The 135,697-nt window shown below is 34.6% G+C and overlaps 3 protein-coding genes and 1 long non-coding RNA gene across 7 annotated transcripts; 1 reads left to right on the top strand and 3 right to left on the bottom strand.

The window, feature by feature from the left end:
* Nucleotides 1-31,179: 31,179 nt before the first annotated feature.
* LOC141483681 (uncharacterized) lies at nt 31,180-34,196 on the top strand. The gene is made up of 2 exons (XR_012466224.1): nt 31,180-31,370; nt 33,873-34,196. It is a non-coding gene; the product is annotated as an uncharacterized lncRNA (long non-coding RNA).
* A 41,657-nt stretch (nt 34,197-75,853) lies between these two features.
* Nucleotides 75,854-124,508, bottom strand: LOC141483680 (U-scoloptoxin(01)-Tl1a-like). Of its 3 annotated transcripts, none has more exons than XR_012466223.1 (3): nt 124,494-124,508; nt 95,401-95,609; nt 75,854-76,145 (listed from the first exon to the last, which is right to left on the bottom strand). XR_012466223.1 is itself a non-coding variant. In XM_074178478.1 (2 exons), the coding sequence occupies exons 1-2, from the start codon at nt 95,456-95,458 to the stop codon at nt 75,934-75,936; spliced, it is 270 nt and encodes an 89-aa protein (XP_074034579.1). In that variant the 5' UTR covers nt 95,459-95,561; the 3' UTR covers nt 75,854-75,933. The 3 variants fall into 3 exon arrangements, 1 of the variants encoding a protein (XP_074034579.1); XR_012466222.1 differs by lacking the exon at nt 124,494-124,508 and adding an exon at nt 111,763-111,777; XM_074178478.1 differs by lacking the exon at nt 124,494-124,508 and having other exon boundaries at nt 95,401-95,561.
* Nucleotides 104,371-107,559, bottom strand: LOC141483678 (uncharacterized). Of its 2 annotated transcripts, XM_074178477.1 has the most exons (3): nt 107,326-107,559; nt 107,135-107,237; nt 104,371-106,844 (listed from the first exon to the last, which is right to left on the bottom strand). In XM_074178477.1, the coding sequence occupies exon 3, from the start codon at nt 105,718-105,720 to the stop codon at nt 104,371-104,373; it is 1,350 nt and encodes a 449-aa protein (XP_074034578.1). In that variant the 5' UTR covers nt 105,721-106,844; nt 107,135-107,237; nt 107,326-107,559. The 2 variants fall into 2 exon arrangements, with proteins under 2 accessions (XP_074034578.1, XP_074034577.1); XM_074178476.1 differs by having other exon boundaries at nt 107,135-107,559.
* A 4,636-nt stretch (nt 124,509-129,144) lies between the features above and the next one.
* On the bottom strand, nt 129,145-134,277 carry LOC141483677 (peritrophin-1-like). The gene is made up of 3 exons (XM_074178475.1): nt 134,119-134,277; nt 131,902-132,213; nt 129,145-129,385 (listed from the first exon to the last, which is right to left on the bottom strand). The coding sequence occupies exons 1-3, from the start codon at nt 134,234-134,236 to the stop codon at nt 129,204-129,206; spliced, it is 612 nt and encodes a 203-aa protein (XP_074034576.1). The 5' UTR covers nt 134,237-134,277; the 3' UTR covers nt 129,145-129,203.
* Between the last annotated feature and the right edge of the window lie 1,420 nt (nt 134,278-135,697).

Here is a 135,697-nt window from a genome sequence, read left to right as displayed (position 1 = left end):
TTGTGAAACAATATGTAATCAGCCATTTTGTAGGTGCGGCCATCTTGGATTTACAATGATAAAAAATTTATTAAATTGTGTGGTCATCAAAACTAAATGTTCGAACCAGATATCAGATCAATCTGTCGACAGGAATGGGATCAAATTTTAATTACTAAAGTTGACCAGAACAAACAAACAGGGTAAGCTTAATAAAACCGTTTGAGAAATGAATGAACAAAGACAACAGAATCTCAGCTGCTAGACCGTGGTCAAATAGAACCTGAAGTACCAAACGTTCCGTCTGCTACTGCATGAGACATCATCAGTTGTATGTGCGTTGACGGCGAGGACGAAGATTTTTTATCGAAATCTGATTGGTGAGCTACATGTTCACTCGTATTTATAGTTTCAGACTGTGGTATGGTGTTGGTAGCATGTCGATCATAGTTGTATTCTAGTGCGTTATTGGTCTCATTGAGTGCCAGATAACACGTACTGTCGACCCGTATAACTCAATTCCTATTGAGTATTCTAATAAAACTTTTCAATACAGAAAAATCGTTTTGAAACCTAAAAAAACATCTCGTGTTATTTCTTTGTGAAATCAAATTTTCGAATGAGCGAAGCCTTTTACTGACTTGGACTTTTTTTCCAACAGGAATATATATTTTTTTCTACAAATTATCAGATTTTCAGGAAGGACCAAGGAAAAAAATATTGCCTAAAAATGAAACAACACTAATATACATTTAATAATTTTCTACAAATATTTAAATTTATTTGAGTTTTCATTGATAAATTAACATTTTTTGATAGATTTTTCATTTCTATTTATTATTTTCATTATCGAATACATCAGTAATTACTGTGGTTGATACATATGTTTTCGAATGAAAATTGGAAAGATATCTAAAAAACTGAATAGATTGTTGTTCCATGTCTTGTGGTAGGCTCATTTCCGTTATTATTAATTTGTAGTTCTAATTTATCTTGTAGACAGTTTACATAGAGTTGCCCATATTCGGACACGTAATCAACATTGAAATCTCCTGCTAAAATTAGTGGCTACGTATGATAGTTTTCTCCTAATTCTTCAGAGACTACTCAACCGTAAATGTGTGCTCGCACCTCTCTCTTGTCCCTACAGTAATATACGTAGCGGCAGCTACGATTGTCCTGGTGTAGATGCTGCATTTAATAGTTAGGAACAGAAAGTCCAGTGGCTGATCTAATAATGTTGCGTAGTTGATCGGTTGCCTCCAGATGGTCCTAATATTGTGACGTTTAAACAACTCCTCGATGTGGTCCGTGACTTCCTTTATGTTAGGCAAGTAGACTGTGCCAACCACTGGCGGCTGGATCGTGGTCAAAGTTGGACTATTGCTTCTACTAGGTCGTAGAGAACGTTTGGTATGTTGCGCAATGAAGCCTGGTCCAGATGTTGGAGTGTTTGCTCACAAATCCTGATGGCACAATCAGCAAGTGTTTTTATCATAAAATGTTTTACCCTGGATGGTAGTTTGAGTTCTTGTTGAAATACCAATCAGTATAAGTAGGTTTGAGATAAGCTGTGTGACCTAGTTTACATCAGTTTTTCTAATGACCAATACAGTAATGTGTTGATGTGGCGTAAAAACTGAATTTCGAAATAACAAAAGTATCATCAACATAGCAAAACCAACAAATAGGTGCTGCGCTTTTTTCTCGGAAATTTCCATGTATAAATTTGCAACGTATCGACCGCAACCACCTTAGATAATGGATACCGCAGTAGTAGACGAAAGATATGACATAAAAACCTGCAGATAACGGCCAAAAAACTGGAAACTAGCTTTCATTCTGTTCATTCTGAGTGTTTCATGAAAGAGTGAAAATTCAAAAATATTGCATTGTCTTCTCACACAATATGTGTTCGAAGACATTTCCGTTAACATCCTGGCATTCATTAATCCATTCATCAATTCCACTAGTTCGAACTTCCATTTTCTACTATATAAAATGATTTGAAATCCCTGAAACAACTAAAAAAGAAGAATTAAAAATGAATTAAAATGAATAGAATTTTAGTTGTTTCAAGGATTTCAAATCATTTTATATAGTAAACAATGGAAGTCCGAACTAGTGAAATTCATCATGAAACATTGTCAATCACCGAAGTCCGAACTAGTGAAATTTATCATGAAACATTGTCAATCACCTTCAAATAAAAATGAAGAGCGGAAAATAACAAATATATATAGCAAAATAAACCTGAAATTAAATAATAGTGAAATAACATACAGCTAAAATAGAACAATTGAACAAAAATAAATAAAAATGAAGAAATGAAAAAATTAAATGAAAATAAAATGTTGAGAGATTCCAAGTCACGTTAGTTCACGACGTTTCAATTGTTAGTATCTACAATCGTCTTCGGGTGATGACTGGACTGATTCCTCCGAGAGATGACTATTTATAGGTCGTTCGAGTACTTTCACTTATATAGTAGACAATGAAAGTCCGAACTAGTGAAATTCATCATGAAACATTGTCAATCACCTTCAAAAAAATCCATTCAGCAAATTGTTATTTACAGCACGACTGATTTTATCGGAATCTAAGGCGTTGAATGCTTTTTGAAGTTCTCTACATATAATATACATTCTTCCCCATAGCACACAGATCTGAGGAACATGCTGCCTAATGGTGAGGCAATTGGTTCACAACCAATTTTTTATATTTCAGAAAAATTGAAATGTGAGAGAGTGTGAAATGCAACCGTTGAACAAATTTGCTACTCCTAGTAACTATGTAGATATGATCGTCAAAATTCGAATACCATAATTGTTGTTGAAAAAAAGTAGTCACATGAATTTGAAATAGACGTGAATTGTTACATGATTAATATAGCTTATTCGCTTCTCTGCAACCTATAAGATCTTTTTTATATAATCCCAATCTTCTGCTGAGGTTGATTTGAGTTTCTGTGACCCAGTTTCTTAATGATATACTGTCAAAGACCTGTTGTAAACAAGAGCTTTACTTTATCAAAGCAAATGGTCTAGGAATATAACATCCTTTGACCTTTACCTAGCATAAGACACCCAGTTACACATTTCACTGATGTAGTACCTCGTAAACTACAAGTCTTTCTCAGCGGAAGATGAATAATAATAGGAAATAAAGTTTTAAAATTATATAAAAACTCAAAAAGTAGAAATGAAGAAAAATAATGGTGAAAGAAAATGACTGAATTCAAAACAGAACTACCCCATGATGCTTCTATTGTTAGTAATCACAATGATACTTACGTATCAATTGGGAACAATATCTCCTTCTCGAATCTCATGAAATTCTCGGTCACTGTTCTGCAGTTCATTACCTTTGCACTTTGCAAGTTGGGCTGGCTGAACGCATTATCGTTCAATATGTATGCAGCTTCCTTCAACTCCCTTTTGAACCAGAATTGTTTCCTAGGTATGATTAATTTTATCAACTAAGTTGGCGCCTTCACTCCTTGAAGACGAAAACTTGGATGAATTTATTCTACAGCAGAGGTTCTAGTTTAACATTCCATTTTATTATGTTATATTGTTGGGTCCAAACATGCTCTGCTCCCGGTTTATTGATTTTTTTTCAGTTCTTCTTGAATTCGCCAACACGAACTAACAATGTTGTTTCGTTTCCGAGACGCCAGTTTTCGGCTAGTTTTTTAAAGATGAAGTTGATATTTCTGCAAGGTACTGAACACCATTGAATAGCCACGAATTTCGTACTGAGTGTTTTTAATTGAATCATTTACGTCTTAGGTTCCAATTCTAACGGTTAAATTATGATAAATGAAAAATGGTGGGTAGAGAGCATATGCAAACGTTAACAATATTTCAGCAGTTATTATTTTGATTTTGACTATCGATGTGTAAGTATATGAGTTTGAGAAAACCTACTTTACATCTGCACCTAGAAATAATGATAAACACATCAAAATACTTGACATATTATCATTGCAGCACTACCTAGAAGCATATCAATGAAAATCGTTGAAAATAAACAGAAAGTTGTTTCAGAGAGTATAGTAAAATTTGTCAACACTCAGAGCAAGGGATGGAAGTTGTACTCACACTCTTCTGATTTGTTCATTGGTTTACACTGCTGAGCTTACCGAGATCAGCATTTATAATTTTAGAAATTCATTGTGACTATAAAGCACCCTCCATTTAAAAAAATTTATGAAAAAAATATTCAGAGTTCAAATTATCACTCACATCAAATTCATACTTTGGTATTATTTAACATTTAATTACTGTGATTTCTCACACAACTTTCACACTCGTGAAAGTTAAACGTAGGAAAATTCACGCAAGAGAAACTTCGTTCAGAAATTTTGAAAATAGACAAAAAAATGAATGATTTTTCACGTAATCATCTTTGACAAAATATCAAACGATAATTAGAGCAGAAGTATAAGTAGTTTCAGCAGAATTCACAAGAAATTTAACAAGAAAAAAAGAAACCTGATAAAAATATTTTCAAATTCTTGCGTAAAATGTAAGGCTAAAAATTTTTTCCATCATTCCACCTTGTTGAATTTTGAAAATAGAGTAATACAGCTACCGCCATCTCTCAATCAATGTTTCTAGCTGAATTGAAAATGACGGAACAACCTTGCTTGTTTGAAGTTTCAAACGAGTTCGCATTGTCTAAGGATTTATAGTCGGTCAACCATAATGTAAAAAGCATTGGATGGAGGTTGTCAGAGCCATCTATACTGTTTTTACAAAAAATTCTGAAATTGTATCCCGTAATGTGGCGCCTTCATCGGAAGGAAAGCAAAACTTTCATTGATGAAAGTGCAAAAAAAATTATGAATGAAATAATGTTGACCTTGAATTAAAGTCGAGATATAGTTTGCATTCTGATGTTTGAAATATCAGATTTACTGAAATAACAACCAACTATAGATATTGAGGTATATCGTTTCAAGGCAATTCCATTTATCCAACTTTCTTGAAATTTGGCAGGGAAACATAATTCGAGTGACAATGCATTAACGACATTTACAATAGAAGAAACAAGAGGTTGAGTTTAATGAATTGAAAGATTTTTATCAACATTCATGATAGATGATAAATGAAGAGTTTTGTACTTAAATTCCGATTCTACCTATTAAAAATTGGTATTTTGAAGTCGAAGACTAGATATTTCTACAAGATTCAAGATGGTGGAAAAGCTAGGTGATTTATGGTCTGATTCCATTAAAAATTGGTATACAGGTGCTTTTTGGGCCATGATTTTTATTACGTTTTTATTGACTCGCTTTCTTGTCTGTTTGTTCTGTACAAATCTTGTGAAGTGAAATTTGTTCAACTTCTTGTTGAAATTTAGCAGATGTTCATAATTTCCGTCACAAAGCATTAAGAAATTTTTGTTACAGAAAAATAAAACAAAATGGACGTGATATATGATTATGGTCTAATTTTATTAAAAATTGGTTTGTGGAGGTCAAATATTATAAATTAATAGTCAAGATTACTAAAATCAAGATGGCGGCTCCAAGATGGCTACGAGTTTATTGATTTTGATCAGATTCGATTGAAAACTGATACCTATGTGGGGGTTTTAGGAATCCGGGATTGTGAATTTTTAGACAATTCTCAAATTCAAGATGGCGGACGAGTTTTGTGATTATGGTTAGATTCGATTCAAAATTGGTATGTGGGGAATAAAGAGGTCGGAGATTAAGAATCTTTTGTAAATATAAAATTAAATAGGAATTCAATGACATTTTTGGTTGTTGCCAACCCCAAAATCTCGGTCTGCGACCGCGCCTGTTCAAAAGATGTACTCACCAGAAAGCATTCCTAACATATTTATGATGCAGAATGGCATCTCACTATACACAGACCTCCATTATATTTTTGTCTATCAAAATATACACACATCGGAAAAGTCTAGGGATATTTTTAAAAATGGCAATAATTTTTTTTTAGATCGCTTTAGGGAAAAAAAAGTTGACGGGTGATTATTAAACGAATGTAACTCACAACAAAATTTATTAAATGGTCAAAAATACTGAGTGCGCATATAAGCAAAACTGAAAAAAAATATGGCTCTTCTTTGGCACCCTGAAAAAAAATCATATTACAAAAAAAATTGGAATCAGTACAAAGTATGGCCTCCACGCTGATTTATTACGGCCCTAAATCTATTGTGCATCGACAAAATGGGATTGTCAATGTCTTGTTGAGGTACATTTGCCCATTCAGCGATTAAAAGCTCTCTCAATTGAAACGTTTTGTGAATGTTCCCCATATGCGAAGTAATTCTTCGTTGAAGCATGTCCCACACATGCTCGATGGGATTCAGGTCCGGTGATTGTGCTGGCCATGGCAATACATCAACTCCTTCGTTGGTGAGCTAGTCAGTCACTGGACGCGCGACATGTGGACGAGCATTATCGTGCATTAGGTGGAAGTTTTCACCAACAGCACCAGCAAACGGACGGACGATAGGTAGAAGAATGGTGTCGAGGTACTGTCGAGCTGTGAGGGAGCGATTTGGAAAAACTAGATCGGTTCTGCCGCCGATTATGATTCCGCCCCATAGCATTACTGTACCACCTCTGTATGAGTGTACTTCCTGGACGTGTCTCAAACGTTCATTATTTACAGGTCGTCTCCACAGTCTTACTCGACGAGAATCTGGATGAAATCCAAATCTGGATTCGTCTGTAAACATAACTGTGGCCCATCATTTGCATCCCAATTATGATGGTCTTGACACCACTCTAATCTTCTACCGCGATTGCCTCTCGACAAAGGTGGACATCTAAGTGGCCTTCTGTTGTGGAGATCTGCTTCATGCAGTCGATTTCTGACAGTATCACGACCAATGGTTACCTGGTGCGTCTGCTGCAACACGTTAACCAACTCAGGTGCTGTGATTGTCGGTTGTCTTCTTGCGGTTAAGACCAAATATTGGTCTTGAACTGCAGTTGTAGCGCGTCCTGGCCCTGGATGTTGTTCGGCTGGACTGCCAGTTTCACGGAAACGCCGCCACAATCGACTGATAACACTTTGGGAGACCTCCAAACGAAGAGCTACATTATTTTGTCGCATGCCACCTTGAAGAAGCCCTACAGCTCTATTTATCTCAGCCAATGGTAAGTGATGGCGTTCCATGTTAAAGCACAATATTTCCAGTTTAATTGCTGAGCAAGAACTACATAGAATGTACAAACTCGACACTTTCAGATTATTCATTTTAGCCGAAAACCTACAGTTTGTAAAAAACTTGATAAAAGATTAGTTACCGTTTTTGCAGGCTTTGTTCAACCCATAGAAATCTACAGGGTGGTCGGGTGTACCAATTTATTCGAAATTAAACGACCTCATGCATTTATTTTTATGATATTTAGTATGTTATAAAAATATCCCTAGACTTTTCCGATGTGTGTATTTCTCCTATAAATCGGTCATCTCAATGAAAATAAATCTTTACTTTCAGACCAAATTTTTTATAATTTCTATTCCTAAATGTTTATTATTCAATATGAATGCCCACCGAAAGAAATATACTCAATTAAAATTAAAAGATATTTGCGGAATTAGAAATTTTTCATCATAGAGTTTTTCTAATTAAAAAAAAAATATTGTATGATCTGTGTGTGTCTCTGTGTCAAAACGAAAAAAAGAAGACAGAATCAATGAAACCGTATCAAAATTTCATCCTGTTTATTTGTATGAAAACGAAATAATAATAATAGTATAATTCTTATAAGATATTTATTCACCTTCAAAAAAGTTTTACAGAAAACATATGTTACAATAGTCTCACAGTTTTTTGTTTAGGTACGTCACAATATTGTAGAGAGTATTCTCAAACTAATAAATATATAAGAATGAAGAAAAAATTGTTAGTGTATCAAAAATTAGATATACACATATATAAAACCAGTCACACTTATACATATATAAACTATTTTAACTTTAGAGGCACACAGATGGAAAACATAGAAACATCAATCACAAAATATGTAGTCCACATTCTCAACAAGCAAAAAATAAGTATTGAGACCCATGAATTGAGCAAAATTTCATTTATATCATATAGTGGATTCAGTAGCAATGATTGTTTTAGTTGGTATTTGATTACTATAACTAATAATGTTTTAAAATACTAAGTTTGTCATTTTTTGTCCCTGCCTTGAAATATCTTTACATTATTTTTAAACTTGTGTGCGTAACAACAGATCAACAATATTTTCAGTGTTCTTTACATTTTTCTTGTGCCTCAAACCATTCAGGAAGATACTCAAAATGTTGTTTATTTGATTTGTCTCTAATATTGCTTATTATGTTTTTGGCACACTATTTTTTGATATACTGGTTATAACACAGCATTGTCTTATGTGAATTGCCTCATAAAATTTAAGGGCGTTATCAAACCACTTGAGTTTTGAATATTGAAATTTTTGTAAAAAGTCAATAACTGATCATCCGCCAAATCTTCCCCGTTTTGTAAAATAACTCTACATTCACGACATTTAAATCGGTCTAAACATTTTTTTTCTAAGTAACAAGCAAGGTATACTACTGCGCAGGATTCCACTGTTGCGGAAAAATCATCTATTGGATCTGCAGGTGCATTTGATGTTTCTGATGCTTTACTTGACTCCTCGGTGGTCTCTAGAGAACTGTCCTCTACTGTATTAAAAATGTTTTCGTCCTCATCCAATGATCCTGGCATCCATTTCAGGCAATGTGATTTTGCCTGAAAAAGAAAAAATACTAATTGGTAACTCGATAAAACAACTTGTTCAAGTTTTTATTTTTACAAGATTTTATTTAGTTTCAGCTATTTCGGTATCTGTCCGTAATCAAATCTTACAAGTTAAATTTGACACACTTTCGATCATTCCATTGATTTAAAATTTGGTAAGTGTAGATAATTCCGATTAAAATGCATTATGAAATTTTTGTTAGAAAAAAACAAAACTAAATGGCGGCTCGATTATGGTGAACAACTTTTGTGATTATGGTCCAGTTCTATTCAAAACAACTCAATTAGGTAAATTTGCTGATAAAAATAATCTCATTATTCATAAAATTTTCACCAGTTAGTGCACAATCATCACATATTTTGAAATATAAAAATATTTTTTGCGAAATTACCAATTCCAACTCGAAAATTAGGTCACTTGTTTCACAAGGGTACTAGCCAAAGACCAAAGAAATCAAAATGGGAAATTTTAATGTATAATTTTTCACATCAGGTATGTGGAGAGGGTGCACCAGAAGGTGAAATGTTATATGTCCCAAGATTATTTGGAAAAACAATGGCCTTTTGATTCCATTTTGGTGACTGCATAATTTATTTAGGTCCTGAATACCTAAATACCTATTCTCCAAAGTTGCTGCAACATAACCTATAGTGCACCCACTTTCATTTGTTGAATAATTCATTTTGGAAATACATTTGAAGGGATCTAATAACATGAAATTTTAAATATAAGTATTGAATATATTTCTACCTTTTTTTCGATGTTCTGTCTTATAAAAGTACAAATAACACAAACTAATAACTACTAAAAGCATAAATCAGAGTCACAAAAATTTACTACTAATAACAACCTCTATATGCCAATAAATTGCAACGCAAATGGCTGGTTGAGCAGGATACGAAGACAAAGCCTGTCAGAAACATAAAAATATTCATTTACAACTTTTTACTGTGACACTTTCTATCTCAATCTTTTATCTTTTTTGGAGACCACGCTATTGGCAATCATTTACAACTTTTCACTACGACACTTTCCATCTCAATCTTTTATATCTTTTTTGGGGACCGCGGTATTGACGCCATCTACTTTTCGTTTCCATCGTCCTCCAATGATAACTCCATAAGGTTGACTGACTATAAATCTATAGACAATGGTTGTACACAATGGTTGTACCGTGAAAAGTTTATATGAAATGAAGATAGAGCATTTTTGATAGTGTATACAAATACTTCGTAAAGAGGTAATTTCATATTTTATTTTGATAGATAACATTAAAATCATGAATTCGAATAGACTACTTGATTATTTCAGCGATAATATTGAACAAAGATGTAGTAAACCGAAACTGTTTGAAAAGAACAAACTAACAGAAACAAAACACCAGTTGAAAAGGCAGTCATCATAAAAACTGAATATTACTGGAGATTTTCCCAACACCAAACCGTTATTTTAACACCTCGACACGTATTTCGATCACCAATTGAGCATATTCAAGAGGAAGATGGTGTTGGGAAAAAACTCCAGTATATACATTACTACATAATGCATAAAAATCGTGAGAAATGGATGCAAATATTGATCTAATAGAGAAAAAATATTGAAGCCAAATCGAATTACGAAGTATGAAATTGAGTTGAATTTAGGGAGCGGAATTCAGAATTGGAATTCAATGGAAGATGGAGCCACCATTATCTTTTCATATATGTTTGGTTTTTCTATATGCAATATGCTGTCAATCCTATTTGCTTTTAAAGCTGAAGATAGGAAGCAACGACCATCCAAAATAGAGAGAGAGAGAGAGAGAGAGATGGTTGATGGTAGAAGTAGCTCTAAGGAAACGACTGTAATTTATTTGCACTACTGTTACATCTGCTGAAGTGATTATAGAAATTATCACATATTTCAGTCTCTATGGTTTGGTTATCCAATTCGTTGAATAATTCGAGCATCACTCTAGAATACAAATTGGAGAGGGAAGTGAGGCCCCCTAATGAATATATGTTTATAACTGCAGAAAACATAAAGGGAAAAAAACATGCTATTTGCCTAATAAAACATTTTGGAATTCAAAATTTAATTTATTTTTTCTAAGTCCATTTTACTTCTTATCATTGTAACCTTATCGTTGGCCTTCAGATATATTTTTCCGGAATCAGTCTATACTTTCTTTATTCCGAACTTGGCGAGTGCTTCGTTGAGAAGTTCCAACCCTTGTTTTCGTTAGGTATTCACGGAATATTATTCCTGAGCCCTTCAGAAGTTTCTTTTTCGAATACATTTGTTGCTTTATCTCCTCATTGATTAATCCTGGATTATCTTGGGATGCTTTGTTGAAGTATACGAATATTGAATTGGAATTACTAACTAACATTGATATGATTCACTTTTTTCGAAAAAAGAGGTGGAATTAGTCAGTGTAGTGAGAGGAAACATATAGCAAATAATAAATTTTTACCAAATTATAATTCCAATGAACCTTCCACATTCATTACATATTTAGTTGCAACAAATCTATACGAGAGAAGAAAATAAAATAAAGACATGTTTCATAATGAAATCAACAAGTATAATTTCATATAATTCATATTTTATTTTATCCATTCAATTATCTCTTTCATTGAATATAGCTTATGTCATTTTGCAATTCATCCCCACTCCATCCATACTCCTCCCCACTCCTCCCCCACTCTCTTTCAAGATTATAGAAGTAGGAATTATGTGATGGAATATTCATTTGATCACCCACCTTCAACATGGAACCTGATTCAACTACCGAGCCATAAAGACTCCCAGAGCCTCAGATAGCTTACTTCACGTCTCTCCAAGAAGGTTTCGTTCATTTGACCAAAGCACCTCACGACATTGGATTTGAATATATGAATAATGATTATAGAGTGCAAGTGCATGTTACCGGCACCGTCGAAGCGGACCTTTCTGATAGCGAGTATTCGGATCTTAACGGCTAGTGGGATCCCGATTATGATGACCTACTGCCCTATGGAGACGATGACGATGATGATGAGTCCGAGGAAGTCGAGGATAGTCCTCCACCATCCCCAATCCCCATCGAGGATAGTTCTCCACCATCCCCAATCCTCATCGGGGATAGTACTCCACAATCCCCAATCCTCATCGAGGATAGTCCTCCACCATCCCCTATCATGTTTGATGAGGTCCTCAATTCGGATGACGATATGTGATCCTTTCTCCCACCCTTAATCCTTTCCTTTCACGGAGTACACACTTTTTGGTTGGTGTGCACGGGGCACTGCGAGGTTAGGGCAGTGTCTTCCTCCCTCTTCCTTATTGGTTTTTTCATAATTATCACTCAGAGTTTCTCATGATAATCACACAGAGTTTCATGAAGATCGTCATTCTTGTTGCTTCGAATTTCAAACACTGAATTGTTCTACATTCACACTTCACCTCCACCATTTTTCCAATATAAATATAGCATCAATCCCAGTTCTACACCATTCTTACACAATGTCGAGTGCTGATTTCACCACCTAACCGATGAGTGTACCAGAGTATTCTATGACGTGTACAGGCCCCATCCAGGTACATGAAATGGATTCAACGTTCGATCATTTCAGTACAAATTTTGCACAATTTCTGCAACGCATCTATGATCTACCTGATGATTTCCTGGAACGTAAAGAAGGTTCGCAAGAGGCGAGTCAGACGATCTAGAGGATAACGAGCTAGATGATTATACGGACGATGTCATTAGTATATCGTCTGATTCAGATGATTATGAGAACGACATCATTAATATATCATCAGATACAGATGATTCAGATGACGACACCATCATCTTCGTTTCTGATGATGAGGAGCGTTAGTCCATAACATTGCAAGGATTAATAAAAAAACAGCCCTTTTCAGAGCTACAATTGAAGACTGAAAAAAAACCGCTCTCTTCAGAGTCATCATTATACTTTCAAATAGAAACAGGTTCATACCATTGTTAACATTAGGTTATCATTATAGTCTCAAACAAAATGTATGTATGAGTACCCTCATCCCACTTTGTAGTATTCATCATTATATGCATCATTATATGCATTATATACAATGATTAACAAATTGCCGACTTCAACTTTCAGTTAAAGTAGTACTCATCATATGCACAGAAATTCAATGACTAGCAAATTCCCAACTTCGACTTTTTTTAATCAAAGTAGTAATTTGTCTCATAATCTGTGAATACTACTACTACTACTACTGTTTGTGTGAATAATGTAGCCCTGAAAAGAGCTGTTGTTTTTCGATCAGTAGGTCCACGGTTATTGTGTCACATGTTTGACATTATTGCATATAATACATGTCGACACTCGGGTGAAGTTTGTTAGAGGTCTCTCGCAGGCATCGCACCAATTCTGTCCTAATTTCATCGTAGAAACGGTGTTGTGGGTGTTGATATGATGATACCACCCTCCAGTGTTGTTTCTAACGGATTAAAAACGAAAATAAGACCAACATAGCTTTTTGATGTTGTCATCGAATGTTCTAATCCGCACGTGTGCGTCCATCACGCAATATAAATCCATGTGATCTTCTAACGTGTCGGTGACATTGAGCAATCGGAGACCGATTCTCAAAGCATCACCTTCAGATGAATCGGCTACAACCCCTATAATCATTATCATGAGCTCTATGCCGTTATTGATTGCTGAAGATGGTTCACCATGGTTGTTGATATCGATCACACTGATTTTGAAAATATTTCAGTATTACATTTATCGAGTCAAGTGTCGATAAATGATTTTGATATTAACGACTTCGTTAACTTTGCAGATGTGACGAAACAAATTGAGCAAATTGTTGTTGAAAATCCAATCGTTTCGCAATTATCATCACTCAAATACCCTTCATCTACCCTTCCACTTGGTGTTGATAAGAAATATAGAACAATCAAGAAGAAGGTTACTAATGCATCTTAATCGATTGTCACTGACATCAGGGAAAAGAATCAATCGAAAAGTGTTGTGCGAGAGAAAAAACCCACAACGAGAAGAGACAAGTCGAAGAGGAAGACAAAAGGTGAACCTAAAGAAATGAAGGGTGATTTGAAAGCTGAATCGCTATCTTCTTTCATTCCACTACATCGATTTGAAGATATGAAAAAGAAAGCAAAATGTCGCCTTGTGAAGGCACCGATGGCTATTGCTGAACATAAAAAGAGTAAGCGAGCTATTAATGTTAATGAGGAAACTATTCGAACATTAGATGCCAAGATTGCATTAGCGAAGGTTGAATTGGCTAAAATGTGTGAAGATGCAGGTGAGGTCCGTTCAAAAATTGTGGAAGACAATCATTCCAATCAACGTTCGAGAATGCAAGCTCTGGCAGAGCTTGAGGAGTCGACTCAACTTTATGAGATGGCATTATCAGTGAGTGATAATTGGCGAACAGACTTGGAGAGTGCATTTCAAAGTGACGGCGATTAGTTTTGGGAATGATAATGTGTTTTCAATATCGTGAGTTGAAAAATATAAGCGGGAATGGAGTATACAATTACTTTGGTTTGGTATACACAGAACGTTGCGAATGGCTGAGGCAACGTTTACCGCTGCAATATTTTTCAATTCACATACATATAATTGAAATGAAAATAATAATGAACTTCAACATTACTTTATAATTATTTAACCATATTTGATACATCAATCCAAGAATTTTGTTCGTTAGGAAAGCCTAACCACATACACTTTATTTTTTCTTCTCTTCAACACCTTCTCAATCAGATATACGTATGGATTTTCGTTTCGTAATAATTCTTCTTCGTAAAAACATTCTCTAATAGGTTGTTCATTCATATCTTCAAGATTATAGGTCGTGGGGGTAGTTTTATTGATTTTCACAATCTTGAAGAGCTCCGTGGTGAAGTTCGCAGTGTAGGACTTTTCAAAAATATTTTTGTACTTGCTTATACGTACAAGATCATTCAATTGGAATTTGGCTTTACTTTGTTTTCCTCCAATTCCTTTGATACCTTTGAATTTCAATTTTGTTGTTGAAGCAACATTGATGGGTGCCATACCTATTTTACGATGAACTTTATTGTTATATCTACTAGTTATAGTTGGAAGAATATCAAGCCATTTGTGATGACCTCTCATCGAAAATTCCTTGTAGAGCCATGCCTTTATTGTAAGAATCACTATTTCTGCTATAGCTGCATTCTTTATGCTAAATGTTGAATAGTGATTGATATTATATTCTCGCATGAGAGATGAGAAGCTTCTATTGAAAAATTCTTTCCCTTGATCGCTTTGTATATGTTTGGAAGAAAATTTGGCTTCCTTTAGTACATGTTTCATTGCATTAGTTATTGTACTACCTGTTTTACCTTCAACTGCTACAGTCCACAGATATTTTGAGTAACAATCAATCACTACAGGTATATATCGGTATCCTCTATTACTTTTTTCGTAAGGTTGTAGTTCAGCTAAATCTATTTGCCATAGATCTGCAAAACCTTTGATGGTGGTTATTCTTCTACGAAAATTACGCCTTGCAAGTCTATGTAATTCATTAACAACTTGTCGTTTGACATCACTTTTCATTTCATTAGTCATTCTATTTCAATATGATTAAAGAGAAAATGCGATAATTTTACTACATTGAATGATGATGTGACAGTGATAATTACTTGTGGATATATTAATATATTATACCTTCTTCACGTAATTCTTCAATTCTTGAAATTATTTCATTGTCACGTCCAGTATGCCCAGCTGACTTTGAAGCTATCAATAGTCGTAAGCGAGCAACTAACTCTTTCGGTGAATTCCAGTACACATAATTCACAAGTTTAGAATTATATGTTTTCTCCATTTTACTCGTTTGAGTGCTCCACCAATTTTACTTTTACTTCTTATTAGATATTGTGGTGAGTCTGATAGAGGTTTGATAACTTCACGAAACTTTTCAGTATTTGTCTTTTTAAAACCATTCTTCAGATGATATTGTTTATATGGAGCATTCACTGCATTCACTGCATTCACTGTCGCATTGCAGGCGGCACGTAAATACCTCAAAGCTGCCGGTGGAAAGAAGAAAATCCGCACACCACGCATAATTCCTGTTCCCAAGATTGGTGGACTTTTGCCATTGATACCAATTTTTACTGGACTATCCGCATTTGGGAGTTTGGCGGGAGCCACTGATGGGAAAGCCGTGAATTCAGCAAAAGCCAGCAGAGCAGCTTTAATGGAAGCCAATCGCCACAAATAAAACCATGTAGGCTGTAGCATTGGGCAAACGCGGAAATGGATTATACCTTAAACCGTACCGTAAAGGTTTAGGACTATATTTAAAACCATAACAACCCACAAACAAAACAAAAAACTAATTGATTCCCTACCTCAGGGGCCTCTTACCGATATCGATCTCAGTTATTAGGCACAAAAAATTAAAATTCCACATTTTCGTGGTGTTTTTATGGGTGCCAGATTACCCTCTTCAGGTCCAAGACAAAACGAGACAGCTATTGTCAAATTAGATGGAATAAGTGGACATTGGGTGGCATATAAAAAATGTGGGAAAGCAGTTGCATAATTCGATAGTTTTGGAGATCTATCCCCATCATTGGAATTGACTAGATTCTTTAAAAAATGCTCGAATGTAAAAATCAAATATAACTATGATCGTCAGCAGAAATTTAATACAGTTCTCTGTGGTCACTTGTGCTTACAGAATAATTTTCCAAATAAAAATGAATACACCAAAACTGGATCGGGAGGCTATCAAGGGAATGGGGTTTTCACTTGGGATGTTTTCAAAATATGGTACCTTGAAAAAAATGGATAAAGTTATGCTTACAAATATGCCCAAGGAAGTGATACTTACATGTGTTGCACATGAGATTGCATATGTTTGGGAAAAGTTGCCCAAACATCTACAAGATGACATCGACATAATGAAATATAGATATTGTTACGAACACCACCCCGATGAAAATTCAGATTCGTATGTGAATGATGATCCTATACCTCGAAAATCAGTATGTAGTATTTGTAATATAGAGGATATGAATATCAGTATCAATAAAAATGATATTTATTACAATACACCTTCGAAAACGTGTAAATTGTCTCAAATGTGCTGTTGCTGTGCACTACAATAAATTGAAATGTGTTTCAAAATATTCATCAGTCATGTCACGAAAGTTCGAGCTACAAGCTGTCGGGACAAGTGTCTTAGTTGCGGATTTTTTCCACCTGTTGAATTGGATAGGAACAGCCGTTATGGATTAGGACTTTTGGGTTTCTATGGATGCAATACAATATAACTAGAGCTAATAATATAGTGAGTTTCAGAATCAGTAATGACAACTCATCGATACTCGAAAAGTACGCAATTGAAATTCCATGTGGTGCTTACGAAATAGAAGAGATCAATGCCGTCATAAAGAAACCTATTATGTACAGGTTGTTTCATGATAAAAAACCAATTGATATCGTTGCAGATGCCATTTTCTATCTACTCACCAATAATATTACATTCAAATGTGAAATGCGATCCAAATATGGAATTGATCTGACACATCCAAATTCTATAGCAGAAATGATGGGGTTCGCTCATGGCATATTTTCACCAAATCAGATACATGAATCCTCATTACCAATAAACATTACAACTGTGAGACTTATCCGCTTAGATTGCAATATAATATCTGATTCATATACAGTGCTAGTCAAAAGTCCCCTCCCCCCCTCGTATCTTTTGAACGGGTATACTTCTAATAATGAAATTTGGAGGGTGGAAATAAACGGATGTAGGCTTCTTAACTGGTCATAACAGGTGACGCAATAGTCATAAATGACGTCACAAGGCCACTGTGACCAAAAATTTTAAATGGGACCCTATGGCAAGTGACAGCTCGTTTGAAAGGCATTGAAAATACCTATTCAGTCATACCAATTTTGTTTGGGTTTCGGCTGATTTTGATTGATAAATTGAAGAAATACGAAAATTATAGTTTCGCATTTAATTAATAAAGATTTAAGAACCAGTTCTTATAATAAGTGTTCAAAATGTGCTCCATCTACTTCCTGGCAGTAATGCATCCTATTGCTAAACTCTTGTCGTACTCGTCCCAGTGTGTCAGCGGAAATTGCCCTACATTCTTCAACAATTCGTTGTTTCAGAATGGCAATACTGTCAGGTGCTGTAGCGTAAATCTTAGATTTCAAGTACCCCCATAGAAAAAAATCTAATGGTGTAAGGTCTGGTGACCGAGCTGGCCATTCGATCGAACCTCATCGTCCAATCCATCTACCACGACATTCTTCATCTAGGTAACGTCTTACTGCACCGTAATAGTGTGCAGGAGCACCATCTTGTTGAAACGTTATTTCCAAGTTGTCGAATTCATCTGGATTATCTTCTAGAATTTCAAGAATTAACGCCTCAATATCAGTTTGTAACATCTCCAGATACAATTCACCGGTTAAGTTAGCATTGAGAAAAAGAGGCCCAACTATGTGGTTTCCCAAAATACCTGCCCAAACATTTACTTTTTCTGGAAATTGAGTATGTTTTTCACGAAAGATGTGAGGATTTGTGTCACTCCAATACCTCACATTTTGAGTGTTAACATTTCCATTGAGAAAGAAAGTACTTTCGTCACTAAAACAAATTGTCTGTATGTAGCCTGGTTGTTGGTTCATTTTATCGGACATAGTTTCACAGAATTCTAGTCTTCGGTCGGGGTCATCATCTGAAAGTTGGTGCACCATTTTTAGTTTGTATGGATGAAATTTGTTTTTAGCCAACACCCTATGTACTGTCCTTTGACTGACTTCACAGATAGACGCAACTTGGGCTGTGGAAGAAGTAGGGTTCACTACCATTTCTCCAAGTATGTCATTTTTTTTGTCATCACTAATTGTTGGTCGACCAGATCGTTTGGCATCTTGAACACTACCTGATGCTTCAAACTTCCGAAGAAGCTCCCTCAAATAAACCCTAGATATAGGGCGATCGGGGTACCTCTCATTAAACAGTCGTTCCGCTGCATGGAAATTGTTTCTACATTCACCAATTATTAAGATAGCTGCTACTTTGTCGGCTACAGTACGTACCATTTTGCCTATGTAAACACTTAAACGTCTCGTTAAACAATAGCTTAGGTAAATTTTCAAGGTATAAACACTTTTGACAAGTAGATAATTCAAACACGTCAACCTTTTTGACAATGAACCAGAGGCGTACTTTAAAATCTTCATTAATTAAATGCGAAACAATAATTATCAATCAAAATCAGCCGAAACCCAAACAAAATTGGTATGACTGAATAGGTATTTTCAATACCTTTCAAACGAGTTGTCACTTGCCATAGGGTCCCATTTAAAATTTTTGGTCACAGTGGCCTTGTGACGTCATTTATGACTATTGAGTCACCTGTTATGACCAGTTAAGAAGCCTACATCCGTTTATTTCCACCCTCCAAATGTCATTATTATAAGTATACCCGTTCCAAAGATACGAGGGGGGGAGGGGACTTTTGACTAGCACTGTATAAATGTTGAAGAATCCCACATTCTTTTCTCATTCGATATTGATGTTGAACCTGGATACAATCTTACTAAAGAACCACACAATATTATATATATATATGCCTGTCAGTCCAAAAGGTCGTCAATTGATTCACAACATTACAGTGCGTATTTTGGATGAAAAAAATAACCTCATCGATTTTGGAAGTGAAGAAGAAATTTTCATTATTTTGGAATTGAAGAAAATCGAATAACTATTGTTATGGGTTTCATTTATAATAGACAAAATCGTATTGAACAATCCCGGACTGAAACGAGCTGCACCATTAAAAAGAAAAGTGTGCATACGAAGAAAAGTGTGCATAAAAAGAAGCTCATTCCACGAGTGTATGCTTAACAGTTAGCACATAACGCTCTATCTGCGAGTGATCTTAACTTTTTGAAATCGATTGGATTGGAAGTGAGAAAATAACAATGGTGAAAAGGTGAAACAAACAGTGAAAAGGTGGAATATATTCGATGAGCCAGTACTTGATCATTCTACCAAAAGTTTACATGAGCACACATATAAGCCCTACGGATCACCGCTATTCAGGAATTCAGATGAATTTAGAATTGCAATCAATAATCAAGATGTTATACTAGATACTGCCGAAAGCTTCATTTACATAGAAGGTAAATTCACCCCCAAAGACGAAGCGAAAACATGTTTTCTCTAGAATAATGCAATTGCATTCCACTTTGATGAAATTCGTTACGAAATGGGTGGTGAACAAGTGGCTGTTGTTAGAAAACCCGGGATAATATCTATAATGAAAACCATGATATCATTTGGACAATCATATGCTAACACATTATTGACATCTGGCTGGGGACTTTCACAATCAAAACAAGATATCTTGGATACAAACAGTCATGTATTTAGTGGAAAACTAACCACTGGAATATTTGATGGGTTTTGCTGAAGATTACAACAAAAGTATCTTGAATGCTAAACAGGAGATGATTTTGATTATCGCTTGATCATTCAAAAACTCATATACAGGTGAGCTTGATGCTGATTCAGAAATTAATGAAATTGAATGGAAAATAAGACATATTGTACCAGATGATAAACACAAGCTCAAACTTTTGAGTAGAATAAACAAAAGCAGTCTGAATGCCAAAATCAAGTAAGATCATCGTATGTGGGACCTCTATGAACTATCATCATTACGTGGGACTTCTTCAGACATATGGGCCATCAAAAACGCTCTAGAAACTCCTCCTTTTGTCATCATCCCATTCCAAAGTACTACCACATCTGAAGATAGAACTTAGGATATTTCAAAATTCACAGCTGCCGATATCAATAGTATTCGAGTATACTTGAATTCTGAAGTTTATCCATATGAGCGTTGGAATTTGAATTTCGATAAAAAACTTGATGCTCCTGCTTATTATGCTTTTGAGAGTTTCCAGCGAAGTTATTATGATAAAGATATGAGTGAATCTCTGATGTACATTGGACAATTTAGAGAGAATCCACTAATGATCATCGATTGTTCTCATCAACCTAATGCAACAAAATCATCAACTATTGATATAAAGATTGAGTTTGAGACGAGGAAGACCAAGTTTCCAGACAACACTAAAGTATATGCATTAATTTCGCATGATACATTTTCAACATACAATGCATTGGATGGTTCAGTTCACAGCAGATATTGAAACTCTTTACATTATTGATACTATTTCATTTTTTCACTCTATCATGTACTGTTTTATAATCATATATATATATATATATATATATATATATATATATATATATATATATATATATATATATATATATATATATATATATATTTATATATATATATATATATATATATATATATATATATATATATATATATATATATATATCGAAAGTGATGAATAATCCATTCTGGCAAGTATGGTTGGAGACTATACAGGAATCTTCTCAGGTTCAGTTCAATAATAACCTCACAAAGTTGACACAATTCCAATTCATTATCCAAAAATTTGTTACCAACTTCTGCACCACTCCGATAGTTCTCAGCATCACGAAGACATAATTCAATTTGTTTTCCATCATAGCATACACACATATCATAAATGCTTGCATGTTCGGCTCCATCACCCAACACCTTCAATTCAGACGGCAAATGTTGAACCGATGATTTGAGATCTACAACATCGAGCCAATCTTGACTTGCATACTGCATTCACATGCTGGTGGAACTGAAATCGAATAAAAAAACAATAAGCAATCTCCAACTTGTTTCCATGATATAATAGTCACATTTCCGTTTACCTTGTAGTTATAAAGTGAGTGTATTCAACTATGTTAGTATCATTTATATATCCATATAATTATCATCTCAATCTTCTAATATATGAATATTATTAAAACAAAAAGAAATTCACCATACATAATTACTATTATCATTCAATCATATTGAATTTGACTAGAGATCGCGTTTTCATAACTGCGAAACTTTGCAGGCTCTGACCTAAATACACCATCGTATATTTACCACCCGATCATCATCTAATATGAATATTATTGAAGCAAAAAGAAATTCACTATAAATAATTACTATTATTATTCAATCATATCGAATTCGACTAGAGATCGTGTTTTCATGCCAGCAAAACTTTGTGGGCTCGGACCTCAATACACCATTGTATATTTACCACCCGATGAGTTGATACAAGTTATATCGTCATCACTGAATTGCAACGAAATACGTTTTGGTAGTCATGTTTTGAATAATTTATCATTGCTTACATCTTTCAAAGTTAATGAAATTGATTTACCAAACCTTGTAGAATAAGTTGACATATTCTTAATTATATACACTTCATCAATTGGTAATGATGATAAAGTCTTTTGCTCTAGTATTCCAATGTCTTGTATAAAGAAATAATTGATTTTATTTAAGTCTACTTTTGAAACGGGTATGATGAAAACATGTATGAAAATATAAACAATTTCCAACATAAAAATATACCCACCGTCTTTCTTCTATCACGAACTGAATAACACTCTACCAATTGCCAACTGCTGCAGATATATTCGTCTTAACTGCTGCAGATATATTCGTCTACTGATTTCATAGTGTGCCAGGCATTTCTTTTATTTTAAACAGCGCGAGTCACCCCCACCATGAAACTGTGAAAGGTTCACATTGCTAGTTGCTAACCACTAGAGATGCCTGACGTCACATCCAAGCCCACCTCCCAGCTGGATGCGTTAATAGATGTCGATACGAACAGACAGTGGTTGTTGCGCTCTCGTAGAGGGCAGACGTTAACTTAGTCCTCGCCACCTGCGCGTCACCATCGACAGCGAGGCTAGAGCGATGCGTTACGTCACAGCCTTCACCGCATCGAGAGAGGTGAGGGCATACCGATGAACAGGCATTACTCGGCCACAGGCGGAGAAGTGAACATCACGCTCTCTTACCGTTGAACGGTTGCTGCTGTGACGTCCCACCACTACTAATTGGTGGGCTCACACCGATGGAACATTCATTACTTGAAGGATTTTCGAAGTATGCAGACGTATGTTTGTACATAGACAAGCACATGATGAAACCCTGTGGGGGGAGGCCCACCGTGCTACATTTCAAAAAAGGTTCACATTGCTAGTTGTTACCCACTAGAGATATCTGACGTCACAGCCAAGCCCACCTCCCAACTGGAAGCGTTAACAGAATTCGATACGAACAGACAGTGATCGTTGCGCCATCGTAGAAGACAAGCGCTAACACAGTCCTCGCCACCTGCGCGTCATCATCGACAACGAGGGTAGAGCGATGCGTTATGTCATTGCCTTCGCCGCAGAGAGAGAAGTGAGGACACACCGATTAATGAAAGGGTTATATGGAAAAGAAAGTTTTTGGCTTTCTACCACTTCGATAAAACGTTTCGTGTCAACATGGCCACCATCAACTTTTTTTAAATACAGACCTCTCTTTTTTATTACAGATATTGATATTTAACTTATATCTGCTCATTTTCTCAATTACGTATAATCTGTATATTTTACTGTGGATGTTTCTGAAAAATTCTCAAATTAATTTCAGAATATGTTCCATTTCACAAAAGTTTCATCTATATTGTACAAACTTCAGAATGATATCTACGGTAAAAATCCATATTATATTTCGAATATAACTTTTTACGTCCCATGGACGTCCTTTGAACGTCAACTGAACTAAAAATATAGTCCTAATATGGACCATTCTAATCCAACATATGTCCATGAAAGACATACAAATGATGTCCATGGCGGACGTTCAGATAATATTCAACATCAGGACATTTGTACGTCCCAAGAATGTCCATAGGACGTCCATTGTACCAAAACTGAACATCCTAGGGAAGTACTGAATGTCCGGAAAGGACGTCGCAATAACGTCCATGGGACTGAGTTGTGCTATTAGGGAAATTCATAATCCAAGGGTATATCACAATTGATATTTTTATAGCGTTTCACTTGAAATAACCACCATCGTAAGTAACAACAATCAAACAGGAAATCAATTTATTTCATTATGAACTTTTGGGAAAAATGAAATCAATACGGAAAGTCAAAGCTACATGGCAATCTAAATTAAATGCTCGAATTGCACATAATTTATATGATGGAATCGGCCGATACTTGATGAAAATCCATAACTAACGTATTCTAAAAACACTTTATTGTGTGATTTTCACTAGATAGTTTTACAAAAACGCAACACGTGTTTCACCATACAATGGCTTCCTCGGGCGTGTCTTAAGCATTAAGAGGAAGCCATTGTATGGTGAAACACGTGTTGCGTTTTTGTAAAACTATCTAGTGAAAATCACACAATAAAGTGTTTTTAGAATACGTGCACATAATTAGTCGGTCCATACAATTTCTGTGGCAATTTTTTAGCATAATAAGTGTAATACGTATACATGCATCTCTTATTTTTTGTTTGAGATGATCGATATCTGTTCTTGGTGTTGAATAAACTTTATCCTTTACCTATCCGCTGGCCAGTTAATTGGTCCATTGTTTCCAATCCAGTTTATTGGGAATATTGCATCTAACATCTAAATGTTCTCTTAGTATTGCTGCATTATGGGGAGGAGCGCCGTCCTGTTGAAAATATTGTGTTTCATGGCGGATATCCAGTGGCAATTTATCTAAGTAGCCATCGAATTCATTGAATAGAAAATGAAGATATATTTCACTATTCAAATGATCATCGTAAAAGACAGGGCCAATGATGGTTGTTCCCACAATTCCAAACCAAACATTTATTCCGAATCTTTCTCGGAAATTGTTTTCCTATGTAAATGTTCATTTGTATTATTCCACCTATAATGGATATTTCTGTTGAACCAATCATTGTTGGTAAATTTTGATTCACCGTCCATATTATTTTTTTACAAATATTTCCAACTTTCCTATTTCTACGTTTTAACCACTTCGCAAATCGTACTCTCCTTCTGTAATTCCTTTCATTGAGGTGATGAACTTTGCGTATCCTGTAGCATTTATATTTGTTCTTTTTCAAAATAGCTCTGGAGGATTTTACAGAAATCCCCATTTCGCGGTAAATTTCTCGTAAAGCACAATCTTGATTAGCATAATTTATGTAACTGACCATTTTTTTGTTTTTTTTTCTGTCAAATGCCCCATAGTCGCTCAAATTTCTTTTTAATCTTCTAAAGATTTGGATGATCGAAATTAGACGATTTGGGTATAGCTCAACATACATTATCATTGCCAAAAGAAGATCTATTTGATTTTGCATAACTGAATAGGATATCAGTCCATTCATCATTTGAATACATCTTTGATATGTTCATAAACGTCTGACAGTTTTCAACAACAACGCATTCATTTTTCCTGTCATAAAACCAAGGAAAGACTACGCGTTAAGATGGTAAATGAATTGAGATGCTATTTGATCATACCAAAATATACAACAATCGAATTTTGACCAAAAACTGATATTTTCGTTACTTCTAGGATCGAGAAGAATGAGTTTACACTCATTTGATTATGTTTTAGAAAAAATTAAAATAAATTTGAAACCTGTTATTTTTGGAAATCGTGTAATTTCACGCCTGAAAAATTGTGCTCGACGCTAAGATGAGTCGGTAAATAAAAGTGAACTTATAAAAATCTTAATCTGCAATCATATAATATTCGTTTATAACAAATAAACTACGGCAAATGTGAAAATATGTCCAGTAGTAACCAAGACATTCTCCAACATTAAGTATTTATTTGAAAGGGATCGAAAAACTTTTTTGAGGCGATAAAAACAGATATTTCTTTGAATTTTGATGACAACAGACGTACAGCACCCATCAATAAGACCGACTTGGCTTTTTCCATAACAAGAAAATATTACATTATTTTCTGTTGGGAGTTTACTTCGAGAGCGCGTTGAATGAAAAGTTATACAACATAGAAGCTAGTTGTTCTGTAAATATAAATGAAAAAACGATTGTTATGAATGTTGATAATTATTCACAATATTCGCCCTAAATAAAAAGTAGGAAGGAAGTAGTGCAAAAATGTGCGATTATGACCGGTGTCGAAAGATCGACAATTTTTAGAATTCTTAAGGAACTCAAGGAAAACAACAGCATTTTGGCTGACAGAAAGTGTTTGGTTATCGACGAAGAAGTGAAGAATTCTATTTGGAGAACAATACACTTGTTTTAAATGATATTTCGTCTGCCACTATCGACTATACAACCATAAATGTTGAAAAAATTTCGAAAACACTGAAGAACCGTTGAAAAAATCTTAAATTGAGCAAATCCCATAACAATCATGAAATATATTCGTATATCTCTGGATACGATAAATCTAACTTAGATATTGAACGTTCCGGGAAATCTTCAGGCAATGATATTATAGAATCCTGGAGATGAATCAATTTCAATCTGCCAACCTGGAATTCATGTTTTTTTTTTTAATTTTTCAATTATCGTAGAGACTAATATTTCTATTGGGAAATATTGGGAATTACAATATTATAGTTGTTAAAAATTATCTCTCTCTCTGTCTGTCTTTCAATCAATTGTTGTTAGATAGGATATTTTTGGTATAAAAATATATTTGATTAACATTTCACTTCACTAACATTCAGATGGATAATAATACATCAGCATAGTGGACGAAAATCAAAATAATTTTTTGTTTCGGATGAAAAACTCCAAATTACCCAAAATCGAGAAAACTTTTTATTCATTTTATATTTTCATATTGATTTTTTTCGTCTTATTTGGCAAAATCATGAAAGTAATGTGAAAAGAGTCAACGATAATAAATGTATTCAATAATGTAGAAATAATTAAGATTCAACGTATGTTTGAAAGTGATTGACAATGTTTCAGGATGAGTTTCATTAGTTCGGTTGTGACGGTTTCTCTTTCTTTCGGGGCTCCTGCTGTCTTTTAGTCAAAGCCTGTCACACCATCGCTCTGGAGTAGCCATTCCGTTAAATATCATTTTTCATGATGTCTACTTCCTTCTCGAGACCTTCCTTCCTATTACAAAGTTCGAAAGCACGGTCTAATAGAGTTTTGATGATTCCTCTTTCAGTCGATTGGTGGTGGTTGGATTCGTAGTTCAGATACCGTCCCGTGTGAGTGGGTTTCCGGTATACAGTGTCGGTCCTCTTCAACAATACGTCGAAGAATAGCAATTCGTTGTGAGCTTCCTTGTCCATTGTGAAAGAATTAAGATTCAATTCGAAAAAACTACTTCATTTGCATTAAGATTCTTTACACATAAACGAATCTTTCATGCGATGGTGTTATTATTATAACGCTCCGCTATGTAGGATGGAGCGTTAAAATAATAATAGTACCACTCCACAAGAACAGGATATCTTATGGATCTACCTTGCACTGAATTTTAGATCAGTACAAAAAGAATCTGCATCAGGAGAGGTGAAAAGCTTCCCCTGAGCAAATCATCGAATGCTGACGCCCAAACAATAATTCACCTAAATGACAGGCGGAGAAAATTGAATAGGTATGTGCTACAAGTAACACTCGCGGATTACAGTGAAGGGTCGAGTAGCCGCACACATTTGTTTCATCCCTTATATACCTCAACAGTATTTCCCAATATTTCAACTGGTTTACTTAATTATCAGACTTTCACTACTGTTTCTAGGACAAAATGAATGTATATTTCTGAATTTATCAATACAATTTTTCATGTTCATACTTTTTGATGTGAAGCATCTATAGCCGCACATGAAACCGATTGCTGGCATGGCGACTCGTCGCCATGCGCAAGCTACTATACGATTCTCTTTCTTTCTCTGGTTTGGCGTTACGCCAACACTGAATTATACAGAAAACACTTTATTCTACTCAGTTTGTATTCCAAACATTTCAGGAAGGCTTTTTCTTCCAGATTTGTCTCATAAAGTTACTTCTTTGCATGATCTACACATCTATATATACAGTTACTTCTTTTTAAATTGATTACTTTCTTCCTTTCTTTGGAAGATTTCCACATTTTCTGTATCAAGATGGAGTAGTAGAAAGCAAAAAATTTTCTTTCCCAAAAATTAGTCACTCTTGAAAATATAACCCTTTCAAATTCAACAAGATCTACACATCTTTGTATGAAGTTACTTTTTTCAAAATTGATTACTTCCTTCCTTTCTTTGGAAAATTCCCACATTTTCTTGTATCAAGATGGAGTAGTAGGAAACCAAAAACTTTCTTTCTCAAAAATTAGTCACTCCTAAAAATATGACCCTTTCAGAAATAACCTGTGTTTTACTGAATAAATATTTTTTTTTAAATAATTGAAAATTAAATATATCCGACAGTGATGATTCAGAAAGTGAGCAGCATCTTGTGAAGAAAGCAAAATCACACTATGATACACTATCAAGTGATCGGTAAGTTATATATTAATTTTTACAATTGAAGTGTGCATTTATCTGTGCATTAGGATCATGTATATTTGGTCTCTCTTAAGGTCAGTAAATGTGAAATATACTCTCTTAATTGAAATGAATGAAAACACTTTCGTCCAATACCACTAGGTAGTTGATTTTATTCATATGACCGGTTTCGAGTTTGACCCCATTATTAAGTATAAAACTGTTTTATGAATTACGACAAAATAAAAAAGTCATCAATCACACGGAAAATATACTCTCTTAGTAGATTAAAATTTATACAATTTTCATAGCATATAATATTTTTGAATTAGTTATTAATCAATTTCAATTTCATTTTTATGAGAAATAATGCACTGAAGCTTGCTTGCTGAATTTCATAATGGATGACAAAATTGTATTTCAAAATTAGCTTATAGCGAGTAGCGTACGAAGGTTTTTCTTATTTGTTATCAGCAGAAACATCAAAAAATCAAATAATTAATCAATTTTCTAATGATAGTGAAATATATTTCGAAACATTCCTCATTGATATTTATAATTCAAAATCTTCAGTAATATATTGCAATAATAGCTAAGATTCTTGAGTTGACTAATTGTTAACTACATGTTTTTATGTATATCCCAATTACACATTTTTTATAAATATTTCAATACCTAACAATCATCACAGACATCACAAAATATTATTATTGATGTTTCACATCTGCCAGGCGTCACGTGACGGCTCACAATTTTTTACTTTCAATATTCAGTCAGACCATTTCGAAAGAATGTATATCTTATATTCCATGTAAGTGCCTTCTATTCTAATTGACCTGAAAAGATAAAATAAAATGGAGGAAACCATTGAACACGTAGAAGTACCATCTTATCAACTGTTAAAAATAACAAATGTTTATTGTTTATTTCGTGACAAGTATCAATGAACTGATTTCAAACTAAAATGAATCTTTCATTTTGACAAACCCTCTCTTGTGAAATTCCAAAACCAATACTATAATAATATCGATAATAATTATTATTCAATTTTCATGCTATATATATATTATTCAAAAAGCGTTTCACTACACAGTAAAATTTGTAATGTGAAAATTATGAGTTGAACTGATTCACCAGTTCGCCTTAAATGAATCGTGTGATTATTGAATGATTATTTTCATGGGAAGTGATGTTGAGTTTCATCAAGTAACGGGTCAGAGTATCTATTCATGATGTCTCAATGCATCTCACTCACATATATTTCTATAGCCCAAAATTCTTCAGAAAAAACATCATGTCTATCTCAAACGAATATTCCTGAATATATTCGACAGATATTCGATACCCCAAGGAGACTACATTTGCAAATACTGCCCATCAAATTCACGCAACCAAATAATTTTTTCATAATTCCATAATAGATGCGGCAAAAGGTCAGCGACTATTTTGCAAGGTTTGATTGTTCTAGCTATGAACAGAACCAAATGTCAAAGTCATTTACCTCTAAGGTTTCCTGTTATCAACGATATTCCACATTCAACTGAATATCTGTATAGTCCTGATACCTCTCAGATGAAAATTGTCAACAACATCAAGTTCATTTGGCTCATACCAAAGAATGTGCAGTACTCTAAAAACGTGCATATACTAATTCGATACATATGTGATACAGGAAAGTAGAAAAGAAACCTCCGGTGTTAAATAATTTGAAAACAAGCACTGCTCCCAAACAGCAGAACTGCAACACTCTTCTCAGGCTTTTTACTGTTTGTCTATTTTTCTAATGATTTTTATTTATTATAATTTGCGGGTGTTTATCCTTCCATGTATATATTTATGAATTTTTTTGATCTTCATGGTCGACATTATTCTGTTTATTTGGCTTTCCGCGTAGATCTAAGTTGTTTTTGCGTGTGTGTATCCCCTCAAAATCCGAACCCAGTACGCCAAAAGCCAAAGTGTGACAGAGGAGATAAGACAAAAGGCCGCTAGAGAAATATATGGTGAATCGTGGCATTTATTTCCATTTTTCGTATTCCCCATGATTTTGGTGACGTGTTCCTTTATCTACTCCACCCCAAAGACTGGTCAGTACATCAACCCCGCAGCCAATTTTCCAACAGAAAAAGCTCAACTTCAAGATAAAATTTTGAAGGCTCGATCCGATCTTTTCGACTGCATAGTTAACAACTAATCCTTTCCCTCAGGATTTTGTTGAGGGAATTGAGAAGGTTACAGATTGTCATTCGTAATTTTTCCGCAATTCTCTCACCCAGCAAAAAATATATGTTTTGAATTTTTAACTATTATAACACTTCACCAGATTCTCTATTGATTCAGCTGTTTTTTTTTCTGATTGATTCGGCTGTTTCTTGATGAAGATCCATAGTAATTTCAAAAACTGAACCTCACGATTAGATCTCCACAAACTTTATTTTAAAAATATATCGCAACATGTTTCGCTAGCATAGTAGCTTTTCAAGTGAAATTATATTCAAATCACTTAAAAAAAGCTACTGTGTTAGCGAAACATGTGATATATTTTTCAAATGAAGTTTGTGGAGATCAAACCGTGAGGTGTAGTTTTTGAAAATGATTCAGCTGTGTTCAGTTTTCAGATTGTGGAAGATTATACACTCGAAACCCAGTAAGAAGCATCGATTGCTTCACAAAACAATTCTTTCAAAGAACACTTCTCTTATAGTTTCACCAATCAAGGTATGAACGAGTCTGATTCATCTCCTGGTAACGCCAACTTGGTTGTCGAAACGCGCGTCTGGAAGAGTGTTGCAGTTTTAGTGTTTGTGCAAGGATTGTTTTGGATGATATTTTTACAACAACAAATAACACAAATTGAGAATAACTTCAATGAAGCAAGCATTTTAAATAATTCCAGAGAATTATAGTAGTTTGGGTTTCCAAATTGATGTGAATTGCAGCAATTTCTACTTTTTAGGTGCATTCAACTCTCTGAAAAGATCTAACCCTTAAAGTATTCTGACCTACTTTCATTATCGGTCCGTAAGTCAAGTACTAATCAATATGATATGGTTGGTATATAAATAAATAGGTTTGGGTAATATTTTACTCACGAAACTAAAATATTCAGATCGTCAATACGTCTGACAATAGACAAAACCAAAATGAAAGTTTTATTTGTGCTTCTCATCACAGTTGCCTGTATCACAGCTGTTCCAGGTAAGAAAATCCAAAATTGAAAAAACTTTCTTCAATTTTGTTTTTCATATTTTATCAAATATTTCCTATTATTTTTATTTCACTTATGTGTGGAATAAATCATTTTTTTCTGAATGTGTCGATAACACTGGAATATAATTAGATCATTTTCAATTCTGACTAAATGTGTCCCTTCGCTCAACCTTCCTGGAGGAATACAATGGAGTTGAAGAATCTTTCGATCCGACGGAAATATTCACCCAAGATTCAATAAGTTTCAAAGAATACAAACATTGCTCCAAAACCAATGTATAACTTCAATATCCACATATAGTCATTAGTGGAATTATATTATTTACTAGGTATACTGCTTTCTTACACATGTGAACTTTTATGTCCTGAAGTCCTCTAGAACACATCACCATATATTCCAGGCTAATACTGTGACGAATATTGGATTGCATCCTAGAGATATTTGCGCGAGTTATCCCACAAAAGATGACCCGCCACCGTCAGTTATTATTCTTTTAACCTTGCAATAAATTTCCCAAAAATCGTTTGGTTGATTCCTGTTTTGAGAAACTTGACATTTCAAAACTATTTATTTTTGCATGTTTTGTTTTTGTTGATTCAGGTATTTCAGGTACTCGGGTATTTCCAGTACTCCAAGTCAGAATGTATGCCTCAGCGGCTGCGGGTCTGGGGAGTGTCGAACAATATCTCAAACTGTAGATCAACAAAATAATAATACTTTTCAATAAAAAATTACACAATGAACAGCATAGAACGGATATTAAACTATCATAGACTTGTGGTATGACTGATAGATCCAGTACTTATCTTTCTTAATGATGAAAAATAAACATAACAATCTAAATATATGTTTCAGGACACAATTCTGAAACTTCTTCTCTGTGCAACGTAATTTAATTTTCAGTAATCAAAAAAGCGAAAGAAATGGGTTTCTTTTGATGCAGGTTTTCCTTGTGATATTTTTTGAATATTTTCAAACAGGAAAATGACCTTCGATTAAGAAATAAGAAAGTTTGTAAAGCTATTTATTCATGAAAATACAATGAATGAATGATTTTTTGAAAAGTGTAACAATCATAGTAATAAACATACGTTGTCAAGTATGCAAATTGTTAAACTACAATTGCAACAAGCTAACTAATCATTACTTACCATAGATGAGTAGGACCCAGCTGCGAGAGTCTATTCGGTCTTTCGCTACAACCTGCGAGAGTTAATTATGGCTCTTACCTATTCGAATTCGACCAAATAAATCCTGCTACTCAACGAAGTAGATTATTCCATTTAGTGAATGATTCTTCAGGTCAGCTGGCAAGAGTGGAACTATGCCAAATGGTAGAGACTCAGTTCTGTCCGCGACGCACAGAGTGTGTGCAGCACTGCTGTCAATATCTAGATTTCTTCATGAGGAATAATTCACTCCTCAATCTAGTGAAGACCTAGTCGTCGGTCAGTCTGTACGGCTTGCGTAATAGACCTACTGTAACGCATTCAAAAGGGGCTTTCCGTGACTACTTGATTGGTTCATATTGAGGTTGTTGAATGTTCAAGGTGCAAGAATCCCATTTGATGACTGCAACAGCTTTTCCATATGAGAACATCTGTACGTTATTTACCTGACGATATGTTAGATTCAGTCATGCTGGCGTATTTTCCCTCTGGTTTGAGAAAATCATCGTTTGAGAGTTCGCTTTTACTGACTTGCTCAGAGCGAGATCGTTTCCTCTACCGATGAAGATTATGTTTCTACTGCTCAAGAATTCAGTGCAGAGATTCATAAAATATTCTACGTTTGCGGTCAGTTGTTTCCTGGCTGCAGTACCTAGCCTCCTTAGTGTGTTTAAGAGCTAAAGAACTGAGAAGCTCTTGCTCTGAAACCATCTTCATGGAAAAGATATTTGGAATCGTTTAGTTCATCTCATCTGCTGACTCAGAGTCGTATTAGTGATCTAAGAACAATTTTGATGGTGACTAGATCTAACCAAAAAAGTATTCGTAGTACAACACCAAATAGCAATGTTTCAAATTTTCATAGGTATCAAAACGATCATACGTTCAACCATATTGTTGGACGCTAATATCCTTAAAAAAAATCTTGGTGGGTAATCATGAACATCTTTGTCTGCAGCTTCCTCCACAAACAACCACAAAGATCAGATCAAAGCTTATTTCTCATTCGTTGATCAATCGCTTTGTATTGCAATAGATCGCCGTAGGAAAAACTATTTATCTTTGATAAGAAAGGTTTGAGTTGTCCTGTGGATGGCATCTTCGTAAGGTGTAACATACATTTCTATCCAATGTATGCTCATTGGCAGTTGATGTAATTATAGCTGTCATATATCTCAACACCTGTCGTGTTCTAATTGGTTTGACCCAATTGTTCAGTATTTTGTGCGTCCCAACTAGTCCGTGCCCTAAAGCCTTGGTCATGGCCTAGGTTGGCCTTGTAACAGTATTGCCCATTAACTTTTTATTTCTACTTTCCAGATGGCGATTGTCCACAATATGAATCTTTGACACCAATATATTTAGCCGATACCGAAGAATGTGCAGTATTCTATGAATGTGCAAACAACAGACCATATAAATTTTTTTGTGCTCCAGGAACTTACTGGAATCCAGCTAACACAGCTTGTTCAATGGGTGTCAATTGTGGAAACAGAAGAACGACACATGTAGCTACGATAACTAAAGCTCCCAGGCATTGAAACTAAATGCATTCTCATTAAAAAAAGAGATTACTTATTTCAGGTTGAGTTTTAAATGGCTTGTAATGCCTCTATGTTTCTGAATAAATAATTTTAAAATTAATTTGCATAGTGAAATTATTACTGGTTGATGTTTTGTGCTCTAGGCATTCACAGAAAAATAGTCATAACTGAATAATATATGTTAATTTATTCGTAATGGTACGTTTAACTCCCAAATAGGTATGTTTTCAGTGCTTGTACATGTGAAAATTGTTATTAACTGTAAATAATTATTACAGCTTTCGAACACATTTCCGGGAAATATGCATGAATGTTATATATATATATATATATATATATATATATATATATATATATATATATATATATATATATATACACACACATATATATATATATATATATATATATATATATATATATATATATACATATATATATATATATATATATATATATATGTTATATGAATGTTATATACATATATTATATATATTATATACAGAGTGACCCATTTGAAAGCGGGCCACCTCTCTAAAACTGTTATTTATTATCCGATTCAGAAGTTTTTTTTTTCAATAGATAGAGCGTCAATAGTTCTATTAGAGTGCTGTGAAGTCGAAATATAAATAAAATTTTCAAGGCCTACTTCGAATTTTTTTCAAGGTCAAAAATCCAAAAAACATACTAGCGATTTTTTTATATGAAATTTGACGACGCCACTGGATTTGTGATGCTTTCAAATGGTTGTGACTGAAATTTCAAGATGAAATATGTTTTTTTAACAGAAATATAGCATAAGTAAAATTTTTATCACTTTATCTAAATATTTCGAATTGTCGTCATATTAAATCACAATATTATTAATAATATCGTTTAAAATGCTCTTTCACGTCGTTAGCAGTCGAGCTTGTAAACAGCAGTTATTCAAAATGGTGTCAAATTATGTTTCTTTCAAACAGAACTCCATAAAGTATAGAAGATAGTTATGTCCATCAAAACACTGCAGTTTTTTTGTCATCAGAGAAATGAAATATACATCTTTACATCAAATAGTAATCAATATTCAATAATCAATAATAACCAATACTGATGAAATAAATGAACTACAACAAAAAAATGGATTGAGATGAGAGTGCCCAGACATTAATTTCCGTACTTTGTAACTAATTTCCGATTTAATTCGATACGTTTATTCTACCATTTTCTAATGCTAACTAATCATAAGATTCGATCAAAATTCGATCATTGGTTTGGGGTAACATTTATGCAAGCCTGGTCTTATTCTTTCACGCAGTTCCTCTTTGGTGGTTGTCAGTTATTCCGAATATCTACATATCTTGGTTTCATTCAAACATGTTTGGGATGCCACATTTCGAAAATATTATTTTTATTAGAAGGCTTTGAAAGTTAAGTTGCCGTGGAGATGACAAGTCATTAAAATAAAAGACGAAAAGACACAAATTTGTCAGTATTAATAGTGAAGTTTATAACTCTTCAAGTACCTACACTAATAAAGAAGTATGGCAGATAATTTGACTTTGCAGGAGAAAATTGAAATAGTAAAACTTCGTGGTAACAACGACAGATCCGAAAGGGAAGTATGTAGAATTTTCAATAACATGCATCCGGAGCGTCGAAATATTAGCAGAGCTACAGTTGGAAGAGTAAACAAAATTTTCAATCAGTATGGAGCTGTTAGTAAACATATCCTGAAGAATATTAATACTGTACAAAGGCAGAGACGAAATAATTCTGAACGAATTCGAAATTATTTTAATAATAATCCGAAAACAAGTGTGAGAATTGCAAGTTTGGACATCAACTTACCGCGTGAAACAATAAGGAGAAATCTTAGGAAATATAATAATATGAAGCCCTTTAAACCAAAGTTTCTTCACACCTTAGAAGAAGGCGATAATGAAAAGAGGATGGAGTATAGTTTATGGGCTCAAGGAGAATATCTAAATAACAGGAATTTTCTGAAAAAAATTTTGTTCAGTGACGAGGCAACATTCACAACCAATGGAACAGTTAATTCTCAAAATTCAAGGTACTGGACGGAAGAAAATCCACATTGGATAATAAATTGCAGAAGACAGTACTCCCAAAAAATAAATGTTTGGTGCGGAATATTACATACCAGAATAATTGGCCCCTTTTTTTTTTGAAAACAATTTGAATGGTCAAATTTTTTTGAATTTTTTGAAAAACGAGTTTTCCAACGCTATGGATGAACTTCCACTAGCAGAAGAGGCCCATATTCTATTTCAATTAGATGGCTGTTCCATCCACAATAGCAGGATTGTTAGAGATTGGCTGGAAGAAAATTTTCCTAATCGGTGGATAGGGCGAAATAGTTCACTGATTGAGTTTCCCCCCAGATCCCCGGACTTGACTCCACTTGATTTTTTTTTATGGGGCACCGTTAAGGAAAAAGTATACAAAACTCGCCCAACGAGCAAAGAGGAACTGCGTGAAAGAATAAGACAGGCTTGCAGAGATATCACCCCAAATCAATTATTGAATGTTTTGGTTAACATTAGAAAACGATATGATAAATGTATCGAATTGAATGGAGATTTGGTGGAACAGTCCAAAATTTAATGTGTGGGCATTGTCATGTTAATACATTCTTTTGTAGTGGTTCATTTATGGTTTTAATATTGATAATTATATTATGATATAAAGATGTGTATTTCTATTCTTTGACAACAAACTGCAGTGTGCTAATAAAGATAACTATATCGCACATAAAGTTGTTATGTTCTGAAGAAGTATTTCAAACCATATTATTTACAAAATTGTTATTCAATATACAACTATTTGAATTATTTTGACAGTGATTGGTATATTTTACTTATGCCATATTTCTGTTAAAAAACATTATTTTATCTTGAAATTTCAGTCACAACCATTTGAAAGCATCACAAATCCAGTGGCGTCGTCAAATTTCATATAAAAAAATCGCTAGTATGTTTTTTGGATTTTTGACCTTGAAAAAAATTCGAAGTAGGCCTTGAAAATTTTATTTATATTTCGACTTCACAGCACTCTAATAGAACTATTGACGCTCTATCTATTGAAAAAAAAAACTTCTGAATCGGATAATAAATAACAGTTTTAGAGAGGTGGCCCGCTTTCAAATGGGTCACTCTGTATATGTGTATGTACATATATATGTATGTACATATATGTACATACATATATATATATATGTACATGTATGTACATACATGTATATATATGTACATATATAAATTATATATATATATATATATATATATATATATATATATATACATATATATATATATATATATATATATATATATATATATATGTTATATGAATGTTATATACATATATTATATATATTATATACATATGTTATATATATATATATATATATATATATATATATATATATGTATATAACATTCATATAACATATATATATATATATATATATATATATATATATATATATATATATATATATGTGTATAACATTCATGCATATACATATATATATATATATATATATATATATATATATATATATATATATATATATATGGTATAGTTGTTTCGTTGTTCTTGGGTTTTGGAGTCTTTTGAAAAATGGAAAAGTTTTTTCAATTAACTTTCTAGACATAACACTTATCAGAACTAATGATAAAATTCTTACCGAATGGTAGAATGGTACACGCAACAAACATGGTCAGGTAGATATCTTAATTATCATTCAAATCATCCCCTTGAACAAAAAAAAAGTGTAACAATAGAAATAGCTGATAGAGTAATATACCTCAGCAGCCCAACCCGAAAAAATGAATGTTTGAATAAAGTTAGAAATATCCTACAAAAAAACAACTACCCCCTCCAATTAATTAATGCCACAATCAAAAAAAGGGTTCACAAATTCTTCAACAAAGCACAACACAATCCCCCAAACACAAATAAACAATACATCTCACTTCCTTACATTGAAGGATTATCCGACAACATAAAAAACATTCTTAACAAACACAATATTGACGTCAGCTTCAAAGCATACAACACCCTAAAACAATATTATACCCCTCTCAAAAGAAGAGATCCGCAATTTAAAAAATCCAATCTGATATTAGCATTCCATGCAATGACTGCAACAAACATTATATAGGTATGACATCACAACTTCTGGGGAACAGAATAAATGGACACAAATATATGAAAAAATCAAGTACCGTGCTAAACAAACATATCATACAAGATGACCACAACCCCAATTTTGCAGAAACCAAAATTTTAGCCTATGAACCAAACCTAAACAAAAGAATTGTAAAAGAAATGATTTACATTAAAATAAACCAAAACACAATGAACGACAGACCGGACATAAACAACTTGAGTCAAATTTAGCATACAATCTTATAACCACCCACACCATCCACATATACACAATAACACCCATCTCCCCCAAACAAAGCCCAATACACAGTAAAAAGACAATTAAATACACATGCGCGCACAAACTAATATTTGAATAAATCAAATCCCAACACATGAACACGTCATTTCCGTCCTCATCTCCTTCAATCACCGAAACGACACACACAGAAGATCTTTCCACCTGCCATTTTTAAGACAACGACGCACAGTCCGATTCTCAAAAAAATAAACATCAAAAACATAGGAAAACATGACCAGAACCTTTACTAACAATCACTATCAAATAAGAAGAACAACAGCACTTCATCATTATTTACATATTGAAAAGTTATCAATAATTTTAAGCAAGGTACATACAAAATAAAAAATTATAAACATTCAACAAATTAATCAATTTAAAAGAAAAACAACAGTAATACAAAAAATTGTATTCTATTTCAGGAAACCAGTCAAATATCTAATGTGTTATAAAAAAAATTTCAAATAAACAATTGAAAAAGCCTCTAGCCAGGGGCGAAACGTCTTGACACTTAATTGAAAAAACTTATCCATTTTCCAAGATAATCCAAAACCCAAGAACAACGAAACAACGTAAACACGCGTCTCGCATTTTTACTCCCGATTGTGTGTTTAATTTCATTCATGAAGGTGTCTTTGTCGGAAAATTCTAGGCAGAATTCAGTTATCATTCATTCATTCTTCTTTTTGATTTGAGTGATCCGATTCGTCATCGAGAGAGCTGTTAAAGTTAAAAACTGTTTCAAGATCTGTTATTATTGGTTCGAGAATTGAGCCTGTAGAATCGATTGTATTGGGAATGACGTTGGTATCAATGATGGTTGGCAAAAATTCACCTTTTTTGTCGATTTTGCGTTTGGTATTCTGATTATCTGATATTCTGAGATGTTTGGGTTGTTATCTTATTGGTTGTATTGATTGCATTGATCGTATTCTTTGTATTGATCACATTGATTGAGTTGTTTTTGAGAGTATTGACCATTATCAGTATAAGAGTCATATTCTCGATAGTAATCTTGAAGTGTGTTGTCATGTGTTCAATGTATTCTTTGTTGATTTGAGTTGGAGTTGGGGTTACTGAGAGACGCTTTTGGTTTGGGAAATTTGGTCTAGATGTAGTGTTTTGGGATTGCGGCCTTTGTTGCTTATTTTGAAATTGTGGTCTCTGTTGATGGTTTCAAAAATTCGTTCGTGGACGGTTTTGTTGGGAAAATTTTCATTTAGAAAATTTGTTTTTTTTGAGAGAAACTTGCGTTGTTTAGTTGTGGTCGTTTGTCTTTGGCAGCATTCGTTTGACAAATAACCAAAGCGTCAACAAAAGGTACATGTTATTGGAGTTGAAGGTTGTTGGGGTCTTTAGGGAATGTTGTTTTTCGGTTGTTTAAGTTTGTCGTGTTTTTGTTTTTTGAAATACCAAAGCTGAACATCACTCCTAATTCGCATATATGCTTCGAGCATGTCTTTGGGGTTTCCTGTGCGTATTATTCGTCCTAGTTTGGGTCCTAGTTGGGTAAGTAGTGTGTTCAGTGTTTCAATAAGTCTCGATTGAGCTAATTTTATATGAGCAGTGGGAGGAGATTTTTGAATACAAACATGAATTTTGGCGTTGTGTACTTGTAGTCTGTTGAAATATATTACAACGGATTATTAATCTTCTCAGAACCTGACAAGAACATCCACATTTGGTGCAGCATTTATACTGAGAGAGACTGATCTAGTAAATTCTCATCCGGATCCATACGTCACAAGAAGAGGTTGGATAAATACCCTGCAGAAGACGTGAAGTAAACCCAGAAGCCAGTAGAACGGGTCCATGCAATCCATCATAATGTACTCCATCATAACATCAAAGGAGAGAAATCGCAATGCATCATAACGCTACAAGATCATAATTGTAAGCCGTCATAATCGCAATTCAGCATAACGTAAAACATCAGAACGTACTTTGTCATAAAGTACAGAATCATAACGTACTTATAGAAACGTCAACCGATCATAATCGAAATGCATCATATCCACATTGTATCGTAAACTCAATGTATCATATCGCTAAAGCGTAGAAACCGCATTATACAGAATCCGTATTCCATCATAACCGTAATGTATAGAATCCGTAAAGTATCATAACGTATTCCATCATAATTTGGTTGCGCGCGCATCAAGTCTGTCTCACAACAGCTTACTTACTGGTGTTATAGTCGATGGGCCGAATACAAATATTCTGAGCAGAATAACCATCATATTCTTAGCGGAAATTTGCTATACTACGAAAGGTATAATTTATTGCAAATGCATTTTACTTTGAGTTTCATCAAAGATAAACAAAATTATGTCGATTTAATTGATGCTTTGAACTAATAATAAATGTTTTCTAATTTTTCATTGATAGTGGAACTGTTATTGAAAGATTCAGTATAATTACTAGAGAGATGATTGATAATTAATATTATAATAATTAACTATTTTTATTTCCATTATACATATGTAATAACAACATTTTGTAACGTTTGTTTGAAGGTGATTGACAATGTTCCATGATGAATTTCACTAGTTCGGACTTCCATTGTCTACTATATAAAATGATTTGAAATCCCTGAAACAACTAAAAAGAAGCATTAAAAATGAATAGCAGAAAATAACAATTATACTAAGCAAAGAAACCACTATTATTTCATTTCAGGTTTCTTCGCCTAATATAATTGTTATTTTCAGCTATTCATTTTCAATTCTCTTCTTTTAAGTTGTTTCAGGGATTTCAAATCATTTTATACAGTAGACAATGGAAGTTCCAACTAGTGAAATTCAATATTTTGTAAGTAGATATCAGGTACTTCAAAATGGCCGATCAGATGCATAATTACATCTGTTTTGGTGTATATTGATTATAATAGACTTCTTCGTATATTAATTTAGTTCCTGTATTTTCTCGTTTGGCATATTAGGCATATTAGGTACTCTTCGTAGCGGTTCAGTCTCAAAGTATTGTTGATTTACGTAACTCAATAGAATCCATAACGTTAATATTTTCTACTATTTCATTGAGGCTTGTGGCTCACCGTCGAACTGTTGGATAATATTGCTTTGAATGACGTTATTTCTATCGGTTTCTTGAAATTGTTTGAAGAGCAGTTCTATCAAACCATTTGCTCCATTCGCGAAATTCGTTTTACTAGATTTGGCATCTGCCAAATTCCACAAACGACTATAGTGTTTTATCGAATTGTCATTCAAATTTGAACAAATTGTTGAAGATTTCGAGAGCTGAAAAGAGTTTTTCAGACATTTTGAACTACGCTGACATTTCCAATTGAAAAATACGTATTTATGTATTAGTATTCTGAGCTGATACTTTTTTTAATGATGATAAAGTTTATGACTCCTGCCTACGTTTCAAGTTAACCTCATTCTGAAACTATAAACAATAAAAAATTTCATCACTCAATGAGAGAGTTTCGTTCAAGCTGCCAACCACAATTTTTCATGAAAAATCTCTATCGCTTCAATTGTAGAAATTTATATAAATTCTTGTACAGAAATGAAAACTATACCAGCTGCATATATTTTTTTAAAAGGTTCCTAATAACTATTTTATGGTCAAAATTAACTTTCTAGGGAATCTAGGGAATGTTGTGTGTTATGTTTGATTTCTAGGGATATTTTTGACAGATGCTATGCCATTTATCAATTTCCCAATGTTCATTTTTGGGGATGGATAGAAGCATTAGAATATCATGCAGTTTCTCATTTTTAATTGTTCTGGAATAAATTTTACAGTCATTAAACGAACTCCTACTTTTAGTGAGAAGCTTAGCAGTTTATGCAACCAAACGAACAAACAGAAAAAATTAAATTCTATCTGAGCAATTATGACCAAAACTAAAATATGTTATGTATATATTTCCAATTTGTATACACAATTATATGAAAATTAGAACAATTGAAGCGATATATGTAGTTTCATGAAAAATGTAGGTTGACAACTTAGACGAAACTCTCCCAGAATGTGAATACATTTTGCTGGCAAGTATTTTTTGACTACCATGAGACCTAATGTGGATCTGATCTGTGAACTATTTAAATTATCGGCTACTAGTGAGCCAATTTATTGCAAAACTCGAAATGAGATTAAGCATTTCCGACAGGAGTGTTACTTGACGCCCGACGTAATGTGGATGGCACTAATAACCGATGGGAAGATGAGACATAGCGAATAGTAGCGGGAGGCATTTTGAATATGAAAAATATTTGCCGAGCAATCACGTACAAAAATTCAAATAGAAATGAAGGAAATTAATCAAATGTGGACTAAATAAATATAGTTTAAAAAAACTAAAAAACACGCTTTCAAAGAACATCGAACTAAAAAGTTGAAAATATTTTTTTTTAAATAAGCTTGAATCAATAACGAACGAAAAATACTAGTATTATTGTGAAAAAAGCGACGTGCGCTTGATATATAAAAATATGGCACAAAGCGCCCACGCTTTTTTCACAATGATACTAGTATTTTTCGTTGGTTATTATTTTAAGCTTATTTAAAAAAATATTTTTAACTTTTTAGTTCGATGTTCTTCAAAAGCGTGTTTTTTAGTTTTTTTAAATTATATTTATTTTTAACTTTTTAGTCCGATTTATTGTCAAAAATATTTTTTTTTTAAGTTGTAGTCACTAGTATTATAAATCTTCAACAGGCGGCACACGAATGTAAAATTCCTCTCAAACAACATAATAAAGTTTGAGGTCTCTACAGAAATCTAAATATTTCAGAAATGCTGGCAATTCAGGCATTTATCAGGTTAAGGTATCAACAGATGATTTCTTGTAAGTCGATGTGAAGCTAGGCTGATAAGCTCCTCTTCGAACATTGCTTTACACAGGTACAGGTAGTGGATGTGAAAGCCTTCTACGTTGAATTGCTCTTCTCAAATTTGTTAGCGTTGGCTCTGCTGCATTAAAAAATCCAACTTGACATTCACTTTTCTGTGTTGAATGTCTTAATAAAACATACTTCCTATTTTCATTCAGCAATAGATGAAATCTAAATAAAAATAGAGCATTGTGTATCGAATATGAAATCAATATCTTAACGGGGAGATGAGGTCAACTAAGAAGAAGAAGAACTCAGGTAAAACTCAACAACATTTAAGTAGTAGGTAGTAGAGAGTTTATGGACACTCTATCTCTGAACACGTAACGAATACCATTTTACCAGTATAGTAAGAAGTGAGTTGAGCAGGGTCAACAAACTTCTGAACACGTAACAGCACACCTAGATAATGACAAATGAGATTTTGTCGAAACGTCGGTGAAATTAGAGATAATATCACATACACGGATCAAATACCCGTAAAAACCAGTTCAGCATATTCCTATCCATGAAAACTTCAGATTTCATATATACACACATCGGAAAAACCTTGGGATATTTTTAAAAATTTCAATAATTTTTTTTAGATCGCTTTAGGGAAAAAAGTTGACGGGTGATTATTAAACGAATGTAACTTACAACAAAATTTATTAAATGGTCAAAAATACTGAGTGCGCATATAAGCAAAACTAAACAAAATATGGCTCTTCTTTGGCACCCCGAAAAAAAATCATAATACAAAAAAAAATTGGAATCAGTACAACGTATGGCCTCCACGCTGGTTTACGCTGGTTTATTACGGCCCTACATCTATCGTGCATCGACAAAATGACATTGTCAATGTCTTGTTGAGGTACATTTGCCCATTCAGCGATTAAAAGCTCTCTCTATTAAAACGTTGTGTGAATGTTTCCCATATGCGGAGTAATTCTTCGTTGGAGCATGTTCCACACATGCTCGATGGGATTCAGGTCCGGTGATTGTGCTGGCCATGGCAATACATCAACTCCTTCGTTGGTGAGCCAGTCAGTCACTAGATGCGCGACATGTGGTGGAAGTTTTCACCAACAGCACCAGCAAACGGACGGACGATAGGTAGAAGAATGATGTCGAGGTACTGTCGAGCTGTGAGGGAGCGATTTGGAAAAACGAGATCGGTTCTGCCGCCGATCATGATTTCGCCCCATAGCATTACTGTACCACCTCTGTATGTGTGGACTTCCTGGACGTGTCTCAAACGTTCATTATTTACAGGTCGTCTCCACAGTCTTACTCGACGAGAATCTGGATGGAACCCAAATCTGGATTCGTCTGTAAACAAAACTGTGGCCCAATCATTTGCATCCCAGTTTTGATGTTCTTGACACCACTCTAATCTTCTACCGCGATTGCCTCTCGACAAAGGTGGACATCTAAGTGGCCTTCTGTTGTGGAGATCTGCTCCATGCAGTCGATTTCTGACAGTATCACGACCAATGGTTACCTGGTGCGTCTGCTGCAACACGTTAACCAACTCAGGTGCTGTGATTGTCGGTTGTCTTCTTGCGGCTAAGACCAAAAATCGGTCTTGAACTGCAGTTGTAGCGCGTCCTCGCCCTGAATTTTGTTCGGCTGGACTGCCAGTTTCACGGAAACGCCGCCACAATCGACTGATAACACTTTGGGAGAGAGACCCCCAAACGAAGAGCTACATCATTTTGTCGCATGCCACCTTGAAGAAGCCCTACAGCTCTATTCATCTCAGCCAATGGTAAGTGATGGCGTTCCATGTTAAAGCACAATATTTCCAGTTCAATTGCTGAGCAAGAACTGCATAGAATGTACAAACTCGACACTTTCAGATCATTCATTTTAGCCGAAAACCTACAGTTTGTAGAAAACTTGATAAAAGATTAGTTACCGTTTTTGCAGGCTTTCTTCAACCCATAGAAATCTACAGGGTGGTCGAGTGTACCAATTTAATCGTATTTAAACGACCTCATGCATTTATTTTTATGATAATATCCCTCGACTTTTACGATGTGTATATATATATATATATATATATATATATATATATATATATATACAGGGTCCTGCAACAGTGGCGCGGTGTTCCATATCTCTATATAGGAAGCAGATAGGAATCTAATTTTCCATAATATTACCTTATTGCTCGAGCTCGACAAAATAAAAATATTGGCGGTCACACAGGGTGTTCGATTTTTTCTGGGCGGATCCCAACTGTGTCTTTTTAAATGGCAACCTATATTTTTTATCGCTTTTTCGGTTTCTTCATAGAAAATAAAATAAACTTTATGTATATCTGCACTTCGAAAATATTGACGGTTTTCGAGATATCTAGCATGACAGGTTTTTTTTCCAATATTCGTCACTCAGAATATTTGAAATTATAAAGTGGTGCCAAGTCCAGTTGAAATTTTTTTTTTGGTCGAATATTCTACATTGGTAACTCTCTCAAACGATATATCTGAAATCGGCCTGTGATATACAGGGTATGAAAAACCGCTTGCCAAATATTGTAAATGAAAATTTGCAAAATCTTCCTTAGATTAAATGGAACACCCTGTATATTATTGATCCATAAGAAGCGCCAACGAAACCTCTACAAATTTCATTAAGTAATCCCTATGGCTGAGTTCAATAGTTTTTCTTAAATGAGCATTTCTTTCGAAAAATGGTCATTTTTTCAAAGCGAAATCCATTTGACGACTGATAAAAATATACGAAAGATATCTTGTTTCAATTTTGTACATTAGAAGGTGTGCAAACAAATATTTTTTAACGAAATAAATGTATGTACCTATCACTTTTTGCTAAATGGAAAATTATTTTTTCATTGGATGCAGAATTTCACTCATAAATCGTGCAATATCAAACCAAACAAGTTAAAAGAAAGAAACATTATAAATAACTATTTTTTTCATGTTATTATATTCATTCAGAGCTTGAGTTCTAGATATTCAAATTTGTCAACTGGCAAATTACAAAACTACAAAAGGGAGAGTTTAATTAAGGTTGATAATGAAACTTTTATAAAATATTTTCAACATGTCTTCCATTTTCTTGAATGCAGAGCTGAAGTCTATGTTTGAAAGACTGTTCTACCCTGCGCAAGACAGCTGGTGTAATGCTGCGAAAAGCATTCGTTATTCTAAGTCGCATATTTTCGGGAGAAGTTGGTGGCTCAACGTAAACCATATTTTTTATGTATCCCCATAAGAAAAAATCTAGTTTCGTCAAATCTGGTGATCTAGCGGGCCACCGTACAGGCCCATTCCGTCCTATCCATTTATTGGGAAATACTTCATTTATATGATCTCTCACTTCTGCCGAATAGTGAGCAGGTGCACCATCATGTTGTAACCACATTCTATTGCGGAGGTCAAGAGGAATATCATCTAACAAACCTGGTAAATCATTTCGTAAGAAATTGAGATACATTGCACCATTCATATGTCCCTCAAAAAAGTATGGACCAATTACATATTCTCCAATGATGCCTCCCCAGACATTTATCGACCACCTATGTTGATAATCCACCTGTCTCAATAAGTGAGGATTTTCTGTCGCATAATAATGGTAATTATGTCGATTTACAAATCCATTTTTATGAAATGTCGATTCATCCGACCATAAAATATTATTGAAAAAATATTCGTTTCGACGAATTTTGTTCATGGCCCAATTGCAAAATCTCACTCTTTTCTCGAAATCAGCATACAGTAGTTCTTGATCTTGGTCAGTCGGTAGCCAAGCGGTTCAGTGTGGGTGCTTTGTTCACTCACTCGAATTGACTGCCGTGTTGGTCGGTGGTTCAAGCCCTAGTCTGAACGATCGATCTTCACTTGCTACCGTCCAACCCGTGTTAGGAATCACACGTTAAAAGGTAAGACCTCGTTAATCCTTAGCTCGCACAAGTTTCGACTTCTGAGGGTTGTCATTCGTAGGGGTGCGACAGCTGGTTAACGGAAAACATATTTTAAACAGATTTAAACAGATGTAACTGAACGTGGTATGGATGCCAGCGATGTTTCTTCAATACTCGTTGCACTGATCTCTCACTTATATCCACTATTTCCCCAATTTGTCGTTGACTCCTACTAGGATCTTCTTCAACAACAAGAAGAACTTGCAATTCATTATCTTCATTAGTAGCTGGCTTGATGCGCTCATGTTTGGAATAATTAATAGATCCAGTTTCAACGAATCGTCCCAAGACCTTTCGGAAAGATCTTTCATCTGGATGCCTTCTATCTGGATACCGTTGGGAATAAATTCTACTTGCCAATAAACAATTTCTGTCTGATTCACCTAATATGAAAATCATATCAATCAAATCACTTTTTGATAACAACATTCTGATGAAATTATACCGACAGTTCAACTTCACGATTGACTAAAAATTTCAATATTCATTTGCAGCCAAATATTTTGTTCTGTCATTTGCCAGACTACTTGATTTCCAATAAATATTTCATTCGCTGAAAGGTTGTTTTAGACCGAAAGAATATGGCACAAATTCCGAGATTTTTGAAATTATTGTAACTATTCAAGAACGTCCATTTTGTGGTGTAATTCGCAACTTGTTTATCTAGCAACAGGTAATTTTAGGAATGGGCGATATTTTAAGGAAAGGGTATTTTTTGTATATTCTTATCAGTCGTCAAATGGATTTCGCTTTGAAAAAATGACCATTTTTCGAAAGAAATGCTCATTTAAGAAAAACTATTGAACTTAGCCATAGGGAATACTTAATTAAATTTGTAGAGGTTTCGTTGGCGCTTCTTATGGATCAATAATATACAGGGTGTTCCATTTAATATAAGGAAGATTTTGCAAATTTTCATTTACAATATTTGGCAAGCGGTTTTTCATACCCTGTATGCTAGATATACCGAAAACCGTCAATATTTTCGAAGTGCAGATATGCATAAAGTTTATTTTATTTTCTATGAAGAAACCGAAAAAGCGATAAAAAATATAGGTTGCCATTTAAAAAGACACAGTTGGGATCCGCCCAGAAAAAATCGAACACCCTGTGTGACCGCCAATATTTTTATTTTGTCGAGCTCGAGCAATAAGGTAATATTATAGAAAATTAGATTCCTATCTGCTTCCTATATAGAGATATGGAACACCGCGCCACTGTTGCAGGACCCTGTATATATATATATATATATATATATATATATATATATATATATATATATATATATATATATATATATATATGTATATAAATATATATATATGTATATAATATATGTATATATGTATATAAATATATATATATATATATATATATATATATATATATATATATATATATATATATATATATATAAAGTTGAGAAACTTAGCGACTGGAGAAATGTACAGTAGAATGGAATAACGGGGTCTCTCAGTCACAAAATCAAAAATCAAAAACTCTGCTTTACTTTGCCAAGCTTTCGCTTCTAGTGGAAAGCTTCTTCAGGGCCTATAATTTATTGAGTTGTGGGTTTTTTTGCCAATGAATAAAATTACAAATCATACTTACAGTAAAAATGAGTAAAAAACAATTAATTGAACATATAAATCGACGAAAGAAGTTAAACATTAATGGAGTTTTTTGGTTTGACAAATGTCATACCTTCACGTAAATGTCACTTTTCAATGGGCATGATGATTTGATAATTTTTGACTTTAAAGGGAAAGTTGATTGATACAATTTTCTTTATTATCAATATGAGCTTTGGTGTAGTTCCAGCAAATTACTGTATGTACTGCTGAGATTATCAATAATAATAATGAAAATTGTATCAATCAACTTTCCCTTTATATATATATATATATATATATATATATATATATATATATGAAATAAATAGATAAGTACTCTTTGATCATTCCCATATTGATTTCAATTTGAGAGCCACCGGTATACAGCTGTTTCAGCCTATTGGGCATCGTCAGTACCGGGCAGGCGGTCCTTGATTGAAGACAAAATGAGAAAAAGCCAAGAAAGTACTTGATAAAAATAGCTGCGTAAACGCAAGCGAAACATAAGTGGAACCACCTATTTTTTTTTATTTTTTTTTTTTTTTTTTTTTTATTTTCATGGAATTATTTTCCAGCAGCTTGACTGCATTAACCTTTCTAGATTTTATATATATATATATATATATATATATATATATATAACCTTTCTAGATTTTATATATATATATATATATATATATATATATATATATATATATAAAATCTATATATATATATATATATATATATATATATATATATATATATATATATATAAAATCTAGAAAGGTTAATGCAGTCAAGCTGCTGGAAAATAATTCCATGAAAATCAAAAATTAAATAGATAAGTACTCTTTGATCATTCCCATATTGATTTCAATTTAAGAGCCACCGGTATACAGCTGTTTCAGCCTATTGGGCATCGTCAGTACCGGGCAGGCGGTCCTCGATTGAAGACAAAATGAGAAAAAACCAAGAAAGTACTTGATAAAAATAGCTGCGTAAACGCAAGCGAAACATAAGTGGAACCACCTATTGGTGTGACACCCAAGTCAACTTGCCAAGTTTATATGTCAGTGTTGGTGGTTTGACCAATCAACCGACAACTGCGGTAGCAGAAATTTGGGAAGCTAACCTGAAATGCCATCGGAAAACGAATCCACATGTTTCTAGAAATGATATGAAATCTAGAAAGGTTAATGCAGTCAAGCTGCTGGAAAATAATTCCATGAAAATCAAAAATTAAATAGATAAGTACTCTTTGATCATTCCCATATTGATTTCAATTTAAGAGCCACCGGTATACAGCTGTTTCAGCCTATTGGGCATCGTCAGTACCGGGCAGGCGGTCCTCGATTGAAGACAAAATGAGAAAAAACTAAGAAAGTACTTGATAAAAATAGCTGCGTAAACGCTAGCGAAACATAAGTGGAACCACCTATTGGTGTGACACCCAAGTCAACTTGCCAAGTTTTTATGTCAGTGTTGGTGGTTTGACCAATCAACCGACAACTGCGGTAGCATTAACCTTTTTAGATTTCATATCATTTCTAGAAACATGTGGATTCGTTTTCCGATGGCATTTCAGGTTAGCTTCCCAAATTTCTGCTACCGCAGTTGTCGGTTGATTGGTCAAACCACCAACACTGACATAAAAACTTGGCAAGTTGACTTGGGTGTCACACCAATAGGTGGTTCCACTTATGTTTCGCTTGCGTTTACGCAGCTATTTTTATCAAGTACTTTCTTGGTTTTTTTCTCATTTTGTCTTCAATCGAGGACCGCCTGCCCGGTACTGACGATGCCCAATAGGCTGAAACAGCTGTATACTGGTGGCTCTTAAATTGAAATCAATATGGGAATGATCAAAGAGTACTTATCTATTTAATTTTTGATTTTCATGGAATTATTTTCCAGCAGCTTGACTGCATTAACCTTTCTAGATTTCATATCATTTCTAGAAACATGTGGATTCGTTTTCCGATGGCATTTCAGGTTAGCTTCCCAAATTTCTGCTACCGCAGTTGTCGGTTGATTGGTCAAACCACCAACACTGACATATAAACTTGGCAAGTTGACTTGGGTGTCACACCAATAGGTGGTTCCACTTATGTTTCGCTTGCGTTTACGCAGCTATTTTTATCAAGTACTTTCTTGGTTTTTTCTCATTTTGTCTTCAATCGAGGACCGCCTGCCCGGTACTGACTATGCCCAATAGGCTGAAACAGCTGTATACCGGTGGCTCTTAAATTGAAATCAATATGGGAATGATCAAAGAGTACTTATCTATTTAATTTTTAATTTTCATGGAATTATTTTCCAGCAGCTTGACTGCATTAACCTTTCTAGATTTCATATCATTTCTAGAAACATGTGGATTTGTTTTCCGATGGCATTTCAGGTTAGCTTCCCAAATTTCTGCTACCGCAGTTGTCGGTTGATTGGTCAAACCACCAACACTGACATAAAAACTTGGCAAGTCGACTTGGGTGTCATACCAATAGGTGGTTCCACTTATGTTTCGCTTGCGTTTACGCAGCTATTTTTATCAAGTACTTTCTTGGTTTTTTCTCATTTTGTCTTCAATCGAGGACCTCCTGCCCGGTACTGACGATGCCCAATAGGCTGAAACAGCTGTATACCGGTGGCTCTTAAATTGAAATCAATATGGGAATGATCAAAGAGTACTTATCTATTTAATTTTTCATATATATATATATGAAAAATGGAACAGATATTTTTTTCAACAGTCTTACCTACATGTTTTCTGAAGACATCTGAAGTATATTTAACATCAGTTGTGTCCAAATCGAAGGCAAATCACTAAATTAAACGCATACTTTATAGATTTCAGGATTATAGTGCACTCACCCACATATGTTTTTTTTTCAATGACTGTTTTGGTTTGATTTTGATTATAATTGGGTAGCTTCAAAGTATTGTATCAATGTAATGAAATTATGAACCTTATGCACATATCGTGGTTCTTGATTTTGGAACCTTGACACCAACAAAGTCCCACTTTTTACAGAATTCAAAGAAATATTGATAGTTTTGTAACTTGTTATTTCATTAATTTTGTTCACACAAAATAATTTGGCACTACCATTACTCACTTTCATGTCATTCTACCGCCATATTAACAATTTGAAAACTTCAGACACAAAATAGAGGCAAATAAATCGATCCAGAATATATTCATGATAATAACCTTCAAACAGTTTTAAATTTAAAAAAAAACACAGATCGAATCAACCAATAGCAATGGCTGATGGTGAATGGTTTTATGGTGTAAATGGGTCTTCAAGGCAGCCAACTGTCTCAAAATTTTACTCAACATTATAATGCAGAATTATGAAAAATTAGAAACAATGAAATAATAAATTCAAGTAATTCATCATATTTAAACTTCTTCACTGTCATAGGGCTCTTCTTAGATCTTCAATGAGTTCAAAACTTCAACTTCCGCCATTATTCCCACGTAGTATAAGAGCGCATGGACTATAGGATTTTGACAAAGTATGTTATGATACATAACGTTATGATGTTTTACGTTGTGATGAAGTACGTTGTGACGCATTACGGTTTCTATCGATTACGATTAAGATCGTTTGATGTTATGATGCATTGTGTTTATGATGCATTGCGTTTATGATCGAATGATATTATGATGCGTTAGCGTTATGATGGAGTACGTTATGAAAAAGTACGTTATGATGAAGTATATTATGATGAATTACGTTATGAAACTGTACATTATGCCGCTGTACGTTTATATCTTGTACTATATGATCAATTGCGATTTCTATCGTTTGACGTTATGATGGAGTGAATTTCTGTGGATTACGATTTCTATCTTGTACATTATGATGCATTAGGTGTCCCCCAGTAGAACGACCGAAAAGCCTTTAAGCCCTCTTTGTCCTACGCCCAGCATTTTTGAACGTTGTGAAATGTAAACTATGTGGTTCAGCTCATAATCACTATTAATATGAAACTTTCAATACATGGGCTGAATTGAAAAATATTTTACAGTTTCAATATCTTGAAAAACGAACTATTAGTCAACTCCAAACAGTACTTTTAGTTGCCGAATAAAATTTTCTGACAGTGTTAGCGATTTTGCAAATAGAATAAATAGCCCATACGGAATACCCAAATATTTGGTTACAGATCAGAATGCAAATTTTCTAAGTAATAAATAGATTTGGAAAAGTGAAATACACTTAATTGAATTAATCGAAGGTGTTTTCGTATTAAAGTGTATAATTTTTAAAATTATTGCAAAGCGACGAAAGTCGAAAGCGTATAATTTTTAAAATTCTTGCAAAGCGACGAAAGTCGAAAGCGCTTTGCAAGAATTTTAAAAATTATACACTTTAATACAAAAACCTCTTCGATTCATTAATTCTAAGTAGGTACCTAATATATTTAGAGTGACGTGTAAAATTTCGAAAATAAAATAAATATCTACCACGGCATTTCATCCACAATCAAATGGAAGCCTAGAAGGCACGCATCGCACTAAAGCCGAATATTTGCGGAATTTTTCAAATCAGTATATAAACACGTAGGAAACTGACATACCTTAAGCACACTTTATGTACAATATCTTACGTACAATTCACGTTAAATACAACGCCGCATTGTTTTACCGGCTTTACGCCATTCAAGCTTCTGTTCGGCAGAAAACCTATATTACCAACCACTATTACTAGAGACCCAGAAACATTATATGACTTTCACAATTACTATAATGAACTAAAACTTCAAATGCAAATTTCACATCAAGATGCTTTGAGAAATATCTTTGAAAGCGAACAGAAATCCAAGCAATATTATATGATAAAAACATTATTGTAGAAAACTTTGAAATTGGAGATAAAGTTTTATTGAAAAACGAAGCAAATGTAGTAGGAAAATTGAAAATGCCCTTTCCCCTATGTAGGTAAAGGCCCTTACGAAATATTAGAAGTAAATTCCAAGATGAATGTCACAATATCAGCTAATAGAAAAAAAGTGAGAGTACACGTAAATCATTTGATCAAAATTTGTGGAATGATAAAAATAAAATATATTGGATATTTTTTGAAAAGTCAATTTTTGTGTTGCAGGTTTTCTCCAAAATGGTTCTGGTGAAGACTGTGTTTTTCCTTTCATTCTCAAACTCTATAATGAGCACGAATGACGAAAAAATTTTCAAAATATTACCCTTGTCTTTAGGTCCGGGTTTATACTATGAAAAAATCGGTACCCTGAATCTATATAATGACGATTGGAAAATAATCATACATCTAGACTTATATGACTATTATGATGATTACAATCTAATCAATTTTTATGCACATCAAATTAAACAAATTTGTTTCATTAGCAAGAAACAAAATATTTCTGTCTCAGAATGCAATTCCATAGAAAAAATTATTTCCTACTCTATTTATAATATACGTGTTCAAGAAAATATAATTTTTCAACTCTCAAATCAGTATATTGAAGAATAATCAGGAACAAACAATGATAGTACAAAATACTGTTCATTTAATAAACAAAACAAATACTCACTTTGATAATTTCGATACCAAAATAAATAGAATTGTTAAATCTATTGATGATCTGAGTGAAAATATTTCAAATCTTTAGATAAAAGACCATCTCATCTTTGAGATGGTCTAGTAGTAGTATCTATATTTGATTTGATTTTAACCAGGTTTGAACAATTCAATTGAAATAATTTCAGAATTCAGAATTATATAAGTGACTTGACATTTCTAGTTACACCTGTTATAGAAAATATGCGTATATTATTCAATTTTATCACAACCAATATAGTTTTTATTGACAAGAAATTAACTTTAGTTCTTTATATACCACTTATTGAAAAACGTGACTATGAAGTATTCAAAATGTCTAGTTTTCCGATACCTTCAGCAAATAATACTTTTGGTTTAATTTTTCCTCCAGAATCATTTTTTGTAACCGATTTCAGCAAGCAAGCATTTTTTTTCATGCATGATATTGAACTATTCAGTTGTATCATTTTTTAGACGTAAGCAGAATAAACCATTTTATTAAGCCCACCTAAATAAAGGTTGCGAATCACATTTGTACATGAATACTACGTCCATTCCAGACTCCTGCGATAAAAGGATCATACATATGAAAAAAACACTATTATTTATTCAGTTAGCAAACAAAAATTCTTGACATTTTGTTGCACCGCATAGAGAATATGTGGATATGAAATGCAGATCAATTGAAGGAAGACAAACAATAACTTTAAATGATATTGGAGTTTTAAGTATTAGTTCAAATTGATCAATATACACAAAATCTGTCATTCTAACACCTCACGAAGAGTTTCCTAGTGAAATCTAACTCACTATATTGCTCCGTTAGATTAAAAAAAGTTAATTTAAATTAATCAAATTTCGTTTTATTGAAATTGAAGCTAATTGAAACGCCTCTTGTTATGAATTCAAAAAACTTCAAGGTGAGTCAACAAGATTCCTTCGGTACATTGCTATCAGAGAAAACAATTGTTCGAACTATACTACTATTTTGCAAATTATTTTCTCGCATACTATGATAATTTCTAGAATCTCAACTTTCGGAAACAATATATAGGATGGTCGGTAAAACCGGTCAAGATTCATTCATTTTCAAACAGACATAATTCAACTTTTTCAAATGTAACACCCTGTATTTTTTCATTTGTATGAAATGTTTCAACATTTCACTACATTTTTTATCAGAGGTAAACTATACGAAAAACTGATATATGCCGTAATCGTTTTTATTGAGAAAATGATTTCAGATTAATAAATAATTGATTATGAAATGTTTGAAGGATGTTTACTCTCACGGCCGGAGACAACTGTGTGAAAGCTATTTTTCGGATTTTTTTGATGTGGTCTGCAGTCGAAACGACGGGAACAACAACTCGAGCACCAACTTGGACACTGCGGCCGTTACCATATCGCCTTTGATAACGAATACCTCAGTAGTAGACGAAACGTCTAACATGAAAACATGCAGATTACGGCGAAAAACCGGCAACTAGCTTTCACATAGTATGAAATGTTTATTCTGAATGTTTCATGAAAGAGCAAAAATTCAAAAATATTGCATTGTCTTTTCACGCAATATGTATTCGAAAACATTTCCGTTAATTTTCAGGCATTTATCAACTCTATTCATCAAATTGTTATCTGCAGCTCGACTGATTTCATCGGCGTTGAATGCTTGTTAAACTTCTCCAACTATGATCTCCTAACTTGTTGCAGGGTCTGCATATACAATATTTCCAATATGTCCCCATACACAATAGTCCATAGGAGACAGATAGCGAGAACGTGCTGGCCAACGTTATACGACCCATCATTGGCAAATGGCAACTGGGTCACTACCAATTTTTCATATTTAAAATAAAACAGATGTAAGAGAGTGTGGAATGTGATCGACGACAAATTTGCTACTCCTAGTCGTTTTTGATTAGATATGATCATCAAAATTCGAATAGCATAATTGTTGTTGGTAAAGAGTAATCATATGAATTTGAAATAGATCTGAATTTCAATATGTTTATTATAGCTTATTCGCTTATCTGCAACCTTTGATCCCAATCTTCTGCTGAGGTAGAATTGATTTTCCGTGAACCAGTTTTTTGATGATACCCCTTCAAAGAAGTAAAACCTCTTGTAATAAAAGCTTCACTTTATCAAAGCACATGGTCTACGAAACTCACATTCGTACCTTGACCTAGTATAGGACACCCAAATACTGATTTCACTGATGTGGTACCTCGTAAACACCCATAAGTAGGGTATCATTCATACAAAAAATCAAAAAGTAAAAATGAAGAAAAATTCTGACTCATTCTTGTTGCTTCAAGAATAGGTACTTACATATCAATTGGGGGCAATATGTCCTCCTGGATCCCATGAAATTCCGGGTCAGTGTTCTGCAGTCCATTACTTTTCCACTTCGCAAGTTGGCCTGGCAGAATGTATTATCGTTCAATATGTACACAGCTTCCCTCAACATTTTTGAACCAGCATTTTTCCCTATGTACTATTTTGGTTTCGGCTCACTCGATGTTTTATTCAACCAAGTTGGTGCCTTCATCCCCTGAAGACGACAACTTGGTTGTTACTCTACAGCGGAGGTTCAAGTTTTACATTTCATTTCATGATGTTATACTTCTGAGTTCAAACATACTCTGCTCCCAATTTGTTGGATTTTTCTCAATTTTTCTTGAATTCGCCAATACGAATTAACATTGTTGTTTCGCGTCAGAGATACTGTCAAGAGTATTTCGCAAGGGTCTTCAGATGTTAAAGTTCGATACAACCATCCTCACCTTTTTCAAGAGTTTCAACGCAAGGAAGCGATGCCACTGGTTTTCTCAGCTTAATCTACCGTGTCGTTTTTACCCAATGTTTGTTGTACCAAAATTTTGGGATATCTATTCTATTGAAAATTATTCATCATTTCTTTCGTGGTGATACAGAGTTTACATGCACAATCAATTCTGATCTTGACGAGTCTCCTCTTGAACGGTATCTAATTTCAGTTCTCCATGGTCACAAACTTTGGGTGAATCTCAACCAGATTTCAGACGTATCATGGCCTTCCTCAATGCCGTTTCAGATAATTTCATGTATATTTTAGTTATTACCCATGTAATTATCAGTCCATCGTCTTGCCTGACTAATTTGGATGAAATTTTGAATAAAGAATTCTAGTTGTTTCACGATTCCTTCTATTAGTTATCTCTTTCTAGTTTCCAGAATTGATAAAAATGAAAAAATATTGGTTAGAGCGCATATTCAAACGCTAACATCATTTCAATAATATTTATTTTGACTTAGTATAGGAGTTTGAGATAACCTACATTACATATTCGCCTCAAATATTGATAAACACATCGAAATACTATATTATAATATACATATTATATATATAATATATATTATAATATACATATTATGATTTCATGATCTCATCACTGCCTAGAAGCATATTAATGAACACCCTTGAAAATAAACAGAAAGTTACTCCAGAAAGTATAGTGAAATTTTTAATCACTCAGAGCCAGGGATGGAAGTTGTACTCACACTCTTCTAATTTGTTCATTGGTCTACACTGCTGAGATTACCGAGCTCAGCATTTATAATATTAGAAAATGATTGTGACCATAAAAACAACTTCCATTCCGAAATATCATTCAAAATTGAAATATTTTATGACAAAATAATTTAGTTCAGTATTTCACTCACTTCAAATTCACTTGCGTGAAGTTAGCGTCGGACGCCATCGTCCAAATCTAGCGCCCGCCCCCACTCCTGAGTCCGATTTACACCACACAACTAGTAGAATGTTGATCCATAAAGATCGCTTATTTGGCAACCAATATTTTTAACATGATATTTCCTCTTAGAATCGACTTCAAACTTGAAAATATCATTATACTGCATGCAGCTTTTATAATCTGTATCATAATGACGAGGAGACATTGACGTGTATGTGATAGAAATAAAACACTTTTGGGTCACAACTGGTGATATTTATGACCAAGTGAAAAATTCATCAGAAGAATGATTCATTGAATGGGTAATTTTCAGAAAATTATCGGTGTCATAGAAAAATTAACTTCCATCACTTGAGTGGAATAGTTCGCTTCCCAAACTGTGAATTGTCATCGATTATGTCCGAGTGAAAACTGTTATCAGAGAGAAATGATATACTGAACACTGAATTTTCAGTCCTTTAAAATAGTGGGGTCATAGAAAAATAACCCTTCCACATTAGATGTTTAATTTTTTCCTTCTCAAACTGGCTTGTGTTCCGGAATACGACTCAATGAAAAATGTTAATGAAGAGATGACATACTGAACTTTGAATTTTCAGCCCTCCAAGATACCGGAAACCAACAAAAAAACACCCCTTCCACATTAGATGTTTAATTTTTCCCTCTTAAACTGGCTCGTGTCCCCGAACACGACTAACTGGAAAATGTTAATGAAGAGATGATGTCCAAAATACCGGGAACATACAAAAAAAACACCCCTCCCAAATTAGATGTTTAATTTTTTACTTCTTAAACTGGCTCGTGTCCCCGAATACGACTGAATGGAAAATGTTAATGAAGAGATGACATACTGAACTCTGAATTTTCAGCCCTCCAAGATACCGGGAACCAACAAAAAAAAACACCCCTTCCACATTAGATGTTTAATTTTTCCCTCTCAAACTGGCTCGTGTCCCCGAACACGACTAACTGAAAAATGTTGATGAAGATATAATATACTGAACTCTGAATTTTCAGCCCTCCAAAATACCGAAAACAGAAAAAAACCACCCCATCAACATAAGATGTTTAATTCTTTCCTTCTCAAACCTTGTATCCTCGAATACGACTAGCTGAAAAATGTTGATGAAGATATAATATACTGAACTCTGAATTTTCAGCCCTCCAAAATACCGGGAACATACAAAAAAACCACCCCTTCCACTTTAGATGTTTAATTTTTTCCTTCCCAAACTGGCTTGTGTCCCCGAATACGACTAGCTGGAAAATGTTGATGAAGATTTAATAAACTGAACTTGAATTTTCAGCCCTTCAAAATACCGGGAACATACGAAAAATCACCCCTTCCACTTCAGACGTTCAATTTTTTCCTTCTCAAACTGGCTTTTGTCCCCAAATACGACTAACTGGAAAATGTTGATGAAGATATGATATACTGAACTCTAAATTTTCAGCCGTCCAAAATACCAGAAACATACAAAAAAAACCACCCCTTCCACATTAGATGTTTAATTTTTCCCTTCTCAAACTGGCGTGTGTCCCCGAATACGACTAGCTGAAAAATGTTGTTGAAGATATTACTGAACTCTGAATTTTCAGCCCTCCAAAATACCGGAAAGATACAAAGAACCACCATTTCCACATTAGATGTTTAGTGTTTTCCTTCTCAAACTGGCTTGTATCCCCGGATACGACTAACTGGAAAATGTGGATGAAGATATGATATACTGAACTCTGAATTTTCAGCCGTCCAAAATACCGGGAACATAGAAAAAAACACCCCTTCCACATTAGATATTCAATTTTTTCCCTCTCAAACTGGCTCGTGTCCCTGAATTCGACTGAATGGAAAATGTTGATGGAGATATGATATACTGAACTCTGAATTTTCAGCCGTCCAAAATACTGGGCACATAGAAAAAAACCACCCTTTCCACATTAGATGGATCGTGTCCCTGAATTCGACTGAATGAAAAATGTTAATGAAGAGATGAGTACTGAACTCAGAGTTTTTGAGCCCACCAAAATACCGGGAACATAGAAATAAACCACCCTTTTCACATTAGATGTTTAATTTTTTTCCTCTTAAACTGGATCGTGTCCCCGAACACGACTAACTGGAAAATGGTAATGAAGAGATAACATACTGAATTCTGAATTTTCAGCCCTCCAAAATACCGGGAACCAACAAAAAAACCACCCCTTCCACATTAGATGTTTAATTTTTTCCCTCTTAAACTGGCTCATGTATCCGAATACGACTAACTGGAAAATGTTAATGAAGAGATGATATACTGAACTCCAAATTTTCAGCTCTCCAAATTGATGGTGTCATAGAAACAAAATCTTACGTCAGAAGAATATTTTTTTCTCTGTTAACTAAAAACTCTGAAAAATTTAGGTGAAGTTATGATTTGAAAAGAATGAAAATATTTTTCACATATTTTTCACATTATAAAAAATGTCACTATTTGGAATTGTTCAACAGTAAAATTATCAAGAAAATTATTTTTATTTTGGCATTTACATGAGAACCGTAATATTGTGAGAAAAACTCAAGAGACATAATTGAAAGGCAATACAATTTTCTATATTTCAACAAAAAAAAACATTTTGGTATGTAGCGTAATTACTGAGTTATATGTATTTCAATGTAATCTCACTTCGACCGAACGCACCTCAGTAAATATTGTTTTAACGCGCAATGACAGTTCTGCTGCATGATTTGCTTTTATGCTCTTGACTAGTACCTATTTGGCGGCGACCAAAGTTGAAATATTTAGGAGTAGTAGTGAATTGATTTTATCTGTTTTACGCATTGGTTGTGAAAATATTAAGTCCCTTTGTCGTTTTAAATTATTATTGTTGAGTTGATTGATTTCATTAGTTATTTCTAATTATTATTTCTTTTATTTTATTATTTTGTGGTGTAAAACCGTTGAGATTTAGTTTTATTCTCTTGGGGGAAATTATTTCATTACGTTACGAATATATATACGATTAAGAGGAACATGGGAGGAAAAATCGAAAATCTTGTTAATCGAATAAAATATTTTGATAGTAATATTATTTACGATGAACTAGTCGTAATTGATTACAATGAGCATTCAGTTGCTCATGTTCACAATAAACATCAACTGAAAAATAAAAAGAGATGGATCTATCAGACGATTCAACGAAATTCTGGTAATATAAAAACAATGTTTGAAAAAAAAACAAACATAAAAAATCTTCTTTGGATTCTTAAATAAATGTGATGATGAACTTTGAGTTTTTAGATATTGCCAATAAAGATATTCATTCCAGACTGCAGAGGCAAGGAAATGAAAAGTTGATGTTGAATGGTTTCACGAAAAAAAAAAGATAAATGTATATATGGAAGCTCTTTAATCGATTCAGACGTCATCTTCTCTGACTCGTCAAAGTCGGTTATAAATGACAGTATAACAGATTCATTAATTTCAATTCCTAATGCTACAATATTCCATAAAGCATTATCTAAACGCCAAGTACTTCCAATTGGAAGCAAAAATATTGATCCTGCTCAACATCTGAAAATTAAAAGAACGGACTATTGAAAATGTACATTTCTAGAAGGCAAATTTCACATTAGTGAAAAAGAGTGGAATACAATAACTGTTGACGAAAAGTTGTCAAATAAATATTATCCATTTTTCTTTCGAAATAGTATAAAAAGTTCGTAAATAATAGTTGTTCAGTTGCATTCTACAGACTAAAATATTTAAAAAACAACATAATACTCCTAGCCTATTGCAGAAATAATTATAGAAAATTTATATTTCCACTGATTCACGATATGACAAAATGGTGCGGGTTTATTCCACGTCACGCGATTACTGTCATCCTCACAAAATAACCGACCAAGCGAGAGGTGTGGAAAGAGACATAAAAAAATGTGTTGAAAAATATGAAACCTTCGGAATATATAAAAAAAACATTTTAAAAGCGGATAAATCTGCTATCAAGAGAGGCCACTTATATATGATCGGAGGAGATGCTAAAAAAACTCCGCAGCCAGGTAAAAAATGCTTTGAAACGACATGAAGACGCCATGGTCGACATGTTTTTGTACAAAAAAGATCACCCTACATTCATACGACAAGTTTGTTCGCCACTAAATGTGAAAATATTCAGTACCGAACAGTTAGAAGTTGCGAAAACTTCTTCGGTTAAAGTTTTGCATTTTGATGCTACAGGCGCAGTTGTTTGTAATACAGGAAAAGACGAAAATAGAATTCTTTATTACGCCGGTATTCTTACTTTACCCGAAAGAAAACTTTGCCTTATAATGGAGATGATTTCGTGTGAACACGACACTCTGGCTATATTTGATTTATTTTATAAATTTAAAAAAATTTGCGAAGAACAGAAGTCGTGGCCTGTATTTAAAATTTTCGTGAGTGACTTCAGTTTTGCAAGTTTAAACGCAGCATCTAAGGCATTTAATAATATAGATCTTGAAAAATATTTGCAATATTGTTTTGAACATTTGCAAAAAAACGTCAAATATTCCCAAAGAAAAAAATTGTTTTATTTTTATGTTGTGGTCATTTCATGAAAAATTTGGTTCAGTTAATTGAAGATCACACCAAAACTGTTGAAGACAAAAAAATAAAAAGATGCATTAAAACAATATTTGCAGTAGCTTTCAATTTAAATAATTCACAAGAGGCTACAGATTGGTTCAAAAATGTAACAATAATTCTTACTTCGTATTTCCGAAATGATAGTGTTGAAAAAGCTCTGTTGAAATTGAATCTTTCGAGTTTTACAGAGAAGCAAATGAATTCAGAAATAGGCGATGATCACGATAATATTTTGAAGAGAAGAAGTGTGCCTTCCAATTCTCCGTTTTATAAGTTTTTTCAGATTTATATATATAAATATAATAAAGTATTAGAAAAGAAAGGGGGTGAGAGAAACGAGTTTTTCTTTTCTTCTTCAATAGAAGCTGTGTTGGAAAGATATATGGGATTGTTTCCACTGTGGTCGGTAGTCATCACAAAAAGTAGACTGAATGGATCAAGGGATCTAAAACCGACAACATTTATGAGAAAAGTTAGAGGACACGTAATGAAAATTTATAATGAAGACATATCAAAGCAAAGCTTATCTACAGTTCCGAAGGAATTATATTCATCAGATGAGAATTCAGATGAAAGTGTTACAAAAGCTGAAGAAAAATGGAATAGAAAGCGTAAATCAAAATTTACATATTCTCTGGAAAATATCTTAAAGATTTGCCTACGTATAATTCTGTAGAATCGGTTTTGCTGAGTTCTTCGAAAGAATAAAAAATCATATTGAATATTTTGGAAAACGGCCTGGTGAACGATGTTACGTATTATAAAGAATTCCGAAACTGGTTATATTATATCGTTCATTATGATTTTGTTACAGGTGATGAATTTGTAACTTCTCAGGATTTCAACAAATTGAATGCCAATAGCATATCCCAAAGTATAACTAAACAATTTTTCAATATTTTGGGTATGGTAATTATTAGAAAAAATAAAAGACAGTCAGATGTGGCATTATGGATAGCTACAAATACTTTGATTTAAAAAAAATACTCGTTTTCGGTAAAACATCTCCCTTTGAAAAACTACATTTATTCCTTTTCACCTACACGAAGAGAAGTGGCTTTTAGTCAAAATAAATTTTGTTGATAAATCTTTGGAAATATTCAATCCATATGGTAATACAAACATAGAAAATGAGGAGTTCCTCAAAAACTTCATCAGATTCTTGCAACTCTACAACGAGAAAAAAGCTTTGTATGCTACATATAAAAAAATCGAAGAAAAAGATTGGAAGATCATCAGTTCAAAGTATCAGTCGGTACAAATGACTTTTGAAGCAAATATTCTACCTTTATACACTTTGGATATACTCACTTCTAGAATTTTTAGTAGCCAGCTACTCTCTGAACCTTTTGATATAAAGAAATATTGTAACGATTTACAACTCTTACTATTACAATTTTCATCGGATGTTTCTAACTTGTGCCCAATATGTGGTAAATTCGAAGGTGAAGAAAATATGAATTGAGTAAACTGTGATCTTTGTATAAGATGGATTCATTTGAAGTACGATACAAGTCAATTCACTTTCAGTGAGCCTTTAGGTACTCCAGGGTTTATATATTATTGCCCTATTTGCACTAGTAATTTCAATGTGAAGTCGTCTTTCAAATGAGAGCATCAGGATAACAAATAAAATGATCTCATGAAGAAAATTGACTATTACAGGTCTAATATTTATTTGGGCAATTATATTGTTGCGCGGTATAACTATACTTATGATTTAACAATTGAAGATTATTCTACTTTGGACAAATTTTCGTATATTTCCAACACTGTCTTTCTCCTAATCGTTGATAATTTGCAAGCTGATTCCCAAAATCATAATGTAAAAATATGGAACATATATAAAACAGAACTAATGTTTTTCAAACTCAACTCACTAGATACAGAGTTTTTCGGAGATGATATTTTCAAAGACCTTCATGAAAAAATTAATCTGATACCTATCTTGCATAACAGACACTTTACGCTTATGGTCGTCAATTTCACAGATAATACATTCTCATACATCGATCCAAACGGAGCAACGAAAACATATCAGTACAATATGTTCGAGAAATTCAGGAAATTCATTAGCATGTTGAATGGTCATGTAATAAATCCTTACAACTTGGCTGAATTCAAAATAAAAAACAAAAATCATCTCAAACAATCCGACTCTTATAATTGTGGAATGTTCATTCTGCACATCATCAATTGTATTCTCAATAAAATTGAGTAAGATAGAAGTTTTGACCCCGATAATTACCGTTTAGAACTTAAAAAATACCTGTTGACGAAATCAGAAAAAATGATTCCGTATTGTTTGATATGTGGTCGATATGTGGATGAAACAGAAAAATGCTTTGAATGCAAAACGTGTAATAGAATTTTAGAACCGAAATGTTTCCGATTATACTATAAGTTTGATGAATGTTGTCCTTTATGTATGTCTGTAGAAAAGAATGATGAATTGTGAATTGAAGAGGAGTGGAGTGAATAGATTTAACTCAGAAATAAATTATACAATCATTATAATCTGCGCAATCTCTGTTCAAAACTGTATCTTAAAATTCCGTTTACATTCAAATTTGGATTCGGTTGATATAAGAAACAAAAAACGTATTGATGAAAGAAAATATCATTACTTTCAGTCATCTGAGCTCAATTATCAGAACTATTGAAAAAACAGCATTTTTCAAGTCATAATCACTTCATACATTTCACTAGGAACAAAAAGTACGCATAAATAGAATTATCGGGCCAGATCACGTTTCCAATTGAAACTGAACCATGTCTGAGAGTAATATTCAATGTAAAAGGGATGCTTTTTTGTATGTTCCCGGTATATTGGAGGGCTGAAAATTCAGATTTCAGTATGTCATCTCTTCACTAACATTTTCCATTCAGTCGTATTCGGGGACACGATACATTTTAAGACGTAAAAAATTAAACATCTAATTTGGGAGGGGTGTTTTTTTTGTATGTTCCTGGTATTTCACAGGGCTGAAAATTCAGAGTTCAGTATATCATGTCTTCATTAACATTTTCCAGTTAGTCGTGTTCGGGGACATGAGCCAGTTTGAGAGGGAAAAATTAAACATCTAATGTGGAAGGGGTCTTTTTTGTTGATTTCCGGTATTTTGGAGGGCTGAAAATTCAGAAGCCAGTATGTCATCTCTTCATTAACATTTTTCATTGAGTCGTATTCGGGGACACAAGCCAGTTTAACACTTGGTCATAAATTCCACCAGTTGTGACCCAAAAGTGTTTTATGTCTATCACATTCACGTCAATGTCTCCTCGTCATTATAATACAGATTAAAAAAGCTGCATGAAGTATAATGATATTATCAAGTTTGAAGTCGATTCTAAGAGGAAATAATCATGTTAAAAATATTGGTTGCCAAATAAGCGATCTTTATGAATCAACATTCTACTAGTTGTGTGGTGTAAATCGGACTCAGGAGTCGGGGGCGGGTGCTAGATTTGTACGCTGGCGTCCGACGCTAACTTCACGCAAGTTTCAAATTCATACTTCGGTACGTTAAAAAATACAAATGATTTAGCGAAAGTACATAAATGGCGTTATCAGTGGACTGTAATTTTAATTGTAATTAATTTTGATACGAGAGCATCAAAGTTACCGGATAGTTGGAGTTTTCCTCTTGGATAAGCTGCTCTGGATTTTCTCAGGAGCTCCTTGGAATGTTTTTCAGCTAACTTAACTGTTGATGCATATACTCGTTGACACAACATTCACAAAAGGGATAAATAGCGGTATATCGAGGAGATAGCAAACGAACTGATTATATCGTTTTCAAAACGGTTGCGATTCAACTTCAAAATCATTCACACCACTAAATCTTCTTTCTGGTAAGTCATAAAAAAACCACAAACAAAAAACTTTAAATGCTCGGTCTCGCGATAAAGACATCGAACTGAAAATTGAAATGTTGCCGGTTTTCCGAACATTTAACATGTAATTCAAATAGATGTCACTTAAAAAGATCACAAAGAGAACTCACATATTCATTATAAAGCGTTATCAATACATAAATCAAATCAAATACTACTCATTCACAACAATAACATTAAAATAATGAATTCGAATAGACTAGTTGATTATTTTAGCGATTTACTCAGCTGAAATTTGTATACAGTGATGAAAACTATATTAGGTACTTGAAATGACGCTATCTTCCAAAAACAAATCACCTGATATGACACCTCTAGATGTTTTTGAGAAGCTGTTATTGCCAAAAAGTGAATAGTATGTATTCAAAAACACTGTTGAAATGAATCATATTGAACTTTGAATACATTTTACATTTTTTTTTCGAAATATCATCTCGTTCCTTTGCAGATTTTTCAAACGAATATTATTGTGCTAATTACCCAGAAATGACTGAACTGGTTTTCTAAGGTGGAACAGACTTGGGTAGAGAATTGAATTCCCAATCAACAATCAAATGAGCCCCCCTCCGTTTTCTATTCAAGAAAAACAAGTTGGTAGCGCCTTCCCAGCGACAAGTGATGCAACAGAATTGTTTTTTTGTAATAAAAATGATTCTTTTACACATGAATTTTTATGAGGTCTCGATATTTTGTCCGCACAGAATTTATAATTGACTGTACAATCGAATTATTCGCAACTAATTTCATATAAACATTGAATGACATAATTAACTCTATACAAAGTTATGTAGATCATGCAAAGAGTAATTTTCCTGAAATTGAATACTTTTTCGTTTTTTGAAAGATTCCCACATATACATATTTTTTTGTACAGAAATGAAGAAATAGAAAGCCAAAACATTTCTTCACCAAATAATTATCTATCCTTGAAATATACCGCTTCAAATATGAACCAGATTCATATATCTGAGATTAATTAAATTAGCGAATAAATGTAATTATGTACTCTCATCGATAACTTGAGCAGATTAACTCATTCGTGACATGAAGTTAAAAGTTCATGAATGAATTGAGGTTTTCATCTTATAATATGGTTTTCATCTCATAATATATATAATTTAATCTTATTCAGATTGCTACTGAAGAGCCAATAAGGCAAGTGTCTTATTCTGAAACATCGGATGTTTGCCATTGAGGATGAAAGTGTTCCATGTGAGTGAAATTTCACCTCTTCCATATACTATATTGGGTAGCAGCCCTGCAAATGATAACTGATTCAATTTCATAACGAATGTTTGGAATACAAATTAAATAAAAAATACTTTTTTTTTATTTAATTTGATGTTCGTGTAAACGTATAGTTGTTTCGGAATTTTTTTCGTGTAACTCAATGTTTAAATGAAGTAGCTGTTTCGACAGGGGTTTTTTCTTTCAGTTTGTGTCTGAAACTTGCTTGATCTACACATCGTTGTGGAGAGTTTATTTTGAAATTGACTGCTTTTTCCTTTTCTTCAGAATATTCCCACTTTTTTTATTAAAACTTACTTCTCTGCATAATTTACACATCTTTGAGTAGAGTTAATTTATTTAAATTGTATGTTCTTTTCCATTCCGTAGAAGATTTTCACATTTTTTTGTATAAAGATGAAGAAGCCTAACCCTTCTTTCCCAAAAAGTAATCTCTCACAAAACTTCACCCTTTACAAATATTAACCTAGTTTTATTCATGCTACTTCCTTAAAATTTACTTTCAGTTATATTTAGTGGCATGCGTTCTTCAAACAAGCAACCAGTTGAAGTATCATTTACGATTTTCTCAGAAACTTCAGTTTCAACATCATCACATCGATAAAAAACTTAAATGCTTCAGTTATTACGTAAATATCTGAAATACACTCATTACATCAATAATTGAAGGGAAGTTTTTTCAGAAAAACACACAAAAATTAATTAAATAAATATTATAAGTTTCTTATGAATAATTTTATCCAGACTTCGGAAGGTTTCTGATAGCAAATGATATAAAATAAAACAAAAATTCGAAAGAAATACCAAAATCGATGGTCTTTCTGAGGACTTTCCAAGGTTTCTACTTGGTTTCAGAATAAATTGCCACCAAACATAGAATATAAATGTGATTATCGTCCTGTTTTGAAATCGTATCATTGAAAAAATACATCTCTCCGCACTTCCCAACCTTTCAATGAATGATTTCTATTCTTTTTGGAAGAAACCTACTTCTTCAGTTCATTTGTTTATCGAAATTATCACTTATCGCCGGTAAAATTATTTATCATTTCAACTTTGAGAATTAGAAATCTGTTATTTACAGTTGATTCGAATGTTTTTGAATGATGATTCTACTTTTCCCACTATTTCAAGAGGAGACTCAAAATAGTGATTTCCATCCGAATGAACTGACTTTTGGATTTTTTCCAAAATGGCCCCTTTATCTGCTGAGACTTTAATATCACCCAAATTATTATCATTAGTCACAAGACAATGAATTGAAGAATTTTGCGCAAAAACGAACGAATGCTGCATAGAAATCATTTTCCTTCCAATATTCGACAATGAATTATTTCTAAAATTTCAATTTCAAATCATTGATTTGTTTTTTAGTTTTTCCTTTTTGGTGGTTCAACAAGTTTATGAGTTTTATTTGTGATATGTTGAGGAAACAGATTCATATCTATCATATGTTTGAGATTCCTATCAGTTTATTGAAATCATGAAATTCTTTAATATCCAACAAAAAGACCGAAACCTTTTGTACCACCAGAACAAAACAACAAATTCCTCAAGACAGATAACCACGTTAGCTACTGCATTTTCAGGACATATTTCCTTTTCCAGGGCTGCACTGTAAGGCACCCCAATGTGTTCTCCACTCTATCCAGTCCTTGCGAGTCTTCTACATGGAAAGCTCCGAAACCAGTGCCATTGTCACATCTGAACTCAAACCTACGTGTTGACTTCAATACATAGGTGTCGTCCTTGTTATATGATCTCATGGATTCAAAAGTATCCATAAACCACATCAAACTCCTACATTCTGATCTATAATGCACATTGGAAGTCGAAAATGACAACTCACTTCCCTTCCTGGACGTACAAAATTCAACAATTCCTCCTCACACACTCTTTACCAGAAACCATTTCATATCAATCACCACCTAAATTCTAGGTACCATCATCATATTTTCCCGTTGAATTCTATTTTGGATTCTTTCATACACAAATATATCAGAGTCACTGACAACCACAATAGATTCAGGGAACTTGACGAATTCAATCTTCTCGTCGCTACCATCTCGATTTCCGAATCCAAAGTAATATTCAACCTCAGCATATCCATATTTCACATCTCAAACTGTCCAATGGCCAAATTAATCACCTAAAAGCTTTCCTTTCTTGAATTCATGGATTCACCGACGAAATATGCCACATTTCTGAAGAGGCACGGCATGAAAACAGTATTCAAAAACAACTATCAAATATTTCCAATGAGGTACCGAGCATATACGATATACCATGTTGAACCTGCTCTAAAAATCACATCGGCAGGACCAACAGAGTATATGAACATGAGCCAGAAGTCCGTTAATGAGATTCAGCCTCATCTTTCTCCAAAAAACATCTTGAAACAGGTCAATCATAATCTTTGAAAACACCAAAACAATTGTCAACAGAGCGAATATCCGGTCAGGATAATCTATGTTATATATTCCAAGATACAACATCTATGAAGCTATTAACATTAAAAAACTTCAAAGTTGTCACAACAATCGAGATGATTCACAAACATGACATCATTCATGGAAATCATTACTGTCACGTCATATATCTCATAAAATTGCACACCTCGCTTTTGCAAGTCATAGTCCCATTTCCATTTCCAGCCAACCTTTCCGAAAACCAGAAACGAGACATTCCAGAACATCTCTAAGCATTTGAATTGAAGGGGTTATATTTTTAGGAGTGAATAATTTTTGAGAAAGAAAGTTTTTGGCTTTCTACTACTCCATCTTGATACAAAAAAGGGATGAGGGAATCTTGTAATGTATGTGTATGTATGTATTTATGTGTCTGAAAGTTACTCCTTTGCATGCTCTACACATCCATGTATAGAGTTACTTATTTTCAAATTGATTACTTTCTTCCTTTCTTTGGAAGATTCCCTCATCCCTTTTTTTGTATCAAGATGGAGTAGTAGAAAGCAAAAAACTTTCTTTCTCATCTCTAAGCATTGTTTAAAATCTGTTTAAAATCTGTTTTTCCGTTAATCAGCTGTCGCCCCCATACGAACGACAACTCTCAGAAGTTGAGAAACTTGTGCGAGCTGAGGATTAACGAGGTCTTACCTTTCAACATGTGATTCCTAACATGGTTCGAGGATGTAATGTTCGAGGATATTCTGGAAAATCCAGGAACATACAAGATCATTGTGGAACAATCGAAGTAATTATGTTTTGGTAGTCTTCTATCGTCCAGTTCATACCTGTAGGGTGTACTTTAGAAGATATAAGGGCTAAGAGTCTAGCCCTGTCTAGAATATTCTTGAATATACACTCACCTCATAAGATGTTGTCGATAGTCTGGAACATATCCTTCAATATCCTGGTCGTTGAGGAATGGTTTGAAAACATCGAATCATTTTTACCTAGTCTGAAGAACCTTTCATGTTCAGCATATCGTTTTGAGAAACTTCGGCCACATAATCTCACATGAAGACTAATAAATTCCAGACACTCAAGCTTACAAACTCCAGATTTCTTCATCTTGTCCAATGGATTTCATCCCACGAGAAACGTAGGTTTTACTATCCTATTGATTTCCTGAATCGAAATATAAATCAATAATACCATAAATTTTTTTTACTAACCACTGGTAACTGAAGGAGCTAACGTGTAGCGAAACGTGTTTTGAATGAAATGTATTGTGAAAATTTAATAATCGTTGTTGTGGATGATATAATATTATTGATAAAAATCAATTTTTTTCCCATTTTCCAAATATAGGTTCGAAATTTGGTTATTATCTAATAACTATTGGGTTAACAACAGTCCTCAGTTATACTATACTTTTGTGTATGATCTACATATCTTTATTGAAAGTTTTATTCAAAGTTATGTTTTCCTCCTTTCTTCAGAAGTTACTCACATTTTTTGTTCATTGATGGGAAAGTAAAAACCCAAATTTTTTTTCCAGAATATCCGACCTCTCCTAAAAATATTCCTTTTCCAATTAAAATGAAATTTTTATGACTGGGATTGAAATAACTGATCTAAGAATTTGTATGCGTATGATCAAGTAAACGATATAGTGCAACCTACCTAGAACCATCAGTCCACCCCTTCTTCGTAACTATATCGTGAGTTTTGTCCAAATAGAAAATTTGTCGTTGTTCTTGTCTATATTCAGTTCTTTGTACTGAGTATTTGTTACGCAACTCCACTATTCTTCTGCTTGACGTTTGTTTATTATTTCAAATCTCAATCCTAGTTTCTGTATCCAATTCTGAAGAGTTTTGTCACAGCAGCTCACGTTTTGGCCGGAAGTGCTCAATTTGTTCTTTATGATTTCAGGAATCTCATTGCTTTTGTAACAGTCGTACATTGTTTTTTAATGATTTTATTAGATGAACATCTGAAGGTTTTGCTAATCCCGTATCACATCGCGTCTTGAGTTGATAAAGTTTGTTTTTGACTATTTTACGTACAGTTGAGAAGGGAATTTCAGTCATATCTGATGTTGCTTGTAATAGTTTGTTTCCCTCGAAACCAAACTTAAGATGTAGATTCTTAACATACGTTGAAACATACTCTCTGTTTTTCAATATCCAAATGCATCCGAATCTCATTGGCTAGTATCTATTTTTCGCATTGTTCACCATCGCTATTGAAATCACTACACAGGAAAAAGTCTGCGTTGTTATCACATTCGTTATAACTATAAGTACTTGTCCAAGGACAAGATAACAAAAACAACAAACAGATAACAAAAATTTTGAGTAATTATAACTGCACCAATATCGAATTTCAATACTCAAATCGCGATCAGTTTCAGAACTGAACATTGACGCATTCGGCTCGCATTCTATTCGTCACCGTAACATGACTTCGAATTTGATTTTATGACTCTTCAGCCAATCATAAAACTCGGTTAGTAAAATCATCCAATACGAACCGCCAATTCCTCAGTCCACGTGGACTAGTTGGTAGCTGCTTTATTTTTCTGTATTGGCTTTTTTGGCCTTTGAGAGCGCCAACACTTTAAGTATGCACAATATCGGTTACTTCAACTATACTGTCAATAAAACTAGAGTTGTCTCTTCCGCTGACATGAAGTCGTTATTCTTCTTGTAAAGGTATCTAAATTGGTGTTCATGAGGTGATAAAACAATTATTCTATTTCAAAATTTCAGAATACACCATTGAGAATGATAGTGTTTCATATAGAAAACTGCAATACTTCTTCATATATTACATTGTGCATCTTTCCTGTGAATGATGTCGTTTCAATAACATTACGAATGTTTGGAGTGCAAACTGAACGGGAAACACTGGTTTTCATGTGATTATATTTCCATGTGAAAGTATTTGTTTCAAAAATATTTTTTTCCCAGTTTGGATCTGAAAGAAACGTTTGTGAATTATCAATAAAAGTTTTTATTACAGTCACGTTTTTCTTCTTTTCATTGGATGTTTTTCATATTTTGTTAACAGAACAGAATATAAACCTATAAGAATGAAATCGTAGAAAATATAGTAGAGTAAAGTAAATTTCATTCAGGTAAGCATAATCTACAATATGAATTCAAAATTGAAACTAGATAACTTAAGAAACTAGAAGAAAAAAAAAGAACTAACTAAAACTGGAAATTGTCCAGGCTGAGGTACCCAAGCAATGCTTGTGTTGTAGGCAACAACCTGGGTTACGCTAAAAGCACACACACACACCGATTTTGGACAGCCGATTTTATATCGGTCGTCCAAATTCCAATAGTGAACCACATGTGGGTGCGGGACCTGGCGCACACGCCGACCGGTGATCGGCGTCGACCACCGGTAAGTATGTGTGCAAGGTCCCGTTGCCACATGTGGCTCACTATTGGAATTTGGACGACCGGTATGAAATCGGCCGTCCACAATCGGTGAGTGTGCAATTAGCCTTAACGCTAGTTACACACAAACCGATTTTGGACGGCCGACTTTGTACCGGTCGTCCAAATTCCAATAGTGAACCACATGTAGGAACGGGACCTTGCACACACGCCGACCGGTGATCGTCGCCGGTAAAATACTGGTGAGCAGCCGTCCACTGCCACTGTATCGCCGGCAGTACCGGGAAGTAGTGGCGTACATGATTCAATACACTCTTGCATTCTCACCGGTTTTTTACCGACCATTCCAATCTCGAATGCTTGGTGAAATTGTAGTTACTACGCATTAACTTCGTTTTGGTAGTGCGTGCTAATTACGACAACAAAGTAACTGATTGTTTGACCGATAAAAATCCGGTGAGTGTGCAAGCACCCGCTACCAATAAAATATCGGCCGATTTTATACTGGTCGTCCAAAATCGGTGTGTGTGCAACTAGCGTTAGTTACATTGATTATTCACTTAATGAGTGGTGAGTAGAAAGAAGGAAAAAAAACAAAGTTAAATTCATTGTGAGAGAGAATATGGTTATTTATTGTATTTTGTATTTCTTATTATTATTCGAGTTCATATACAGTTTTCAGTTTGTTATAATTTTGATTCACATATTCTTTCAGTTTTGATTTCATTTTACTTTTATAAGGAACGACTCTGATTTCTAAACGGATTAGGTTTAATAGTTTTGGACCAAAGTATGACATAGGTTTCTGTGTATGTTACTCTACAGAGGGGAGCATTTGTTTTCTGCTCAGATTTAGTACGTGTGTTGTAAGTATGAATTATCTGAGTGATGGAGGTATTTTGCATCCATATTAAGCATTGATAGGTATAGAGGTTTCTTACATCAAATAAGCCAGTTTCTTTGTAAAGGTCTTCTCAAAAATTAATTTGATTGTGGTATTTTGCATAACCTCTAGACCATGTAACAATGTTTTACTGAGACCACCGCATATAATGATACAATACCTCAATAAAGATTCAGGAAGTGAGTTGTAAATCGTGAGTATAAGCTGTTTATTATTCAGATTTCTGATTTGATAGAATTCATAAACTAACTCATTGAGTCTCTTAACTGTATTACCAATGTATTCTTCCCATCGCAGGTGATGGTCCACATACACACCCAAATACTTCATGTTGTCTACTTTTTTAATTATTGGACATGAACACTGCATTGGGGTTCGGCATAGATATTCATGAACAGTGAGAGTGTTATTTAAGTGTTGGTCTTGTTTCGTTGTGGTGAATGCAGTGAACTTAGGTTTTCTTCACATTCAGACTCAGGAAGCTTATATTCAACCAAGAAAGTACATATTTGAGCACTATTTCAGCTTTCTCATAGACTTCATCCCAGGAATCCCTTTCAAATGAAAGTGATGTATTGTCTGCGTAAGATATTATTCTGCCATTGATATAGGACCCAGCACTGTCCCCTGAGGCACGCCCATGTTGACCGATAGTGGATCGCTGAGGGTACTGTTTATTTCAACCTTTTGATTTCTATCAGATATATAGTTTTTGAATAAGTCTAAAGTAATACCTCTAACTCCTACAGTTTCTAAACGGTCCAGAAAAATTTGATGGTTGACAGTATCAAAGGCTTTAGCCAGATCCAGAAATACTGCCAAACTTTTTCTTTGTCACTGAAATTTTTCCAAACACTGTTAACCAATTGGAAGACTGCATATTTAGTTGACGTATGTTCTCTCTAACCAATATTTTACAAGAATGTAAGAATAATTGAAAGTATGACCAGAATTACATCACAAATATCCAACAAAGAACCTGTGCTGCTCTCAAGCACCAAAAATCATCCCGAACCGTTTCATGGTGACCTTATAAATTTTCTTGCGTGGCTTATCACAAAATTAGGTGTGAAATAAGTGTAAATTCTATATCTAAAGACATGAAAGTGAAATAAAAGTTTTCAAGAATTCATTACGAATCTGAAGGTGATTACTAATATATTTTACATTGTTTCAATAGTGTGTTTCGATTAAAAATTCAAATTCAATTAAGGAGCTGCAGTTGGCTTTTCAGTCGTGGTGCGTCTAGTTCCACAATTAGCATCCAGTGTACAACGCTTGCGATCTGCATTCCAGTAAGTTCCAGGAGCACAGAGAAATCTAATGGGTATATTGTTGGGTGTACATTCATAGAAAACTGCACATTCCTCTGTATCTCCCAAATATTTTGGATTCGTGCCGGACTCATCACAGGTTCCATCTGAAAGGTAAGAGTTGGTACATGAGTGAACATTATTCTTCAAATTTGAGGAAATAAGGCAATGTATTTTTATGGAAATGTATACCCATGGAATATATATATATATATATATATATATATATATATATATATATATATATATATATATATATATATATATATATATATATATATATATATATGAAATCTAGAAAGGTTAATGCAGTCAGCCTATTGGGCATCGTCAGTACCGGGCAGGCGGTCCTCGATTGAAGACAAAATGAGAAAAAACCAAGAAAGTACTTGATAAAAATAGCTGCGTAAACGCAAGCGAAACATAAGTGGAACCACCTATTGGTGTGACACCCAAGTCAACTTGCCAAGTTTTTATGTCAGTGTTGGTGGTTTGACCAATCAACCGACAACTGCGGTAGCAGAAATTTGGGAAGCTAACCTGAAATGCCATCGGAAAACGAATCCACATGTTTCTAGAAATGATATGAAATCTAGAAAGGTTAATGCAGTCAAGCTGCTGGAAAATAATTCCATGAAAATCAAAAAATAAATAGATAAGTACTCTTTGATCATTCCCATATTGATTTCAATTTAAGAGCCACCGGTATACAGCTGTTTCAGCCTATTGGGCATCGTCAGTACCGGGCAGGCGGTCCTCGATTGAAGACAAAATGAGAAAAAACCAAGAAAGTACTTGATAAAAATAGCTGCGTAAACGCAAGCGAAACATAAGTGGAACCACCACACGGAACAAACCCGAAGAATTATTTCAACATATTCCTGTCCGTGAAAACCTTCGATCTAACATTTCAAACCTTAACGGGGAGAAGAGGTCATATCGAGAAGAAGAAGAACTCAGGTACCAAAACATACAGGTACCAAATTCAGGTAATAACCAACGGTATATATGTAACAGAATCATTATACCCACATAGTAAGAAGTCATCTGAGTAGGGTCAGATGACTCCCGAACACTTAACAAAAATCGCCAGAGGATGACAAATGAGACTTTGTCGAAACGTTGCGAAATTCATTCCCACCGAGGATGACAATACACCACACGGAACAAACCCGAAGAATTATTTCAACATATTCCTGTCCGTGAAAACCTTCGATCTAACATTTCAAACCTTAACGGGGAGAAGAGGTCATATCGAGAAGAAGAAGAACTCAGGTACCAAAACATACAGGTACCAAATTCAGGTAATAACCAACGGTATATATGTAACAGAATCATTATACCCACATAGTAAGAAGTCATCTGAGTAGGGTCAGATGACTCCCGAACACTTAACAAAAATCGCCAGAGGATGACAAATGAGACTTTGTCGAAACGTTGCGAAATTCATTCCCACCGAGAATGACAATACACCACACGGAACAAACCCGATATATATATATATATATATATATATATATATATATATATATGCTTTCGACATATATATTTATATATATGACAGTATATTTTATTTAATTTCATAATTTCGCGCAACTGTAGCATCTGTAGATAAATAAAAAACGCCAAATCGAACCACCAGTAACTAATGAGGCGACACAAGTGGCAATTCTTGGCCATGTTTAGCTTGACCATACTTTGAGCACAAGAAAGTTAGCATTTGTTTCCGGGGTGTCACGAACTAGTATTTGAAAAACCCACATCCTCACAAGAACAAATTAACGCAAGACTTTTCCAGATTAATGGATTGGGGGGCAGGGCAATATCGAATGGCCACCACCGTTAAATTTCTTTCTGTGAGGTCATTTGAAAAGCAGAATTGACTGTACTCCTCCTGCATCTCTCGAAGATTTACGCCAACGACGTACAAATGAATATTGCCAAATCACTTCAGAAATGCTCCACAATGTTCGAGAACGTTTCCAGCAGAATCTCTTTTATTGCATGGAAGCTGGAGGTTCCCATTTTGAGCATATGCTAACATAAGAATGAAGTAAACAACTTCAACTCTGAATTCAATGTGGTTCGTCTAAAAAAAATACACAGTTGTTTAGAGAATTCCAAGATCTTTCAAACGATGTGCGACTCGCCTCCAGTTCCCTAATAAAATTCCTAGGGTTGTTCACCTCTCTGCTCCGAAGTTGAAGTGACGACGCTGTAAATGGGGAAAAAACTCCCCATTAATAGTGTCACCCCCCCTTATCAATATAAATCGACCTGTCTGAGCGTTTCTTAGGATTTGCAAACCTCAAGTCAATAGCTGGGCTGTTACAAAGAAAACTCCTTATTATATATCAAGCTTTCGGTATATTTCACACATTCGTCAGGACAACTACAATATTAAGATTATATATCTTGTAAGAGATATATAAATATGGAAAACTTATTAACATGAGAATAAAATATAAAATGGTTCAAAAACAGAAAAAACATGAAATGATGACAGTTGATCAAAATTTGACTGACAATGTCAAGTGCGAAAATTCTGAATAATACTCGAATTACTAGATCTTTCAATTTCTTTATCATATTTCAGTAGGTATGTGTGAATTTTGCTGAAACTTTCAATATCAGTTATTTTATTCAATAAATGTTCTTCCTGATTGATATGTATCAATTCCAAAAATATTCTTTTAGTTGTATCTATTTCTCTATCTAAAATGTGTGTGTTTTCAAAATTAATTTTATGATCCTCCGAATTAACATGTTCTGTTAATGCACAAGAATTAACATTCCGTCTACAGTCGCTGTACAGTCGCTCAGGAAGTTTAGGACAAATTCAAATAATTTACATCATAAATGATATATCATTTTTCAAAAAGAAAAACCGCCTGTTGTTCCTTGAAGAGGACCATGTAGAAATAACAAATTTTGAGGTTGACATATGATTAATTCGTTCATGTGTAGTCCCAGCCAATGACAAAGCCCGAGTTCTTTTGACATTAGACGTCAAAAGAAATATATGATCCGTAACCCGAACCTTAGCCCTGTTGCCAAATTACTTCGGTGTTGCTTGACTGTGTCTATCACATACTTAGATATGATTACACTTTAGAAAAGTGACATCTAAATGAAAGTTATATATAAAAATGATATCAAGTAAATTAGTGAAATATTTATTATGTAAAATACATCAATATCGAGTGAATTGTGAGAGGAATTATCATAATAAATTTTATGTATTACAAAATATGATGATATCAATCAATACTTATTATCCTATTCTCGATGAAGACAGATTCAAAACCACATAAATTATAAATATTGGTCCAGTCTTTCTTGAGTTCTCTTATTATTATTATTATTATTATCATTATTTTCATTGATGAAATATCATATTTCAATACTCATTATCGTATTCCCGATGAAGACAAATCGGAAAACACAAAAATCATAAAAGTTGGTCCCGCCGTTCATGAGTTATAAGTGGGGTAACTAACACGACTTTGTTTTATATATAGGTACAGATAATATCAATTTCATAAATCCAATCATACAACAAATAAAATGAAGTCATGCATCAGAAAAGTTTTCAATCAAATCGGTTGAGCCATTTTCGAGATTAACGCGTACAAGTTCGCAGAGAAACAGAGCGAGCAGTTACAGGTATAACCTTCATATAAATTTCCAGCAATCCCACAATATACTCGTATATGAGTTTTGCGAAAGCAAAGGAGTCCGAATCATCAACTTTCTGTATCAGAAATATACGTGTGGACTATACAAGACAAGAGCTCCCCAAGCCATGAAACACGCGAACTACGCTCAGGAAACGACCTCATTCGGAAGGAACTCGGGGCTCTTGATAATTTCTGACATATAAATCATATATATATATATATATATATATATATATATATATATATATATATATATATATATATATATATATATATATGACTAAAGTTCATTTCCAAGACTTTTCCTGCTAACTAATGGCTAGTTCCAAGACTTTTGTATAGTTCCAGGACGGTCTTGGAAGAGTTTTATGTTTAATGTAGACTACCGGTACCTCAATGTATAGTTCCAGGACGGTCTTGGAAAAATAAAAGTCTTGGAACCCATGTTACCAATATAAATGACTCATGTGAAGCTGGCGCCGACTTTGTGCAAAAACACATTTTTTGGAGTTCTGGGAATATTTAATAGTTCTGGAGTTCCTGATATAAATATTGAGTAGTTTTAGCAAATTGTGTATTTCAATAAAAAAAAAATTGTGGCGCTTACTTCTCACGGTGCCAACTTTTTCGAAAAACTTTTGGTGGTATTTTTCGATGAAGATGGAATAGTTCTGGAGTTCTTGACCATTTTTGAATATAGCTCTGCAGAAATAAAAAGTTATTAAAGAAGAAAATCAATTTTTGACTTAAGAAAATCATCATTTTGGAAAAAAATTAAGAGATATTTCAGTTCTGATGGGAGTTCTGAGTAGCAATCGGCAAGTTCTATAAAATATGTCAATCAACTTTTATAAAAAAATCGAAACTTCAATTTATTGGCCATCATAAGGTGAAAAATTCTAAAAACCGACGTTTCAAATAATGACAGAAATGAATCTCAGAACAGTTCTGATGGAAGTTCTGAGTAGCATTCGGCTAGTTACACTGAAAATGTCATTGGACTTTTATCGAAAAATCAAAACTTTTCAAATTATTTATGCGAAATTCGAAAAACCAACATTTAGAATGACAGAAAGGAATCTCAGATCATTTCTGATGGGAGTTTTTGAGTAGCAAAACTGTGTTTTTGCAAAAAGTCGGGGCCAGCTTCAGATGATTTATATATAATGTATAATTTCAGATTTTTACAAGCATGTTGATATCAATTTTGTGAGATTACATGTTACCCATGTAAATGAACAAATATGTTTAGTGAGATTATATTTATGAAGCAATATTACAATGAAAAATCACAATCAATCGGTTATGTTGTGAATCGCATTGTCAGTACACCCTTTTTGTGTTTTCACCGGGCCACTATGTGAATTCACATAATTAAATCGCAATCAATTTACTTTGACATCACAAGAACTGTGGTAAAATCCAATATCCTCTAATTTGACAATCACTCTTTATTTTAACTTACCTGAATTTTGAATTTGCATTCTGATAATGAATTCATGTTGTAATATTCATATTAATTCCGATATTATCTGCACTTCAGGCTACTTTTTTTAAGTGATCTCATGTATATATAGCTGACGATTATGAAAAGTCGAGAAAATTCTTATTACTTACTGTGAAAAAACGCGTTTATATTCATAGTATTCATAGTATTATATTCAGTAGTACCGTGCCTATTGATTTTTTTCTTTCCTGCAGACGTTGTCAAGGGCATTTGACAATATTTCTTTATATTTCAGTTGTATGAATTGATTCGAAAGTCCTGAAATGTTTCAAAAGAGATTATTGGCAATTTATCTAGCGGAAATCGCAGTAAAATTGTTATTTGATAAAAATTATTGGAAATTCTTTACATAAACACTGTAAATTTTCAAGATTCGCTCAGAGCCGTACCTTTTCATTGTACTTCTAATTTCGGTGATTTGTTTTTTACAGGAAAACGCATAAATTTAAAAAATAAAGAGACTTAATCGTGAACCAAGTGAGATGTCGTGGTGTGATTTTTTCAACTTATTCAATGTGTACCTTGTATATTCGGAGTATCCATAGATTTATATCTAAGATATAACTTTATCAATGTCCATATCCATCCTGTTTTGGCGAATAAATCTACTGTAACAAAGAAAATATTTTTACATTCACCCGAATGTTATGTTTTGTATATTCAATTTCATCTCAAGTTCAGTAGTCGATGTTACTCATCACCAAAATAAAAAAGTGCACATAAACATGGGACTGTATAATTTTTGAGATACAGGGTGTTAAACATTTTCTAAATGATTTTTTTTTTCAATATAGAAATTTTTTATCACGACACGAGAAAAACTATAGTTTTATTAGTGTTCTGCTAATACTTATTATAGAGAAATTCAATATGACCTAAATAATTGATGAGTGAATGATATCTTTGGAATCCAACTATCAAGCGTTAGCTCATTTTTGCCATAGGATTTTTGTTTCAAAATTTCTCTCATTGCATATGATTGAAATAAATCTGGGCCCGAAATAAGATGTTCTCACCTATACAGGGTGTTAGTGAATAAGTGCGACAAACTTCAGGAGGTGATTCTGTACGAAAAAATTATGACAGTTGTCTCTCTAACTTTTGTCCGCCAATTCTTCGTATTTATAGATAACAGATGTTAAAGTTTTCTTAAAAACTGACTATTCCATTTATTGCTCCGAAACCGGTCGAGATATGCAAATTAAATTTACTGGGCTTCAAGGGGTAGTTATTGCATATTTTCTCACATACAATTGAGAATTTTGTTCATCAGTGGCATGCGTACGGGTAATGATCTCAATTTTTTTCAAGAAAAAATGGTACGTGAGATATTTTAAACCAACAATAATTTTTGAATTCTTTGTTCAATTTTTGACAAAAAATCTCTCTTGCCTTTTTTTCATATGGAGGGCCGTTTTTATGCAAAAAAAAACATCTCAACGCACATTTTTCATGTCTTCAATACACTATCAAGAACTTTTTAATTCAATTACATTAAACCAGAACAACAACAGAAAATAACACTTATAAATAAATAGGTGCATAGCTACAATAAATTTTCAAAATGACCTCTCTCAGACGATAACAAGATTTAACTCTTCGCTTCATTGATTGTCGTATTCGCGTAAATATTCCTAATGTATTTCTTATTGCCTCACAGCCGGCTATAATTGGTTTTCTCAGGCCTAAACCAACGACTTGAGAAAATCCGAATGCAAAAATGTAGAGGATTTAAATCCGGCGATCGAGCAGGCCAATGTTCCGTACTTCCCCTACCTATCCAACGATTTGGATATTCTGTATCTGAGTGAATACGTACATTAATGCTACAATGGGCTGGGCATGAACCATAAGTGCTGTCTCAGCTGTAGAGGGATTTTTTCAAGAAGAACAGGTAACTCTTCCTGTAGAAAATGAAGGTAAGAGTCGCTATATAATCGTCAATTACACCAAGCCATACATTTACTGAAAACTGATGATGAAAATGAGCTTAAAAGATTCCACGTAAATTTTTCTCAGCCCAGAAGTGATATGGAAATTTCATATACACTGTCGTTCAGAATTAGCTTCGTAAGTAAACAAAACGCCATTTGAAAAATTAAGAATTTGAGTAATTTGATGAAGAATCCAGTGGCAAAAAACTACGTGCGGAAAAAAGTCTCTAGCTGGTGGAGCTTGCACACGTTGAATATGAAACGGATACAATTGCTGTTATGTAAGAATTTTGAATATAGTGAAGTTGCTTACATTCAATATGTTGGCAATTTTTCGATTACTTGTTGCAGGTTTTTCTATATACAGAATGCATCTCTGACAATTCCACATTTATATAATTGTTCAGTCTCTCCGATAAAAGAATAATTAATTACTTATTTATATTTATATTATATACCAAACTGGAAGCTTAATAATGAAGAAATGTTAATTTGACATTTCGTTGAGTTATTCGTTTTTGAGAATGTTGACAGTCTCTCAAAGTGTTCTGAGGGAGCAGCCGGTTGACAAAGAAAAAACAATTTCAGAACAATATTAGAATAACAATGACAAATACGCGTGAAGATGTTTTACTCATTTATATAAAAACGGCGCTATATACAAAAAAAAAGGAAAGAGAGAAATTTTTGTCACAAATTGAACGAGTAATTCAGAAATGATTGTTAGTTTGAACTCGTTACCCGTATGCGCGCCAATAATGAACATGAAATTCTCAATTGCATGTTCAGAAAATGCGCAATAACTATCCCTCCAAATTCAATTTGCATATCTTGACCGGTTCTAGAACAATAAATAAATAGTCAGTTTTCGAGTGAAACTTCAACAACCTGTATATCGGATAAAAGTTATATAGCAACATGTCATTATTTTTTCATAGAGAATCACACTCTGGAGTTTATTTAACTTATTCACTAAATACCCTGTCTATGAATGTTTTGACAAATCAGATCCAAAAACGATGATGCCAAGACGTCTAGAGTCGTGAAAAAGTGGAAATTGTAGAAAAATCTCATGGACTATGAATGAAGTGGATTTCCGAAATTCAATCACCTGTTTTTCTGCTGTTGTTTTCATTAGAATCCTCATGACGAATATTATATAATTATTCCAGGGATTCTAATATTAAAGAACAATTTATGCATTTCCTTACGGAAAGGAGTCAATATTGATACCATGTCATAGTTTTTTCACTAATAGACGTCAGGAAATTAAAAAGGTTAATATACTCATAATAATATATTATTTGTATTATCGAATTATTATAATTATTAGTTTTCAGTAATCACTACAATGGTGAAATCGATAACGTCACAAAATCTTTCACGCTGATATCCCTATCAAATAGAAGAAAGGTCTCGGATATATTGTTATTACATAAAATCACGAACAACACCATAGACAACCCTTACGTATTAAATTAAATTCAAATTAATGTTCCTGGTCGGCATTCAAGAAAAACAATGTATTTCACATACCCTTCAAGCAAACAAATTCGTCGCAGAAATTTCTCTTATGTAGAATTGTTCGGAAAACTTTCAATTATCTATCGATATTTTTTATTCATCTCAACAAAAAATTACACATACTCTAAAATATTTTTTCCTACAGTGAATACAACGCTCTCTTATTCCCGAAGTGTGTTTCAAATTATTATTTCAAATAATTTTCATGATATTCTGATATCATTTTGGTATCTCATCTGATCATATGTATATTTTTCTCATTCACTTTGTCACGTATATCGTATATATGTAAACATTCAGCACCAACGCTTCCACAACATAGGTGTGTGTCTAGGTTTTTTATGTATTCTAAGGAACCGAAAATGAAGCAGTCTTCTCGCAATTGTGGTATTATTAACATCAAAACAAACTTATTTCTTCACAATGAAAATGTCAACATTATATGTTACAAAATCATTGAAATATTTTTGTGTATACTTTAGTGGACTCTTTGTCTGGTTGTATCTGAATTGCAATAAACTGAATAAATAAATAATTTTCTTATTAGTCAATGGGCTATGCTTGAAGACTGGCAGTAAACAAATCTAAAGCAAATGGAACTTCAAACGTTCAAGCCAGTCTCTATATACCTACACAGTAGGTTTAACGGACTGACGCCTATCAGAAAACAACTACTCCCCTGGCTAATACCACGAAGGGCGTTGGATTATATCAGACAGGCGTCAGTGCAGGAATCTTCACAGAAAATGTCCTGCATATGCAATTGGCAATACAACTGAAAGAGTCGACCTTCAATTATGGAACGGGCACACTTGCAGACCGGTTTCGGGCTTATTAGCCACTCATCAGTGCAAGATAGTGACCATCATCGACCTAAAGTCGATGACTGGCTTGAACGTTTGAAGTTCCATTTGCTTTAGATTTGTTTACTGCCAGTCTTCAAGCATAGCCCATTGACTAATAAGAAAGTTTTTATTCCTTATTTAGAGGAATCGGGCAAATTACGGATGTGCAGTTGGTTAGTACCTCGTCCACTAGATGGAGTGACATTTTTGATGTTCGCTCCAACTTCGGAAGAGGAATGAAATACTCTGAAAGAATTCCGATTTTCAATTGTGGAATATCATTGACTTTAGGTCGATGATGGTCACTATCTTGCACTGATGAGTGGCTAATAAGCCCGAAACCGGTCTGCAAGTGTGCCCGTTCCATAATTGAAGGTCGACTTTTTCAGTTGTATTGCCAATTGCATATGCAGGACATTTTCTGTGAAGATTCCTGCACTGACGCCTGTCTGATATAATCCAACGCTCTTCGTGGTATTAGCCAGGGGAGTAGTTGTTTTCTGATAGGCGTCAGTCCATTAAACCTACTGTGTAGGTATATAGAGACTGGCTTGAACGTTTGAAGTTCCATTTGCTTTAGAAATAAATAATTTTCAAAGTTCCCAGGAGGTTCCAATTATATACTGAATGGTGTAGATGGTGAAAATAAAAATATTTCTCACAATTTTTTATTACATAATTTGAAAATAGCATGTGTCCATATGTGGTTGTCTAGTTGGAATCGAATAAATAAATAAAATAAGGACTTTTTCTTCATATATTCAATTGTTAGACTGAAAAGGAAGAACTCTCACAAAAACTTGAAATTCGATTTTATTCCATTCATTATATACTTATTTGTTTTATTGTTACAATCATTTGTTGTTGCATGTCCCGGAATTCTTGGGGGAACATTCCAAATATTTGAAATAGTATTTTTTTCACCAAACTTTCATTAAAAAACTCTTGCAAAAAATAAAATGAAACTTTAATTCTTTCAAAACAAATTACAATTCTATTGAAACAGATTATCAGAAAGTATCAGGTGAGCCTGCAGAAAATTATCAGTTTGAAAAAGATAATTTTTTTTTTGTTTTTTTTTTCAGTTGGTTGTGAATCCAAGTTTTAATTTGTGGGGAAGTTCGTTTCTGAAGGGCTGGCGTTTCTTTGATAACCAACTGGATAGTTTTCAGTGACGGTAACACCTCCTTTTGTAAGTTTTCGCTAAATATCCGGAAAATTGCTTCCTTTTCCTCTTCCGTCCACCTTACTTTTTTTGTGAATCCATATCTCTCTGTAGCTGAAATGATAAAAATATAATTATATCACTCGTTACTGAATTTTCAGATACACAAGGTGATTTAATTTTTATGAAAATTACTTCGGATTGGAACATGGAGAAATAACTAGTTTTTCCAATAAATCACACCTTTGAAGGGCTTCCAAGATCTGAATTTCATTTCTTTCCAAATGGATGGCTACGGAAGATACGGAAGTAATTGTCTACCGAATATCTCAGGTAATGTATGAGATAGGCTTGTGAAATTTGTAGCGTCGATTAAATGATATAAGAGCTGGAATTCAAGCATATTGACCGGAAGTAACGTCAAACATGGTAGAAAATCATAATTAAGAAAAAGAGAATTGAAACTTTAGTTGGTTACAAATAAAAGTGGTAAAAAATGAAAGTTTCAATTCTCTTTTGCTTCAATAAGAAACAATAATCATTGATTTTCACAGCCATGAAAGCAAAATGAACACTAAAAATTCAATAGTTGGCCACGGAAAAGGTACGTCACTTAATAACAGTTGCTACTACTGTTATAATTAATTTAAAGCCGTCAAAAATGAAGATTGGAAAAATTGGAAAAAAAATCGATACTCTGTAAGTCCAAAACTGAAATAGGAACATACTACTCTTTCTTGCCTGTACTATTCAGCAGAATCATCCTAATGATATAATGAAAAGTAATTTTTTGAAATGGAATATAAAAAAATCCAATTATCACTCTTCAAATAACAAGAAACAGATTCATTGCTTTGAGTAAAATAATATTTAAAATAATGTGGAGTAATAAATAACACGTACTTGTGATACACTGTTTGAGTATCCTTTGGAGTATCAATAAATATTACTGGAGTTCTATCCCAACACCAAACCGTTATTTTCAACGCGTAACACTTCGACACTTGTTTCAATCACCAAGTGATCATCTTCAAGAGAAATATTAAACTAAGCTTAATCTTCCTCTTGAAGATGATCACTTGGTGATTGAAACACGTGTCGAGGTGTTAAAAATAACAGTTTGGTGTTGGGAAAAAACTCCAGTAATATTCAAAATTTGATTGGGTAATTTCATCCAATAGGAACACATTTTGACATGAGTCATTTTATAATCGATACATAAAATTCTTATTTATACTGTAATAATTATAACACAAATCATGAAATTGATAATATTATTTCGGAATGCTAGTGGGGAAACAGTATCACTACTTTTAGTCGATTTTTTTCCTGACGTTTTGCTGGCGCGAGTGGCCAGTTTCGTCTTGAATTGGTCTCCGATGACTGGGTATTCCGACTGCGTAAAGCGTTTTTATGTGGATTCAGGTAGTTTGGATTGCTAATTACTAAATCTGTATTCAGTGAATTTTCATTAACATTCGTTCTACCTGCCGTTCTCCCTGACGTCATGATATTTGCCACTTTCTTACAATGGGATTCCATATTTGTTTGAGGTTCACAGCTTCTCTTTTTCTGTTGAAATTATCCGTGTGTTTGTGGATCTCTATTGCTTCCCGTACCAGTTGGTTATGGTCTCCCTAGTTGGGGGCAGAGAATTTCGCTTTTACAACTGATTTCTGTGATTTACCTCACTGAGTGCCTCTTGCGCCACAGCCGACTTGTCCGTTCAGCCTAGTCTGCAGTTCTTTTCATGCTTTTTCAGCCTTGGTTCCATGGATCTTTTGGTGTTACCAATGTATACCTTTCCACAAGTGGAAAGTGCGATATACCCCTGCAGCTGACAGTGGGTCTCTTTTGTCTTTTGACGACCTGATGATTTGTTGTAATTTCTTGGTGGGTTCGAAAACTGTTTTAAGAGTTTTTGACCTATGCCTGTGAGCCTAGGGATATTTGGTAAACACTGGCAACTATCTGAGACTTCTTCCTTTTTTACATCATGGAACTCTTCAGTTTCATGTCCTTGTTGATCTCGGGTACACTGTATCTGCTTGCACTATCGAACCACCATCCCAGCCAGAAGAGAGGAGGGATCTCTACTCTAACAGAACTTGCTGGAAGAATATGTAAACCAGAGCATTGTAGAGAATAATGATATTAAAAAAAATTGAATCGAAAGAAACATAATGACATGAAGGAATGAATAACATGTACCAATGGAGGGGGATATAATTTATTTCACATTTGCTTCAAAAACATCACAAAGTAGAAAGGATATGTTTTATTTTCTTCTTAAACACCCCAATGGGTGTTGAGAATAGGTCATTTTTTTCGCATATCTGATTGAACATTTTGCACATCGAATGAATTAGAGATTACAATAGTATGTTCGTTCTTGGAGTAGGTAAATAAAAACAAGGTGAACTACTGTTCAAACGAGGTATGTTGAAGTTTAGTTGAGACAATAACTCAATAACTCTGGACAATCGATCAGGTAGTTTGTGAGTTTATAGATAAATACGCGAGAGTGGTAAGCTCTCCGATTCATCAAAGATAATGGCGAAAATCTGTTCAATAATAAGTTATTATCTGAACCATGTTCTCGATAAATTTCATCTATATATAATATACTTCATGAATTTCCGTTGAATTGATTCGAGTATATAAATATGATTTAAGTAAATAGAAAACCAAATCAGCAGCCATATTCTAAACGTTTTCTTACATATGAGATAAAGAAAGCAATGAGACTATCTTCATTTTTAAAATCTTTGCAGTTTCTGAAAATCATGCCAAGCATTTTTTTCGCTGCTGATGCAGTTTTGATAATGTGTGATGAGAAGCTCAATTTGGAGTCAAAGTTAATACCAAGATTTTTGTTATATCACACCGATCCAAAAAAAGTGATTTATGAAGTAAGTGTATTCCACTGGTTTGCTTTTCAAAGTATAGGTAGTGTAATGGCATTTCTGTATATTTAGGAGAAATTTTTTTATTTCACCACAAAATGCTAGACGGTCAATATCATTTTGGAGTATAGTCACTTTGAGATTCAATGACTCTAAATACTTTCAAATCATCAGCAAATAAAAGAATGCTACTTGTTATATTATCGGCAATGTCATTCACAAATAATTAAAAGAGAAAAGGGGCTAAATTGTTCCCCTGGGGTGCCTCACTGGTAGAAATGAGAAATTGTGATTTATGACCATGGTAGTCAACATATTACCGACCGATTACTAAGGTATGATTGAAAGAAGTTCAGTAGGTCAGTATCAAAGCCAAGAATATGTAATTTAGATATCATTATTTTATGGTCCAATTTGTCAAAGGCCTTTCAAAAATCTGTATATATGGTATCGACTGATTATGTATAGCACTGCTAATAATTTGTGTGAAGGACATCAAATTGGTGATGGTTGATCTCTTAAATATGAAGCCGTGTTGCTCAAGTGATATTTTATTTTTACATTCGGAAATACCCTATTACAGATTGAGATTTTAAAAGCCTTTGCAAAGTTCGATAATAATGTGATGGGACGATAGTTTCTTATTTGATTGATAGCTCCAGATTTGAAAATTGGGCATATTTTTGAGGTTTTCCGAACATCGGGAAATGTACATGTTTTTAATTATCTGTTATATTTTGTTTGGAGAGGTTTTGCAAACACATAAGAATAATCTTTTACAAAAAAGCTATTGAAGTTATTATGGCCACGGGTATGTTTACATTAAAGTTTTTTCAGGGCAGTCTGACCTTCGTCTTCATTTAATTTCTCAAGTAATATTGTTGGTGTGTTCGAGGGTAGTGTATCATCATCCATAGTGTTATTATCAATTGGGATAGTATAAACACTGCTAAAGTGATCTGCAAATCCATTTAGATTACTTGAGAGGTTCTTACATTCTACGTCATCCACATAAAGTATTCCATTAATCCTAGATGTCCCTTTTTCACTTTGAATAAATGATCAGAACTCTGAGAGATGGGATCAGATTTGATAGCTTTCTCGGATTTGTCTATATATTGTCTGTAGGATTTTTAACATTAGTTTCAATAGATTTTCTCAGTGCCACAAATTGTTCTCTTAATTCATTTGAGTTAGATTTTTTTAGTTTTTTGAAAATTCTATTCTTTACTTTTATTTCTTTTATAGTCTCTTTACTAAACCAAGGTGGGTATTTTCTAACAAAATTTTGAGTTTTTAGTACGTATACGTCAAGAATGGATCAAGTCATTTTGTGGAATTTGGACACAGCTTTATTGACATCAGAATAGGTTTCCAAGAAGTTCCAATTCATATCGAGAAGATGAGAGTATATGAGGGGAAAATTAACTTTTTTTAAATTGTAACTGACCGATTCAACATTATATTGTATTACTGATGTTTGTGGAAATTCCAGTGATATCCGGAGATTATCATCAAAAATCATTGGTAGCTGATCACGGGTGATACGGTATTCCATATTGGAAAATACTAAGTCTAATAAACGCTCAGATGTGTTCACTATATAATTGAACTGTTTTATTTCGTAAAAGCTCATTTTTTGCTGTTAGTTAATGAAGTTAATGTTGTCAATATACATTACATCCGCTCGATTTACAAAGTTTGGTTGATTGAAATCGTCCATCACCAATATATTATTTTCATAGATGCATTCAAGTGTCTCTAGTGTTTCCAATAGATTTTGAATTGGGTGGGATGTAAGTTACAAAAGTATAGAAAAGATTATGTTTGAGTATTATCTTACAGCAAACCAAGTCAAAGCTAGCGAAATTGTCACGATATGATGAAAGATCGATTTCTGCAGTCGAGCAGTCACTCCGCACTCCCAAAAGTATTCAGAGGCAACGACTGAGGTAAAGAATTCCTGGGTTTTGTTGTTTAGTCCACGAACATTTTGATAATAACAGAGTAGATTTGACAAGCTTCTCTGTTTGACAAATCTAAGGGTATTTTGTTATTTTGGGTTCTCCATTCACATATTTTATCCTTAGGTTAGTTTCGCCACTTTTCGTACGCTCAGTTAGTTGGTTTTTCAGATCTTTATACTGCTTCATTTGAAGGGACGTTTTATCAGTTGGTACAACAATGTCATTGAAACTGGCCTGTTGCTTTAATATTGTCGTGTTTCGAATAATTTGATTGGCTTCTTCCTGTGTATTGAATATTATCTTTATCAGTATGTGTCTCCGAGACCCTTCTGTGAGACACCCGATTCGATATAGTCTAAAATTATTTTCAGTGACATTTTGTTTTATTGTTTTCATGATTTTTAGTGTATTTTTTTAATCTCATTTCCATTTTCTTCAGATTCTGGTAGCCCAAATATCATGACATTCTTTATGCGGATTTCTCTTTCAGCTACTTCAGCTATTATTTCATTCATTGAGAAGTTCTCATTGTGTTGAGCAGTGGTCGGTTTGCTGAATTGGGAAAGTTTTAGTTCTTCAATCTCCCTCAAAGCCTGGAGGGTTTCTAAGGTGGCTGATATTTGTTGCATACCCATTTTACAGCCTTTACAAAAAAGTTTTAAAACACTGCCTGATTTGAGTTGCAGACATTTGATCTCAATGGCTGTGAGCCGCGAGCAGCCTATCTCGTGAAACGGCTGTTTGTAAGAGTTAACAGTCATATGAGACCTCATATTGTCATGATGACATATCATTAGTACATTAGTACATATATGTACTACGTGAGTACAGACATTGTATACATGGTAAATTAAAGATTTTTCTCAAGTTTGAATCTGTTGCCTGTTCATTTGATATTTCATACCTCTTTGATGTATTTTATTCAAAATCAAAGACAATGTTTCATATGCAACAATATTTTCCATATAGAACGAATGGAAAAATTAGATGGAGTTAATAATGAAGAAGAACAGGAGATTGCTAATCAACAAAAGAAGAGTCAGAACTATCAGATATTCCCATTGAGAATTTCACAAGGCTCTGCCTGAATCGTAATAGAGCAGTATTGAAAGAGATAACTGCTTTGGAAGATGATTGGACGTTTCTCAAAACTCAATCTGAATCGGTTGACTCTGAAATGCCCAGTCAATGTTTGTGTTTTGAAAACCATTAATATCAGAGATAATGCTAGGTCTTGCAAACATCACTTGGATGAGAACGGTTTTTTACTTAGACTAATTCTTTCTGGGATGCAGTTTAATTTTCGATCATGTAGAATGAAAAAATACAAGAACTTAGGAATGTACAGAACATGCCCCAATGGGATTACCAGGACCAAGAGAGTTTATCAGATGGAGAATTCAAATCGATGATTCCAATGAATGAGGATCAGTTCCGAAATATCTTTAGCTACTGAGTTTCTGTACTAGTAGAAGGTGGAGACAGATATATTTATAAAAAAGATTTTAAACAACGGCTGTTCGAGGATTTTTTGAAGTCATTTTCTAATATTTTCCAAATCTACCATATATCCCTAGATTCACAGACAGAATTGGAAAACTCTTGATGAAACACAACAACAAAACGGTTTTCAAATTCACCAAGAAGATATAACTGAACCTCAAGTCGCCTAAAAACAAAAGAGACCCACTATCAGCAGCAGGAGTATATCCCATACCGTGCACTTGTGGGAAGGTATATATCGGTACCACTATATATTGGGTACAAGGCTGAACGAGCATGGAGCATGGCAAGTTGGCTGTGGCGGAACACGCACTCAGTGGGGGTAACCACAGGATTCTATTTGAAAACTCGAAACTAATTACCCCCAACCAGGAATACCAAAGCCAACTGGTACGGGAGGCAATAGAGATCCCACTAACACACAGATAATTTCAACAGAAAAGAGGAAGATGTGATCCTCAACTGAATATGGAAACACCTTCTAAGAAGTTCAAGCATAGTAAACATCGTGACGCCAGATAAAACGAATGTTGATGAAAATTCACTGAATCCAGGTATAGTAAATAGCAACCCAAACTACTTGAATCCATATGAATATGCTCTACGCAGTCGGAATACCTAGTCATCGAAGTCAAAATCAAGATGTATGAGTCTCTGAAGAAGCTACCCATTCGCGCCAGCGGAAGGGCAGGAAGAGTCTTCAAAAAACGTAGGCCTTCAAACCCGATTAGAAGTAGTGATACTGAAAACCTCGGCCGAAAAAGTCTTAACCATTTTGTCTAGTAGGGAAATCATGTCTCTAGTCGTGTATGAAATGAAATTTGATCCGATGTAGAACTCAAGATGTAATTAGAGTAAAACCGAAAACAACGAAGAGAAACACGGAATATAAATTGAAGCAAGGATTTCGTATAGGTGGTACGAAGTATCTAGTGTTCGTTCCTCGTACTTGACCTCTGTTTTTGATTAACTAAAGGAAGATTTTTCAATTTTCTCCGTATTTCTAATAGTGCATTGAAGAAATTGATCACAAATATGAATTCTGGGAATTATTAAAAATTATTAATTTTTTCCCAAGTCCATTTGACAAACATTAAAACACATCAAAATAAGTAAATAAGTAAAAATATTGAATCATTGATGTTACTTTTCATTTCAAAAAGTATCAGTAATTCCCAACAATGCAACAGTCCATCTACATTTTATATCGTTATCTATTTTTCATAGACAATTTGAAAGGAGGTCCTGGTATTATACGGTTTATACAAAAATTGATATATAAAAAAGGCGGATATGAGTATATCCATTTTGTGAATAGCATCTGTTAAGTGAACTCATATATCACAAAAAAAACCTATATACACTTTGGTATAAATATTTTCTCAAATGTACAAAATGTCCCTGTACTCGCTGTTAGTCATATATATATATATATATATATATATATATATATATATATATATATATATATATATATATATATATATATATATATATATATATATATATATATATATATAACTTTTTTCAACTAGTCTAGTTGAAAAAACCAGACATCACCAGAAGATGGCAAATGAAAATAATCCTTATGGGGTTAAAATACACAGAATACACAGAACACGGAGCGAAACCCGAGAAAACAGCTCATCATATATATATATAATCTAGAAAGGTTAATGCAGCCAAGCTGCTGGAAAATAATTCCATGAAAATAAAAAAATTAATAGATAAGTACTCTTTGATCATTCCCATATTGATTTCAATATAAGTGCCACCGGTATACAGCTGTTATGATCTCCTACCACGTAGTAACGGCTACATCCATCAATTAACCCCATCAAAACATTACCTGAAAACTTTATACTTATTCGTAAAAAGTCGTGAATATCTTCCACTTCAAATGAAAATGATAAATGGCAGAGTAATTACTTTTGTACATTTGCAACCAAAATTCTAAGTGATAGAAAAAATTTCAAACTTGTTACACTATGTTCTGAATAATGAAATTTTTAGTGAAGTTCTAAATAATGAATTTATCTATACAATGAATAAACATTTATAGAACGAACTTTGTCTTAGTTTCAGAATATGTAAAATGGAATAGTTTTTTAGAAAAATGTAATTTGGCGGGGAAAAGAGTGTTTGAACATAGTTTGGAAAAACTAATTTTATAATATCTACCTATTACTCACGATTTACTTGAACGGAAAAAGTATATACAGATGGAAGAATTCAATTAAAAATTCAATCCATTAATTTTTGTTATTTTCAATAAACAGAAATATGAGAGAATATTTGAAATATTAGAAAAGATAATTGAACGTATCTTACCTGGAACAGCCACGACGTAGACCACTGTAATGAGAAGTACGACGATTGCGATTTTCATTCTACCCTTTTGTAGTTCTGATGAGTAAGAAAATTGAAGCTGACCTGTAGATTGATTTCAGAATTGAATTTTGATCGAATTTATATATCTAACCATATCAAAACTATCAATCAGCACTTACCCAATATTGCTGATAATGAATAAAAGCTGGCTGAAACAAATAACTGATAATTTTTCTTCATTACTTTTAGATTTAATTCAGGTGTATTTCTTTCAACATATTTGAAATATCACTATACATTTATTGAAATAAAAATGTTTGGCTTTATATTTTCATCATGCATCTTTCATCAATATATTCCTAATTTGATTCCCAAACCACCCAATATTTTCTGAGGCATCACAGATATCAGAATTTCTACAAAAACAACAGAACGATTTCTTGTCTCTATTCTATAATGAAAACACCCCTTGGCAATAAAAAAATCTCATGTTATATGTTCATCTTGCCATTATTTTTATACGAGTATAATTGAGACGACTCGTAATCTTTCATCACGAAGTATCCCACACAAAAGTGACTGCAGGCTTGACATACGGTCTTGTGGATTAGCAGAGTACGTTTTTCTTGAAGGACTATGGATATTACAAAAATTATAGCTATTGAAAATTGTGAGCTTGTTTCTTGTCACAAACTAAATTGAAATGAAAACCAGATAATAATAAATTTTAAGACCAAATACGAAATTCTTTCAATCAATACTGAACGTACATATAGAAACATGTTCAAATCATTTTCTTGGGTGCTGTGACAACATATTCTATTTTAGATTTTCTTTTGACATATTCCGTCTGTCAAATTTCATAATCTCTGCAAATGCTAGGACAACTCCCAGATATCGCGCGCTCCTCTGGGCTTCAACGCAGTTACCCTTGAATTGCAACTTCCCGAAGATCTTTAGACTCGTAAATTTCTTCGTGGAGTTAACGAGTTCCGTCTTTTTTGTTCTATTCAGAATTTTATTTTTCTCGAAATACGGCACGATCAACCTGTCGAGGTTCTCTCTCTCTCTCTATGATAATGACTTTTGCTACCATTGAGGTGTATTAAGCCATGTCGATCGTGGAACTACAACGTTGTCCGGTATGCACCATGCTGTAATCCGAGTTATTTTTCCATCTATTTGCGTTTGTCTTCTTTATCTAGTAACAGTATATTGTGCTATAATTAGTTAGTAGGTAAAAGTTTAGCATGCAAGAGGTAGGGTTGTGAATGATATAGGAATATGTATAGGGGTATTAAAGAAGATACTAGTTATATCAGGTCATCTCTGCGTTAGTTTTAATTACAATTTAAGACTGTTGTAATCAATGTATTTAATAAGTAATTTTAAAATTTTTATATTAAGATTGCTTAGAACAATTTGAATGGTTAGTGGAGCTTGGACTCCATTTTCTATAGTTTGATTATATAAGTCAAAATTCGGGACAGCGTTGATTGGACATTCAAAAAATATATGATTTAAAGTTTCTATTTTTCCACATTCACAATATGGATTATCGATACAGTTAAGTTTGTATAGATGTTCTCTCGTGGTACAATGTCCTGTTTTCATTCTAATTATTGTAGTAATATGTCGTCTATCCATTTTTGGGAATTTTAAATACCATACTTCATTAGGATATTCAGAGTGAATATTTTGGTAATTTTTTCCTTTAAGTACAATGTCTTTTGCCCATTGTTTTCTAAATGAATTCCAGATATTATTTTTAAAAATTGGTAATAGAGAATGTTTATCTAATTTGATATTCAGAGGAACATTAAGAATTGTGCCAACTTTAGCCAACTTATCAGCTTTCTCATTTCCGTCAATGTTTGAATGCCCTGGAATCCACGCAAACTCGAATTCAGTGTCATTCAATCCGGCCAACTGCCTAGTTTGTTTAATTTTAATTGTGATGTAATCTGCTTTTGCACTTAGTTTCATGTTACCGATTCTTTCCAGTGCACTTTTAGAGTCACTTAAGATAAGGTTTTTTTTTAAATCATTTTCTAGACACATCATGGTCTAATCAATATACTCCCGAATTCTAGATGAGACTTTACAATTGCATTGAATGCCATGAGCATACTTTTAGGATCTGCACCCCACCAGGTTTTGCAGAAACTTTTAATGATGTTTAGTCCTTCTTGTGCTCTCTTGATGATGTAATCAATGTGTAAATCCCATTTTAGATTCTGTGTGAGTATTATTCCCAGATATTTTATTACATTTTTGTTTATTAGTTTTTCTCCCACGATAGTTACATTCAAAGAAGCTTCCGTTTTTTTATTTGGGTGAAATAGAATAGTTTCGCATTTGGATATTGCTAGTTCAAGTTCATGTACTTCCATCCACTCTTTTACTTTGCCCAGGATGTGGTTAATTTTATTTTCAATGCCTTTAGGGCATTGCCCTTTAACTAAAATCACTATATCGTCGGCATATGTTAGAATTTGGCTATTAAGGGGTAGTGTGATGTCGAATATAGATTTAGTATATATATATTAAATAAAGTAGGACTGAGTGGAGATCCCTGTGGTAATCCTTTAGTATCCATCATAGGTCCATTTATTTGTTCATTATTATCCGATACATAGTTATTCCTGTTATTCAGTATACCAAAAATAAAGTTAGCTAGATGTATTGGGATTCTATATTGTAATAGGTATTTATGTAGTTTTTATATGTGTACGTTATCGTAAGCTTCTTTAATATCCAGAAATACTACCCAGACAATTTCTTTCATACCGAATGCAACCTGTATGTAGGATACAAGGTAGGTTATACTATCCATTATCCCTTCTCCCTTTCTGAATCCAAACTGAAACATTGATAATATGTTATGGTGTTCTATATGCCATTCTATTCTGTTCTTTACCATTTTTTCTAGTATCTTTAACAAACATGAAGCTTTAGCAATTGGTCTATAGTGTCACCTCACAAACCACAAGAGGGGACTAAATCATCTGTCGGTAACAAATAAGACAGATGGGTATCCGCGGCTAAGCTAAACAGTGGAGACGGGAGTGGGTTAAACAACTTAGCAAATTTCAAATAGATCTTAATGGGCGCCAGGTAAATTTAATCCTCCAGATACCCTAAGTAACTCACAATATCAATAACTTACCAATTAATATTGGAAATAAAAGATAAAAATCCCCAATATGATTTATTCAGTAATCCTAACTTACATGGATTAACCAACAACGCTTCTAAGACAACAATGCAATATTCACACTACTACGCGATGTTCAAATGTCCATACAAGAGCGCGGTGTATATACCACGAATTCAATCAGCCATAAATTACGGTAGTAACGACGCTAAAAAAACTACAATACGTCGAGTAAAACTACCACGAAAATTGAGTAGGTGAAATCGTAAATACTAGTATCGGATGGTAAGACAAACTCGTTTGCGTCGCGTGAGCTCAGGCGTAGGCGCATCGGTGTCAATCAGCAATCGTGAAAGGAAGAATATACCTCAATTTCCGTTTCACAAATATCTATGTCAATCAGGTATCAATAACAAACTCTTAATCAATAAACGATAAACAAACACTATATCAACAGGTATCAATAAACATAAGGGCAACAATTATTCAAATATCTCAGTATATCACAAATATTCAATTAAATCAATTATAACTTGCGTGCTCCTTTTGGGCCACCCGGTATATGGTGTTAGGCTACCCCGTAGTTCGACGGAAGTGGATCACCCTGTAGTACTGCTGAGATGGATCACCCTGTAGTACGGCGGAGATGGATCACCCTGTAGCACCACCAAGATAGATCACCCTGTAGGGCACGACAAGCTGGACCAGTAATGGATCACCAAATAAGATCCAGAAAGAAAATAAAGGAAAACAGGAACCCTTGACGAAGACAAAAAAAAAGCAGGAAGAAAAACAGGAAGAAAAACCCTACGGAAGAAAATTCTCAATCAGAATCAGATGAAACAAGGTGAGATTCAACCCCCATTCATTAGGACTATTTGACTAATCAATACCCCTGGTATATTTTCATCAAGCAACGTAGCAAGATAACAAGAGTATATTTTTGGGTGCCCTGTATAACCATATGATCCGTAAAGATCAAGAAAATTGAATGAGTGTTGAAACCTCTCTTCAATACTAATATTCAGTTGAGATATAACGATGGAACCAGAAATTACTAAAATCATTTAAAACACATTTAATGGTAAAATTCTTACCCTGGCCAAGGGGTTTTCTATACGATTCTTCGTGTGCGGTGTTCTGCACGGAAGTCCTGCTGGGACTTGATGAGTGACTGAGGGCCTTCTGTTTCTTATGAATCTAGAGACGAGAAACGAAGGTTGTAGAATTGAAGAAGTGATATCATAGCTAAGATCACATGAGAGATGCGACAGTGATTCAGACATACCTAATTTCGGAAATCCTTCCACCTGGCACGAGTTCGGTATCCACCACAAATCCTCAAAAGAGCTTAAGTTTCCGACTGCAAATATCCACACCAAAATGACCAATCAGTCTTCCACTATACAATCCTGACTTGTAGAAATAATCCCCGTGAAGGATGGCACAAATACAACCAAATATATCCTACAATCAGTCTGATGATACCCTTTGAACTCCGAACCAAGCTCACCGAAGGCTAACTTCCAAATACTAAGAGAATGCCACATCTGACAGCTAACCAGTTGTTGCCACAGTGCATCCAATCTACACTACAAGCACCAAGGGGGCGCTGTGCACAACATCATAAATCTAACAATTCCTCCACAGCCACTTGATACATCATCAACAAGTCCATGACCCATCAAAACTCCTTCTCAAAGCAATGCAACCCTAAAACAACCCTTGACAACTTGAGTAACCGATCAATCCTCCACCCGTGAACAACTGTAGAACTAGTTCGGTGTAGTTCGTCGGAACGACACTACGAAAGTTCGGCGGATGTCAACCAACAGCTGTCTCTTAACCTCGTATATTAGAATGTTTACAAAAGTATTCACTCCAACCTATTTTCAACTATTTACCAATCCTTATTCATGCGATGGAATAGAAACATACAAGGTAAGTCGCCACATCCTTCCCTTTCAGTACAAATATTAGAGCATTCATGTTATGCAGAATATTTACCGAAAATATCAAACAGTATTCAGTAACCCAGAGCTAACTAATATTGTTTTTCAGGCGATATGGCTCTAATATGTCAGTAGACCTTCTGGAAGTGATGAATAACAATCTATGCAAGAAATATTCTCGGAAAGGTATAGGGAATAAGGCAGACAACGGCTGAAAAAAATGATAGGTGAAGAAAACTGAGAAACAAACAATAACAACTATTTCAACCTAGCGAGGGATTTCGGATCTCCAATGTCGATTGGCAATAGGAGAACGCGTAAGTACTGGTCAAAGCAGTTAGTCAGGGAGCATACATTTATTCTTATACATTTCAGGTATGGTTTTCTATGGAACGGAAGATTCCCATTACTATGATGTTAAATGAATAAAATGAACTTGTAACTGAATTACATTGTTAATATCCTCTGAATAAAGATCTTAAAAGGTAAGGTAGTGGTTTTGAAAGGTCACATAAGAGCAGTTTGATCTAGTGCTAAATTGAAACGTAACAACTTCTTTGAAAATGTAGGTCGGGCACACTGACAAACCAGATGTGTCCCTAGCTGTGACGAAAAGTTCGTCATCAATAAATGACAATTCTGTCGATTCCATAGTAAATAAACGAACAATATCTACAATATTTACAAGTAAATTTAGACCGTTACAATTCCCCCCTTGCCTCAAGAAAATTTACTAGCGTAAATTTTCATCAGCGCTAGCTGACTTTAGGTCTTTCGCATTCCATATTCCCTTATAATTACCGTCTTCATCTCTTAATTCATATGTCCACGGGGATACCCTTTTTTTAATATAAAAAGGCCCGACAAATCTTGGCGCTAGCTTAGCACTAAAATATTTGTCCGCCTCTGATACCACAAAATTCTTCCTCCAAACGGGTTGATTTGGCCAAAATTCTTCACTCCTTCTTCGAAGGTTATAAGTTTTTTCATTCTTTCGAGCAGCCACATCTAACCTTTTCCTTATCTCCTCAAAGAGTTTTCTGAATCCTTCAGGCCTCGAATCTTCAGCAGGTTCACTATCAACCAATAGATTTTTCCTCCGAGAGATCTCCTCTCCGCACAAAACCATTGAGCGGCCGAAATTCACGAAATATGGAGTGTGGTTAGTCGTCTCATGTCGAGCCGTTCTCAAGGCGCATGATAGCTTGGGTAAGTTGAAATCCCAGGTCCTGTGATTATCGGACACATACATAGCCAACATTGACTTCAATGTTCTGTTCACTCGTTCAGTCGGGTTTGCCTGAGGATGATAATGGGCATTATACCTAATTTTCACCTTATATTCTTCCACGAGTTTTCTCATCTGTCGAGATCGGTATTGCGGCCCATTATCGCACAAAAGAATTCGGGGAACTCCATATACCAGAAAAACTTCCTCTTCGATCTTCCTTATGATGATTTCTGCTGTTGACGATCTTAGCGGAAAGACTAATGAAAACTTGCTAAAGTAATCTGTTACGACTAAGATAAATTTATTGCCTTTTGTAGATCTAGGTAAGGGTCCCATGATATCACTGGCGATCATTTCCCATGGCCGGGTCACTTTCGGTTGTGGAGTCATTAGTCCATTTGGTCCTCTGAGGTCGGGTTTATAGGCGGAACAAGTGGAACAATTTCGAACAAACTTCGACACGTCAGATTTCATCTTTGGCCAATAATGCCTTTCCCTGATACGATGGTAGGTTTTGAATATTCCTTGATGTCCTGAGGTCGGGTCTGCATGAGCTTCAATAAGAATTTTCTTCCGATCCGCTTTTGGTACAACTAACTTCCAAACGTCGGTTTGGTCTTCTAATTCCACGTAACACGGTTTGACGTACTTGTAGAGTGATCCCTGAGAGAATCTCCAATTGGGGTATTTTTCGGGTTGTAAACTCACTCGATCTTTCACGCGCAGGTACCACTTGTCCAAAATCTCTTCTTTCATCTGCTGGTTGATGGCATCAATGACTGGGACCGATCGAGAAAGGGTGTCAGGAACGATGTGATCCTTCCCTTTCCTGTGAACAATTTTGAAGTCATATTGCTGCATGCGGACTGCCCATCTTGCCAGTCGTCCTGATGGATCTTTCAAATTCTGTAACCAGACCAAGGAATAGTGATCGGTTATTACGGTGAACGGAATAGCTTCTAAATAAGGTCGCAGTTTTTCAATCGCCCACAGCACGGCCAAGCATTCCCTTTCTGTAGTAGAAAAATTGCGCTCTTGTTTCGTCAATGATCTACTCAAATAGCAAATTACTACGTCCTCATCCTCGCGAGTCTGAGTGAGAACAGCGCCAATTCCAAATGCCGAGGCGTCGGTTTGCAGAACAAATGGGAGGGAATAATCCGGACAGCTCAAGACTGGTGCTGATATAAGACGTTCCTTCATCTTCTGAAAAGCGATATCGCAAGTTTCGGTCCAATCAAACTTTCTACCCTTTTTCAGCAGCGATGTGAGTGGAGAAACGATGGATGCAAACTCAGGTATGAATCTCCTGTACCAGGAAAAAGTACCCACCAGTCTCCTGACATCTTTTACCGATTCTGGTCTAGGAAGCTGCAACATAGCCTTGACTTTATCGGGGTCGACATGCAACCCATTTCTATCTACAACGTATCCCAAATACTTCATTTCTGGCCTACAAAATTGACACTTTTCGAAGCTAACAGTGAGATTTGCTTCTCTCAATCTGCGGAAAACTTCATCAAGAATTGTCAGATGTTTCTCCAGAGTTTGGGTAACGATCACTACATCATCCAAATAGACGAAGACGTGTGGTTCTAGTTCAGGTCCTAGGACGGTATCGATCAACCTCTGCCACGTTGCTGGTGAATTATGTAATCCGAACGGCATCCTTTTAAATTGGAACAAACCACGCCCAGGAACGGTAAACGCTGTATACGGTCTCGACTTTTCCGCCACAGGAACTTGCCAATACGCAGACTTGATATCAAGAGAGGATAAATAATGTGCATTTTTCAATTTATCGAGCGTGTGGGAAACATATGGGAGAGGGTAGCTGTCTCGTTCCGTTACTGAATTTAGTTTTCTGTAATCAACGCAAAAGCGGTAGCTCCCATCTTTCTTCTTAACGAGAAGAACCGGTGACGACCAGCCACTATTCGACTTCTCGATAATATCGTTCTTCAACATCTCTGTTAGTTCTCGATCAATATGTTGTTGAATAATAGGCGACACTGGATAATAACGCTGCTTGATGGGTGGTGAGTTGGTCACGATGACATGTTCAGCTAGATTCGTACAGCCTAAATTATTCCCCATGAGCTCCTTGTTCTTCTCTACTACAGCGTTTAGCCGGGCCTCTTCCAATGGTGATAAAACTGTTTGTCCTCGAAGATGGTCCAATGCGTTCAGATAGCAAATTTCCTCAGAAAATTTCCACTCGTTGTGCCTCAGATTCGGAACCACTCCCATTGCTCTCCAGAAATTCGTTCCCAAAATTAAGTGATGAGGGACATCAGGAACCACTAAAACTCGAATTAATTTCAGCTTGCCTCTTAAACAAAATGGCACTTCACATTCTCCTATACTTTCACATACTTGACCATTGGCAACAGTGCAACTAATTCTCTTTGCTGAATTCAAATGTACCAAATCTTTTACGATTTGCCAACCTGGGTGTCCCAAGATAGTGGCTGAGGCACCTGAGTCTAATAACCCCAGTAAACTACGCCCCAAGACTTCAACTTTAAGGTAGGGTCTCTCATCGTTTTCGGCGTGATCCAGAATATAATCAAGGATTGGTTGAATAGCAGTCGCCGAGTGCAATTCGCGAGCGCCTTCCCCTCGACGATTCAAAGGCGTCGCTTGTCGTTTCCCGACACGGAGCAGTTTGGACAATTACGAACGGTATACCCTTTTCTCTTACATCTGTAGCATTCCAGTTGCTTCGGTAGAGCACATCCTATAGCACGATGTCCGGGTTGATCGCATCGGAAACATACTATCTCCTTCGACTGATTGTTCGACGGAATTCGTGCCGTTGCTATCTCTAAGGCATTCAATTCCTTGGTGACCTCTACGAAAGCCAAATCCTTCTCTATCACGTTGCCACGACGTGCTGATGGTTCTACGTAGCTATTGATTATGTCCCTTCTGGCTTCCATTCTTCGACATACCGAGCGAAGTTCTGAAATGGTTGTGGGTAAGGGTTCACGTAATCTGTCTTGGTAAAAGGGATGTAAATTCTTCATAACTATATTCAGCTTAGCTTCCTCTGTCATTGGGCAACCTAGGCGGCTGAAGTAGCTTGACATCACTGCAAGATAAACTCCGATGGTTTCTGAGTGGTGTTGAGTCCTTTTCTGCAATTCTTCGAACAATGCGTCAGAATGATTGGCAGAGAGATATTCTTCTCGAAACTCTTCCACTAGTTCTTCCCAGGTCGATACTCGATTCCGACAATCTTTATAAAATTGATACGCCTTGTCAGCAAAAAGGTCCACACCTGAGTCCAACAAAACAGCGTTGGGGACATGTCGCGCTAGTCTTAACTCCTCTATTCCCTCGAAAAATGCTGTCACCGACATTCCTTTACCATCTCCAGAAAACTTCTTCAGATTCCATTTATAAGGCGGAATCATTTTACTGGTTGAGTATGGGTCAAAGACTGGATCTTCCGTCAGAGACGATCGAGCAACTGCTCCTAAGTTAGCATGGAATGATTGCGCTCCCAATCTGCTTTCTAATTGATTTAGTGCAACCGGCACACGCTTCGTATCACTTCTCTTGCTGCTGTCAACTTTATGTGAAAATTCGTCCATCAACGACAGAGCCAAACCCAGGAGTTCGGATTTCCGGGTTTCTTTGTCCTTATCCTTATCTGGGTCCATATTGTCTATACGATTCAACACATGTGCTAGCTTGGTCTGAAGTTTCATTGCCCCGCTACTCGTTCCAGAATCGGTTATGTCATCAATCAGCCTTCTGATATCATCTAGTTTCCCTCTGATTGCAGCCTCATCTTCCTCGAAAGTGAATGGATATGAAGGATATCGAAGACTCTCGCCGTACCTTTCCATCTGCATTACTTGAACCAAACGATGTCTCATTTCCTCACAAGTGCCAGTTGCTACGCCCCGATATGCTAATTCATAGGTCAGTTCGTCTTTATCAAGACGATTTATTACCAGTCTTCTTGCCATAACGCTATTCTACTAGAGTGGTATCAATTAAAAAAAAATATTTATATTTTTCCAAAGTTTCCAAAAGTCACCTACTAACGCCAAAACGCAAAAAAAAACCTTCTTTTAAGGGCCCCACGTTGGGCGCCAAAATGTCACCTCACAAATCACAAGAGGGGACTAAATCATCTGTCGGTAACAAATAAGACAGATGGGTATCCGCGGCTAAGCTAAACAGTGGAGACGGGAGTGGGTTAAACAACTTAGCAAATTTCAAATAGATCTTAATGGGCGCCAGGTAAATTTAATCCTCCAGATACCCTAAGTAACTCACAATATCAATAACTTACCAATTAATATTGGAAATAAAAGATAAAAATCCCCAATATGATTTATTCAGTAATCCTAACTTACATGGATTAACCAACAACGCTTCTAAGACAACAATGCAATATTCACACTACTACGCGATGTTCAAATGTCCATACAAGAGCGCGGTGTATATACCACGAATTCAATCAGCCATAAATTACGGTAGTAACGACGCTAAAAAAACTACAATACGTCGAGTAAAACTACCACGAAAATTGAGTAGGTGAAATCGTAAATACTAGTATCGGATGGTAAGACAAACTCGTTTGCGTCGCGTGAGCTCAGGCGTAGGCGCATCGGTGTCAATCAGCAATCGTGAAAGGAAGAATATACCTCAATTTCCGTTTCACAAATATCTATGTCAATCAGGTATCAATAACAAACTCTTAATCAATAAACGATAAACAAACACTATATCAACAGGTATCAATAAACATAAGGGCAACAATTATTCAAATATCTCAGTATATCACAAATATTCAATTAAATCAATTATAACTTGCGTGCTCCTTTTGGGCCACCCGGTATATGGTGTTAGGCTACCCCGTAGTTCGACGGAAGTGGATCACCCTGTAGTACTGCTGAGATGGATCACCCTGTAGTACGGCGGAGATGGATCACCCTGTAGCACCACCAAGATAGATCACCCTGTAGGGCACGACAAGCTGGACCAGTAATGGATCACCAAATAAGATCCAGAAAGAAAATAAAGGAAAACAGGAACCCTTGACGAAGACAAAAAAAAAGCAGGAAGAAAAACAGGAAGAAAAACCCTACGGAAGAAAATTCTCAATCAGAATCAGATGAAACAAGGTGAGATTCAACCCCCATTCATTAGGACTATTTGACTAATCAATACCCCTGGTATATTTTCATCAAGCAACGTAGCAAGATAACAAGAGTATATTTTTGGGTGCCCTGTATAACCATATGATCCGTAAAGATCAAGAAAATTGAATGAGTGTTGAAACCTCTCTTCAATACTAATATTCAGTTGAGATATAACGATGGAACCAGAAATTACTAAAATCATTTAAAACACATTTAATGGTAAAATTCTTACCCTGGCCAAGGGGTTTTCTATACGATTCTTCGTGTGCGGTGTTCTGCACGGAAGTCCTGCTGGGACTTGATGAGTGACTGAGGGCCTTCTGTTTCTTATGAATCTAGAGACGAGAAACGAAGGTTGTAGAATTGAAGAAGTGATATCATAGCTAAGATCACATGAGAGATGCGACAGTGATTCAGACATACCTAATTTCGGAAATCCTTCCACCTGGCACGAGTTCGGTATCCACCACAAATCCTCAAAAGAGCTTAAGTTTCCGACTGCAAATATCCACACCAAAATGACCAATCAGTCTTCCACTATACAATCCTGACTTGTAGAAATAATCCCCGTGAAGGATGGCACAAATACAACCAAATATATCCTACAATCAGTCTGATGATACCCTTTGAACTCCGAACCAAGCTCACCGAAGGCTAACTTCCAAATACTAAGAGAATGCCACATCTGACAGCTAACCAGTTGTTGCCACAGTGCATCCAATCTACACTACAAGCACCAAGGGGGCGCTGTGCACAACATCATAAATCTAACAATTCCTCCACAGCCACTTGATACATCATCAACAAGTCCATGACCCATCAAAACTCCTTCTCAAAGCAATGCAACCCTAAAACAACCCTTGACAACTTGAGTAACCGATCAATCCTCCACCCGTGAACAACTGTAGAACTAGTTCGGTGTAGTTCGTCGGAACGACACTACGAAAGTTCGGCGGATGTCAACCAACAGCTGTCTCTTAACCTCGTATATTAGAATGTTTACAAAAGTATTCACTCCAACCTATTTTCAACTATTTACCAATCCTTATTCATGCGATGGAATAGAAACATACAAGGTAAGTCGCCACATCCTTCCCTTTCAGTACAAATATTAGAGCATTCATGTTATGCAGAATATTTACCGAAAATATCAAACAGTATTCAGTAACCCAGAGCTAACTAATATTGTTTTTCAGGCGATATGGCTCTAATATGTCAGTAGACCTTCTGGAAGTGATGAATAACAATCTATGCAAGAAATATTCTCGGAAAGGTATAGGGAATAAGGCAGACAACGGCTGAAAAAAATGATAGGTGAAGAAAACTGAGAAACAAACAATAACAACTATTTCAACCTAGCGAGGGATTTCGGATCTCCAATGTCGATTGGCAATAGGAGAACGCGTAAGTACTGGTCAAAGCAGTTAGTCAGGGAGCATACATTTATTCTTATACATTTCAGGTATGGTTTTCTATGGAACGGAAGATTCCCATTACTATGATGTTAAATGAATAAAATGAACTTGTAACTGAATTACATTGTTAATATCCTCTGAATAAAGATCTTAAAAGGTAAGGTAGTGGTTTTGAAAGGTCACATAAGAGCAGTTTGATCTAGTGCTAAATTGAAACGTAACAACTTCTTTGAAAATGTAGGTCGGGCACACTGACAAACCAGATGTGTCCCTAGCTGTGACGAAAAGTTCGTCATCAATAAATGACAATTCTGTCGATTCCATAGTAAATAAACGAACAATATCTACAATATTTACAAGTAAATTTAGACCGTTACAATAGTTCATATATATAGTTTTTTTTTAAGAAATCCTAATATTAAATAATTCCTCCATGCGTTTGGTATTGTTTCACCTTCTAGAATTCTATTATATATATTTAGTAATTTTATTTCAAGGGAATCTGGTAGATTCATTAACATGCTATAGTTTATTTCGTCCATTCCGGGGGAAGTTATTTTCTGATGATTTAGACTTATGTAGAGTTCACTCATTTTGAAATGATCGAACTCTATAGTGGGTTCCAATAGATGAAACTCTGGGTTAATATCATTAGCGGATAGATGCTGTAGTAATGCAATGGCTATATTTTTATTTGGTAGTTGTTTAGTATTTTTAGTTTTGTTATTTGAAAACTGTTTAATCATGTCTCACATATATGATGAATTTGTGTCCCTGTTGAGAGTAGAACAAAAATCTCTAAATCCCTTACGTTTTTTTCTTTTTTAGAAAGCGTCTAGTTATAGCTATTAGTTTTTTAGCTTCTAAATAATTATCTAGTGTAGGTTCTATTTTGAATATGGCAAGTATCCTTTTCCTTTTTTGAATATATAGATCACATTCCTGATCCCACCAGGGGCATTCGTAATTTCTAATGGGTATAGCTATATTCGCAGCCTCATTCATCAATTCTGTTAAAGTACAGTATGAAGATATATTCTCATTATGAACCTTGTCACTAGGATATTTATGATATAACTCCCAGTTCGCTTTACGGAATATTCTCGTTTTCTTTTTGGATGAAACTTCATCCCAGAATCCATTGGATTCAATGTATCTACAAATTATTGTGAAGTGGTCACTGTTTGCACAATCACCTAAGACTTCCCAGTTGCATTTAAGGGCAATTTCGTTAGATACTAAAGTAATATCTACAGAACTAGGATTGCACATTGGATTACTCATACGGGTAGGAGTTTCATCATTAAGTATTACTAAATTTTCATTTTCCAGTATTTTAATTAAGATATTACCGTTTCTATTTCTTTAGGTACTTCCCCAAAGCTAATGGTGTGCGTTCAGATCACCCATTAAAATTATTTTGCCTTCAAGGTTTTCAATCATTTTACTGAATGCATTAGCTGATATTAAATTATTGGATGTACAATAAATGTTAATAAAGTTTATATCTTTAATTTTTATGATTAAACATTGACATTGTTCACTTTCGAAAAATTGGTCGGATTGAATGACACTGTGGGTAAGGTTGTTTTTGATAAGTGTGGCTATACCACCATATCCATCTGATCTATCTTTCCGATATATATCAAAATGTTTAACCTTGCATTGGTATTCAGGTTTTAACCAAGTCTCATTTAATAATATTATTTCTGGAGAATGTTCATTAATTAAATGTATTAAATTGTGTTTGTTGGCGTTTAGACTTCTAATGTTCCACTGAATAACCTTAATTATTCTGGTCTGATTTGAATTCATGTTTTTGGAGTTGTTAATTAAACTCGGAAGCCCTACCTTCAGCTTGCAGCTGACTGCAGTTGCCCAGAGTGTTAAGTAATTTATGTTTAGCTTCCCTAGTAATTTCAGAGTATAGTTTTAGGATTTGATTAATTATGGTTTCGTCAGTTTTATTATTATTTGTTATGGCACTGATAGGCGAGGGCATTGTATTTGTTGCGTTATTCTTATTTTTATTTTGATTTATTAGGTTGTTCATAACCGTGCCTTTTGGTGGCTGATGTATTCTCCCATCTGGGTTAAGCAATACTTCCTTCAAGACTGTCATATCCCCTTCCCGTACGTTGTATTTTGAATTATTATTTGCATTTTGATTTACTAATTGTGAATATGTTCGTTTGTTTGGATTATGTATTTGATGTACTCCCCTTCTTTGGCTAATAGATATATGATTTAGATGTTCTGAATTGTCTTCATTCAATGTAGGATATTCTCTGGGATTATTATAATTGCCTATATCTTTTGGATAAAGTTGTTCTGCTTCATGAAATGAAATATTATCAAAACACATCCTGTCTCTAATCTGTTTTTGTCTCTCATATTCCCTACATTCCCTGCTGCTTGTTTTATGTTCAGTTCTATTACAATTCAAACATTTGGTTTTACAACACATTTCATAAGTTTCATCATTTTCATGATGTTCCTCGCAATGGAAACACCGTTTTTTCCCTTTACAATTTTTTTTGTATGGCCGTACCTCAGACATGAATAGCATTGGATAACTGGTGGGATGTATGGCGATACTGTATAGGATATATAACACATATTAATATGTCTGGGCAAGACCACCCCCTCAAAAGTAATTAAAATTGTAGCTGTTGGTTTATATATAGTTATACCATCTTCTTTTGTTCTTCTATTCATTCGTTTAACATCAATTACTTTAAAGGGACTTTTAATTACATATTGTATATCTTCCTCCCTTAGAGAAATATCAACGCCCCTAACAACATCTTTAGACGTGATGTTATTACATGGGATATAAACTAAGTAGCCATCGTTTTTGAGAGTTTCATTTTTAACAAATTCATTAGCACTTTGTTTGTTACTAAATTCTACTCCTATTCTATTTCTCCCTTTATTTTTAATTCTGATAATATTACCAATATTCATATCATATATATATTTAGCAATTTTTAGATGATTATATCTCCCTAAGTTATTTCCGGATTTTTCGGTGGATTCAACATTGACTACATATGGGCCAATGGCCCCTGTTTTGTAAAAAAGGATTGGTTTTTTTGTAAGTTGTGTTTTAAGGTTATTTATATCGACCATATACGAATCACCTTTCATTCCCTCTCCCCTTATTATCATATCTACATTTGTTAAACCTGAAAGATTGCCATTTGAACTATCAGTTTGTGTTTCGTTGAAAATGCTCTCGACCTCCTCATCAGCGCTGTCGATTGTTTCTATATCATTACCAAGATCTAACCTTTTAAACATTTTTTTTCTTTTTATGTGGAGAAAAACCTCCACTATCCATACTCATAATTGCAAGCTATAATTTTTTTATCGTATATAATAAATTCAGAGATAGCCTGATTCAAATAGATAAGATGGAAAATGTTAATTGAAAGAAGCACACCTGTTATAATTTTTTATCGTCTCTCCTGGTTGCCAATGCGTCTTAGTATTCTTCGCCTCAATTTTCTCTTAGCTGCAAACACTACAAAGATCAAGCACGGAATGACCTGTCGAGGTTGTTCTGAAGCTATTGCTTCGCCACCTCGCCTGAGAACGAATGTGCGCATATCACAGTGACATCTGCATATATACCCAAATTCGTTCTCAGTAACATAGACAAAGAGTAGAGGTGTGGAACCCGTGCGGTACCTGCTTTGATTGAATAATTCACAGAGGTGGTTTGGTCCCCTCATACGCGGCAGCTCAGGTAGGATTCAATAATCCTAATCACAAATAAGGGTATGGCTGCCAACCACATCTCTGCGACAAATCCCTTCATTCACACTCAAACGAAAGCTCTCTAGATACCCAACAGGACCATAACCGTATTCATCCGCTGGTTGAAGGATTCCTCCACCCCGTGAACGACCCGGATCAGTTGGGAAGTCGTATTCCAACCTCGCCAGAACCTGGATTGTTCCTCGAAAATGATATCTACCTACTCAATAGAAAATTTTCGATGACTTTCGCAAGCGAACTGAGTAGCAAGATCGGGCGATGGCCACCTTTAAGAGATTTAACTTGTCCAGTCTTATGAATGGACCCCATTGCTTCAGGCAATCCGTATTATGTTGATGTCTGATAGTCTCGTTTATGATGTGTACTAGCTGTACGAGAACCTTTCGCGACAAGTTACGCAGTAGAACTGCCTCAATCCCATCGATACCTGGGGATTTGTCCTTCCCCAGGAGCTTGATGGTCGCAATTACCTCCTCAACGTTTGTGATCCACTCAAGTAGAGTCGGCTCCGGTATTGGAGCCGGTCTACTCTTCATTACTATGTTGAACATTCTTTGGAGGTGGTCACAGTCGTCGGGATTAACCTGGTGAACACTGGCAAATTATTCCCCAAATAACTGAGTGTTTTGATATTTCGTCAGTAACGTGCTTCTTAACTTTTTCTAAGGTGGGAATGGCCTCAAACCGGTTGTCCGGTCTATTGGCCATCTCACATACCAAATTTACGTCTCACATACGAGTGAGATATAAATTTGGCTAATATCGCCAAAAGTGATTCGAAATATTCAAGACAAATTTTGGTTCCGTTTAGAATATTGAAAATTAGCGCTTGGACAACACTTTGAGCATGTATTAGAGAAACATTGTTGAACCATGATTCTTAGGAGGATTGAGAAAACTTTTAAGTTTTCATGTGTATTAAAAACTCATGGTATTTTTGCAAATGAGATGGACACAGAGTTAGACATAAAGAAGTGTTTTTGCTCTCCCAATTTCGAAAAATCCACAATAAGATTTTTTCAGCCATTGTTTAATTGTTGTTTAAATATTGTTTGAATGTGGCAATAGTAATATTGTGCAGTTTCGTTATCAGAGAGGATGCTTCCGGTTCTAATAAATATTATCTTTATTGAAGTAATCTATGATAACGTCCACAGATATAAGTTGCACCATGGAGTGTATAGTAGAAAAAAAGAAACTTTACTTACTGTCTCGTGAACTGTATAGCTGCAGATATAAAGATTATAGGAATGAGAAGGCATTAGTAGAATAAGAATATTAATAATTGAAGAATGAAAAGTTGATAAGTGAAAAGTTACTTCACATGGAGAAATTAATTACACGTATGAAAATCTTAAGCGAACTGATTTTTACATGGTGTCGCAATGAGGTAAACGAACAAAAACAATTTACTTCATTGAAATATATTATTACGAATCCACAACATATGTTCGTCCTAGTGACTCTTCATTTCAAACAGTCATTCAAAACAAAAAAGGGACGTCCTTTTGACTGAATTCAATACAGTAGTGTTCTTGAGTCCACTCCATATTATTTTGAAGATATTTTTTTGCTCCCATTAGAATTAACAAAGCAAACTTTTATTTCATACAAGCAACAATTGCAGATGCGCAGATATATGTGAATGGATTGTACTTCTACTCCCGTCTATTTCACAATACTGTCGTACTGTGAAACCGTAAAATTCCTATCCAATTTTACTGCTAAGAGTATCTTTAATTCGTTATCCCATCTATGTTTGCTTCTCTGAATAATATTTGAAAAAAAGCCGAATGGGTGAATAAGCATTAATATTTCCAGAACTTTCCGTTTCATGGATATTTTTCCATTATTCAGAATAGCTCTGTTGATTTCAATAAGTTTTGTTTTAAAAGAAAGAAATCATTACTTATGTTCCACCAAGTACAAATAAATATGCATTTTATGATATTTGCTATAAGAGAAGGGTCAATATCATCAATGTGTATCGATAGTCCAGATGCAAATTGTATGTTTCTTTCGTTCGTGAACTCAAATGAGAATATAATGAGCAATTATAGGAGTATTTGGATTATTATCACCCAATAATTCCCTCAGTAGAAACAATAAGCATGACATTTTGCAACAGTTCATCATATGCTACCTCCAAGATAATTTTGTGCCAAAGTTGACCCTGTCCTCAAGTGGCAGTCAGACTCCAAGGTGAATATCAATTTGAAGCAATCGATTTTCAATTTGTTAGCTAGTAACCATCGTTTCATCTATTTCTATTGTTCCTCTGCAATATTGCACGATGTGTTCAAATTTTCATCAGTAGAATAAACATCAGTGCCATCTGCATGCTGAATCTTCACAAGGTATGATGATTTTTTTCGAAACTTTCATTGATTGTCTCGATTGCAAGTATAGTGGAACGTATATGCTCGAGATATTCAACCTGTTTTATATCCTGGAACTCAGGATATAAATAAAACAGGTTGGTTGGTACAGGTTGAATATCTTAGTATATTTGAAATAATGTTTTTTGTTATTCATCTGGTCGTTAAAAATATCGAAGAATATATTGAATGAACAAATATTGTCATTTCACATATAGTCAGTGGGCATACTTGAAGACTGGCTATAAATCAAATCATCCAAAAGAACAATTCGTTCAGGCCAGTCTCAACTCCCTACAGAGTAGCTCAATGGACTGACACCTATCAGAAAACAACAACTCACGAGGGGCGTTGAATTATATCCCACAGGTGTCAGTGCAAGATTCTTCACAGAAGTTATTCCTGCATATGCTGTTGGCGATACAACTGCCGCAACAGATTTTCAATTATTGGAACACACTTGCAGACCGGTTTCGGGCTGTTTGGCCACTCGTCAGTGCAAGGTAATGTATATCATCAACATAAAGTCGATGATCTCCGATAATTGAAAATCGAATTCCTTCAGAGTATCAATCCTCGAACTTAGCTGGAGCATACAACAAACAACAGGTTTGTCGTCGCCCCATCTGCCTATGAACGAGGTAACCACCAACTGTATATCCAAAATTTGCCCAATTCCTCGTATAAAGAAAGACAAATTTTCACATATAGTCAGTGGGTATATACTTGAAGACTGGCTATAAATCAAATCATTCAAAAGAACAATTCGTTCGCTAACAGCATATGCAGGAATAACTTCTGTGAAGAATCCTGCACTGACACCTGTCGTATATAATTCAACGCCCTTCGTGGTATTAGCCAGGGGAGTAGTTGTTTTCTGATAGGTGTCAGTTCATTAACCTACTGTGCAGGGAGTTGAGACTGGCCTGAACGAATTGTTCTTTTGGATGATTTGAAATATTGTCATGTTTGGCTGAAAAACATTTTCACCGTTAGTCCTTTTTAGGTTTTTAATCATATACTCATATAGTTGATCATATAGGTACTTCAATAAGTGGCTCTGCAGTGAAAGCTGCTGTAGAAGAAAAAGGACGAGCCTCGTTCTGTGATGGATGTTAAAGCTATGGGTGTGACACCCAAGTCAACTTGCCAAGTTTTTTGTCAGTTTTGGTGGTTTAACCAATCGACCGATAACTGCGGCAGCAGAAATTTTGGAAGCTTTCTTGGAATGCCATCGAAAAACGAATCTACATGTTTCTAGAAATGATATGAAATCGAGTGAGTTCATATCATCAGCGTGATTTCTAGTTTGTAAGCTGTATTTCTGGTGACACAGGTTGTTGCGTTGTTATTGGCCGAAGTGATATTACCTGTTACATTGCGTTGCACTGCTGCCACCTTAGCATCTTTTAGTATGGGATTCTAAATCCGGTTAAGCGTTATCGCCTCCTCTTTTCTGTTGTAGTTTTGTATATGTTTATGGATTTCTATGGCTTCCCGTACAAGCCGACTGTGGTATCCATGATCGGGTGCAAGTAGTTTCATGTCTTCAAACAGTATCGTATGATCTCCTTCACTAAACGCGTGTTCCGCTACTGCCGATTTTTCTATTTGGCCTAATCTACAGTTTTTCCGATATTCATTCAGCCTTGTACCCATGGATCTTTTGGTGGTACCGATATAAACTTTTCCGCAGGTGCATGGTATACGGTATACCCCGCAGCTGATAGTGGATCTCTTTTGTCTTACGCAGATCTCAGGCTTTGCTGAATATTCCTGGTGGACTTGAACACTGTTTTTATGTTATGCTTCCTTAGGATTTTTCCGATTCTATCTGTAACTCTAGGGATGTACGGTAGAAACACACCGTTTGAGTTTCCTCCCTATTTTGACTTGTAGAAGTCTTCAGTTTTATGACCTTGTTGATCTCGGCTACATTGCATCCATTCGATCTTGAAGCCACTTGAAGATGTTTCAATTCTTCTTGTAGGTGTTCCGGTTCACATATTCTACGGGCACGTTCCGACAAGGTGTTGATAATTTTGACTTTTGATGGTTCGAAAGTGCATGCAGATATCTGTCCGTGTGTGTCGGTTTTCGGTACACTTTATATGTCAGTCTTGTGCCACGCTTTTAGACGAGTACATCTAGAAAAGCTATTCGTTGTTCCTCTTCAGTCTCCGTGGTGAATTTCATGCTAGGGTGTTGATCATTTATGTGGTCTAGAAATAGGTTCAGTCTGTCCCTCCCATGTCTCCATATGGTGGATGACACGGATGTGTCATCCACGTATCGTAGCCAAATGGTTGGTTTGGAATCAAAAGCGTCGATTGCCTTGTCAAATTCCTCCATAAAGAAGTTGCCTATCACTGGGCTGAGTGTACTTCCCATCGCTACGCCGTCTAATTGCTCATATAAATCTCCTCTCCATTGGAACAAACTTCCCGTAATGAATACGCCTCTGAAGAAGCCAGCCACTCGTGCTAGAGAAACGTTAGGATACAGTTCCAAACCACGACGGCCTTCAAATCCAAACGAAGATCATAACACTGAATTTATACTGTATTCACTACTAATAAATTAAACTTCAACAATGATGACAATGAAACATATTTCTTCAAAGAAGGTTTTTGAAATGTCCACCAGCTTTCTCTACACACAAGCGACCCTTTTCTGAACATTTTATGCCGAATTAATTAGTTCAATAGAAATGAGAGAAGAAGAGAAGCATCACCGCCGCTTCCAATTCGTATATAGAATTGGTCAACAATTCAAAAATAAAATCTTTCAATCTTCCCGAGAGGTAAAAGTCCATAGGCGATAGCTCCATTAATAGCAATTCTTAATTAAGGGGTTCAAAATTCTGCTTCAACATTTCTAAATACCTCTGTGATTATTAAAGAACGGGCTAATAATTCTACCCCTGCCCCCACACTCAATCATAACTTTCCTTGACTTTTCTACTCCACTATAGAATGAGGATTTTGTTGTGCCCAAGTATAAGAATTGTTGTGATTGAAAATGCCGGCACTGCTCACTTAAGCTTCGTCTGTCCAAATACAATTTAACGAAAAGTCATTCACTTGGATACAACTTTTTAGGAAACTCTGGCATGCCTAAGCTGGATTTCCTACAAGGCTCTGTAGTGTATGACTTGTTTTAAATACCACCTTCATACCCAGTTCCTTGAAAATGTTCCCAAAGTTCTTCGTATATTGATAGTATGGAACATATATGTATTTGTCTTTCGTCTTTTCTAAAATCGAGATTTCGTTCCAAAGGACAAAGTCAAGAATCCGGAAAAGTCTGGAATTTACGAAATTAAATGTAAGGACTGCGATGCAAAATACAGACTGAAAAATCAATTGATATAAGATCAATATATCATCATATTTTGCAACAAAACCATTCCATAGACTTCAGTACATTAGAATTACTCAGACAAGTTAACAATAATAGGCATCTAGATGCCGATGAGAGTGTAGAAATAAGTAAACATAATAATCTTCTTCGATTGACGACTTGTTTATTTTGTGGAAATTCATGTTCACTGAGGATACACTACAAAAACACACTTTTGTTTATTTTCCACTATATTTCTTTATTGTTGACCGGTTTCGGCTATTATACCATTTTCAAAACTAACTGATTACATTTAAATCCGAGTAATTTATACCTATATTATTCTAGCATAAATGATTTGATATACCTGATATATGTGATATACCTGATATCCGGTACCTGCGTTTCATATACCTGTAAAATCCATGAACATAACAAAGCTTTCAATATAATGTAGGTTTTGGGATCTGGACTATAGGTTCAGGAGAGGACTATTATTTAATTCAAGTTGTCCTTGTAGGTTTTGGGATCTGGACTATAGGTTCAGGAGAGGACTATTATTTAATTCAAGTTGTCCTCTCCTGAACCTATAGTCCAGATCCCAAAACCTACATTATATTGAAAGCTTTGTTATGTTCATGGATTTTACAGGTATATGAAACGCAGGTACCGGATATCAGGTATATCAGATATATCAGGTATATCAAATCATTTATGCTAGAATAATATAGGTATAAATTACTCGGATTTAAATGTAATCAGTTAGTTTTGAAAATGGTATAATAGCCGAAACCGGTCAACAATAAAGAAATATAGTGGAAAATAGACAAAAGTGTGTTTTTGTAATGTATCCTCAGTAAACATAATAATATTATGAATAACAATGGTAGACCGATACCTAATAGCAAACGATATAGATTGGTAAAATAATATATTATTATCAGATTTACATGACTGTTAGATAAGGCAATATTGTAAAATTAATTTAAGAATAGTACATAAGGCAACATGTAAAATGTATTTGAGACAATTATGAAGAAGGTACCTAGCAGAGGTATCTCGGGTATAAATGAGTACAATATAATATGTAATTTATTTCAATCTTCCCCTTGAAGATGATCACTTGGTGATTGAAACACGTATCGAGGTGGTAAAAATAACGGTCTGGTGTTGGAATCAAACTCCAATAATATTCAAGAGGTATTTAAACAATAAATTGGGTGAATAATGCATCTATGATGAAAAATAATACAAAAAATTTCAACTAATGTAGCTAAGAGAAAAACTCATCGATTGTATAGGAGCTTATTTCAAAAAGTAGTGTTTTATGTTTGAATACTTGTTCCTTGGTTATAATTTTGAAAAACTTCGAAAGTGCATAATATAATCTCAGCCCCAAAATCCCAAACGAGTTCAGACGAAGAGATAAACGTGTTTTGGTATGTGAAAATAATTTCCATTTTTATGAATGTACAACAAAACTTTCAGGATATAGAGACCACGTAGAGACAACATTTTCAAGGTTTTTAATATTGTTCTACACGATGATGCTCGTGATGCGTTTGCAGAAACATAGTATGCCGGTGGAGAATTTCTCCAAACAATGATCCCGTAGTTGATTCTTAATTGTATCTTCCACTAGTAATATAAGTAGACCAGAGTTGTCTAGAATTATTTTCAGGTTTCTTAACAGATAACACTGCTTATTGAGTGCTGATGAAAATTGAGATTGCTGTTTAGAAAAAGCCCTCAAAATTTCATACTATCAACTTTTTTTACCTCAAACCGTGTTAATATTTTAAACAATATGAACAGCTACTATTTTCGTTTTAGAGGCATTGTCAGCTTGTCGGGTGATTTTTGTGTATGGCTCTCCAGCTTCCTGAAAAGACGTTTCCTGCAAGTGGCCGTCGATGAATATCTCTCGAAGACTTTTATCATCAACGCTAGTGTTTCCCAGGGATCCATGTTGTCTCCAACATGGAGACAACATGGATTAGTCAGTGAGCTATGCTTGAAGGCTGGCAGTAAACAATTCTAAAGAAATTAACTTTAAACGTTCAAGCCAGTCTCGAATATACCTACACAGTAATTTAAATGGACCTATTAGAAAACAACTACTCCCCTGGCTAATACCACGAAGGGCGTTGGATTATATCCGACAGGCGTCAGTGCAGGAATCTTTACAGAAAATTTCCTGCATATGTACTTGACAATACAACTGAAAGAGTCGACCTTCAATTCTGGAACGGGCACACTTGCAAACCCGTTTCGTGCTTATTAGCCACTCGTCAGGGCAAGATAGTGACCATCATCGACCTAAAGTCAATGATATTCCACAATTGAAAATCGGAATTTTTTCAGAGTATTTCATTCCTCTTCCTAAGTTGGAGCGAAACAACAAAATGTCACTCCATCTAGTGGACGAGATACTACCCAACTGCATATCCGTAATTTGTCTGATTCCTCTGAATAAGGTAGAAAAACTTTCTTATTAGTCAGGGGGCTATGCGATTTTCAATTATGGAATATCATCGACTTCAGGTCGATTATGGTCACTATCTTGCACTGATGATCCCGGCTAATGATGGCTAATGAGCCCGAAACGGGTCTGTAAGTGTGCCCGTTCCAAAATTGAAGGTCGACTTTTTCAGTTGTATTACCAATTGCATATGTAGGAAATTTTCTGTGAAGATTCCTGCACTGACGCCTGTCGGATATAATCCAACGCCCGTCGTGGTATTAGCCAGGGGAGTAGTTGTTTTCTGATAGACGTTAGTCCATTTAACCTACTGTGTAGGTATATTCGAGACTGGCTTGAACGTTTGAAGTTCATTTATTTAGAACCTCTTATAATAACCCAATTATTTTCCTGAAAACTCACAGCTAGAATATCTAGGTATGCACTTCAACAGTACAATTATAAAATCCAGTACATTTCAGGGTCCAGTTATATTTTATTAGGTGCTTCATCTAGACATTCTGGAATATGATCGACTTCTTCAAGTGACAAAACTTTTAGAAATTTTCCGCTTATCACAATAATCGAAGAAATTAAGCTACTTATAGATACCACAGTTTATTATCAGCGAACAAATTCCGAACAGTATCCGTTGTTACTTTGATTTCAGTTCAGTATCTAGTTTGTTAGTCATTGGCAAATGGAGTCCATCAACGCATTCATGTTTCAGTCTAGCACCGCTGTTGGGACCTATCACGGTTCGAAAAGACACTGTCTGGTGTTGGATCACGAATTCTTCGTTTTTGAGCTCTAGTTTCAAGTAGTTGCTTTGTAGTGAATACTGCTGTGAACAGACGACAAACCTCGTTCGAAGTTGATTGAGTTTCCGTCTTTACTTGATCATTACCTTCGTTGATATTCACTTATTGAAAACTAAGATCTGTCTTGTCGTGAAAAATATTCTGGTCACGAAAAAAGGGGTCATGAATCAAAACTGCGACTGCTCTGAGTTTTTTGAGTGAGTGAATTATCAGATTTTTTCAAAAGTTTTGTCCATTTTTATGACTCTACTATGAACTGTAATATCTTAGTGAATATCTCAGATGTTTATTAGCTGAATGTTATTCACGGTTTGTCATAGTTGTCATAATGTTGCATTGTCATTTGAATTCTGTTCGGTACATTTATGTCACTTAGAAAGTTCAATAATCAAGTGTGATTTACCTCTTGATATAGTTTTCAAGTCACTTCCCAGATTATGCCGAAGATTCTCGTTTGTATATAGTGGGCCCTTGCATTCTTTTCGATATCCATAATTCTGATCAGTTCGTGATCGGTTCTTGATCAGTTGCAGAGAAAATGCTTCACTGAATATTCCATAGCAAACTCTTGGAAGAAATTTACTATATATAATATTTACACTGTTTATCTTTTAAAAAGTATGTTTTTCCGTTAATCAGCTGTCGCAACTCTACAAACGACAACCCTCAGAAGTCGAAACTTGTGCGAGCTAAGGATTAACGAGGTATTACCTTTTACCGTGTGATTCCCAACACGGAATGCTATTATTTCCATAACTATTTTGGATGAAACAAAAAACAGTTTCGTTCTCCTCATACATCCATATAGATGCTAGTGATTCCCAGCCTGTTGATATTCAAGAACATGAAATGAGTGTATTTCTCTTATAACGTTATCCCGATCCAAGCCGATAGGCCAAGTGTCTTACGGCCTATCATCGGATGTCTACCAATGGGAGAGACAGTGTTCCATGTGAGTGACATTTTACTTCTTTCATTCACTATATTGTGTAGAAGTCCTGTGAATGATATCTGATTCAAGTCGATAATGAATGTTTGAAATACAAACAGAATAGAAAAAAGTGTTTCTGTATAATTCAGTATTCAAATAAAAGTATTTGTTTCAAAAATATTTCTCTTTCATGTAATTCAATGTTTATATGGAAGTTCCTCTTTCGAAAGAGCTTTTTCTTTCAGTTCGTGTCTTAAAGTTGCTTCTTTGCATGATCTACACATCTTTGTACAGAGGTCCTTTTTTGAATTGACTGCTTCCTTCCTTTCTTTCGAAGATCCACAGGAGAAGAAAATTGGATGACTTAACGCCACTTTTCCTCAATGGTGAGATCATTCCATTTAGAAAGGAGGTGAAATATTTTGACATTGTCCTCAATAAAGAACTTACCTGGAACGCCTACTTGGAAAAAGTTTTACACAAAGCCAGACTCTCCTAATGAACATGACGAAGGATTTGTGGTAAAACTTGGATTTAGGACTCAAACAAATCCATTGGATTCATGTGATGATTGTCAGACCAATGATAGAGTGATTGCCTGATGGCTGAAAGCTTTACAGAAAACGGCTCAGGCAAAATTCTCTGGCATACACAAACAGGCTTGTCTATTCATCAGTGGTGCCATCAGTACCATATTGACAGCGGCCATGGAGATCCTTCTAAATTTACCTTCTACCCACATTTTTCATGAGACGAAGGCTAGATGGACTGCATATGAACTTGTACACATTGCCAATTGCAGAAATCAATCTGAGGCAGAGTACAACAGACTGCTGTTTGACACTGGAAGTCACAGCATTCTGTGAATGACCTCTGACTTCATGCCTCCAACTGTCAACTACGAACTGGCTTATAAAGTACTGTTTCTGAGTAGAAAGGATCAATCCTCCGAGAGAAGGAAATATCGAGAGCAGATAGTTATTTATTCACAGATGGATCAAAAACATCTTCAGGTTCTGTTGCAGGTGTTTTCAGTTGTAGACTCAGGACAGAGATATCAACCTGCCTAGAAACCTATGCGACTGTGTATTTCAAGCGGAAATGTATACTATTGAATTGTGTGCGGAGAGATTGGAAGGATCCAACCTCATACACAAGTCAATAAAAATATTCTCGGACAGTCAAGTGGCATTGGAAACTCTTGGCTCCTACCGAGCAACATCTAAATTGATAACGAATCGCCAAAAAACAAATTGTCTCTGGTCTGGACTCCTGGCCATACTGGCCTGGAAGCCTGACTCCTTTGCATAGGAGGGTGTTGCAAGCAGCTTCATCGGGCCAGAACGTCTCATTGGCATCGCTTTGAGTTTTAAAAAAAATCTGTTTTTACCATCAACCAGATGTCGCACCACTACGAACGACAACCCTCAGAAGTCGAAACTCATGCTAGCTAAGGATTAACGAGGTCTTACCTTCTAACGTGTGATTCCTAACACGGGTTGGACGATAGCAAGTGGAGATTGATCGTTCAGACTAGGGCTTGAACCACCGACCAACGCGGCAGTCAATTCGAGTGAGTGAACAAAGCACCCACGCCGAACGCTTGGCTACCTCCAAGGCGGTTATTCATCCTTCGAAGCTTGATACCAAATAGTTGTTGGACTGCAGTGGGGAGGAACTACGATGTTTTACAGGCCTTCTCACAGGTCTCTGACATCTGAATCAGCATATGCAGAGACCCAGACTGTTGAAAGACGGTGTGTGTGAGAGATGATGAAACAGCAGAGCACATACTTTGTGCTCTGGGAACCGAATCAAGTTTTCAGAGTTTCGCGGAGCCGTACTCTCACCATATGACCTGAAAGACCACTCACCATACAAACTTATCGACTCCGTTAAGAAATTGGGTTTATTTGGTCGAGTGTGAATATGTGTGGGTTGCGGTGGAGGGTTGAATATACCCACTCACTTTAAACCTAAACTAACCACACTAAATGATTCTTTGAATCCCCTGTAGAACTGAAACAAACGGGAAATTCTCTACATATTTCAAAATGTTCGTCAATCAAAGCTTTTTCATACATACAACTCGGCTACTTAATGGCAAATCCATTTGTAAAATTTGAAACATAGTGAAAAAAAAAGCTGAATGAATAAAATCATTCTGTCAAATCGTTTCACAGATGTAAAAAGTATTACTGATAAAAAACACGAAATCACCAGGCAAGAGCCTATAATAAACGTTCGTGAAATTTTCGAACAGATAATGTTTGAAATGTACATTTATAGTTAATCGGAATTTACTAATGAGAAAAATTCTAATATATATACTTTTCCAGTAGGTCGGTATAATTCAATAATCTCCAACATTTCTTGTAATCGGAATATTTTGGCTTGAATTTCTCAGGACAATATCTCTTTAACTAGTACACCCCTTCAGATAACTACCTTTTCACTTACTTGGTTCTGAAGCTGATGCAAAACTCTTGAAAACGAAAAAACATATCACGAACTGAATTATTTTTTGGCACCGTAAACCACAAAATCGATGCTGATATGAACATGAGTGATTGAGGTCTATCCAATATTTATATCAATAAACAAAAAAGATCCGGGAAAGATAACTCATCTGGATTAGGCTAACCAGAAATTTAACGGAAATTATGACATCTTCTCCAGTAATTCATTAATCCCCAGGTAGATGAAATCCATGTCGTTATGTTGTAGATTCTAAAAATAAGGCATTTGACGGAGGAGAAATGCAACATAGAATCGCAAAAAAAATTATTGATATTTCCAAGGAGCCGTGGAAAAAGTTTATAGTCGACTTATATTTGTCTTAACATCAACGTAAAATCCAAAAAGACCTCTTTTATTTTCTCAAAAGCTGAAGATTATCTCTCCCCAATGCCAAGGTTCCCCTTTCTTCAATAACGAATTCAAGGGCAACGATATCTTTGTAAAATGCCTAACAAGCCGTCTGTCAAAATTACTCAAACCTAAAATGGACTTTAAATAATGAATGTTTCTAGAAACTTAAAATTTCTGAATAGCAGCCATATGTTCCGGATTCATAGCCACCCCAGAAGAAGAAATGATGTGTCCCAAAAAATTTACGGAATTTCGGGCAAAGAAGCATTTCTTCAAATGTTCTAAATGAACACTAGCATTCTCTGAATAAATCAATAAATCTACCTACTTGGTACAGTGCCCGGATATAACTTTCCACCAATGTAATAAGACTAAATGGTAATCTCTTATAAAGATACTTGTGTCCCTCAAAATAAAACCCTGAATATTCTGATGCTCTTCAGCAACTTCTACCTGCCAGTAGGAGGCCGTTTAGTCATTAGTATACTCAGGCACTGCCCTTGTACAAAATCATATAGTAACTCCCACGGATTAATTGGAACCACCCGATCTTTTTCCATCCGAGCATTAATGAACCCTGTATCTAAATATACACGACCTGTATTATCCTTTTTTTTTACTACGACTAACGGACTAAAAAACTCTATCTCATTTCAATAACCCCCCACTCCTCCATTTCCTTGATTTGCTTTCGTGCTTTCTCCCAGAAAGCGTGTGGAATGGAATATTGATGACGCTAGAAGGTGTTATGTATTCAAAGACTAGACTGCTTCCTGATGATCATTTATTTTATAATTCCACAGATATTCTTTACGTTTTACTGTCGACATCGATAAACTACTTTCTAGCTACCATACTATACTAACTATATATGTCAAATGTCTCTTTGACAATTGACTGGGTTTTTGGGTTCGAATATCCACGTTCGGATATCCACTCGGTTAATACTCTACATTTCTCTCCATATAATTAAAGATTCAATTTTGAGGGAGGTTTTACAATTCTGCCAGAGCGAGTTACAGTAGGGAATAATTTAGTGGGAGAAGCAAGGGTTATGCTGTTTGATACACTTGATTCAAAATTTGAACTGTGATCTATATCAATATTATTTAAACTTTTTCAGCTTCTTTTACGTAGTATTAGTGTTATTATTATTCAATTCACAAAAGGTTTTAGAATATAACATATCAGAGTTACTTGTATTGGGACTTACAGTAATTTTGGTGTTTGCTAAAACTTCAGGTAATATGGGTTCATGTCGATTAGTTCGCATATCATCAGAATGAATAAACTATTTCTACTAAATAGGTATTTAAACTTAAAATTTTCTTTACAATCCCTTTCTGCCATAATTTAGTACGTTTATTTTTAACGAAAACATGTTGACCGACTTTTTACAAAACACGTTTGTTGAAGTCAGAGCGCATCAGTATTTTACTACGAACGATTCCATGAAATAATTTCAAAATTTCCTTCTGCGAAGACTTAGGTATAATTGTTTTGTTTACCAGTAAAATACAGCTTTGCTCTACTGATAATTCATTTCGTCTCTTGTAGAAAGGCTTGAAATTTTCATCATATGTATGTTCAGGCCATCCAAAGATTATAAAATCTTTTACTTTATTTATTTCTTTAGCTATATCACTAGAATTCAACGGTATCTGATTAACTAGATTAAATGAGTATAAAAAGTCAATAATTTCTGACAAACCGTCTGAATTAGAGATTGTTGACCCTTTTCTATATTGAATATCGTATTGATATCCTGATAATGTGACTGCCGATCTGGTAATTCGAGCCGCAGCTGATATAGGTATACCTTTTTTTTACAAAAATGAATTGTAATGGTTGATGATCAGTCGGAAGAATAAATTTCCTGCCAATTTTTTTTCCGCAAACATTAAGGCTAAGGCTTCTTTCTCGTTCCAAATTACTGTATTTTTTTTCTGTTTCTGATAGAGTGCTTGAAGCCAACATAGCTGGTTTTTCAACCCCATCTATTTTGTGACTTAGAACGCTACCTACACCATTACTACTAGCATCAGAAGTGACGTAAATCAGGAGTTTTGGATTATAATGTGTCAAAACAGTATCAGAGGCTCAAAAGCCTCTTGACAAGTTTTTGTCCAACTCTTGGAAAAATTAATATCTTTTTTTGCATAGATCATAGAGTGGTTTTAATTTTGAAGAGAGTATTGGAATAAATTTTCCATAGTAGTTCAACAATCCGAGATATGATTTCAGTTCAATCAGTGATCTTGGTGTTGGTGTTAACTTTATTGCATTTATTTTATCTTCTGTTGGGTGAATCCCCTCGACATGAATAATGTGACCTAGGAATTCCACATGTTCTACAAATAACTTGCATTTCTTTTCATTTATATTAACATTGAATTCCAATAATTTTTTAGAACATTCCTAACGTTTTCATAACACTCTTGCAAGGTTGTGCCAAAAACTAGTATATCATCAAAGTAGCACTTAGTATTTTCCAATCCATCCAATATGCTGTCCATCACTGACTGAAAAATACTCGGCGCTGAACTGACACCGTATGTCAATCTTGTATAAGCGAACAACCCTAAATGTGTGTTGATCACTAAAAGTTCTTGAGCTCTAGGGCTAGGTTTCAATTGTTGATAAGCTCCTTTCGAATATATTACAGTGAAATATCTTTGACCAGTTAGAGAAGCAAATATATTATCTGGTAACGGCAAGGCGCATACTCCAACAACAACTTTTCTAAGCTCAGCTTATGGCCCTCATCAAAACTTTGTGCTTGTGTAGCAGTTTCGAATATTTCATCTTCTGAATACAATCTTCGTCATTAATATTGCTTATCGCGTCATTCACCCCAAGATCGGCTACTCCAAAAATGTTATTTTTCTTACCAAACTCTTAAAATTTCCACTCAATGTTTCACCAGAGAAATAAATTAATGGACACCCCATAATCCCTCATCCAATCACACCCGAAAATAACATCACGTACCAAATAAGGCACTACTAAAAATGAATAATCGAACTCGAAGCCCCCCATCTGGACGATTAACAGGACTTGCTCCCTAACGGTGCGCGATGGTGCTTCAGTTACCCTACGCCCCCACCATTGCTACGCTCCTGCAAGGGATACGAAGGATTGCCGGATTAAGTGCTACCTACTGATTTCAGAATGCTTCTGAAGTTCCGGTTATCTGAGATCCTGAGTCAATTAGACCTCTGGTTCGGACCGAGTTTTCCAGGACCACCTCCACGGTAGCTGCCACTGCTATGGTTTTCACTTCCCCACTCTCCGGTTCCTCTAAAAAGTCTTCATAACTCCCATTAAATATTGTATTGACAAAAGTTACCCCTGAACCCTGACGATCCGTCTCGTTTCTTCTACAATTGCTCCTTTTAGACTATCCCTGTCCAGAATTTCCCGGACTACTAGTCGAATTTGGATTGTTAACAGGACGATTATTTTGGGGCCGCGAATTACCGACATTTCTACCTCCGGAATGCCCCATACCATTGAAAGTTGAATAAATTTTCCTCAAATGACCAACAAGAAGTTATTCACCTGCCAAGTGGTGAACTTGTTTTCATAAAATATCAGAACCATCTGTCTTCCTATAGAAGTATTATTGTATAGTAGGTTTTACCTTTTCGTTACCCTTACGTTGTAAAACTCGAATCAAATGAAGGAAAGAGAATCAGAATATCACATCACCACCACACTTGACAATGGGATTAAACCAAGTAATTTATTGCATACTATAATGTAATTGTTTCTTTTCCAAAATCTACCTGTTTTGCCAGAATCAATTATCTGAATTCGGGCGTTACTTGATAGAAACCTTCTTTTTTCTGATTGATTCGGCCGCTACTTAATGAAGATCCATAGTAATTGCAAAAACTACAAAATCGTGAGGTGTAGTTTTTGAAATTGATGGAAACCCATAGTAATTCCATAAACTCTCTATGGGACTCACGTGTTTTTAGATATGTTAGTCTTCAAAATATTCCCAAAGAACAGTTTGGAAAATTATTTGAATTCTTAATGTAAAAGGTTTTTGTGATGCACTGTTTGGGACCTTTGGTGTAGTAATGAATATTACTAGAGTTTTTTTCCCAAGACCAAACCGTCATTTTAACACCTCGACACGTGTTTCGATCACCAAGTGATCATCTTCAAGAGAAAGATCAATCAAGGTTTTTGTTACTGAAACAACATATTGAACTTGAACAATGCACAAAAAGAAATTTAATATATTTTTATTCATGTTTTTTAAATACAAGGATGAAAGATACATACATACTAGACACTGATAGAAGAACAGTTAGCATTCTCTGGCTGATCGCAAACATTCAATTCGGGATTGAAGTGTAAACCATCTGGACAGCCATGAAGATAAGGTTTTCCGTTAGAACACTGACAAAATTTGGTACAATCTGGTAGCGAAAAGTAGACTGGATATTTGTCATCAACTTCGGAGCATTCTGTGAAGAGATATAATAATAATAATAATAATAATAATAATAATAATAATAATAATAATAATTTCGTTTATTATGCATAAAAATACATTTATACATAAAAGGAAAAGGATTAGCCAAAGGCTATCTTCCACCCTTTCCAAAAACTATACAGTAAGTATAAGAAAATAATTATAAACATACTTATTTAGTGTCATAACAATGATAGAGAAGAGAAAAGATAATACATCATCTAGTTGCTAATAACTCTTAATTTTCCTAACATTATTTTGGTCAATTTAACAATTTCATTGCACTACCGTACATTGAATTTTAAATCTTTTAAATTAGCACTGAGCAGTAAGCATCTGTGATTTTATTTCTTTCTTAAATTGATGAATATTATGATTCGAAAGGGGTAAAATTTCATTCAGATAGGAAGGGGCTATATAAGAAAAACATCCTTGAAATTTGGAAGTACGGTGTCTAGGTATGTTAAATGAGTTAATTCTCAAATTGACCATATTTATATCAGAATGCCTGCTTAGTAAACTGTATAAATAACTAGGTGTTTTAGTTTGAAGCAACTTGAACAAAAACATTTTTATCAAATATTGGACTCTGTACCTCATATTTAGCTCCTTCATTTTTAATAAAAATGGAGTGACATGTTCACCATATGGTATACAGCATACGAATCGCATGCAGGCATTTTGTTTACGTTGTAACTTCTGTTTGTTATATTGCGGCAAAAAATTGTAATACACCGAACAACAATACTCGATATGGGGGTAAATAAGAGTTTTAACTAACCTGAGTTTCATTTCTTCTGATAACTGATACTTGAATTTATATAGCGATTTGAGTTTGAAGAACGATACTTTAAAAATGTTTGTCACATGTTCGTGGAAAGACAAAGAGCTATCTATGGTTACGCCAAGATTTTTAGCACTGTCTACCCAGTCAATGTCTGCGTTATCGAGAGTGAGCCTAAAGTTACACTGAGTTTCTACTATTTGTCTTTGAGACCCTATGCATAAGGACAAAGTTTTATTTGGATTGATTTTCAGTCCATGATTCTCCGAGTATAGGAATGTTTTGTGCAAATCTGTGTTTATATTGGTCACGCAACTTTCTGTATCGGTGTTATGAGAAGACAAATATAGCTGTATATCATCTGCGTATAGATGTACTCAACAATGTGATAAGAAAGTGGGGTAATCAAAAATAAACACTGAAAATATCAAGGGTTCTAAAATACTTCCCTGCGGTACACCTGAGACTGTTTCTTTTTGGGATGACCATGAGTAATCATCCAGTTTGACCCTCTGTGATCGGCCTGTGAGATAGCTGGTCATCCATTTATGATAAATGTCATCAAATCCTATAAACTTCAGCTTGCGGATCAGTAAATCGAAATTAACTAAATCGAAAGCTTTACTTTGATCAAGCAGTACTAAAATGGTGACTTTTGATTGATCTCTGAATCTCGCAAGATGGTCGATTACTTTCAAGAGGGCAGTCTGTGTTCCATGTTTTTTGCGAAACCCATACTGCTCATACGGGAGTATTCGATTTTCTTCAAGAAAAGCTCTTGACGGAAAACATTTTTCTCGAATATTTTACGTAGGTCACTGAACGTGGTAGGTGGAAAGATACCCTGTCTGAAGGACTCGTTGAAAATATGTTTAACTTCATCAATACAGTGTGGTAGCACTAAAGAAATCATCTTGATATTTATATTGTCAATACCAGAAGCATTAGATTTTATTTCTTTGATAGCAGTCAAAATATCATCATCACATATATCGGTGAGGGAAAAGTTCATAGGAGGGTTCAATTTATTATTATTGTAGAATGAAAGAGTGTCATCATATACTATTGAATGTCCAGCCACGTTTAAAAAATAGTCATTGATTTCGTCAGGTTTACGTAGTTCAATTGGCAGGCTATTAGTTTGCGAGAATGATTATGTAGTAACACTCCAATCTCCAAGATTTCTCCATGTCATTTTTGAATTGTTTCTATTTTTATTCAAAACAAATTGTATATATACTGTTTTTTCACATTTTATTGCGTCATTGACGTAGTTGCGTAAAGTTACATAGTACTGTCTAACTGCTGTCTTTTCTTTAAGATATTTGGCATGAGCTCTATCACGGGTTTTCATCATCAATTTGATATTATAAGTTATATACGGGGATGCTTTATGTTTTCTGTTTACAGTACAAATTGAAGCATGTTTGTCAAAAAGCATAATGATGCATTCGTTGAGAAAATTTACTTTGGAATTGATATCTTGCATAGTCACAATATCACCCCATGGTAAGTTAGCAGCATCTTGAAAAAAAAATTCATGATTGAAATTCTTAAAATTTCTAAAAAAATTAAGTTATCATAAGTATTTTCGTCTTCGAAATCGATATCGCAAAATACCATCAAGTGATCAGTTATACCATTCATATCAAGTGTATTACAATTTCTTACCATTACTTCCATATATCAATATCGAATCTTCAGTTCATTGTATTTTTTATTACCTATTCCGTTTTGTTGGCAGATATTCACTTCAGAGTTTTCGGTAGAAGTCTCCTTATTTTGATCATCATTATCATTGTCGTTACCAGTATCATTATCATCACCATTGCCACCATCCTTGTCGTTCTCAATGTCGTTAAATGCAGCATCGCATCCGGCTCTGTGAGGCCAGTCACAAACGTTCAAAACGGAATTGAAGTGCAAACCATCTGGACAGTCATGAAGATACAATGTTCCATCAGAACACTGATAGAATTTGGTGCAATCTGGTAGCGCAGAGTAGACTGGATATTTGCCATCAACTTCTGAACATTCTGTAAAGAGATATATCAATATTTAATCTTCAATTCAGTGTATTTTTCAGTAACTATTCCATTTTGTTGACAAATATTAACTCGCAACTTTTTCGGTAGTTGTCTCCTTTTGCCATCATCACAATTATTGTCGTTACCAACATTACTCTTATCGTATTTGCCACAATCCTTGTCACCGTCTGTGCAGTATTGCATCCGGCTCTGTGAGGCCAGTCGCATACTTTCAAAATGGAATTGATATGCAAAACGTTTGGACAGCCAAGTCTACCATCAGTTTGGGATACAGATTTTGGCTAGGAAACAGCAATAGCGTCGCAAGGAAGATAAGTCATCACAACCAGTGCTTGCCCTTCCCTACGTCAAAGGTTTGTGGAGATGAACAGAATTGGATCCAAGTACAACATCAAAATCTGCTTCATATCCGGAAACATCATCCGTAGTCGCCTCACGAAAACCAGGCCATTAAACGCGGTGTGCGATTCCAAGAATTGCATATTTATTGTATATATTATACCATATAGGATCCTATATCATATATATATATATATATATATATATATATATATATATACATATATATATATATATATATATATATATATATATATATATATATATATATATATATATATATATATATATATATATATATATGTATATGTATATATATATATATATATATATATATATATATGTGTATATATATATATATATATATATATATATATATATATATATATCTATATATATATATATATATATATATATATATATATATATATATATATATATAGATAGATATTATGTCATATTAGATGATGGAAGTGCGAACTAGTTATTGAGCAATAGTATTCTTACACATACCCTGCTGATGCTTACTTGGTTAGCGAAACTCTCGTTGATAGACAGTATTTTTGTGAAGGAAAAGGAAAAGTGTTTTCCATTGATTTATTCCCTGATGACAGTCATCCGGTTCACAAAAGCGCGGGTTCTCAATAGATTCAAAAGGTTTTGGAGAACCTTTCTGGAAAATATTTCCCACATGCCCTCATAAAACATGGGATTGTGTTTAAATTTTCCTTAATTTCTCAGCACCTGTGCAATTTTTTTTAGATAACGCACAAACTAGAAGATAAATTTGCATGGACCAGAAGTGAAGTCAATTTGAAACGGTAACAACCCAGAAGTTTTTCTATGAGGAATTGGTCTCTTTCCCAACCTTGAATTATAGAATTCATATATGGTTCATATATGAACCGAAACAACTTGAATAGTTTGATTGTTTGGTGACCCCTCCATACCCCAAAAAAGTAATATACAGATTTGACGAAGACTCTCTTAAAGCCCTTTAAGATACGGCTCGTATTGGATGAAACTGCTGGAATGAATAGAAATTCAATATTTGAGAACAAAATTGAGAATTTCATAACGTCAATATGATTTCGTGACACCCTAGTAGAACGGCTATAAATCAAAGAAACAGAAAATTTTCCACATATTTCAATATCCTCGTCAACCAAAAAAAACTTTGGAAAATTTTTTATAAAAACTCGACTAGTTAATAGAAAATAAATCGATGACATTTGAGACGTGGAAAGAAACAAGCTAAATGAAGGAAATCAGTCTGTCAAATCGTTCCAAAGATGTAAAAATTGCTACTGATAAAAATAACACGAAATCACGATAGGTGAGCGCCGTGGAATTTTCGAACAGACAGGATTTGAAAAGTGCATTTATAGTTATTGGACTTTACCAATGAGAAAAATCTCAAGGTATATTTTCAGTCGGTGGTTGAAATTCAATAATTTCCAACATTTTTTGTGATTGAGATATTTCAGCTTGAATTTCCCAGGACAAAATTTCTTTAAATAGTACACCCCTTCAGTTAACCTTATTTTTACTTACCCGGTACTGAAGCTAACACAAAACTCTGGAAAACGAAAAAACATATCACGAACTGAATCATGTTTTGGCGCAAAATGTTTATCACCGTAAACTGCAAAATTGATGATGATATGAACATGAGTGATGTCTATCCCATATTTATATTAATCATCAAAAAAGACCCGGGAAAGATAACATATGGATTAAGCTTGCCATAAATTTAATATAAATTATGATATCTTTTCTAGTAATTCAATAATTCCCAGATAAATGAAATCCATTTGGTTATGTTGGAAGTTCTAAGAAAAATGGCATATGATGCAGGAGAAATGCAATATGAAATCACAAAAAAATTTATCGATATTTTCAAGGAGCGATGGATAATATAACGACGACTATATATTGTCCTTGTTGAGAAAAGTGCATCCTCCTCAATTTTCCAGTCGATCTTCATTTCATCGAACTAGATTGGTGAAACCACGAGTTCGTAGAACGAGTGATATTATCTATTGTTCGCTGCTCAATTGGTATTGCTCAAAAAATAACACAGTTGAGATGAATGGACATTTATCTGAAAAAATTGTGAGGTCAAGTGGTATTCGTACAGATTATTCACTGAAATATCCCTAGCTGAATGAATCGATTTGAGAACAAAATCCTCAAATTAAATCAATTTCATTATCTGACTAATGAGTTCAATGAGTATAATAATTAGTACAATCATCAAATACATAATTTATAAATATAAACATCCTCAGTCAATATGGTGGGTGCGACTCATTCGATTTGTTCGACGTGAGAATTCAGTTCCAATTAGATTTTCATCTCTACAATTCATTTGGTGAATTACACAGGGCGTTCCAACGAAAACTTGAACATCCCCTGTAAGTCAAAAACGGACGTGTAATCAAAAATTTCAAAAAAACACGTCAATTTTCATTTCTAGGAGAACTAATTCTGATATAGGAATCATACCCGAAATGTCACCCCCCTGCGGTGAGCAATCACCACCCTAACATAATTGTCGTTACTGGATCAATGTGAATCCTCATTTGGTTATGGAAACACATTCACAAACTCCACAAAAATTGAATGTCTGGGCCGGCATTCTTGGTGGTCATATTGTTGAACCATTCTTATTTGAAGGTAATCTCAATGGAGACACATACTTAAATGGAATAACATTTGATGTTCGGGTGAGACAGTTTTTTTGAAGTGATACATAAAAAAATAGGAGGCCTAGTTGCTGATCGCAGGAGGGTGAAGTTTCGGGTATGATTTTCATACCAGAATTAGTCTCCCTAGAAATAAACATTGACGTTTTCTTTGAAATTTTCGTTTACATGTCCGTTTATGACTTACAGGGGAGGTCAAGTTTCAGTTGTATACTCAGGGCGTTCATTCCAATATTTCGACTCTTTCTATTGTCACCATCAGGAAAACTACAAGAGTAGGGTAGTATTTACAATGTCCACGAAGTTGTATGCAAATAGTGTAAATAACATCACATATATGTACAACAAAACATTTTGGTGAAGTTTATTGTACAATATTTGTAACAGAGTAAACAATATTATAATAAAAACTCTTTCGAAACTTT

Source organism: Leptinotarsa decemlineata, unplaced genomic scaffold (assembly GCF_025532065.1).
Source record: "Leptinotarsa decemlineata unplaced genomic scaffold, Ldec_3_MD MMD2_tig00003798_RagTag_RagTag, whole genome shotgun sequence".
In the NCBI taxonomy this organism is placed as follows: Eukaryota; Metazoa; Arthropoda; class Insecta; order Coleoptera; family Chrysomelidae; genus Leptinotarsa; species Leptinotarsa decemlineata.
This window is presented reverse-complemented; position numbering and strand designations above follow the sequence as displayed.

Excerpts from the sequence above, each read along its gene's own strand:
- LOC141483680 (XM_074178478.1), bottom strand. The coding sequence starts at position 95,458 with ATGAAAATCGCAATCGTCGTACTTCTCATTACAGTGGTCTACGTCGTG. Across the intron at positions 76,146-95,400 it reads CTACGTCGTGGCTGTTCCAG|ATGGAACCTGTGATGAGTCC; the intron begins GTAAGATACGTT and ends CTTACCTTTCAG.
- LOC141483678 (XM_074178476.1), bottom strand. The coding sequence starts at position 105,720 with ATGGCAAGAAGACTGGTAATAAATCGTCTTGATAAAGACGAACTGACC.
- LOC141483677 (XM_074178475.1), bottom strand. The coding sequence starts at position 134,236 with ATGTTCATATCATCATCAATTTTGCAGTTTACGGTGATAAACATTTTG. Across the intron at positions 132,214-134,118 it reads TGTGTTAGCTTCAGTACCGG|AATGTTCAGAAGTTGATGGC; the intron begins GTAAGTAAAAAT and ends ATCTCTTTACAG. Across the intron at positions 129,386-131,901 it reads CTGCCAACAAAACGGAATAG|AATGCTCCGAAGTTGATGAC; the intron begins GTAATAAAAAAT and ends ATCTCTTCACAG.